A 139,131-nucleotide genomic window follows, 5' to 3' on the forward strand; every position below is an offset into this window, starting at 1 on the left:
AATGTTACAACCTGCCCCATATGCGGGGTTAGTGGTAACACTCATCCAAACGGCTGTTTTTAATTAGATTAATTCAATAAATGTATCTGAATGTGTATGATAGAATAGGATCTGACTATTTATGATACATAAGTCATGAACTAACAACAGACGTGTGTCGAAAATTGACTTTATTTTCTATACGGAGAAATAACATGCGCCAAAGGAAGCAAAGAGTCTAACCAAGGTCAATCCTGCCAAGAAAAGCCCTCAAACCTGAAAACACATGAGGCAAAATGCAAAACATCACAAAAACTAACTAAACTAACACTAATACGCGCATATTTTTGTATTGCAACATCATTGTACAGTATGAGTGGCTTAGTTGTAACAGCGCGTTACAACTAACCCCGCTGGGTCACGTTTGTTATAAGATAAGCTAGCTCCTGCTATGAGTTGGCTACATGTTTCAAAACGGTGTTCATTTTTAGCCTACAAGACGGTTATTAAGATGATAGAAGATTGGAGTCAGTGAGCTGAACCCACAACTCAGTAATGGAAAGACAAGTACCACCTAGACATTTAAGTTGATGTCTTCAAAAGGCGTTTTGCTGCAGATCTACGTGGAAACACGTCCATACTGACTGAACATTTGTGGAATACCGTCTCATAGTAATGTGATTAACTGACCAATAGCATGCCTCGATCAACCCCCTGCAAATAGGGAAAAAGTCCGTGTTACATTTAACCCCGCGTTACTTTGTGCCCCGCGCTCCCCTATGACTGAATGGAACGTTGCGTTTTTAAGCGCCCGAACTGCTTATCACGTCCTGTGACAAAGTTTACACCAATCATCATCTTCTAATGTATCCTTATGTTGAGATGTCCATTCTCTTTGCCCTAGGCTATCATTTGTGCGTGAAGCATGTTTCAATTAAGACAGTACACAAGCTATTTTTATTGTTGTATTGAATGATTTCATGAATGAATTGTACGCACATAGGCTACAGGATTACGGCTTGCGGCGCCACTGACCAAGGCCACAGAGTAGCCTGTGAACCTCTGATTTTCAAAGGGGAATCACGGCCAACGCAACTCTTCTCTTCAATTTCCCTTCCAAATTACTTTTTATTGTCTGAAGACATCTATCGCAAGAATCTAACATTCTAAGCAACAGCAAAGCAAATGCAAGCTAACCAAAGTGCAGTAGGTTTCACCTCGTTTTCAGACACACGTTGCGGCAAAAAGACGTCTCATTGTTTTTTTTTTTTGTCGGGTCGGGTCAGGTTCGGGTAGTTAATCAGTGCATATTGAGGGTCGAGTGGGTGAAGATTGACTCTCCTGACGGGTCGGGTGGGTGCGGATGTTAAAAAACCTTAACCGGCGCAACACTACTGTTGAGCATATGCAGCGTTGAATGGATGAATAGCTTACATAAGGGTACCCCGCACGTTTCAAACCACACTCAAGCTTATGGTTATTGTCCCCACCACTATTAAAAACAAACTGACGCCCTTGCTTATACTTAAACTTTATTTCTTGGTCAGATTGTCATTATTCCTCTTTGTGCAAGGCGTTATGGATAAGGGACATTTTCCTGACAGAAAAGAAAGTGAATATAGGCTAGACACACATTTCGCCTGACAATAACACATTCTAACACTAGCCCACAATGCGACTGGTTCGCGCAACACCTTTGAATCAGATTGACGTGGGTGTGTTTCCCAAACAAACCACATTCATAAGCCGAGGCCTCGTTAGTCATCATTCATGTGATTGTTATGGAAACATTATGTGTGTTATGTCACGCCCTTTCTACCGGGGCAGTGACACGCCCCTGCTCGACACAAGGTCCGAAGTCTCATCGCTTCATTCGCACATGTGGTGTTGGGAGACAGACAGTTTCGTCCACAAAGAGGAGGAAGAAGGAAATTAATCCATCCCGTGAAATCAACGTGCCAGTTTTGTATTGCATGGACAAATTCAAACCCGTTGACCGTGGTTGATAGCACTTTGCAGATAGAACTTTGCGTATATTTATGAATAGAAAATATATTGATCATGGTTTTCCGTGAATTCATTTGTCAACCGCGATTGAGCAATAAATCTCCCAACTGGATTATGTTCCTTTCCTTTTAAGCAAATTGGATTTAAACGGATTTTTACGGAGATTTAAAATGTCATATTGCTCGGATGATCCTTGTAGCCATATGCCTGTTTCTCCGTCCTGGTAAGCATGACATTTTCTATTTAACTACTGCTTTAGCGATTATACACAAATCCGGCGAAACACGTAAGTAAAGCAGCGCCGCCATTACTGCGTTGCCTTGCTGCTAAGGAAGTAGCAAAATAATGTGTTGGTCCCGTAGGCGGCTGTAGCAGACGTTAGCTGTAGATGCGAAATCTTCTTCTTTTTCTTAATTTTTTATTTAGTACGTATGCTGTTCAGTGATGCCGGGAAAAGCGTGTTGTGTGGTCGGCTGTTTTAACAACAGTAGGAATAGACCTAGAATTAAACCGTTTGTGAAATTCACAAACCTTTGTTGCACATTGAGTGCCCATGTTTAACGTTACAGGCTTACAGATTAGGCTACACAGAGTTCCTTGTCGAGTGGAGGACCAAGATGTGCGTTAAAAGTGGATGAAATACATACGATTCATAAAATAATCCTGAATACCTGTAAGAACATGTATTTTACTGCTACAAGTGGTCGTGGCTAATAGTTATTTGCAACTTCTGAAGCTTGTGAACATATTAGCAACACAGCTACTAATGATAGCATTCGGTTTATTGTTGTCATTAATTAATACACGTCTTAATACATTATGTTGTCAATAAATTACCTTAATCAGTAAGTTTTGGCCACTGCCTGACATCATCTACCCAATGTTCCCTTTCACCTGACATTTTTTCATGAGCAGGATCTCCTATTTGATATTCTCTGACAGGATGCTTTCATTGAAAAGCCATTAGCAAGTGTCACACCGTCACACTCCGCAGGCACGCAGTAATGGCGGCAGGCAAGATGGCAGCGCCCATAAAGTTCGCGGCGGATTGGTGTATAGACCTCTCCAGAATAAGTCCCGCCTCCGTAACTTCCGTATCCATCCAACTTCCGGGCGTGGATTGTCTATGGGGAATAACATGGCGTTTCGAAATATCGTACCGGTAAAACATCTGTAGGTAGCGAAGTTGAAAAAGCCGGTGGGCAGATTGGCCTACACACTTCTGCCATATAGTTTCCACTGGATTTTTTGATTGTCGGTGCCGTTTAAGTAGTATACTATAGACTATACTACTCAAACGGCACCGAAAATAAAAAAAATCCAGTGGAAACTAGATGGCAGAAGTGCGATATTTTAAGGTCATGTGACATGGTGTCACGGTGGTAAGTCCCTCCCCGGCTGACAGAAGTCGGACAAAATTTCTAACCAGTAAGCATTGCGTCCATCCCAGTATGCACTGTGTTCAACCCAGCATGCATCACATCAAGTCAGATCTGCACAGATCTGCCTCAAGTCGAACAAGCCTATTGACCTCCAGGGGTGTAACTAGCAGTGAAATTAAACTTAAATTTGTGCATTAAACTCTTATCAAATCGTTTCAGAAGTGCAACACACTCATGTGAACATCACCATATTGAAGTCGACTGCACCCCAATCAGATGAAACCATGGTGAAGCTGGTGATTATTGCTGTGATCCTCCTCCTGACTGTGTCTGGGGTCTCTACTGGCTGTGGTAGAGCTGAGTACCTTGAGGGGGAGTGGTGCTGCCCCATGTGTGGCCCTGGTAAGGATACTGTGTCATACTACACAACATAAACATATGACATAACCCATGTTTTATATACGTATGTTATAATTGTTGATTTATTTATTAAAGGTTATTATGTTCGGAGACACTGCACAGATTTCACCAGCACAACATGCGTCCCATGTCTGTCATCGTCCTACACTGATGCACCCAATGGGCTTGAGTCGTGCAGATCCTGCACAGTTTGTGACTCCAGTAAGCAAACACATCAGCAGTTTTGTTCTGTTTTGCTTTAATGTTTTTTTGCACAAAACATGAACTTATGTTGAGTCTTTGAAGTTTGTCAGTTGGTGACATTACCACTGTTCCACCACGTACCTGTCATGCCACATCTGGGTGTTTGCATTGTTGGATACAATTTAAATAATTCTTTTATGACTGTATAATCAGTGTAATATGTTCTAATATAGCCTCAGGTCTAAGAGTAAAGAGGGCGTGCAGCTCCACCTCAGACACACTCTGTGAGCCTCTGGAAGGTCACTACTGCACTGACCCAATCAAAGATGGCTGCCGAAAAGCTGTGGAACACACAAAGTGCTCACCAGGACAGTACATCAAACAGCTAGGTTAGAAAATACATAGTAATTGTCATATTAGGTGTTGCCACCCACATCAGAAATTTGATGTCATAAACGTAAATTTCCGAATGTGCACCATCTTGGGAGTATTGAATTATTGCTGGTAGCTGTGCTCCATAGGGCAGCATTGTAAGATCATTTAAATAAACTTGCCCAACTATATTTGTTGGTTATACAAATGAATAGGCCTACAATAGACACACAGTTGCTGATTGTTTATGTTGCTTATGCTGCTTGTTGCTGTCTTCATTTGGTCGACAGTATGCTAAAGCTACATTATATCTCCATTTCTAGAAAAAAACTGCGATTTTGATGAAAACTAGCCACTGTTTAGATTGGGATTTCTCAGGAACAGAGGCGTGTAGAAATACACGGTTTGCACCCACCGAGAGCTTAAAGTCTCACCTTTTAATCGAGCTATTCTACGCGTTCATAGCTATAACACAGAATATGCTGTGGCTGTACAAAAATCATCAACAATGGTCTAGATTGATGGCACTCTAGGACAAAGCTCCTGAAAACAGCTTGGCATTCAATGAGTTAGACAAAGAACCAAAAAGAATGACATACAGAAAACCACTAAAATCTAACACACGTAAGAGGTTGGACATATGGGACGGTTGGTACGTGACGTTCCGATAGAAGTTATACTAAATAGGGTTTACATTATGTTCTCTTTTGCATACTTCCAACATGGCCGCCACCCACTTTATGACGTCAGGTGGCGACACCTAATAGTGATGGGATGACATTTTTGTTAATTGAATAGGGTAAAACACACACAGGCATACAGTGAAACACTGACATAGAAAGGCATATTTAAATATCAACCTTGATTTTGTTTCTGTCTTTTCATGCAGGCACATCATCTTCAGATACTGTGTGTGGTGACTGTGTAGGTGACTCATACTCAGATGGATCATTCACATCCTGCAGACCACACACACAGTGAGTTTATACACTGTACAGATTCAGATTAAACACTCAGCTGATGGTCATGTCAGTGTTGTAGTCAAGTCACTATGCCTCGAGTCCGAGTCCAGGTTCGAGTCCTCAGTGTTCAAGTCCGAGTCAAGTCCAAGTCGAGTCACTATTGATCCACGTCGAGTCCGAGTCGAGTCCCTATTGATCAAGTCGAGTCCAAGTCCAGCACTAAAGTAAGCATAGCCTACATGTCGTTCCATTTTTTTCCATTGCAGATGAAATCCTTAAAAGCAAAACGGACAATCTTCTGTCTCCAAGCAGGGGTGCCATCACTTGTGTGAAAGTAGTATTGCCAAATTTCTTGCCAAACCCAATGTGTTGTATTTATTATATCGGAGAGAATACCATACCATAGCTATACCATAGCCTATAGGCCTACTCATAATAAATGAGCAATCCACATCCCAATCACACAGGCCATTAAGTCACATTATGCTGTTACTGACTGCTGACAATTGTATAGGCAGTGTTGTAGAAGTTCATACTTCACAAGAGCTAGATGAACGTTGGAGTAGGCCTATTTTGTAAGAGGTAGTGTGGATCATAAAAGGGCATTTTTTAAATTCTGGGTGTTAAATAGCCTACACAATTTTAGCGCAGTTTGGGAGGGACAGAAACAGAGCAGGGCCCGTCTTGGTAGCTTCTTTCTGACTCCCGTGACGTGAACACTGGCTACCGGCAACTGCATAATTATGTTATCACTTCACTGACACTATGGAGACATATTTCACGTCAACAATAGAGATGAAAACTAACTTTAGGTTAACGAAGATGTAGATCATCTGCCTAATTAATTTATTTGTGCAACAGGCCACGTTCATTTCAGCGAGATGAGTGAAATAAATGTTTTTTTTTAAGCTGCCATCACCATACTATTTGCTACGATATTCACCTGTTAGAAATAGAACACGTTGCTTTTTTTCGTGCAGTGGATTAGGCTATCAAATCGCTCGTTTGAACAGTAACAGTAATCCAGTTCATTCGTGGTTTTAAATATAGTTGTTTCTGGCCTACCCACGAGAGGTTCAGTTTGTCAGTTTCACTTGCGCAGACACGTAGGCCTACATTGACACTACATGGATACTCTACTAGGCAATTTAATGTTATGCTTCTATATTTTATGACACCAAAATTAAGAAGTATGCTATATCTTGATCGGGAAAACGTTTAGTTTAATTTTCTTTCATCCGATAATAGCCTGCTGCAAATGGACAGACAGAAGCACGGCAGGGCACGCCTCGAATGAAAATGAATGAATGGAACCTCGCTTCTCGCGTCAGTCAGGGAAAACACTGTTCACCAAGTCACGATGATCAGCTATCCAGCAGCAGTGTGTGTTGTTTAGCCTAGGCTGAGTGTAATCTTACAGTAGGTAATGTTATGTCATGTATGAGAACTAATATTGCCTGGCAAGCCTACTACATTGAAATAGCGGCGGCCATATCTCCAGGCATTTTGGTGTTAAACTTCTTAACTCTCAAAAAACATTTCAAGTTTTTGCCTGAAATTGCACTGTGCCTATTTACAAGGGCATTGTTCCCACCTCTTCTGGGGCCTACTATCAAATGTTGGACCTCTATAGAAAGCTGAGAACCTGTAGTTTTCGTAGGAAACAGTCACAATAAATGTGTGATGTACTCACAAAGAGTTACAGAGGCTAGAATATAGTTTTTTCTTTCTGCCGGATTACAAGCATCTCTGAACTGACCACATTTCAGCCCTCTAGGTCTCTTGATATCCCTTAGAAACACAACTGAGCCCTAGCACCAGGTCTTGTGAAGTTGTGTGCAAAAGTAGATCAATATAGAATGAAAATATGAGTGCTTTAGACTATTATTTGCCAAGGTATGCCCATGCGTTTTGTAAAATGCCTATGGATACTCCCCATAGGACTTTTTGTTATCCAAAATGCATACTGACAATCAAATGCTTACTGCACATGAACCCCTTTGTGTAGAAGCATAATCCTGGTCTCAAATGAAAGGTAACACTTTGAGGTATTGTATTTGGATTATACTTCAGGGGTTCTGATATGGAATGACTACACTAAATATGGAATGATTACAAAAATGTCTCTTTTTTTGCATTTACTTTGTTGGTTCAATGAGTGTGTATAAGATAGACTATACATCTGTACAACTAATATTGGATAACACAACATGAAGATTCAATTTCTATGGATTTTTGTGAATATTTCAGTACCCAATATGTTGCATCTACTTATTGTGCTGCAGCTACACTGCAGCCAGAAGTCAGGGTAGCACCAAAAGCGGAAGGGGGGGAGGGGGGCATTTTGGATCAAATTTAATTGAGACATAATAAGATTAATCTGAGAATGTAAAGCACTATACAGATTGTACATGAAAAAAGTTGTCATTTTTGGATTCCCAAGAGTCAAAGCTTTGAAATGGTGTATAACATTACTATGCTACATAGCAATATGGTGCATACAATTGATTTAGAATGTTGGGGGGAGGTGGGGGAGGGGGGTAACCGTCCCGCCGGCGGGACACTGAAAGTTATTTAACGTTAGTTTGCTTTGCATGTGAACATGATGTGACTTGCGATGTAGCCTACGACACGAAGCAGTAGCCTAACATTCCCTTGAACTAAAACTAGTATTACGAATAATTTAGATATTAAAATCATATAGCAAATTAATAATAATGACATACTACAATTATAGCCTTATGATATATTACAAAAAAAAGTCGAGTCCTCGACGAGTCATCGCGAGTGCGAATGCACGAGTCCGAGTCCAAGTTCGAGTCATCAGTGCTCAAGTCCAAGTCAAGTCACGACTCTCTAAATTTAGGTAATGACTTCGACTCGAGTTTGAGTCTCGGACTCGAGTACTACAACACTGGGTCATGTATCTAAACTGTAATTATGTATGTGCCCTCTGTAGGTGTGAGTTGCTGGGACTTGATGTCCTAAGAAAAGGATCAACATCTTCTGACACTGAATGTGCTGAAAGAATAAACACTGTTGCCATTGTAGTCAGTCTAGTTGCTGTTATAGTCCTTATATGTGGGGTTCTGGTTCTGGTTGGCCTCTTAATATTACAATGGAAGAGGAGAAACCTAAACTAACAACCTCACCAGGTAAGAATGATCATTTGTTTTTATCATTAAGGCCTACTGTTATCATAGTTGCCATTTTCAAGAATACTGATAAAAACAATTGCTCAGATAATTTCTCTTTCTTAACATTTTTTATACACACACATAAATATATTTTCAGTCTATTTAATTATTCAAACATGTCTGCAAAATCAATAAATTCAAACAAAATTGGAGAAAGACCTTATTGATCAAAAGCCAGATCACATTGTAACAACAGAGGTAGTTATTTATTAAAGCTTATTTCCATTTCTACCTATATTTTGTATTGCTTGTCTCATAATCATGTTTATCACTGGGTGAAAGCTAAAGTGTGATGGCAGCAGTTACATGATCAGAATCAAATACCCATATTAATTAAATGATAGTGAGTAGCCTACTGTTTTGGAACTCAGTCTGACTGATAAGGATAAATAATACGCTGCAGGTAACAGGATCTCTGGCTTTTGATGAAAACAAGTTATTTTCCTACAAGAAAAGAGAGAATGTTATTATCAAGTTGCAATATGCAAACATCACTGTGAATTAAACCAGTTTCCCCTTAGCACTGAATTTACCCAGTTAGTTGACAATTGACAAAAAGGGGAATTGTGTTAGTTTAACATCTCATCTGAGGGATACCTATTGATTACTTACTATGCTACCTCACCTCCCCACTGCAGAGACCTTGTCAAGCCAGAGTGGACCTGCATACCATGAGAGAACACTATTTTGGTGGATATGGATATTATAGCTCTCAATAACTCAAGTCTTTTCAAACCACATTGTTTGCAAAACACCTGACCTACCTCATGAAGAAAGGACTGCTTCCTGATAAGAGGACCGCTGTGAACCTGCATATCTGATGGTGAACTGAGGCAACTGTCCTGGGCCCTGCATATCTGATGGTGAACTGAGGCAACTGCCCTGGGCCCTGCATATCTGATGGTGAACTGAGGCAACTGCCCTGGGCCCTGCATATCTGATGGTGAACTGAGGCAACTGCCCTGGGCCCTGCAGGAGGATGGAGGCCACAGCACAGACTGTGTGGGCGCAGAGTCCATGTGTCTGAGTTCTGCAAAGCCACACAGGGAACATGTATATTTAAGATGTTCACATGGGGCGTCATGTGAAACAAATCAGATGTTTTGGTGGGTGTTTTCTATAGGACTTTCTGTTCCAAGGAAAATGGGTTTGGAAGGAAACTGGACACTATAAGGATTGTCAAGATACATGTGAGAACTCTTGAACTCTTTAATTTGTTGCAGATGATCTTGACACACAAATGCTGAATGCTGGGTAATCTTGAGAATCCAGCACTAAGGGGTGTGGAATTCTCACACTCAGAAGACATTAATAATAAATGGTGGGCAAAGTGCAAAGTCTAAAGTCTACATAAGCTAATTTAATAATAAGACGGAATCTAATCGATAATTCAATACCACGAACAGGACGTTAATCACAACCAATGGCGGTCCAGCGCAATGCTCCCACTCACCACATGAGAGCTGCAGTTCATGCATGAGACCGTTTAATCATTACTGTAAGTGACTTTGTTCTTTGCCTGTCATTTCAGTTAGAGCCCTTGTTGTCTCTCATGCTGTCCCCATTGTCTTGTGGTGTCTGTGGAAGACATGCACAGTCTTTAATGATGAACATAGTGCTAGCCTGGGAATACCCATACGAACCTTTGGCAAATTTGGGATTTGCTCTGCAGGTCCGTCTGGCCAAGGGGCCATTGAAGCCCATTTCCAATGTCCCTAAAACACAGCATGCAAATACAGTCACTAATTCGGCATGGACGTGCATTTCTTTGGAATTGAAAAACAACTGCATTTTAAACCTTCGTTTACAAGATTGCTGCACTTCAGAAAACAATTTGGTAAGAGTTTAATGCACCAATTTCAGTTTAATTTCACTGCTAGTTACGCCCCTGCTGGAAGTCGTAAGTCAAGCTTTTCCAGACCCTCTCTCAAGAACAATTGAGAAGGCCAGCGTGCTAACCAGGCTACCATAGTGTCTCCTGAGGCTCTGATCTAATACAAGATTTGTAAAATTCATTCAGTTCTGCCATTAGTCATAGATCTGTAGATGCGTCCAGATAGATAGATACATACATACATACATACATACATTTGTATGTTATGTTATATATAGTTTTGAACTGAAAATACATTAATGTGGACGTAGACAGCTTTTCTTAACAGATAACAGATATAGTCACTCACTCCTAACAGTGTCACCCCCAGTGCCTAACCAGCAGTGTGCTATCCCTATTAGCTAAATAGAAGAGAGGATCTGAAGAATTCGCCTAAAGAAATTAGAAACAAAAGAAAAAGGCCACAAAGGCGATTGCACAAATGCTATGGCTGGTTAGGCTGTGGTACTAAAGCATTTATCAGCATGGATCATAAACAACAGTTGGAAAAGTACCCAAAACATAACCCTACTAAAAGTTACACAAGGTACCTTAATGTAGGACCACATCAGGTTCAAAGGAGGAAGAGGGATAAAACTGAAACACACTCCAAAACGTTGCACCTGTTCCTTGCATGTTCACTGTGGAGTGAAAGCACTACAGCACTTTCTTTGTTTTAAACATGTAACCAACACATTTGTTCCACTCACTGTGAGCTGTCCAAGTGACGTGTTTGATGTCAGAATAAAATAAGTTACATTATTTGTGTCCTTATTTAAAGCATTCTGAACTCTCACATGGCACTCCTGCAGTCCTGGCTGTCTGTTGCAGTCTGTTCTTGTGTTCTAGTTATTGGCTAGTCAAATCCAGACAGAACACTCAGCCATAGCCACAGAGAGAACACACACTCAGCCATAGCCACAAACAGAACACACACTCAATTTCAATTTCTTGTGCTTATAGAGCGCCAAAACATTACACATGTATCATGGCGCTTTACAGAATGTAGGCAATCAGAGACAAAGAAAAGAGGAAGAAAACAAAAGAAAGAAAGAAGGATCATGGGTAAGGAAGAAACCTCGAGCAGATCCACGACTCAAGGGCCTGACCCATCTGCCTAGGGTCAATACGGACAGTAAAGTCTGTATACATGACAAATGCATAAGATAGTCAGGTGTGGAGCTAGCCTGGCTAGCGCCACCACTTTCTCAATGAGACGTGGTCTGGGAACCAAACGTTAATTTTCTCGTATTTGAAAAAAATGCCCAGATCCGTTTATTGGGTGCCACGGATGTCTATCAAATGCGTCTGTGCATAGCTCATCATCGTCTTGCTTTCCCCCTTGTTCTGTGATTGGTCTGGAGACCATGGAGCATGGATTTGCTCCATGGTCTCCAGGCTGCCTTAGCAGCGTGAATCAAATCGCGCGCAAGGCAGCATGGGAACACCCAGGCTAGTGTGGAGCCATAGCCACAGACAGAACACACACTCAGCCATAGCCACAGACAGAACACACACTCAGCCATAGCCACAGACAGAACACTCAACCATAGCCACAGACAGAACACACACTCAGCCATAGCCACAGACAGAACACTCAGCCATAGCCACAGACAGAACACACACTCAGCCATAGCCACAGACAGAACACACACTCAGCCATAGCCACAGACAGAACACTCAGCCATAGCCACAGACAGAACACTCAGCCATCAGTGTTGGGCAAGTTACTTCAAAATCGTAATGTATGCATTACTTATTACTGTCATTTCAAAGTAATTTGTCACATTATAATATTACTGTCTCTGAATTGTAAGGCATTACACTACTATTGCATTACTTTTAAGTTACTTTCACCAAAATATCTAGAAATATGGATTTGTCATTCTAAATGCAGTTTATTACGCTCAATGCAGCTTGCTCTTCCAATGGAGGGAGATGTGGTATAGCATAATGACTGAGCTAGGCTTAAGGCAACAGTAGAATGCAAAAGGCGCAGTGCTCATAATGCAATACAAGGAACAATCATAGTCAGAATTTTGTTAAAAACCGACAAAAGGTCAAAGTCTGGTAAATTGTGATAGAAATACTGTAACTTTAAGGCCTAGGCCTACTCATTAAAATCAATAGAGAGCCTACTATATTGTAAATCAAAGCTTAAAGGAACCGTATGTAAGATTGTGGCCAAAACGGGTACTACAATCACTTTCAAATTACTGTAGAGCGGTGTATCCCCTTCCCCTCCCCTCTGACTGGCAGAGTTGGCAACCTGATGACGAAACACTACTGACTTTGTGATTAGTAGATAGGTGGAGGGTGGCGCATTAGGCCAAAACACAACATGACAACATCAACATCAGTTGAGGGCTGCAACTTCACTTTTTAAATGACAATATCCTGGCCAGACTACTGTTGTCAGTGATATAAGTATTTGAAATGAACATGATGTCTTAATGTCTAGTGACATATCAGGGCAATTTTATGATTAATTGAAATACATTTTTTAATTACGGTTCCTTTAATAAAGACATGTCAAGATGGTGCCCTGCTGGCCATTTCGGTGCCCTAAGTGAGTGGCTTTGAGTGAGTGACATTTAAATTATAACTCAAACACCTAAAGTAAAATAAAAGGCCTATTATTTACAGACCATTACTGTGTATTTTTAAACATTAATTTCTGAAGAAATGCTGTTTTACTTATAAATGGTGCACTGTCACTTTAAGAGCATTGATCTTTACGTTGTCATAATGCCCTTTTGCCAGCTCTTGTTTACAAGCCTTATTTGTTTGAGTTACATTGATAGCACAATATTAACAATAATATGCACAATGTTAAGTTGTTTTAAGCAACCTTCATTGCTTTGGAAATGGAAGTATGCAATGACATGTTGCTTCACATTTCGTTTTGCGAATACAAGTCAATTATGAGCCTGGTATCCACCTAGCTATCTGAATGGAAAGCGTTTCAGTCGACTCGGCATATCATGTGCTTCATGTAGCCTAAATGCTTGGAAAACGAATGATTGAAGACCCACCAATTCTAGTACTACGTGGTGATTGAGAGAACCCAAAAGGTATCAAACTTGCATGTAACATCGTGTTAGTGCATTTTGACATTGTAAACGTTATTGATGAAGAGTGAAACGCAGTTTGCAGTAAAGCTACTATTCATTGGTTACATTTGGGTGCCCCCTCTGTCCTTTGGTGCCCAACGCAAAGTGCGTGATGCGCGTGGTGGGAGCGGTGGCACTGCCAGGCTACACAATCTTTTTCTGCATTTCTATCCCTTTATTCTCTTCAATTCAAGTTCACAGCACAAAGCTGACATGCACAACAGCATAGTTTGTGTTTTATCAAGAATCAAAAAGATTAGCGTGGCACTACTTTAGATGTTTCATTAATGTACTTGTGCTATTTCGCGAGCTGAGAGATCTTTCGGTTTCGCACACAAAGTGCACTAACTATTATGTTCTTCATAGCCTTGTCTCTGACAAGCTGAAAATAATGAGCGTAGGCTTATGTCCATCCCGCAAATAGAGTCCGCCTGCGAGTCTGCTGCAGCCACAGTCATATTCAACCAGTATCAGGAGATAACGTTCTACTGTTTTGCACGTTTTTTTTCTCCTCTGTTGTTCTCGCGTGGTGTTTGCGAATATGTATCAAAACAAAACAAGCGCTTAATTTTGGGTTAAACTGCATTGTAATGCGCGTTACTGAAGTTTGTACCGAGTAAATATTACCCAATTTTTTTTTTGTAATGCCTTACATTACTGCGTTACCGCAAACAGCAATATATTACAGTAACGCCGTACGCGGTACGGATCCACTTGTACTTCACTTCTTTTTGTCGTGTCGCATAGATGTCGCGCTGCCTCCCCATAGTAGAGCGGCTACAAGGCCCATTTGGCAAGAATCGTGCAAATTATGATACAAGCATGAAACTTGGTAGGTATGTGCTTATGACCAATACAATCAAATCTACCTGATTGGCCACTTGAAATGGTGGCCATTTTCCAAGATGGCCGCCAAAAAAGACTCCAAAAATGGATTTATTGCATAGAATTGACCTAGCAAATTATGATACAAGCATGAAATTCGACATGTATGTGCTTAAGACCAATACAATCAAATCTACCTGATTGGCCACTTGAAATGGCGGCCATTTTCCAAGATGGCCGCCAAAAAAGACCCCAGAAATTGATTTATTGCATAGAATTGACCTAGCAAATTATGATACAAGCACGAAACTCAACATGTATGTGCTCAAGAGCAATACAATGAAATCTACCTAATTGGCCACTTGAAATGGTGGCCATTTTCCAAGATGGCCACCAAAAAAGACCCCAGAAATTGATTTATTGCACAGAATTGTCAAAGCAAATTATGATGGACGCATGAAATTTGGCATGGATTTGATCAAGACCAATACAATCAAATCCACTTGATTTGCTACTTGAAATGCTGGCCATTTTCCAAGATGGTGTCCAAAAAGACCCGAGAAATTTGCAAATTTCAAATGTGCAAATTGCAAATGTGGTGTAAATAATTGTTCACTCTCCTTAAATATGTTTCCATAGATGATGAAGTGATACAGATATTAAAAATGTTCCACAATGACAAATAAGCCACTTATGACACACAAATAGCATGGTGATAACATGCTAATAATGCCAGTTCTTAATGTCAATGGAGGGCGTTGCGTGATGCCACCCCCCCACCCCCCCAAACAAATAAAATGGTTATGACATGCTAATAATATAATGACACTAATATGCTAATAACGGCAATTCATGGTTTTCTCGATGTTGCTGTCGCCCAGATTGGTTCACTCCCGGCGAATTCACTTTGGTCGCTTTATTCGCCGACCCTCCATAGACAAATAATGACTTCCGTCTTTCCGGTCGCATAGGTCGCTTTTGGTTTTACATGCAAATAACAGCGGTAACAGTTATTAACGACAAATAAGCCCCTTATAACACACTGATAACATGGTGATAACATGCTAATATTGACAATTCTTGATGTCAATGGAGGGTGGTGCGTGATGCGATACCATTGTGGTAATAATATGCTAATAACGGTAATTTATGATTTTCTCGATATGGGCGTTTAAAAACACTAATAACGTGCTAATGGTACTAACGGTAATAATATGGTAATAATGTGCCGCTCACTATAATTTGTGCTCTCTGCGACTGTCCCCACAATTACCCCAGAGTTAGAGAACAAGGCGATCAGAGTGAATCAATCAGCAGTGGTCCAATGTCGCTGTAAGTGGCTAAAATTAATTCCGAATAACCTCAGTGGCTGGTTTAATTCAGATAGTTTTGGTCTAAATATTGTAAGGATATCGAGAGTGATATACAGTACATATACTCAAATGTAAAACGGCATATACAGTGTAATTTGTAGTAGGAGAGTAGGCTACAAAGTAGGGCAGTAAGAACAGACAGGAATATTATATATGAGGCATACTAGCCTATAAGTGTTCTGTGTAACCACTCTGAATGCCTGACTACAATCGCCAGGCCAGATATTGGGAATCCTGCTGAATGGGGTTGGATGAAAGGAGATGATACATGGCAGGTTTGTTAGACAACTTTGCCTCCAATTGCAGCCAGCTGTCAGGAACTCACTAAGTGTTCATGCAAAAAAGGTTGCACCCATAGATGCAAGTGCTTCCGTTTGGGGCTTTTGTGCACAGCACTATGTGGGTGCACATGTGAATAGTAGATGTAGAGCACTGTTACAGTGACTCAATTAATTCCAAAGGGTGAAATGTTGATGGTGTTTTCTTAAAAACACAATTGAAAAATTGCTCACATTTGCTGTGAAATGGACTGTTATTTTTCCATGCTGAGATACTTACTGCCATATTGTTCTTCTTGGCATCCGAGTTCTTTGCCTTGTTACAGTTACCAAAAAAAAAAAAACATGCTCTGTTATCGCCTGTTCTGGTTGTACAGTCGTATTTTAGATAGGCAAGTTGGTGCACGGCTCTGTCAGTCCTGATGCTGTTGCATACGCTCTCTTCTATTGTCCCTCAGTGAGATTTCTAAGATTAATTTAGCCCTTCCAGGGTTTGTAGTCTTTGTACATAGTTCATTTGTGAAACACTGAATCTCAGTTATGTGCCTTTTTGCTTGATTTTTGCTTGATTGAATTTCCAATGACTTCATCATATAAGGAAACAGAAATGTAGTGAATGTTAACATTGATTTGGGCCACATCTGCTAAATTAATTGCAATTAATGAAGTTCTAGTGTCTTATTTGGTGGCCATCTTTAAAAATGGCTGCCATATTACATTTTCAAGTTGCAAATGAGGTGGATTTGATTATATTGCTCTTTAGCACAAACACACAAAATTACATACTTGTATCATCATTTTCTTGCTCACTTCTGGGCTAAATTCAGTCTTTTGGCAGCCATATTGTAAAATGGCTTCCATTTCAAGTGGCGAGTCAGGTAGATTTGATTGTATTGTTTTTTTAGCACATTCATGCCAAAATTCATGCTTATATAATAACTTGCTTGATCAATTCTGTGCAACAAATCCATTTCTATGGTATTTTTTGGTGGCCATCTTGGAAAATGGCCGTCATTTAAACTGGAAAATAAGTTAGAATGTATTGTGTTGGTCTAAAGCATACCTGGCTAATTTCATGCTTGTATCATAATATCTTTGGTCAATTCTGAGCAATAAATCAATTTCTGGGGTCTTTTTTGGCGGCCATCTTGGAAAATGGCCGCCATTTCAAGTGGCCAATCAGGTAGATTTCATTGTATTGGTCTTGAGCACATACCTGCCGAATTCCACGCTTGTATCATAATTTGCACGATTTGTCCTGTAGCCGCTCTACTACCACGTTCAGTCGTGTGTGGGCGTTTTGTTTAAAATGTCAGTTACCAGCTCATACTCAGTTCGTTTTAACGTATCTTAAGTGTTTTTCCACAAATGGACCACAATTTTAGGCATGTACTTAACAGTATACAACACATTAATAGCCTAAACAAACTATGCAAGCCATTTCGAAATCTTGTTTTATTTAAACTACTCAATGCAATCTCAAATCCTCACCAGAAACACCAACAGTCAATATATTCATCCAAATCCTAGTTTCGTTTGTTTTATGGACTACTAGGTGGTCGTGGAAGAGATCGTTAAAACATTATTTGTCTAGTAAGCGGAACCAAAGTTTCACAGGCACCGTTGTGGTAGAACAAAGGACCTACAAACTCGTCCTTTCATTGGAGAGTCGCCTCGCGTTCAACGGATTCATTTGCATAAAGCTGGACATCGGCCAGCTTTTTTGTCGCGCTACATTATTTCAAATGCAGCGCTGCCTTCCCGGGATGCTTTGCGGGCGCGTTAAAGTCGCTTGACGTCACCCATAGGACTAGAGTGGAATGCGACACGACAAAAAGAAGTGAAGTACAAGTGGATCCGTACCGTAATGAAAGTGTTTTAGCGGACAGAAGTATTGTAGCGACCGGCTGTCAATCAGGGAGTGCCCGCGCTATGCATAACCCCGGGCACGCTCATGGTTGGCAGCCTGGCGAGAGGGGGGCGGGACCCCCGAGGAATATAGGCTACTGTTCGAGAAAGTTCTGCCTCCTTCGGTTCTGGGCCTGACACGGCCCGCTGTGTTATATGCTGCATTGTGTGCTTTGTGACAATAAACCAGTTCATGATAGTGAAACGCTACAGTATGTTGCAGTCTCCCAAATAAAAAGGCATGACTCAAAGAAACGTGTTTCATGATATACAGTAGCCTATATAAAAAAACAATTGGAAGTGGGAGCAAGCAGAGTAACTAGGCTAAATAAATAAATAAATGTTGAAATTAAGTGTTTGCAATTTATTCATAATCAAAAACATATACAGGTGGGTTAAATATATCTAGTGATACTAGAGTGATAAGAAGTCCTAGTGAATGCTTGATAAGTAGCCTATAATACAGTAAATAAACAAACAAATAAATAATTAGGCTAAGTGAAATTTTCAGCGCGTTCATAGTACCACCAAGAAATAAAAAATACTTTCACCCCTGCTCATTGTTCATTTAAGGGCCGCCGCTAGCTAGTGCAGAATGAATGGGAGTCTATGGGGCTAGACGGGTAAAATGTATCTTTATTATCGTCTTAAGCTTAGTTTTCTCTAGACTCAACCATAAATACATGCCTTTCAGTTGGAACAACCCAAAAAACTAGATAATTGCTTGAGATTTTGACGATTTATGGTGATTTTATTTTCGCTAGATCTTTGCCCAGATTGACGCTAATGCATTATAGAGGAGTGGATCACTGCGGCAAGATGGCGTCTCGATTGACGCATTCGTTCCAATGCACAGCAGTAGTCAAGGCGACATCTAGTGTATATATCTATGCCTAGCCGGGAGGCCAATGGCTAACAGGTGTGTAACGGGAAAATGTGGTGGTTGAGATTGGTGCAGGGGTTATGGGCTTGGGTTTTTTAAACCATAGGCTTCAGTGCACGAGGAGGCCTGGACGGGGACAAGACATGTTGCCCACAGCGGCTAAGTCGCGGACCGTGGAAACGGATCTTTGGAGGCCAGTTGGGAGTGTTGCTGCCTCGGCTCTACGAGCCACGAACGCTACGAAGCCTGGGATAAACCCCTTGTGATCATGGCTCTGAGAGATGATAGAGGGGTGAAATCGTTTACCCTTCGCCAAGTTAAGTAACCCTCCTGTACACCTCAGGGTTTCTCTGAACGTTGACCGTATTGCCTGACAAGACTTAAATGATTGAGTCATTCCTGTGGCGTCCATTGTCTTTGCTTCTCTTCCCCTCTCTCGTGGCAGCCCACTCGTGCCACACCCCTGGACTAAATTGGACTAAGCTGTTTAAATGTGTTGTTTGTTGCTTAAATACTGTCATAGGGACTTCCCTGCATGTTCCAACACCCTGACGAGTAACAGCTGATTAGTAGCCGTCTACTTGCAGTGCTTTTATTGGTTGCTGTGAATGAAGTTTGCCTTTCATACTGGTGTACTGTGGATACAAGTTTCGCTACCTTCAGTAGCCATTTAGTGGGGGTAGTGAGCTCTAGACTTGTGTGCTGCCAATCTTGGGACTGCTATGTGGACTAGTACATTTTTAGCCTAAAAAGAAATAAATATATTTTTATACTTATCTCTAGTCTCTGGCTTTATTGAAGGGTACAGCACGCTCCCCAGTGGCGGTTAGAAATAACGGGTGTGGCTCTAGCGCCCCCCCTACCTGTGACAAGCTCAACAAACCAACTCACTGAGAGAGATTAAACTGTCTCATTCCTTCCATCTACATGTACCTGCATGGAGTTCCCCATGAGCTGCCTGCATGGATTTTGTTGTTTTGCCCAGTTGGAGTTTTACTGCACTTTATGAGGGTCAAAGTGTTGCCAACCACTCAAAAGCAAAGCAAAGTGTTCCAACCAATCACCGATGAGATGCGCGTTCAGGAGAGTTTCAATTGCACGGGAGGGAGGGGGAGGGAGTAGCGAGCTAGCTCTCTGTTTTGTTTGAATATCTACAGAAGTGACATTACCCCGGCATCGCTGATACAACCTTTAACTACAGTATATTCTTCATTCTTCATCCTCCAGACATATCCACTGGTCAGGAGGCCCAAAAAGTTCTTTTGTTCCGTTGCTCCATAGAATTAACTGCCAAAACTTATTGTCAGTCATTTATTTGATTTGGTTCAGTATTCTGTTTTGTTCATGCTTATAGAACAGCAGTATGTTTGAATGAGGAAGAATGAAGAATACCCTGAAAGGTGCACCATGTTTAAAGTGCAGCATGGCCATGGCCAGGTGATGCTCTCGGCCTGTTTTACTTCCTCTGGCACTGATAATCCGCTGCATATACACAGCCCGGGGGGAGCCGGTGCTGAGTGTGAGTTGGGAGGAGATGTGTGGGCCTATCCTTACAGTTTGAGGTCGGTTGGTCAGGAAGTCCATAATCCATTGGCAGATACAGTAGATACAGGAGTCCTGAATTGGTGAGTTTGGTGACAAGTCTCCCCGGAATTATTGTATTGAATGCAGAACTAAAGTCTATAAAGAGCATCCTCACATAGCCTAATTACACTAAGTACATGGTTAGTGTGTTAGGTTTTTCTAAGTGTTGGGAGAGGAGGTGGCCTCATTTGACTACAGACCAAACAGGTCCACAGATGCTGAAGCAGCATATACTCTGGACACTGCTGCACCTCTCACCACAACATCTACGTTTGGATACCGTTCATCAACCACAGCTCTGTTTTCAACACCATAGTGCCACCCAGGATCATCATGAAGCTTTGGGATTTGAACATCCGCTCCTCCCTGTGCAGCTGGATCCTATAGACTTCCTGACTGGCAGACCACAGGAAGTATGAATGGGCAATAGATAAAAATACAGATATTGAAATGTTTTGGTAGACAGGGAAAACACATTAATCCAGACATGAATGATAAAACAGCATTGAAACCGTAAATAATATTTAATGTTTGTGTGCATTTACATTTCATTACACTAGAATAATTGAGCAAAATGATGTGATGCTGAGGGGCTGCCCTTTGGTTTCCCTTTTCCCGTTAGACCCAGCTCTTCAGAGAACAGCTCCTCTCATAACACTACTTACAACTAGTCTTGCTGATCCTAGCACTTACCACCTGACTAGAACTGACACTTTGTTTAAAAACAGCTCTCACTGATGCACTTATTCCTATTGTACTCTACCTTTTTTAAATTGTCCTGAATTGTTGAGAGAATTGCTTTAAAAAGCTTAATCTGTTTATCACGTTGTTAGTCGCTTTGGCTGAAAACGCGTCAGCCAAATGTAATGTAATGTAATGTAAATACGGGTAGTTCCTTTTAGTGGAGGGTAGATTGCCCTCCTCCCCACTACAAGTTCCTGTCCTGTTCACACTCACTAACAAAATCAATTTCATAAACTTACTTCCTGATTCCTCTCAGCAACGTGTCACATGTCATGTCATTCCTGTTCATCAGAAGTGGCCTATCACTGTCTGCATCTGATGAATGGACAAGGACATCCCGTCTTACCCTGAGGCCTGGCACATTTCATCACTCTGACACTGATATGTGTAACGTCTAGAATGTTCATGTGTCTATAGACCCTTTCAAGAGAATTCCATTATCAGCATCATAGTTGGCCCCACAAGGCTTCCGTGGTGTCAATGGTGTCAAAGTCTTGTGCATAATACTGTATTATGTGTTTCCTTGTTCTCCTGTAATAAAGCATTTTATAGCCACAATATAGGCAGTGTCAATCAATGACATAAAAAGGTTACTGCAATTTCTTTTTCTTTTTTACAATTGTTAGATGATTTATTGGTTGATAAACCTTTGACCTCAAGTGACTTTGAAACCAAAAGTACAGGCCTTTCCTGTAATACGTGATTTGTTCCATTTGTTTAGCATTCCATGGCTAAAGAACCCACTTTCACTTTTACTCACAGCAGTCTTGACAATCTGCCACTGATAATCAGGCCATTCAACCTTGACAACTTGCGGAAAACACTGTTCATGTATAGTGAACCCTTTCCAGAACTGATATTATATCACGTTTTTTTCAGCAGGGCGGTTAGTGCAAAACACACACTTCATCCAGAGCCGTATAGAGAGAGTTCAGCCAACTCTATCGGCTCTGACCACTCCAAGCACATTGAGAATGCATTTCTCTGTTCATCTTTATAGTTTTCTTTTTATGCACCCAACGTCTGTGTTTTATTTATGGAGTTGAGCGTACCTGCTTCTTCTAGTGTCATGATGGCACTTTTTCTTGTCTAAGTTGTTTTTCACCCACACTTCTGAGAATTACAGTTTTTGCCAATTGCTTACACACTAAAAACAAATGCTTAGACCAAAGCCTCAATACCTAAACTTCTTGTAGCATGAACACTGTGTAACCATAGCTTAAACACATTATCTGCTTTGCACATCACTTATTGTGAAACACTACACACAATTTCTTACATTTGACACTTTGTTCAAAAGTGAAATCTCCTGTTATCATTGTGAAAACACTTCTACTCAAAATGCAAGCACATTTGGTTATTAGTAAAACTCACACACATACCTGAACACTTACAGAGGAAACTGAACACAAATCAGTCTGAGGCTTAGCACCACAAATAGACTTCAGGTAAATTATTGTGTACCTGTTCAAGTGTGTACTTTTGCATTGAGTACCCGTGTACAGTTCTGTATTTGAGTACCTGTTCAAGTGTGAACTGTGTACTTTTGCATTGAGTACCCGTGTACAGTTCTGTATTTCAGTACCTGTTCAAGTGTGAACTGTGTACTTTTGCATTGAGTACCCGTGTACAGTTCTGTATTTGACCCTTTGCTCAAGATTTCTAAAACCTTTAGAATTATTTTCAGTGGGCCAATGAAAAGTATATGACCACCAACCTCATACCCGCATGCCTCTTTTGCAAGCGATGGAAGGGACATGCAGAGGCATTGAGCTGGGGTCAGTTCAAGGGTGCATATGGCACACAAGGTGTTATTTTCCCCGTTGCCCAGCCCAGGAGATCACCTGTGATGTTGACGAGGACTTGTGGCCAGATCTGAACAGAAGGCAGGATCCATAACCCCTTACCCCACCCCTGCCACACACACACACACACACACACACACACTATATATATATAGTGTATGTGTACATTTAGTGATTGTACACTACGCATGCACACACACACACACACACACACACACTCATGAACACACACAAACACACACATAAAGATACATGCACACACATAAATCAAGTGAGTGGATGTGTGTGTGCCCTCGGATGCATTGCAGTGCTTTTGGTGTTTGACTGGCTGCCACCAGACAGCAGGTACAGGAGGAGGGAGAGCAGTGTGGGCTGAAGCCCTCAGACTGCTGCTGCTATTTTGGTCTGAATGATTCACACCTGTGAATCAGCGCCATGTTTTTCCATCTCAACGTCATGTTTTCCACCTGCATACCAAAACAGCTCTTGCACAGTGTGTGTGTGTGTGTGTGTTGCCCGCCGTTAGGGGAGGTCAAAGGATATAGATGACACCCCCACCCTCACCTCCATAGAAAGGAACGTAAGATCTGAATAGATGGAGGCCAAAAGCTGTCTTGTTCTTCAGCCATGTTGGAGAATAAGGTTAAAAATTGTCTCCTTTTATGAAATATAATGACTTTATGGCTTCATAAACTTCATATGTATGTATCAGTAATACTTTACTCATAACAATTGAAATAATTGGATAAATACATTTTTATCAGTTTTAGTAAATGTAGTCACCGTCACCTAATGTTATTGCTTTTGGTCTGAACCTGCTTGTGCATCAGTGTGTGTGTGTGTGTGTGTGCAGGCTTGTCATTAGGGAAGGTCAAAGGGTACAGATGACCCCCCCCCCCTTCTATTAGAGTCACAGAAAGTAACTTAACATGTGAATACACCAATCCGCCGCGAACTTTATGGGCGCTGCCATCTTGCCTGCCGCCATTACTGCGTGCCTGCGGAGTGTGACGGTGTGACACTTGCTAATGGCTTTTCAATGAAAGCATCCTGTCAGAGAATATCAAATAGGAGATCCTGCTCATGAAAAAATGTCAGGTGAAAGGGAACATTGGGTAGATGATGTCAGGCAGTGGCCAAAACTTACCGATTAAGGTAATTTATTGACAACATAATGTATTAAGACGTGTATTAATTAATGACAACAATAAACCGAATGCTATCATTAGTAGCTGTGTTGCTAATTTGTTCACAAGCTTCAGAAGTTGCAAATAACTATTAGCCACGACCACTTGTAGCAGTAAAATACATGTTCTTACAGGTATTCAGGATTATTTTATTAATCGTATGTATTTCATCCACTTTTAACGCACATCTTGGTCCTCCACTCGACAAGGAACTCTGTGTAATCTGTAAGCCTGTAACATTAAACATGGGCACTCAATGTGCAACAAAGGTTTGTGAATTTCACAAACGGTTTAATTCTAGGTCTATTCCTACTGTTGTTAAAACAGCCGACCACACAACACGCTTTTCCCGGCATCACTGAACAGCATACGTACTAAATAAAAAATTAAGAAAAAGAAGAAGATTTCGCATCTACAGCTAACGTCTGCTACAGCCGCCTACGGGACCAACACATTATTTTGCTACTTCCTTAGCAGCAAGGCAACGCAGTAATGGCGGCGCTGCTTTACTTACGTGTTTCGCCGGATTTGTGTATAGACACTCTTGATCTTCTCTTGATGTCTCGGCTGCCAGCTCGGTTGATAGTAAGTATGCATTACAGTAATAACAAGGAAGGGCAGCACTGGTGTTGTAAATAACTCTTTCACCATTAGGTGGTGCTAATACACCACATCCATATGGACAGACAGATCAGCCAACTGTAGCCGCATTTTGTAATCTGTAGAAATGTCTTTTCCTCCCTGAAGGATCTCCTACATGTTGCTTTCTCAATACTTCACCAGGGTTAAGGTCATGTGACTTCTCTGGTCGATCCACTGTGTGTTTTTGTCCCTTTTTACTCACGATGAGTAACATCTGAATACTGAATACTTTGGATTACATCAGCACTGTCTTAAATTTTATTAGCTGTGAATGAAACAGACCCACAGCCAATGGCAATGTGTTCTTGCATTCTTGTTCTTGGCAGATTGAATCCAGACAGCAGACAACCCTGCAGTGTCATAATAAAACAACTGTGAGGAGGGCGTTTTTGTCAGCTTTTGGGATTGTTTGGGAGCGCTAGCTTGAAGTGCTTTTAAGAACAGTTTTTGCTGAAGGAATGCAGCAGTCAGTAAATATTTAGCAACTGTAAACTGTGAACTTCTCTGGAATGCAGGAAGTGACTCCTCTGTTGTGCCTTTTTGAGGAAGGAGTTGTGGAGTTGATGTCTCCCACTTCAGGCAAATAATATAGAAGTAACTCTTTGCTTCAGTGAGGTAAGATCCCTGAAAACTAAAGGTTTCCATGGACCACTAGATGGTGCAAAATACACACCACATCCAGAGCTGTAGATAGAGTTCAAACCAGCTGTACAGCTCTGGTCACGCCCCCACTCTCCTGCAGACAGGGCTCTGACCACACCCCCACTCTCCTGCAGACGGAGTGTGAAGCCAATGTCTGCTAAAAAGGGAATCTCACTGTTGATGATGAAACATGTCTGGACTGCTACACAAACACAGTGACATGACTTATGAATACACAGCACTTTATATTGCAATCAGGCAGTTCAGTGTTGATCATGGTGCCATGGGAAGCTGCATATCAAGTGAATCCTCACTATCAAGACAAAAGCTACAGTGAAAACAAAAGTGGAGCAGTTGACAACTGAGACTCTTTTCACAGCTTGAAATACAATCAGAGATGGGAGATGATCTCTTACATGTCTTGGCTTTTGCTATTTAAACTCTGGCTCACAAATCATCAGGCCCATGCTAGCTTGTCATCCTGGGGCCTATTTCCTGATCACGTTCACTCTTAGCGAGCTACGAAGACTCCAAAGGTAAACCTTACCAACGTTGTTTACCTTTATAGTCTTGGTTCCCGAACTGTCCCTTAAGAGTCTTCTTACAAAAAGCTCCTTACGTCCGACATACAAGGCACTGTCCACACTGAATGTACTGAATTGGTTGACATTGATTGCTCAGAAATCGATTTATGAAAGACGTGCGTTCTTTGCACAAAAAAACGTTACTCAAATATCGCCTCCAGTAGGCCTAACATTCATGCTTCATACTTGAACATGGATGAACTTATTAATAGCATACGATGATTAAAAGTAGAAATGAAATGATCTACCCTTAATTAACAAAGTTTTCGCAAGGTCTGTAGGGGGAAGCGATCCGGAATCTGTCGGCATGACCAGCTATAACCCCCTAACACCTTTACCTGTTACGCCATCCTTCATCACTCCATATCAAGAACTTATTTGAATAATAGTATTTTATTGTTTTTTTTTTTAAATCACAGCTGATTAACCAGCAGCTTCATTTAATTCAGTATTTTGTGCCATTGGTTAACATTAAACATAAAAGCAATCCACCATTAAACATTGAAGAAGATGATGGAGTGTGTGTAGGGGGGGGGGCAAGAAATAAGAGAATAAAGCTTTTACAGTTTTTCTCCTTTGCACAATTCTTCAATCAGCAATCAATCTTAAGAGATGCCATGTCTGTTCTGTGTTGCTATTTGCAAGTAGGCTATGGATCTAAGGCACTTTTAGAGAAATTATTGTATAGCCTATTTGGTGAAGAAAACAGTACAAACATTGTTAATTGTAGGTCTATGTTGATGAAAAATAGTTGTAGTTACAGTACTGTAAATTAAATTTGTCTTGTTACTGTAAGTCTTACATGTCAATGACAGTTAAATCTTGGGAAGAATGAATACAATTATTTTTCAGTTCATTTAGACTTTTCAGTTTTTTCTGATACCAGAAATGGAACAGACATAGCAAAAATGCTCATTTTGAGAACTATATTTTGCATTTTGTTGTCCAGTGTGAATGATTGATTGAAATCACACAGCGATTTAGATAGATAGATAGATAGATAGATAGATAGATAGATATACTTTATTGATCCCCAGGGGAAATTCAAGGTCTCAGTAGCATACAGACAACACACACACATTCACTACACTGAAAAAAGTGTTTCTGAGCATGTGTAGATATAACATAAATTAAATCTGTGAAATTAACAATACAAATCTCAGTTTGTATCTTTACATGAAAATTTATTGTTTGAAATGAATCTGCATTTGTTCAAATTACAATAAAATTGTGTGTTTTTTCATTTACATACATTATTAAGTTATCCCAGTCGATATTCTCAAGTACAAACACTCAACATACAAAAAGCTTGTTTAATTTACGCTGTTCCGTACTCCCGCCAACTGGCACGCATCGAGGCATAAAGCAGTCCTTAAAGGAACACGCCACCCAATGTCAGTAGTAATATATGTTCTTACCTTAACTTTCACGAGTTGAGTCATACCTCTCCCGTGTCCGTACGTGCACTCAAACGCTCTGGTGCGCGGCTGGACTGTGTTAGCATGTTGCTATGCTAGCGGGCTTTGACGGCAACTAAGCGTAGAAGTAATCAAAAACATCCACGTTTTACCGACTTAAATACAGTTGCACGAGTAGTTGATAGAAATGCTACGGCCACGCAACATGAAACGTGGCGATTTTCCAAGCGAATAAACCGGAGAACTACAATGTGTGGCGCAATAGCACTTGGGAGTACTTCGACCTAGCGTAGTAGTATTGTTAACACCTAATTGTAGATCCTATCCACCACAGAGTTTAGAATCCATGCTGGATCGACCCTCAGCCTCTTCCTCCCCTCTGAGCGAGAGAGAGGCACACACACTAGAGATGCGCTGATGGGCTATTATTTCAACCATAACTGCATAGCAAAACTTATCATCCATCAGCCATCCATCAACACCAAAGTTTTTTGACCAATCTTCGAAACGGCACCCGCCCACCATCCGCTGGTTGTTTTAATGTAGGCTATATGGGTGATGCAGCGCTGCTGACGTGAGGCTAGAAAGCCCTTGCCTGTTCTAGGAAGACTGATCCAATGCAGCAAATATATTAAAAGGCTAAAGTCGTACATTGGCTATGTTGTAGCCTATCCCCAGAATATCAGCAGCAAACTCAGTCTCTGTCTCGCAAAACAGTCTCCAAATAAAACGCACATCGGCCTGTTGCCTATACTGCCAGCTTGTGACAATATATCGTCCAAAATGCTTGATTGCATTGCATTCTCCACATTTTTAGCTACATTTTCATGTACCACATCAGCATTTTTGTTCAGTGAATCTTTTGTAAATTGCTTTGAAATGAATTGCGCTGTCTGTCTGAAAAAGACGCGCTCGTGCAGTCAAAATGAATGGGACTCTTCAGCAGGGGCGCCTGCAGGAATTAATGCTATGGTACGCACACCCATACCCCCCCCCCCGCAAAAAAAAATAATCACTCGTGAACAATATTTGTCCGTTTTAGGTCCGTGCATTGGTCAGCAAAAAAGTAGCCTACATAGCATAAAACATCCACATGCAATAATACAACGACAATGTCTACAATGACCTATTCATTTGGACAACTTGATAAAGTTACCTTTAGTTTTGTTCTAGCGTAACGTGACGTCTGGCTTTGTTGCAGTCTAACGTTCTGACAAGCACACCAATTGCCTACCTTGTTCTTGCCCATCTGGAATAACTCCTAGCTTTGCTGCCTCCATCCTTTCTGTTTTCGTTGTTTAAACTTTTGTATTGAGTATTGAGTTAGTGAATTAGCTCAACATTGTGTGCTGATAACCATATGTAGATAGCCGAGTAAAAGAAAACAGCAAGTAGCCTATTGCGTGTCTGCGTGCGTATTCTCTCTCCTGCTCAAACAAAATGCGTGCACGTTAATTTTGATAACGTGTTCACTAACTTTACGTAATAGAAAATGGTAAATAGCCTAATGGCATGCAGCTAAAGGGATACTGTGCATAGTTGGGAAGGTATGGTAGGCCAATTTGGTGTGAGCACACACACACACAAGGGAAATTTTCTGTTGTTGAGTAGCTTGATGGTACGCACAGTGCGTACGGACGTACACCTGCAGGCGCGCCTGGTCTTCAGAACAGGCTTTCAGTCACCCTGACATAACAGTGTGTAAAGTAGCCTATAATGTGAATGACTTGTTATTTTATCAAGGATTTCTTTCTTTTTGCAAAAAATAAAGTACAATAGGCATTAATTAGTAGGCCAGGAGCATGTTGAAATTATGTGGCAAATTGCGTTTTTTATTACAATGATAAAATTGTAAAAGGACGTGACCGAAGCTGAGGCAAGCCAGGCAATAGGCCTATAGGCCCGACGGTAATTGTAAAGCAATTTACAAAAGATTCACCGAACAAAAATGCTGATGTGGTACATGAAAATGTAGCTAAAAATGTGGAGAATGCAATGCAATCAAGCATTTTGGACGATATATTTTCACAAGCTGGCAGAAAAGGCAACAGGCCGATGTGCGTTTTATTTGGAGACTGTTTTGCGAGACAGAGACTGAGTTTGCTGCTGATATATGGGGATAGGCTACAACATAGCCAATGTACGACTTTAGCCTTTTAATATATTTGCTGCATTGGATCAGTCTTCCTAGAACAGGCAAGGGCTTTCTAGCCTCACGTCAGCAGCGCTGCATCACCCATATAGCCTACATTAAAACAACCAGTGGATGGTGGGCGGGTGCCGTTTCGAAAATTGGTCAAAAAACGTTGGTGTTGATGGATGGCTGATGGATGATAAGTTTTGCTATGCAAAGTTATGGTTGAAATAATAGCCCATCAGCGCATCTCTAGTGTGTGTGCCTCTCTCTCGCTCAGAGGGGAGGGAGAGGCTGAGGGTCGATCCAGCATGGATTCTAAACTCTATGGTGGATAGGATCTACAATTAGGTGTTAACAATACTACTACGCTAGGTCTGAAGTACTCCCAAGTGCTATTGCGCCACACATTGTAGTTCTCCGGTTTATTCGCTTGGAAAATCGCCACGTTTCATGTTGCGTGGCCGTAGCATTTCTATCAACTACTCGTGCAACTGTATTTAAGTCGGTAAAACGTGGATGTTTTTGATTACTTCTACGCTTAGTTGCCGTCAAAGCCCGCTAGCATAGCAACATGCTAACACAGTCCAGCCGCGCACCAGAGCGTTTGAGTGCACGTACGGACACGGGAGAGGTATGACTCAACTCGTGAAAGTTAAGGTAAGAACATATATTACTACTGACATTGGGTGGCGTGTTCCTTTAACCATGGGACAGAACCCCAAATGACAATGATTGGTAGAAAGACTCCAGACTAATTAGTATGCGAAAAGTCGCAATGTGATTCGTTCAGCAGACAACTGTGTCTGGTGCGTATTTCCGTTCCCTCATCGCGGCAGATTTAAAAATGGCGGACATAACAAACGTAGCAGTGGGCTTTTGTTTCGCGACCATCAATGTTTTCGTAAGTAGTACTTAAAAAAAAAACATTGTTCATTTTGATCCCGAGTCGTTACTTATGCACGTTACTATGCCAAGAAAGCGATACCAGTGAAGTAATTGAAGGGAGGGTTGTGATTTTACACAGACCTACATGGAGAGCTAACAAGCTAGCCAATGCTACATTTATGTTTACAAACAAAGCAGCTCTAAATTGACTATGGGATACCATTATGATAAGCTAATTTTAGTAGCAGGAGACAATGTGGTGTGATTACAATCGTTGCACAAATTGTAAACTGATTGCCACCTCGTTCACTGTTAGCCCACCTTGTCTGCATAATTGTTGTTTTCAGCTGTTAAGGTGCTTGTTTTGAACTTATCAATAATGCACTGGACCCCAATAAAATATATGATTCACAAGGCAGTGCACTTATAACTGAATAAAGGAGAATAATTACACGTAGTAATTGTTTTTGGTGCGTCCTTTTCATCTCTTTCAGATAAGGTGGCATCCTGTGGAGGACCTAACTTGACTTGAACTGGACATTCATTGTTTCGTGATTTAAGAGGCACAGCCAGCCGGTATGTAAATTACACATTCGCTAGCATGTTCAGAAAAACTGAAAGCCGGAAAAAATACTGTCATCTCCCTTTGTGTAAGCTTACATTTAGAGGTAGAACGTATCACAAACAAATATGCTTATGAATTGATTCTAACTGAGCTTTTATTATATTAAGATTGTTTTTTCCTTTTTAAAGCTGGTCCGATGTGTTGGACTTCTACACTCCTTTCTACCCCCACCCTCTCGCACTAGACCCATGTCTTTGGTTTGGCAATTCCTTCAGTCGTCCTAGGTAAGTACATCTTGCACTGTTTTTGTACTACCTCACATTTTTCACATTGGCTGCTGTTATGACCTAGGGGTAAGGCCACAACCAAAGAGGGAGTCGAGAGGTTGGATCTTCAACTAAAGTATGGATTTATTAACCAAACTAACCAAATAACAAACAAACAAACAAACAGTGTGAGGTGTGTCCAAGTCAGTCATCAGTAATGCATGGATGTTGTGTGTTTGTAATGTGTCTGAGTGCAGTGTTGCATGTCCAAAACCCAAAGTATGAATGGAGGAAGCAGCCCTTTTAGCTGGAGACCTGCTCTCAGGTGCAGCTCATTAGCCCGTTAGATCTTGAGGCACGTCACAGCTTCACAGTATATTTCAGTAGCAGTGGCAGCAAAAACGGTCCTATCCAGTTAGTAGTGTACCCATCCACTGTCCGGTGACACCCAAATAAATTATAACGCCAGACTATCGATGTAAATGTCTGTGTTGATAGTTTTATTTCTAACATTATTCTATCCTTTTATTTCAATGATCGCATTACATTTTGAGGGACTAGTTTCTTCGGAATTTTACTTGCTCCGGTTAGTAGTACTGCGCCGAAAAGTAAACAGAAAAGCGCACTCCAATCGACTCCAATCGGGACACCTAGTAGTAGCCTAGGTAATATCAATCCGCCGTTACTTATATGCCTACTACGGGGGTGGGCAAACTTTTTGGCTCAAAGGCCACATTGGGATTTTGCAAATTGGCCGGCAAATATTAATTGCTAATTAAATACTGCTAAATTGATGCTGTTTAACAAATGTATAAATTGTGCACTGTCGCTTTGACAACAATTCATGTTTAGTTCTCAATTACTGTATCTTCTGCCAGCTCCGCTCCACTATGGCTACTGCTGTAGCTATGGCTGTGCCCTCTCACAGTTTATAAATGGTCGGTAGTGGGAGCTACTATTGCCTTCATATGATTTCAGTTTAAAAGTTTCTTATAAGAAGGAGATATCAATTATCAACAATGACAAGCCAGCTGGAACCTGCCGCTCTCTTTCCCTCTCATGAGCGCTCGGACGCGTTCCCAATTAAATGGAGTAGCATAACGTTCAAGTTAGATCAGCTGCAAAGGAGATGGGCCTATCATCTCTATGTTACATGATGTTTTGACATTGACATTGTAAACGTTCTCTAAGAAGAGTGAGAGCAGTTTGCAGTAAAGCTAACCAACATCGTCTATCACAGGAAAAAAAATAGTAAGCAGCCTGATAACCAAATTAAATGCTTGGCGGGCCGGATCCAGCCAGCGGGCCGCAGTTTGCCCACCCCTGGCCTACTACCAACTTCAGGGAACAAGTATAACTATTGCAATGCAATGCAAGGGTAGTTTTATTTTTAACACTATTCTATAGGCCTGCACGATTCATGGAAAAATATGAATCACAATGTTTTAGCTTAGAATCACAATTCTCTGCCACGATTTTTTTTTTTCATGAAGTCTAATGTTTATTGCACACATAAACCATGACAAAACAAAACAAATTAGCAAATGCAGTGCAAACTGCAATACCAAACATAGATTTTTTGGCACCTATAGCACATTGCGCCTCTAAACATAGAGAGGCTTCAATGAATAAAGAAAATACTGACCATTTAAGTACAATAGGCTACCAAAAATAGTACATACAGTGCCCTCCAGAATTAGTATTCACTAACTGTAACTAATTACTGAAATTTGAATTGTAATGTGTTACCTTACTTCTGTTACCTTCGTTACTGTAGTGCGTAACTTTAACTCGTTACCCCAACACTGCTAGGCTACCTGCGTTTTCATCAACATCAATTTTGTTTATTTCCTGTCGCACTAGTTGGACGACGCTGCAGCCCCGAAGGCTTCCCAAACTAGGCCACTGTGCTCGCTCCACCAGTGAAACATGTGACTAAAAGGCGCTTTGTCATTGGCTAAGGGTGAATCCCTGACCTTTGTGAGAACTTAAAAGGGAGAGAGAGCATTACAGCATTTGGGAGCGCTTTAAAACTCACAGAAGAAAGTAACAGCGTTTGTGATGCAGTCGGCTCGTAAAATGAAATGAGAATCGAAGTCATTTAAAAATTAAATTGCGCACGGGTGAATCGAGATCGCGATTTTATAACGATTTATCGTGCAGGCCCCTGCGAACTCTGCAACTGGAAGGACTGGATGAAACGTGTTTAAAACGTGTTTTGTAAATACCCCTCTGAAATTGAAAACATAGCTGGTGTTGTTGGTAGTGTTGTTGTTGTTCTTGTGAGTGTTGAGAATTAGGACAGATACACGTTGTTGTTGTCGCTGTTGTGAGTTGTTGTTGTTGTTGTTGTTGTTGTTGCGAGTGTTGCTGTTGCTGTTGTGAGTGTTGCTGTTGCTGTTGTGAGTGTTGCTGTTGTTGTTGTGAGTGGTGTTGTTGGTGTTGTGAGTGTTCAGAATTGGGGCAGATGCACATTGCACTTTGTGAGTGTTGTTGTTGTGAGTGTTGTTGGTGGTGTTGTGAGTGTTGTTAGTGTTGTGAGTGCTGTTGAGTGTTGTTATTGTTGTGAATGTTGTTGTTGTTGTGAGTGTTGTTGTTGTGGTTGTTGGTGTTGTTGTGAGTGTTGTTGTGAGTGGTGTGGTTGTGAGTGTTGTTTTTGTTGTTGTTGTGAGTTGTTGTTGTGAGTTGTTGTTGTTGTGAGTGGTGTGAGTGTTGTGAATGTTGTTGTTGTTGTGAGTGTTGTTGTTGTGAGTGTTGTTGTTGTGAGTGTTGTTGTTGTGAGTGTTGTTGGTGTTGTGAGTGTTGTTGGTGTTGTGAGTGTTGTTGTTGTTGTGAGTGTTGTTGTTGTTGTGAGTGTTGTTGGTGTTGTGAGTGTTGTTGGTCTGAGTGTTGTTGTTGTGAGTGTTGTTGTTGTGAGTGTTGTTGTTGTGAGTGTTGTTGTGAGTGGTTGTGTTGTTGTTGTGAGTGGTGTGGATGTGAGTGTTGTTGTGAGTGGTTGTGTTGTTGTTGTGAGTGGTGTGGATGTGAGTGTTGTTGTTGTGAGTGTTGTTGTTTTGGCAGTTATTTTGAATTTAGGACAGGGTCTGTGCCATCCTAAGTTAGAATTCCTAAGTAAGGAAATTCTTGAGTTAGGATGGTTCTATAATGGGCAAATTCCTATAGGATTGTTTTCCTATATGCAGTGAGGGAACATGTTTCTGTAATGCCTGAGATAGGATTTCAGAGTTAGGAAGTAATGAGGCCCCAGGGCCAAATGGTCCGCCAACTGCTACCTGTTTGTTCTCTTCTCTTCTCATTCTCTCTCTCTCTCTCTCTCTCTCTCTCTCTCTCTCTCTCTCTCTCTCTCTCTGTGCTTGTGACAGGTACCTGGTCTTGGACAGGTGTTTGTTAGCATAAGTAGTGCATAGATAGCAATTGATGTAAATGTTGATACGCAAATAGATACACTTTCTTTTTCCCGGCCTTTTTCCCATAGATAATTCTATAGCCTAAGTTTATCTACACAGTGAATATGTCTGCGCCAGTGTGGCTGATCACCTCCTGTACAGCTTATAAATTTTGGCCTCCACCACCACTTAAACTATATATTTTCTTAAAGCCTGTAGATGTCAATTAATATGAATTAAGACATCTCCAACCTTGGGTCTATGTCTAGTGTATATAGACCCATATTGATGAACCAACATACATTCAGGCCTACACAGCTAATTTAAGCACTTAACCCAAACCATTAACATGAATTAAGACTTATTCCACCCTCCTCAAATACTTTAGTGCACTATTTTCAAGACATAGGCCTGTGTTGTATAGGTGAACTTTAGTCATCTGTATGTTTGAACATGTCAAAAGAAACACTGAGATTGTAGTTACTTTCTTGGTACTCAAAACATTTAAAATGTTCTTTCTGATTCTGATTTCCAGGCAGTTGTGTTGGTAGGCGGAAGGTGGGACATGTCCCAATTCATGTTGAATAATATCTAGAGAGTAAAGGCTATTATAAAATATATAGTTTATATTGCTTAAATGTATCAAAGATTTAGTAGTCAGTTCCATGTACCGAGAACCTCCAGTTAAAAATTGGCTGACTAAACAAGTTTATGGTAACTATAGGTGTGGCAAGTGTGCACACTGCTCAAATGCTTTGGACACCAAAACATTCACCCACCCTTACTCCGGTAAAAAGTATGGTATTAAACAATTCATCAATTGTCTCTCTACACATGTAGTGTAGAGAGACAAGTTAAAGTGCCCTTGTGGCTTGATGTATATAGGCCAAACAAAAAAGAAATCTGAAACTAAGAATTGCTGAACACAAAGCTTCCATCAGAAATAATAACATGGAGTATGCCATTGCTAGACATTACAAGGACAAAAACCATGGTTCAGCCACTACACTGAGATTCATTGGTATTGAAAGGGTATAACCTCAACTAAGAGGGGGTGATTTGGTAAAACAATTGCTAAAAAGGGAGGCCTATTGGATTCAGAAACTGAATACAGTTGAACCGTATGGACTTGAAAGACAAAATTTGAGTGTGGTTTTGCAGGCTTGCAATTTTGATAAAGTATATGATGACATTTTAGGGATTTTGTCTATGCTGGACTATGTACAAATTATGTTAATGTTTAAAAATGAACTAATTGAGGTTGTTTATAAACACATGAACTAATTCTTACAAATGTTGTTTATGAATTTTACAGAAATTGTAGAGAAATGTACTAAAACAAGAAAAGATTGACATGTTATTAGCACCCAAAAAGGTCATGTGACATTGTACCTTATTTATTCACCTGTGGGATTGGGGGGAAGGTGCAGAGCGAACCTGATGAAGCGCTTGGCGAAACGCATTGTTCGCTCCAAATAAAAAAACATTAATAGTGATCAGTGTGCAGTGATTTTGATTTTTCATTTTTTGGATTATACTTACCTGCTTCACCTGCACCTGTATAACTAAAGGCTTGTGCACAGGGACACCTATGGACTTGGACTATATATGTTGCATGTTAGGAGATTGTAGTGTCTCTTGGTATCGATATTCAAATGTTTTATATCTTTCTAATTTCCAGGTTGTCAACTGTTGTCAGGCTCATCACCAAAAGCAGAAAGACACAGTGAGACCAGACATGCCAGGAAGGAGCCAAGTACAGCCCAGGAAGGAGCCAAGCACAGCCCAGGGATTTTTCTGCAGCTGTTCCTGCCAGTTATAGATGGACTGCTCCTGAGAATAGATGGGTGTCTACATCGTTTTGCTTACAACATTTTGTCTCCTATACGCATGATGTTTGTCAAGCACTGCCCATTGACTGGTCAGGGGTCTTCTGTATCGTGACCACTGGTCAAAGGCACCACATGGCTGTCTCAGAGTCCTCTACATCATTCCAGTGGCGGGACTTTTTCTGGATGCCCCCCCCAGACTGGACTACTGCAAGAGCATTCTCTATGGTCTTAAAAAGTGCTATGAAAATATTATTATTGGGGGCCTAGCAGCGAAGCTGCGAAGGCACCCATTGTTTTAGTAGTTTTTCCTATTATTATTATTGGGGGCCTAGCAGCGAAGCTGCGAAGGCACCCATTGTTTTAGTAGTTTTTCCTATTATTGGGGGCCTAGCAGCGAAGCTGCGAAGGCACCCATTGTTTTAGTAGTTTTTCCTATTATTATTATTATTGGGGGCCAAGCAGCGAAGCTGCGAAGGCACCCATTGAGTTACTAGCTTTTCCTATTATACTTCTGCCATTGGAGTCTATGGCAGCCCATAGAACGCCTGGCTAAAAAGTGCAGATTTTTTGGCAGAAAGTTTCGGGACACTCCACTGACCACTCACGCTCATTTACGGATCTCTAAACCCAGCCGTCTAGCGCCACCAACGGGTCAAAATTTGGCCGAAAATAGAACCGCTGGGTCTAAAGTTATGAAATTCGGCGCACTGATTCAGAACCATCCCATGATCACTCTCACCAATTTACAGAACTCTATGGCCAACACTCTAGCGCCACCAATGGGTCGAACCTGGATTGCATTCACGCATGTGACCATTGAACGGTGGGTCCGATTTTCACAAATCAGGCACTGCTGTAATCCCTGGACCGACCTGAATTCAATGACTCCTATTACGTCACTTTCCGCCATATTGGACCTCCGCCATATTGGATTTAGTCCAAACTCTACGAAAAGTTTCAGCGGTTACAAATTTCTTCTGATTTTCACGAAACTTGATAGAGATGATCTTCTGCCCGAGCCGCACAAACGATACTAGTCAGATTTTTCAATTTCATTTTTATTTGCCCATGACAGCCAATCAAATATGGTGACGAAGCCGCCAAACAGGAAGTGGACAAACATCTAGGTGACGCTTTGAGTTAACATAACAAAACTCGATACCATTAGTCAGGACACTGTCCCAATCACTCACACCAATTTTCATGCATATACATTGAACACACTAGCGCCACCACCAGTTTAATGCTGGACATGCGTTCATGCGCGTGATCCTTGACTCTTTTGTCTGATTTTCAAAATTGAGGTAACGTCTGAATCCTTGGACCATCCCGAGTTCATCGACCCCTATCCCGTCACTTTCCGCCATATTGGACCTCCGCCATATTGCATTTGGTCCAAACACTACGAAAAGTTTCAGCGGTTACAAATTTCATCCGATTTTCACAGAACTTGGCGGAGATGATTTTCAGACCGAGCCTCAAAAACGATACTTGTCAGATTTTTTAATTTCAAGTTTATTTGCCCGTGACAGCCAATCACACATGGCGACGATGCCGCCTAACAGGAAGTGGGCTAACATCTCGGCTATGCTTTAATGTATGAAGTCCAAACTTGGTATAAGGACCTGTTACCTGATTATGATGACGCACTAGGAAATTGGAATAATTTGGCCTCTATAGGGGGCGCTGCAATAGAGGAAGTGAGCTCCTATCTTAGCAACGCTTTGATGTCTGAAGTCCAAACTTGGTACAGGGACTTGGTACCTCATTGTGAGGACACAGTAGGAAATTGGCATCATTTGGCCTCTACAGGGGGCGCTGTAATACAAGAAGTGGGCTCATATCTCAGCAACGCTTCGTTGTATGAAGTCCAAACTTGATACATGGACATATTAGCTGATTGTGAGGACATGCAAGGAAAGTGGTCTCATTTGACCTCTAGGGGTGCTGTAATAAAGAAAGTGAGATCACATCTCAGCAACACTTTGGTGTATGAAGTCCAAACTTGGTAGAGGGACATGGTAGCTTATTGTGAGAACGCACAAGGACATTGGTGTAATTTGGCCTCTAGGGGCGCTGTAACAAAGTAAATGAGCTTATTTCTTAGTCATTCTTTATCCAATTGCAATCAAACTTGCTGTGAGTGCTTGCTCATGGCATGGCAATGCCATTCCTGCTATAGCGCACTGCTTGGCCCCCGCATTGCTGCTTGCAGCTATATTTGGGGGCCTAGCAGCGAAGCTGCGAAGGCACCCATTGTTTTAGTAGTTTTTCCTATTATTATTATTATTATTATTACACTTCTGCCATTGGAGTCTATGGCAGCCCATAGAACGCCTGGCTAAAAAGTTCAGATTTTTTCGTCGAAAGTTTCGGGACACTCCACTGACCACTCACACTCATTTACGGACCTCTAAACCCAGCCGTCTAGCGCCACCAACAGGTCAAAGTTTGGCTGAAAGTTGAAAAGCTGGGTTGAAAGGTATTTGCAAGTCATTATTATTATGAAATTTAGCGCCCTGATTCAGGACCGTCCCATGATCACTCTCACGAATTTACAAAGCTCTATGCCGAACACTCTAGCGCCACCAATAGGTCGAATCTGGACTCACATTTACGCATGTAACAATTGAACGGTGTGTTCGATTTTCACAAATTAAGCACCGTTGGAATCCCTGGACTGACTTGAGTTGATTGACCCCTATTACGTCACTTTTGGCCATACTGGACCTCCGCCATATTGGATTTAGTCCAAACTCTACGAAAAGTTTCAGCGGTTACAAATTTCCTCAGATTTTCACGAAACTTGTTGGAGATGATCTTCTGCCCGAGCCGCACAAACGATACTGGTCAGATTTTTCAATTTCATTTTTGTTTGCCCGTGACAGCCAATCAAATATGGTGACGAGGACGCCAAACAGGAAGTGGACAAACATCTAGGTGATGCTTTGAGTTAACATAACAAAACTCGAGACCATTAGTCGGGACACTGTCCCAATCACTCACACCAATTTTCATGCATATACATTGAACACAGTAGCGCCACCACCAGTTTAGTGCTGCACATGCGTTCATGCGCGTGATCCTTGACTCTTTTGTCTGATTTTCACAATTGAGGTAGCATCTGAATCCTTGGACCATCCCGAGTTCATCGACTCCTATCCCATCACTTTCCGCCATATTGGACCTCCGCCATATTGGAATTGGTCTAAACTCTACGAAAAGTTTCAGCGGTCCCAGATTTCATTTGATTTTCACAGAACTTGGCAGAGATGATCTTCAGACCGAGCCGCACAAACGATACTTGTCAGATTTTTTTATTTCATTTTTGTTTGCCCGTGACAGACAATCAAATATGGCGATGAAGCCACCAAACAGGAAGTGGGCTAACATCTCGGCTATGCTTTAATGTATGAAGTCCAAACTTGGTACAGGGACTTTGTATCTGATTGTGAGGACACGGTAAGAAATTGGCATCATTTGGCCTCTATAGGGGGCGCTGTAATACAGGAAGTGAGCTTGTATCTCAGCAACGCTTTGGTGTACAAAGTCCAAACTTAGTATAAGGACCTGTTACCTGATTATGATGATGCACTAGGAAATTGGAATCATTTGGCCTCCATAGGGGGCGCTGTAATACAGGAAGTGAGCTCGTATCTCAGCAACACTTTGGTGTATGAAGTCCAAACTTGGTACAGGGACATATTAGCTGATTGTGAGGACATGAAGGAAAGTGTTCTCATTTGGCCTCTAGGGGTGCTGTAATAATGAAAGTGAGCTCACATCTCAGCAACACTTTGGTGTATGAAGTCCAAACTTGGTAGAGGGACATGGTAGCTGATTGTGAGACCGCACAAAGACATTGGTGTAATTTGGCCTCTTGCTGTAAGTGCTTGCTGATGCCGTGGCAACGCCATTTCTGCTATAGCGCTCTGCTAGGCCCCCGCATTGCTGCTTGCAGCTATATTTGGGGGCCAAGCAGCGAAGCTGCGAAGGCACCCATTGAGTTACTAGCTTTTCCTATTATACTTCTGCCATTGGAGTCTATGGCAGCCCATAGAACGCCTGGCTAAAAAGTGCAGATTTTTTGGCAGAAAGTTTCGGGACACTCCACTGACCACTCACGCTCATTTACGGATCTCTAAACCCAGCCGTCTAGCGCCACCAACGGGTCAAAATTTGGCCGAAAATAGAACCGCTGGGTCTAAAGTTATGAAATTCGGCGCACTGATTCAGAACCATCCCATGATCACTCTCACCAATTTACAGAACTCTATGGCCAACACTCTAGCGCCACCAATGGGTCGAACCTGGATTGCATTCACGCATGTGACCATTGAACGGTGGGTCCGATTTTCACAAATCAGGCACTGCTGTAATCACTGGACCGACCTGAATTCAATGACTCCTATTACGTCACTTTCCGCCATATTGGACCTCCGCCATATTGGATTTAGTCCAAACTCTACGAAAAGTTTCAGCGGTTACAAATTTCTTCTGATTTTCACGAAACTTGATAGAGATGATCTTCTGCCCGAGCCGCACAAACGATACTAGTCAGATTTTTCAATTTCATTTTTATTTGCCCATGACAGCCAATCAAATATGGTGACGAAGCCGCCAAACAGGAAGTGGACAAACATCTAGGTGACGCTTTGAGTTAACATAACAAAACTCGATACCATTAGTCAGGACACTGTCCCAATCACTCACACCAATTTTCATGCATATACATTGAACACACTAGCGCCACCACCAGTTTAATGCTGGACATGCGTTCATGCGCGTGATCCTTGACTCTTTTGTCTGATTTTCAAAATTGAGGTAACGTCTGAATCCTTGGACCATCCCGAGTTCATCGACCCCTATCCCGTCACTTTCCGCCATATTGGACCTCCGCCATATTGCATTTGGTCCAAACACTACGAAAAGTTTCAGCGGTTACAAATTTCATCCGATTTTCACAGAACTTGGCGGAGATGATTTTCAGACCGAGCCTCAAAAACGATACTTGTCAGATTTTTTAATTTCAAGTTTATTTGCCCGTGACAGCCAATCACACATGGCGACGATGCCGCCTAACAGGAAGTGGGCTAACATCTCGGCTATGCTTTAATGTATGAAGTCCAAACTTGGTATAAGGACCTGTTACCTGATTATGATGACGCACTAGGAAATTGGAATAATTTGGCCTCTATAGGGGGCGCTGCAATAGAGGAAGTGAGCTCCTATCTTAGCAACGCTTTGATGTATGAAGTCCAAACTTGGTACAGGGACTTGGTACCTCATTGTGAGGACACAGTAGGAAATTGGCATCATTTGGCCTCTACAGGGGGCGCTGTAATACAAGAAGTGGGCTCATATCTCAGCAACGCTTCGTTGTATGAAGTCCAAACTTGATACATGGACATATTAGCTGATTGTGAGGACATGCAAGGAAAGTGGTCTCATTTGACCTCTAGGGGTGCTGTAATAAAGAAAGTGAGATCACATCTCAGCAACACTTTGGTGTATGAAGTCCAAACTTGGTAGAGGGACATGGTAGCTTATTGTGAGAACGCACAAGGACATTGGTGTAATTTGGCCTCTAGGGGCGCTGTAACAAAGTAAATGAGCTTATTTCTTAGTCATTCTTTATCCAATTGCAATCAAACTTGCTGTGAGTGCTTGCTCATGGCATGGCAATGCCATTCCTGCTATAGCGCACTGCTTGGCCCCCGCATTGCTGCTTGCAGCTATATTTGGGGGCCTAGCAGCGAAGCTGCGAAGGCACCCATTGTTTTAGTAGTTTTTCCTATTATTGGGGGCCTAGCAGCGAAGCTGCGAAGGCACCCATTGAGTTAGTAGTTTTTCCTATTATTATTATTATTATTATTACACTTCTGCCATTGGAGTCTATGGCAGCCCATAGAACGCCTGGCTAAAAAGTTCAGATTTTTTGCCAGAAAGTTTCGGGACACTCCACTGACCACTAACGCTAATTTACAGATCTCTAAACCCAGCCATCTAGCGCCACCAACAGGTCAAAGTTTGGCCGAAAGTTGAAAAGCTGGGTTGAAAGGTATTCACAAGTCATTATTATTATGAAATTTAGCACCCTGATTCAGGACCGTCCCATGATCACTCTCACCAATTTACAGAACTCTATGCCGAACACTCTAGCGCCACCAATAGGTCGAATCTGGACTCACATTTACGCATGTAACAATTGAACGGTGTGTTCGATTTTCACAAATTAAGCACCGTTGGAATCCCTGGACTGACTTGAGTTGATTGACCCCTATTACGTCACTTTCGGCCATACTGGACCTCCGCCATATTGGATTTAGTCCAAACTCTACGAAAAGTTTCAGCGGTTACAAATTTCCTCCGATTTTCACGAAACTTGTTAGAGATGATCTTCTGCCCGGGCCGCACAAACGATACTTGTCAGATTTTTCAATTTCATTTTTATTTGCCCGTGACAGCCAATCAAATATTGTGACGAAGCCGCCAAACAGGAAGTGGACAAACATCTAGGTGACGCTTTGAGTTTATATAACTAAACTCGAGACCATTAGTCAGGACACTGTCCCAATCACTCACACCAATTTTCGTGCATATACATTGAACACACTAGCGCCACCACCAGTTCAATGCTGGACATGCGTTCATGCGCGTGATCCTTGACTCTTTTGTCTGATATTCACAATTGAGGTAGTGTCTGAATCCTTGGACCATACAGAGTTCATCGACCCCTAACCTATCACTTTCCGCCATATTGGACCTCGCCATATTGGATTTAGTCCAAACTCTACGAAAAGTTTCAGCGGTTACAAATTTCATCCGATTTTCACAGAACTTGTCGGAGATGATCTTCAGACCGAGCCGCACAAACGATACTTGTCAGATTTTTTAATTTCATTTTTGTTTGCCCGTGACAGCCAATCAAATATGGCGATGAAGCCACCAAACAGAAAGTGGGCTAACATCTCGGCTATGCTTTAATGTATGAAGTCCAAACTTGGTACAGGGACTTGGTATCTGATAGTGAGGACGCACTAGGAAATTGGCATCATGTGCCCTCTATAGGGGGCGCTGTAATACAGGAAGTGAGCTTGTATCTCAGCAACGCTTTGGTGTACAAAGTCCAAACTTGGTATAAGGACCTGTTACCTGATTATGATGACACACTAGGAAATTGGCATCATTTGGCCTCTATAGGGGGCGCTGTAATACAGGAAATGAGCTCGTATCTCAGCAACACTTCGGTGTATGAAGTCCAAATTTGTTACATGGACATATTAGCTGATTGTGAGGACATGAAGGAAAGTGGTCTTATTTGGCCTCTAGGGGGGCTGTAATAAAGAAAGTGAGCTCATATCTCAGCAACACTTTGGTGTATGAAGTCCAAACTTGGTAGAGGGACATGGTAGCTGATTGTGAGAACGCACAAAGACGTTGGTGTAATTTGTCCTATTGCTGCTGAGTGCTAGCTCTGCGCTCTGCTCTATAGCGCTCTGCTAGGCCCCCGCATTGCTGCTTGCAGCTATATTTATTATTGGGGGCCAAGCAGCGAAGCTGCGAAGGCACCCATTGAGTTACTAGCTTTTCCTATTATACTTCTGCCATTGGAGTCTATGGCAGCCCATAGAACGCCTGGCTAAAAAGTGCAGATTTTTTGGCAGAAAGTTTCGGGACACTCCACTGACCACTCACGCTCATTTACGGATCTCTAAACCCAGCCGTCTAGCGCCACCAACGGGTCAAAATTTGGCCGAAAATAGAACCGCTGGGTCTAAAGTTATGAAATTCGGCGCACTGATTCAGAACCATCCCATGATCACTCTCACCAATTTACAGAACTCTATGGCCAACACTCTAGCGCCACCAATGGGTCGAACCTGGATTGCATTCACGCATGTGACCATTGAACGGTGGGTCCGATTTTCACAAATCAGGCACTGCTGTAATCCCTGGACCGACCTGAATTCAATGACTCCTATTACGTCACTTTCCGCCATATTGGACCTCCGCCATATTGGATTTAGTCCAAACTCTACGAAAAGTTTCAGCGGTTACAAATTTCTTCTGATTTTCACGAAACTTGATAGAGATGATCTTCTGCCCGAGCCGCACAAACGATACTAGTCAGATTTTTCAATTTCATTTTTATTTGCCCATGACAGCCAATCAAATATGGTGACGAAGCCGCCAAACAGGAAGTGGACAAACATCTAGGTGACGCTTTGAGTTAACATAACAAAACTCGATACCATTAGTCAGGACACTGTCCCAATCACTCACACCAATTTTCATGCATATACATTGAACACACTAGCGCCACCACCAGTTTAATGCTGGACATGCGTTCATGCGCGTGATCCTTGACTCTTTTGTCTGATTTTCAAAATTGAGGTAACGTCTGAATCCTTGGACCATCCCGAGTTCATCGACCCCTATCCCGTCACTTTCCGCCATATTGGACCTCCGCCATATTGCATTTGGTCCAAACACTACGAAAAGTTTCAGCGGTTACAAATTTCATCCGATTTTCACAGAACTTGGCGGAGATGATTTTCAGACCGAGCCTCAAAAACGATACTTGTCAGATTTTTTAATTTCAAGTTTATTTGCCCGTGACAGCCAATCACACATGGCGACGATGCCGCCTAACAGGAAGTGGGCTAACATCTCGGCTATGCTTTAATGTATGAAGTCCAAACTTGGTATAAGGACCTGTTACCTGATTATGATGACGCACTAGGAAATTGGAATAATTTGGCCTCTATAGGGGGCGCTGCAATAGAGGAAGTGAGCTCCTATCTTAGCAACGCTTTGATGTCTGAAGTCCAAACTTGGTACAGGGACTTGGTACCTCATTGTGAGGACACAGTAGGAAATTGGCATCATTTGGCCTCTACAGGGGGCGCTGTAATACAAGAAGTGGGCTCATATCTCAGCAACGCTTCGTTGTATGAAGTCCAAACTTGATACATGGACATATTAGCTGATTGTGAGGACATGCAAGGAAAGTGGTCTCATTTGACCTCTAGGGGTGCTGTAATAAAGAAAGTGAGATCACATCTCAGCAACACTTTGGTGTATGAAGTCCAAACTTGGTAGAGGGACATGGTAGCTTATTGTGAGAACGCACAAGGACATTGGTGTAATTTGGCCTCTAGGGGCGCTGTAACAAAGTAAATGAGCTTATTTCTTAGTCATTCTTTATCCAATTGCAATCAAACTTGCTGTGAGTGCTTGCTCATGGCATGGCAATGCCATTCCTGCTATAGCGCACTGCTTGGCCCCCGCATTGCTGCTTGCAGCTATATTTGGGGGCCTAGCAGCGAAGCTGCGAAGGCACCCATTGTTTTAGTAGTTTTTCCTATTATTATTATTATTATTATTACACTTCTGCCATTGGAGTCTATGGCAGCCCATAGAACGCCTGGCTAAAAAGTTCAGATTTTTTCGTCGAAAGTTTCGGGACACTCCACTGACCACTCACACTCATTTACGGACCTCTAAACCCAGCCGTCTAGCGCCACCAACAGGTCAAAGTTTGGCTGAAAGTTGAAAAGCTGGGTTGAAAGGTATTTGCAAGTCATTATTATTATGAAATTTAGCGCCCTGATTCAGGACCGTCCCATGATCACTCTCACGAATTTACAAAGCTCTATGCCGAACACTCTAGCGCCACCAATAGGTCGAATCTGGACTCACATTTACGCATGTAACAATTGAACGGTGTGTTCGATTTTCACAAATTAAGCACCGTTGGAATCCCTGGACTGACTTGAGTTGATTGACCCCTATTACGTCACTTTTGGCCATACTGGACCTCCGCCATATTGGATTTAGTCCAAACTCTACGAAAAGTTTCAGCGGTTACAAATTTCCTCAGATTTTCACGAAACTTGTTGGAGATGATCTTCTGCCCGAGCCGCACAAACGATACTGGTCAGATTTTTCAATTTCATTTTTGTTTGCCCGTGACAGCCAATCAAATATGGTGACGAGGACGCCAAACAGGAAGTGGACAAACATCTAGGTGATGCTTTGAGTTAACATAACAAAACTCGAGACCATTAGTCGGGACACTGTCCCAATCACTCACACCAATTTTCATGCATATACATTGAACACAGTAGCGCCACCACCAGTTTAGTGCTGCACATGCGTTCATGCGCGTGATCCTTGACTCTTTTGTCTGATTTTCACAATTGAGGTAGCATCTGAATCCTTGGACCATCCCGAGTTCATCGACTCCTATCCCATCACTTTCCGCCATATTGGACCTCCGCCATATTGGAATTGGTCTAAACTCTACGAAAAGTTTCAGCGGTCCCAGATTTCATTTGATTTTCACAGAACTTGGCAGAGATGATCTTCAGACCGAGCCGCACAAACGATACTTGTCAGATTTTTTTATTTCATTTTTGTTTGCCCGTGACAGACAATCAAATATGGCGATGAAGCCACCAAACAGGAAGTGGGCTAACATCTCGGCTATGCTTTAATGTATGAAGTCCAAACTTGGTACAGGGACTTTGTATCTGATTGTGAGGACACGGTAAGAAATTGGCATCATTTGGCCTCTATAGGGGGCGCTGTAATACAGGAAGTGAGCTTGTATCTCAGCAACGCTTTGGTGTACAAAGTCCAAACTTAGTATAAGGACCTGTTACCTGATTATGATGATGCACTAGGAAATTGGAATCATTTGGCCTCCATAGGGGGCGCTGTAATACAGGAAGTGAGCTCGTATCTCAGCAACACTTTGGTGTATGAAGTCCAAACTTGGTACAGGGACATATTAGCTGATTGTGAGGACATGAAGGAAAGTGTTCTCATTTGGCCTCTAGGGGTGCTGTAATAATGAAAGTGAGCTCACATCTCAGCAACACTTTGGTGTATGAAGTCCAAACTTGGTAGAGGGACATGGTAGCTGATTGTGAGACCGCACAAAGACATTGGTGTAATTTGGCCTCTTGCTGTAAGTGCTTGCTGATGCCGTGGCAACGCCATTTCTGCTATAGCGCTCTGCTAGGCCCCCGCATTGCTGCTTGCAGCTATATTTATTATTACACTTCTGCCATTGGAGTCTATGGCAGCCCATAGAACGCCTGGCTAAAAAGTGCAGATTTTTTGGCAGAAAGTTTCGGGACACTCCACTGACCACTCACACTCATTTACGGACCTCTAAACCCAGCCGTCTAGCGCCACCAACAGGTCAAAGTTTGGCTGAAAGTTGAAAAGCTGGGTTGAAAGGTATTTGCAAGTCATTATTATTATGAAATTTAGCGCCCTGATTCAGGACCGTCCCATGATCACTCTCACGAATTTACAAAGCTCTATGCCGAACACTCTAGCGCCACCAATAGGTCGAATCTGGACTCACATTTACGCATGTAACAATTGAACGGTGTGTTCGATTTTCACAAATTAAGCACCGTTGGAATCCCTGGACTGACTTGAGTTGATTGACCCCTATTACATCACTTTTGGCCATACTGGACCTCCGCCATATTGGATTTAGTCCAAACTCTACGAAAAGTTTCAGCGGTTACAAATTTCCTCAGATTTTCACGAAACTTGTTGGAGATGATCTTCTGCCCGAGCCGCACAAACGATACTGGTCAGATTTTTCAATTTCATTTTTGTTTGCCCGTGACAGCCAATCAAATATGGTGACGAGGACGCCAAACAGGAAGTGGACAAACATCTAGGTGACGCTTTGAGATAACATAACAAAACTCAAGACCATTAGTCAGGACACTGTCCCAATCACTCACACCAAATTTCATGCATATACATTGAACACACTAGCGCCACCACCAGTTTAATGCTGCACATGCGTTTATGCGCGTGATCCTTGACTCTTTTGTCTGATTTTCACAATTGAGGTAGCGTCTGAATCCTTGGACCATCCCGAGTTCATCGACTCCTATCCCGTCACTTTCTGCCATATTGGACCATCGCCATATTGGAATTGGTCTAAACTCTACGAAAAGTTTCAGCGGTCACAAATTTCATTTGATTTTCACAGAACTTGGCAGAGATGAACTTCAGACCGAGCCGCACAAACGATACTTGTCAGATTTTTCAGATTCCACTTTATTGGCCTATAGCAGCCAATCAAATATGGCCATGAAGCCGCAAAACAGGAAGTGGGCTAACATCTCGGAGACGCTTTAATGTATGAAGTCCAAACTGGGTACAGGGACTTTGTATCTGATTGTGAGGACACAGCAGGAAATTGGCATCATTTGGCCTCTATAGGGGGTGCTGTAATACAGGAAGTGAGCTTGTATCTCAGCAACGCTTTGGTGTACAAACTCCAAACTTAGTATAAGGACCTGTTACCTGATTATGATGATGCACTAGGAAATTGGAATCATTTGGCCTCTACAGGGGGCGCTGTAATACAGGAAGTGAGCTCGTATCTCAGCAACACTTTGGTGTATGAAGTCCAAACTTGGTAGAGGGACATGGTAGCTGATTGTGAGACCGCACAAAGACATTGGTGTAATTTGGCCTCTTGCTGTAAGTGCTTGCTCATGCCGTGGCAACGCCATTTCTGCTATAGCGCTCTGCTAGGCCCCCGCATTGCTGCTTGCAGCTATATTTATTATTATTGGGGGCCAAGCAGCGAAGCTGCGAAGGCACCCATTGAGTTACTAGCTTTTCCTATTATACTTCTGCCATTGGAGTCTATGGCAGCCCATAGAACGCCTGGCTAAAAAGTGCTGAAATTTGGCAGAAAGTTTCGGGACACTCCACTGACCACTCACACTCATTTACGGATCTCTAAACCCAGCTGTCTAGCGCCACCAACAGGTCAAAATTTGGCCGAAAATAGAACCGCTGGGTCTAAAGTTATGAAATTCGGCGCACTGATTCAGAACCGTCCTATGATCACTCTCACCAATTTACAGAACTCTATGCCCAACACTCTAGCGCCACCAATGGGTCGAACCTGGATTGCATTCACGCATGTGACCATTGAACGGTGGGTCCGATTTTCACAAATCAGGCACTGCTGTAATCCCTGGACCGACTTGAATTCAATGACTCCTATTACGTCACTTTCCGCCATATTGGACCTCCGCCATATTGGATTTAGTCCAAACTCTACGAAAAGTTTCAGCGGTTACAAATTTCTTCTGATTTTCACGAAACTTGATAGAGATGATCTTCTGCCCGAGCCGCACAAACGATACTAGTCAGATTTTTCAATTTCATTTTTATTTGCCCATGACAGCCAATCAAATATGGTGACGAAGCCGCCAAACAGGAAGTGGACAAACATCTATGTGACGCTTTGAGTTAACATAACAAAACTCGATACCATTAGTCAGGACACTGTCCCAATCACTCACACCACTTTTCGTGCATATACATTGAACATACTAGCGCCACCACCAGTTCAATGCTGGACATGCGTTCATGCACGTGATCCTTGACTCTTTTGTCTGATTTTCACAATTGAGGTAGTGTCTGAATCCTTGGACCATACAGAGTTCATCAACCCCTAACCTATCACTTTCCGCCATATTGGACCTCCGCCATATTGGATTTAAACCAAACTCTACGAAAAGTTTCAGCGGTTACAAATTTCCTTCGATTTTCACGAAACTTGTTGGAGATGATCTTCTGCCCGAGCCGCACAAACGATACTGGTCAGATTTTTCAATTTCATTTTTGTTTGCCCGTGACAGCCAATCAAATATGGTGACGAGGACGCCAAACAGGAAGTGGACAAACATCTAGGTGACGCTTTGAGTTAACATAACAAAACTCGATACCATTAGTCAGGACACTGTCCCAATCACTCACACCAATTTTCATGCATATACATTGAACACACTAGCGCCACCACCAGTTTAATGCTGGACATGCGTTCATGCGCGTGATCCTTGACTCTTTTGTCTGATTTTCGCAATTGAGGTAGCTTCTGAATCCTTGGACCATCCCGAGTTCATCGACTCCTATCCCGTCACTTTCTGCCATATTGGACCTCCGCCATATTGGAATTGGTCTAAACTCTACGAAAAGTTTCAGCGGTCCCAAATTTCATTTGATTTTCACAGAACTCGGCAGAGATGATCTTCAGACCGAGCCGCACAAACGATACTTGCCAGATTTTTCAAATTCCACTTTATTGGCCCATGACAACAAATCAAATATGGCGATGAAGCCACCCAACAGGAAGTGGACAAACATCTAGGTGACATTTTGACTTAACATAACAAAACTCAATACTGTTAATCAGGACTCTATTCCAATTACTCACAACAATTTTTATGCATATACATTGGACATTCTAGCGCCACCACCACTTCAATTTTGGACATGCGTTAATGCGCATGATCCTTGACTGTTTTGTCTGAGTTTCACAATTGAGGTAGCAACTAAATCCTTATTGGACCATCTCGAGTTCATTGACCCCTATTGCGTCACTTTCTGCCATATTGGACCTCTGCCATATTGGATTTGGTCCAAACTCTACGAAAAGTTTCAGCGTTCGTAAATTTCATTCGATTTTCACGTTACTTGGCAAAGATTATCGTCAGACCAAGCTGCACAAACGATACTTGCCAGATTTTTCAATTTCAACTTTGTTTGCCTGTGACAGCCAATCAAATATGGCGATGAAGCCACCAAACAGGAAGTGGACAAACATCCAGGTGATGCTTTGAGTTAACATAACAAAACTATTATTTATTTATTTTTCTTTTTGGTTATTCTGTGCATTTTACCTGTTTATTGTCTGTATTCATACTTAATAAGCCTACTTAATTTATACTAAATATTTAATGCTAGACTCCCATCTGAAATAAAGATTTCATTGGTTGACTGACAAACATCCTCTCACCACACACTCACTCTACATTCAGTAAATACTACACATTCTTGTTCATTAATACTTTAATAAAACAATGTTTTGGCCTATGTAGCTTTTCTCAAATTTAATTAAAATGACCAATTAATGATGGCCTTACATTGTACGATTTTGGTCTGTTTTCACAGTCGGCGAATTTCCAAAGTCGGACAGAAATCATTGGAGTTGTACTGGAATTGTGGCGCGCTCGCTGTCAACTAGATCGTTTAGTGTAAGGTGCCAATATTAGCTGTTTTAAGTCAGTCGAATTCAGTGTTTTTCTAGTTTTGCTGTTACAACAATATCAAACATGTTTGATATTAGCGCAAGTATTTTTTGTCATGGCTTATGCAAATAGTGACATGAACAATATAAAAACCAATAGTGACCTCTCTCCAACACCAAACAGGAAGGGGCAAAGTAGGTGACAGCTGTAGCCTGTATGAATATTTGTTATTTTATGTCTTATACATTATTAGTCGGCTATTCCACATGACAGAACAACTCTATATCTGTTATAGTGTTAATTTTGTCACCTATTTTTAATTTAGTCTTAGTCTTGTGACGAAATGGCCTTTTTAGTCTTTGTCATATTTAGTCATCTAAACAGTTTTGCAACACTGTCTATGTGGTTCAGTGATTAGGCCTATTGTGTAGCCTAATAGCCTACTGTTGAAATAGGTCTAATGTTTTTTTTTTTAGCTAGATGGTCCGTGCGTTTCTTTTTTTATTGGTTAAGTGTTCCTTCTTCTGAAAAAGTTTGCGAAACCCAAGAATTAATGTTTTACTCTGCCACGCTAGATGGAGATATGTGCCCAAACTCAGCACATTCCTCTAACTCTCCATCTAAGCTTACTTGCAGGCGCGCAGGAACCTATTTTTGACCAGGGGTGCTGAATAACAAAAATAATGGATGTCCGACGATTCCCAACCTATCTCATATCTATAAGGCTCTGGCTGAAACCACGCTACGGTTCTTACAGTAACTGACTCACGTTCACGTTGATCTCTATAACTGTTAATTTTTAGTAGCCTATATTCAAACCTATCCATAACCCTTTTTTGCTATTTGACTCATCATTTCACATACAAAAATATAAATAATGTCAGACAGCGTATAAATAAAAATCTATCTCCTGCCAGCAGGGGGTGCTGAAGCACCCTCAGCACCCCTCTTCCCGCGCCCTTGCTTACTTGCTAGCAAACTTGGCATCATCAGTGTTACTAGTTAAATAGTTGACATTACTTGCTGAACATTTTCGTATAGACATTCTGGGGAATGTAAATTTGTATATGTATGAGGGAAGCTTCAGCTTCTGGGTATGTAGCATTGTGGCATAAAGCTTAGTTAGCTTGCTAACTCTGGCAGAAATCTCCAGTGTTCTTGTTCTATGTAGTTTCTGTTGCAGAGGGGTTGCAGCAACAGCAGCAACTAGCCTACAGGAAAGCTGCTGGCATGAACTCGTTGGGGATATTTTGAAAATGTAACAGCTAGATATTCTGTCTTCTCATTTTGTAGAAGAAAATGAAGAAAGGTTTTATCTTAGTTTTTATTTCATGCAAAACATTTTAGTATCGTCTTTTTTCGTCAACAATAATCCATCTTAAGATAGTCTTAGTGTTTCAGGACATTAGTGCAGTTTCGTCATCGTCTCATAGTCATGAAAAAAAAAGGTAGTTGACGAACATATTTCCTCTCATCTGACGAAATTAACACCAATCAGAAACAAAAATATTACTTTGATATGACTTCTCAAGCAACCAATGAACTGTGACAAGGTGATTTCATTTTGCTGCAGGAGTAATTAGGTGATGTCACGTGCTATAGCCTAATGGCCAATCTCGTTACAATCACGCTACACTTTAAATGCTTCCTGCACTTTCCTTGTGTATCTTGATCGGTTCCCTGCCTTTTGTCCTGGATCCTGTATCCATGTCTACCGTTGGCCATGGTAAGCAAAGTGTGTTTGTTACGTGGGCTTTGTGTGGGTTTTAATGACATCTAATACAGTAGCCCTATCATTTACAGCCTCACTGTCTTTTGGTTCTGCTTGCAAATCCACACGTGTTTCTTTCCACTGCCTCAGATAAGTAGTTAATTCTGTAAATTGTTCACGCTAAAGTTACTTCAACTAATCTGTCGTCTCCTCTTGAAGGCATTAGTTCTACCGTGCTACGAGTTGACCACACGAAGTAACCGATAGCTACACTGAACACCGTGGATTGCCTGGGTAAAGTTTTCCAGTATTTACCATCGAATTGAATGAGCTATGGGTAGACTATTAACATAATTGTTCTGTAGGACAATGCAAGCGACGAAGCAAGCAAGCAACCAACGAAACAACCAAGAAGCAACTAAGCATGAAGAGGACAAACAAAATCAGGTAAACTCTTGAAAGGGTATTCTAATTATGTATTAATTTCTAATTATTAATTACACAATAGCAAAACTACAACAAATTGTATGTTTATACACCAACATGGCCTACAATTACAGCAAATGCCACTATAACTAAAAATCAATCATTAGTAACCCAACAAATGTATCTTCAGTAATTCTGTTGGTCCTATATTTTTCCTTTTTCCTCAGAGTTCAGTTAAAGTTTGAAATTGAGAAGTTTGATTGTGCAATTGGTGATTGAATACCAGGTGTGAAGGTTAAGGTCTTTAGTGCTCCATGTGATGAGGGGTAGTCTGTGCATGTTGTCAGCAACGTGATCAATGCTGCATGTTTCTGGGGTGTCTTTTGTAATTGTGGATTTGTTGCAATTTAGATTATATTGACCTGAAAGGAAAGTTAAGAAAAGACTTAGATAATCACCTGCATGGGCATTTAGAGAGGCTTGTCTGGCTGCATTCACATATGCAACTTAGATACTCAACCAAGTACTTTTGTAAAGGAACAGTACCTTCTCATTAGTGTTTGGGGTGTTTTCTATTTGTTGTAGGGTTTTATCTGTGGCAGTTATAGGAGCTGGTGGTGAAGGAATGGAACTGAAATGGCCATTGTTGTATAATGGTTAATTAGAATGCCATTTTTGTCAGAACTTTGTCAAGAGCCAGTTAATTTGATATTTCCTAAATTAACAGCCAGTTTATGCAAAAAGATGAGAAGACGCAATAGAAATTATTTGCAATTTACAATGGAATTGGAAGTGTTTAGGGGAAATGGGAAGATGGGCAATAATAAAATCATACCAATTTTGGCATAATTGGGTTAATTTGAATATTTTTGTTCATAGATTTGAGTAAAATAGGCCAATCTACTCCACATTTGCCCCAGACATCACACACTACCTTCAACCACCACCTCGCTCATCCACTGTGTACAATCCAACACACTACAAAACCACATACACACATCGATTTAAAGAAGCTCTATGCAGGTCTGCATACATTGGCTGTGTAGGTTGGGAGCAAATGAAACCAATTTTTCAAGAGTGCTCTGTCTGTAAAGTAGCGTGGAAGTACTTGGTCCTTTTGTCTCTGCTGTCAGTGATTGGAGTCGTTATGTATGGATCCTTCTATTTGAGGTTTTATGTGCGAAATCTGGTATTCAATTGCACACTCAAACATTTCCAATGCAAACCTCAACTGAACACCACAACCATGACAAGTCATCACTGAATCCACTGAACAAGGACCATCAAAATCACCAGAACATCCACTCACCACCATTATAACCCAAGCAATTATTGGAGCAAATGTAAACTAACTTCAAACAATACACACTGTAGCTTCAACCACTACCTCACACATTCTCACTTTTGAGACAATCACAATCCATGAAGCACTAAGGCACATCATCCACATCACATTTACACAAAATGAGGAAGTAGTGGAAGAATTTTTTTTTTTTTAAATGCATTATTAAAGAAACACCAAAGTACTTTTCCTCTTTGGTCCCCCTACAGCTTGGAAATTGTCTATTACTGCTGCTGTCATAGTATTATTTGAACTACAGATCCAGTACCCAATGTGGCAAACTTGCATAATGTGTTTATAGCCAATAGAGGGCCGCAAAGCAACTGCAGAAGTGCCTTTCACCCTGTTACAAGTTCATGAACAACTAATGTTTTTGGAAAATTTATTTTAATGTACAAAATCTTTGTTGCTTTAAAAGTTTTAGTTTTCCTGCATAAATGTTGTTTTTGTTTTATAGCAATAATTTTTTTTTTTTATATCTTGATTTAATGTATATGGAATTCGTTGAATAAAGTCTTTAATTTGCCCTAATGTCTGCATATTTCCTTATAAAATAACCTAGTCACAAAATAGGATCTCTAAACAAATGTACATTGTTGTATTTATCAAAATGTGTTATAACTGCCATTTGGATATGGACTTCAATGCTTGGTGATACTTGCTCTTTACCTAATTATGCAATGTTGGGGTGGGGAGGACAAAGACAACTTTTTTTTAAATGTCTTCTGATACAAAATACACACTGAAATATAATGTTACATTACTTAATCTAATTAACCTGCTCTAAATAGTTGGATAGCATCAGCCCACTTACATTACTCAAAAAAATTAAGGGAACACTTAGTTTTCCACAATTATTAAAATGCATGTTTTGAAACCTTCCACCCTTTTCTCCATTCTCAATGTCTTGACAGTTCTTGCAAAATACGACACTTGCCTCAAGTTTTACTTGTGCTCAGAACCAAACAGTAGTGTCAGAGTACTGATCTACAATCTGTACCAACATTTATTTGAGTAAGAGCATTCTGAGCATGTTCATTTAATTCTGATAGTTATTGGAATTGTACCACAATTATAAGCAAATATTCAAGGTTTAAACATTGAAGTGATGAGTGGAGTGGACTATGCTATCCTAGCAATCCCTAGCAAATAACTACCAATACACCTGAGCAGAACAGTGGCACACAGCAAAACATATTACCACCCCCCCCCCCATCTCAAGACATAATCTGACAAACATACATGAGAACATTGATTTCATTGTATTTTAATCCTGCAATCATGTGTGAAAGACAACACAACAGTAACAGATGGCTTTCTATTTAACCATGAAGCTGAATCCATATATGCAATATTGTTATTTTGGCACTGTTTTGGACAACATAACCAAACATGCCCTTACACTGACGAAAAAAGCATTTGGCATGCCAAGGCCAATACATGAAGTTTTTGTAGTACAATGACTAGGTACAGTACATTAAGTAGCCTACTACACTGTAACAAACTCCAACAGAAGGCAAGTGTCCTTCACATGCCTTTTCAGCACATTCAGTGTTTTGTCTGATTCTGGCCATTTTAATACAGTCCTGTGTGGATGGCCAGCATTGGCCAATGGGTCTCAGCAGGTTCCAAAGATAGTATATGTCCATGAGCCTCAATCAGCTCTGTGATGGATACACTTCATTCAAGCTGTGTGGTTGATGGAGGCCCATGTGGCTGAACTGGCTCCCTGTGTTGTGTGATTTGTTTGAGGTCCATAAGCTTCAATAGATCACCTGGCAAGTACCAGAACCTCAGTTAGACAAGCCTAAATGATATATCCAATATTAAGTGCAGCACTCAGTGTACCAGACACATGGCCAACATGGCTGCATGTGAGTGCACACTAGACCTCTGACACCTTCAAGCAACATGTTTTTGACAGACACAACATATCTGTAGTGTAACATATTTCAAGACTAAATGTATATTCAGAAAACAATGACCATGTAGCTCAAGGAGAAGAAAACACAACATTTACCTATTGCCATAAGTCAAGCCAAATCAATTTTATTTATATAGCATATTTCATACACAGAGGTCATTCAATGTGCTTTACATAAAAAAAAGCAAACAGTAATAACAAATAAAAGCATAGAAGGGCAACAGTCAAAGAATAGTTTAAAATTAAAGATCATAATAAAAAACAAAACATAAAATACACAAGATAAAATCTACAAATAAAGAATAATTAAAAAAACAACATAAAAAAAACAAAAGTAGTAATAAAAGTAATAAAAGACAAGGTAAAATAATTTAAGGCAAATTGAGAATTTGTAACTCAGTGCATTTAGCATAAAGCATCTGAACAGTTTGGTCTTAAGTCAAGATTTCAAATGGGCTACAGTTGAGGCCTTTTTAATGTCATCTGAAAGTTGGTTTCAGAGCTAAACCTCATAGCAGCTAAAAGCTGTTACACCATGTTTAGTTCTAACAGCAGGTTTTACCAACAGGTCCCTCACTTGGGACCTGATAGGACAAGAAGGTGTGTACTGCTGCAGCATGTCTGATAGGTATTTAGATCCTGCTCCAGTTACTCATTTATAAACAAGCAGTAGTGCTTTAAAGTCAACTTTTAAAATGTTTTAAGATAAAAAAAAATGTCTTCATTAGTGGTATATAGCAATTTACATCCTCCATAAACACTGTGAAATGCACCTTTAGAAACAAAGAAAAGAACAAACTCACAGACTGTGACAAGTTCTCAAGACCATTTCTGACAATGAAATATCTAGCAACTGTAGTTTTTGTAATTCAGATGGGTCTTGGAAGTTTGGGCAACAGTTGAAGATACATGAGCCAGACTGCAACTGGTACTAGTCCGTAAGCAGGCTGCGTAAACAGATTAAGATGGGTTCATGCATTAACATCCTTTAGCAATCATATGACATGGACATGAATAACATTAAATTAGTAGACTTTTTGGTAACTTACATAACCTGATTATATTTCACAAGAGCATTTATGACAGTTCTGCAAGCTGAATTTATTGTATTGCAGATGACTCTTGGAAGTTGGGGCCACAGGTGAAGGTAAATAAGCACTGCTGAAAAAACCTAGATGCATGTCAATAGGCACTCTGACTGGTAGAGCTACATCAGAAGCATATTTACAACAATGTTTGGAAAATCTCATGTTAAGAAATGTGCATGGATAAAATTGAAACTGTATGGTCTTTCTTTTTAAAAACAAATAAGCATATACTCACATAAGCTCATTAGGACTACTTCTCAAGAGTGAGAAATATGCCAGCTTTAGTTTAAGTACATTAAGAAGTCTTGGACAGTCAGACAACAAATGAAGACATGTGAACTTGAGTAACCTACAACCATGGAAATGCCAGATGATCATCAACAGAGTCTATGATTTGTAGGCCTACCTGTCCGTAAGCAGGCAGCATAGACAGAACAAAGCTTGTTCATACATTAACAGAACTGGAATTTACAGTATATGACATCCATATTAATAACATGTAATTGGTAGCCTTTGTGGTAACTTACGTAATCTGATTATATTTTAGGAGAGCATTTCTGTCAGTCAGACCTCTGAAGGTTCAAATGACACAGTGACTGATACCGGTTCCTAAGCAGCCTACGTAAACAGAAGAAAACATGTTCATTCATTTAACACTGTTTAGTCATTCACAGCATATTATGCCATTCAAATGACTGACATGTAATCAATAGCCTTTGTGGTTACTTACATAATCCAATAAGATCTCACAGGATTGTTTATGACAAACAAGCACCACTTATGGAGAAGATGAATGAGTCTTAACAGGCTCTTTGATAGATACAGGTTTCTGAGTAGCCTGCATTGGCCAACAAAAACATTTACATTCATTAACACTGTATAGAAATAGACATCCTCCCAAATATAAATGCATAACATTGAGACTAAAAGAAAAACGAAGATCATGGATGTTCACAACATCTCAGAAAAGTTCACAACAGCAATTCTTACTATACATTTATAAACAGTTGCACCAAAGGTGAAAATAGATGAGCTTGAGAAGGCCTCAATGATGAAAAAGGTAAATGAACATCAACAGTCTTTGGTACAGGCATTCGTCCCTTGGCAGGCTGTGTAGGTAAAATAAATTGTGACCATACATTAACAATGCAATCTATATGCAATTCATATAAATACTATTTAATCCACACCCTTTCTGGATGTTCATATAATCTGATCTCACAAGAATGCTTCTGACAGTCAGACTTCTTACATGTATAGTGTTAATAGTTTACAGGGGTCTTGCATGGTTGAACCATATGTGGAAATGGATAATGTTAAATAACCACCACTGGTGAAAAAGGTGAATAAGTGTCAGGCTCTGGTCAAAAACAGGCTGCAGAAGCACAACAAATATCATACCGTCATAGCACATCATATTTAATATGCAAAGGAGGAAAACAAGATACTCACATATTGGTTCTGTTTTTCATGACAAAAGATGCAATAACTGCAATGCAAAGTCCATTCAACATTTATGTCCAAGTCTCAAAAGACCAATTCTGACAATCAAATGTCTAGCAACTGTAGTTTTTGTAATTCAGATGGGTCTTGGAAGTTTGGGCCACAGGTGAAAATATATAAGCCAGACTACAACTGGTACTAGTCTGTAAGCAGGCTGCGTAAACAGATTACGGTGAGTTAATGCATTAACATCCTTTGGCAATCATATGACATGCACATGAATAACATTAAATTAGTAGACTTTCTGGTAACTTACATAACCTGATTATATTTCACAAGAGCATTTATAATAGTTCTGCAAGCTGTATTTTTTGTATTGCAGATGAGTCTTGGAAGTTAGGGTCATAGGTGAAGGTAGATAAGCTTGACCAAGCAATGCTGAAAAACGTAGATGCATGTCAATAGGCTGGTAGAGCTACATCAGAGGCATATTTAGAACAATGTTTGGAAAATCTTATAAGAAGTGTGCATGAATAAAATTGAAACTGTACAGTCTTCCTTTTTAAAAACAAATAAGCATACTCACATAAGCTCATTAGGAGTATTTCTCAAAGTAAGAGATATGCCAGCTTTAGTTTATGTACATTAAAGGGTCTTGGACAGTCAGACAACAACTGGAGACAGCTGAACTTGAGCAACCTACAATCATGGAAATGCCAGATGATCATCAACAGAGTCTATGACTTGTAGGCCTACCTGTCCGTAAGCAAGCAGCATAGACAGAACAAAGCTTGTTCATACATTAACAGAATTGGCAATTTACAGTATATGACATCCATATGAATAACATGTAATTGGTAGCCTTTGTGATAACTTACATAATCTGATTATATTTTTAGGAGAGCATTTCTGTCAGTCAGTCAGACCTCTGAAGGTTCAAATGACACTGTGACTGATACCGGTTCCTAAGCAGCCTACGTAAACAGAAGAAAGCATGTTCATTCATTTAACAGTTTAGTCATTCACAGCATATTATGCCATTCAAATCACTGACATGTTGTCAATAGCCTTTGTGGTTACTTACATAATCCAACAAGATCTCACAGGATTGTTTATGACAGTCAAGCACCACTTATGAAGAAGCTGAATGAGACTTTCTGACAGTTACAAGTTCCTGTGTAGCCTGCAACAGCCAACAAAAACATTTACATTCATTAACACTGTATAAAAATGGACATCTTCCTAAATATAAATGCATAACATTAAGACTATAGCACATCATATTTAATCATAAGATTATAACATCATAACATTAAGAATATAGCACATCATATTTAATATGCAAAGGAGGAAAACAAGAGATACTCACATATTGGTTCTGTTTTCCATGACAAAAGATGCAATAACTGCAATGTCCATGACTTTCAAGCTATATGTTCTTTGGGTTCAGAAGCTAATAGACACATTCAACATTTCTGTCCGAGTCTTCAACAGCCTTTTGTCACAGTTACTCTGCATGGTCATCCTTTTGTGCCACTTAATTTTACTTGTAAACAAATACATGTCATATACCAGCAAGTATATCCCAATACAAACAAAAAAAATAGTTACAAAAGTAACTGTATAACTGTACTTGCCAAACAAAACTGTGCTAAACAAACTGTTATGCTAGCCATCCCATCCCCTGCAAGAAGCCGTCCAATGTAAAACTCTCTCCTTGCCACCACCCAACCACCCAAACCCCAGTTAGCAGACGGAATAAAAAAAACTCATAACAATTTACAACATACTCTAACACCTTGCCATCTTGAATATCTTGCAAAAACAAAGATTACAGTAGTGAGATAAGGATTGCTTCATGAAAACTGTAGTATGTCTGCACAACTTCAACAACAATATCTGCTACATCTTTACAATACACATGATCTATTAATGTACCTCTTTCAGTTGTAGCAGCTTGCACCTGTTGAGTATATCCATGCTGTTCCAATAACTTGACAATCGTAGATGATCTGAAAATATCTTCGTTGAAGTCTCCCATGATCAGTTTCCTCCCAGCATGTTTCTCAAGTTCAAGGATAACCTGTAACAACTGAAGTCGAAACATGTCTATGTTATAAGAACTTGGCCTGTACAAAACAACAGCAGTCAAGTTTACATGTGCCATATGGAAATACAGACATTCCAAATTGCATGTCCCTGGAATAATCACCTGCACGTCAATGTGGTCAGAATAATACAAACCAACTCCACCTCTTTGTTGTTGTTTTAATGCTGCAAAAACTGGCTCAGAATCATTGTAACAATTTCCTCTTGGATTGTGGTTGAAGATATATCCTGGAAGTTGTTGTTCATCTTCAGTGCCTACATTAAGCCATGTCTCTGTCAAGCAAATACAGTCAGCTTTCATGAAGATCTTGTGAGATTGCATGTCCTGGAAGTGAGCATTCAAACTCTGCACATTGTGAAGTATAACAGTACAGCCAGGGTTAATGTCAGATGAAACAGACGTTCCAAAGTTGAACTTTGACAAGCTTTTAATGGCCAAGTCTACTTTTTCATCACAAAATATGGCTGTGTCTTTGAAATCCTCAATCATCAGTCCATCGAGAGTTCTCACACGGCTCAATGCAACATATGCTTGCCCTGCAGCAAAGATCTTTTTCAGTGATACAACAGCTCTGTTAACAGAAAGTCCTTGACACTTATGTATAGTCATAGCCCAAGCCAGAGAGATTGGAAGTTGCCTTCGTATTCCGCCAGCATTTGTGACTTGATCTTCTTGTACCTCCACTACCGTTGAGCGTTCAGAAACCCTTCTTGCTTTTGATCTCTGAATCTTTCCCACATTAGGATCTTCAAACTCAACATGGATAGCAGCAGGAATGTCATCCTCATCTTGACCTTTCACAATTTCCACAACTATACCACAGGCACCATTGACAAGACCATCAGACACGTCTATATTCTTCTTCAGCATCACCCTTGCTCCAACACCCAACGACACAGATTTTGGCAAGCAAGAATTGAAAACCTTTGTGTGGAAACCGACTTTCCGTTCCATTCTTCCAGTTTTGGGATTCCGTACAAAGTCTTGAGCATGTATGCATATTGCTTCTGGGCAAACTTCTTGTAATCTGATGACATTGTATTTATCAACCTCTGCATTTGTAGCATACATGTGAATATCTGTAGATTCTTCACCAGTTTCACGCTGCCTCAGCACAAAGACATCATGAGCACTGAGAGGTTCATTCTTTTGACGAACTCTGAGGCGATTCAGCATCCCTGCAAATTCAGCATTTTCCTGCCTCACAACTTTGGTCAGCTCAGCAACTTCAAAATTGTTATCCCACAAATTGGCGCCTTTGTTATTAGCAAAAAGAGGTGTGCCTTTCACAGGTTTAAGCTGAAAAAAGTCACCCACACAGATCACGGAAACATTTCCAAACAAGGAATAATCTCCAGTCTGCTTGATTTGACGTAGTCTGCCATGAATGTATGCAAAAAGACGGTTGTCAACCATAGACACTTCATCAATGATCAGAATCTGCAAGTTGCACATCTTTGTCCTTAAAGTATTCACCTTCTCATCGCCAAGAGGTTGATACGGCAATTTAACATTTGCACCAATCGAGAAAGTATGGTGAATAGTTGCAGCACCAATATTATATGCAGCCACACCAGTGGATGCAGTAAGGACCACAGTGAGATCCTCAGGATTTTCAGCAATCTGTGATAGCAATCGAGTAGATTCGTAATGGATTGCTTTGATTAGATGGCTTTTGCCTGTTCCTGCTCCACCAGTGATGAATAATCGCAATGGTTCAGGATTCTGTCTGAAGAGTTTCTGCAGACACCACTGACGAACAGCATAAAATATGGCAGACTGCTCTTCATTCAATGATCGTAATAAATCCAGTGCATCTTGTCTGGGCATTGTCACATGATTGGTTTCCAAAGTGCATGTTGTGTGTGGATTTGCCATGAGGTCAGGAATAAATTTACCAACATCATCATCATCATCTTCATCATCTACAACTTTATCTTTTAGATCCAAACACTTGAGACGCTCCCTCTCTGTTTCAGGACATATCTGAGCCCAAGCATCTTCTAAATCAATGTCACCATCCAGTAACTGTTTAGCTCTGTCAATCTCATCACTTTCTTTTTCAAACAAAGCTTTGTTGTAGTCCACAATCAACTGAACTCTTTGGATATCACTGCCACACTTTACTGCACCACTCTTGAAAAACTGCTCGTATGTTTCAAATTGTGGAGGTTTGAGGTGAAAGTCTTCATAATAAGGCAAAAACAGCTGCAGTAAAGAGTGGAAGTACTTTTCAGAGTTTCTTGTAGGTGAAAACCTGGGATAACTCACAACAGCAGGTTGTGTTCTTGTCCTTTTTCTGACAAAGCCACAGTTGTTGTTAAGTTGTATTATGTCCTGTGAATCTTTTTCTGATGAAATCTGTGACTTGTAAACCACTCTGTATTCAGAGCAAAAACTGGCAAGGCATAAGTCCTCAAATTCTGAAGATCGAGGTCTGTTCTTGTATCGTTCTACCACATTGGTCATCCAAATGCTGCGTTCATCATCAGACTGCTGCAGCTGAGCTTTAGCTTTGAGCACATGCAAAGGGAAACTCATCCTAACAGGGCTCTCACCAACAGGAATGAACTGCACATCACGAGAGCATTCCTTCAAGTGCATACGGGTCAAACGATAAACAGCCTCTTGAGCTGAAACTTCCCTGTTGTGCAGGTACACAGTGCCAAGTTGCTTAAATGCCGCTTTTGCATTGAGATTGCCATTCATTGCCTCATTTTGTGCATGCTGTAATAGCAAACCCATTTCTTGCTCTGCTTTCGTGATGTACGACAGTATATAAACAACAACAGAAAAGGCGTCTGTGACATACTGAATATCCATGTTGCCTTGCCAGGCACGCAGTAACTCTTTGTTATACTGGTTCACCCAAATGTCAGATGGATTTCGCTTAAGGACAATACTTTTCTTTTTGGAAGACTTGTTGTATGCTCTTTCAAACAGGCCTTGATCCATCTCAAGAGATTCAAAAAATGCATCAGTTGTTTCAAAATTCATGTCAGGTGTCATCAATGCAGATTTCACTTTCTTTATGATTCCACTGGCACTCATATTCTCATCATTTCCATTTAAGTCCTCAGAGTTTCCACCTTTTGTGATAAAAGTACGGCTTGATGGTGGTCTTGGGAAATTGAATCTACACACAGTGTTTTTCTTACGGCAAGTCTTTGAGTGTCTTGTGCTGTGCCTTTGTACACTGTTCACAACTTCATAAAGCTCTGTATCAGTCTCTGGTGGAATTTCACAAGTGATGTATCGGTCTATGAAATTTGCCACTTCATCATCATGCTCTCTATCAATCCTTGGAGCATTTTCCACCCAAAAAAGACAGTGGACATGAGGAGAACCACGCTGTTGGAATTCAACACGGTAAAAGTAGTCCTTTATTTTCCCTATGGGTTCAGCTGGCGACAGTATTACATCACGAAGAAAACAATGCCATCGATGGTCAAACATTCTCGCCACTGTGACAGGATTTCGGCTTATGAGGCCACATTTCTCAGACCAGTCAAGATCCTCCACAAGTGTTTTTTTTCCTTCCAACCTTAGAACAGAGCTCAACATTTCAGGCCATCGCAGATCAGCGCTACTCATACTCAGGAAATATGTAGGAATTGATAGTTGACGAATCATACTGAACAAATCTTTCTGTACCGACATCCAGTACGGTGGTGTTCCACGAATACCTCGTAAGAACTTGTATCCTTCATCATTGCGTAATATTTTACTTAATGAATCAGAGTTGAGCAACATGTCTGGTGTTGCTTCTTTCAGAGAAGGGTGACCACCACCTTTGCGTAATGCCACTGATACACTAGATATGACTTGCTGCACCTCTGATATGTATTGTGCATAAAAAATGTAATCTGTGTTACGTCCAAAACGTCCATCTGCATTGAGAAGGCGTGTGTTCAAGTATCGTGACAGAGTTATTTTTGATTCCCTTTCATCATGGAAAGTAGGTCCACCTGATGGAAACAGAACAGGGAAACATTTGGCTTCATTGGTTTTATCAGACAGCAATCTAACTGGACTATTGCCTTCACCTGGTGCCACACTCAGTATATCCTGAAAATTTTGATCAATGATCTCTGAACCTAGATCAACAGGTTGCAATGATGTATCTGACAAGAGTCCACTCTGGTCTTTAATATAGGTCAAATCCTCCTCTACTTTCTCCTCAAGGGCATTTTCTTCATCACTGTTATGAGGTTGCTGTTGGATGTTCTCATCTGCCTCACACTGATCAGTTCCATTCAGAGTGTTTACCCATTCATCATTCCAAGTCACATCACCATACCACTTATTGTTTCTCATCAAATACCTCAACGCATTCCTCACACGGTCTGTATGGACATACATATACTCATAATGACCTTTGTATGTCAACTTGCGTTTTAGTTTCACTCTTATCATCTTATCATCACATTCATTCCTTGGAAGGATATTTGTCACATACGTGTTATCAATAGGAACAGAGACGCATGGACCATGACAAGCTCTCTGGCGGCCTCGAGGCAAACACAATAGCTTCATAAAAGGAATATGACGTGCAATGAGATGTTGTTCCAAAGAGTTCAAACATTTCAGTTCACCTGGAACTTCATCCAAATGCATGTTGTTGGTAACACTTTCCTCAGGCAATTTTCCTCCAAGAATTTTCCGGTGACATGTGTGGCAAATCCATAATTTGCTTAATGGACTATCAGACAAATGGCATCCCTGCTCACATTCCACATCACAGATATGTAAATATTGCAATGTAATGCATCTATTAGCCAGTGCATCAACCTCTGCTCCTTTACGTTCATAGCATTGCCTTTTACATTCAACCACTTGCTTCCTGAAGAGTAAGCGATGACAAACAGAGCATACATACTCAGGACCACAGCTTACTTCCTTACGGAAATGATCAATGGCAAAGTTAATCTCTTTCTGTTTATTGTTCCATGTGGCATATCTGTCACGGCTACGTTTTATTTTATTTGCACAGACACTTTTGTTATTTCTGTATTTGCTTTTGTTGTTCTGATTCATTTTGTACCGAAAGATTGTGTTTCTCTTGTATTTCATATGACTGTATCGACGAACAAGAGTCTGGAAGTTCTTATTTGCCTTGTATTTGGTTTTGGAATAATTGCGCACAAGAGTTTGAAACCTGCTGTTTGTCTTATACTTGGCTTTGTAATTGTCAATTTTCTGTTTTCTGTAATTACTGTCACTGTGGTAGCGCTGTCTCTCTTTTTTAGCTTTCACACTTTTAGATTCAGTTTTTGACTCTCTTTTCCGTAATGACCTGGAGTTGTCATCAGTGTTCGTAGGCTGGCATGTTCCTGCACAAACACTTCCTGCATTTCTATGTTGAACACATGTTACAACTTCATAGTGGATTCCAGTGTGATTCAGATAAATACAATTATCGATCCATGACTGTGGGTCTACAGTAGGTCTGTGCATATTCCATGTCCCATCATTAAAAGTAATGATGGCTGTTTTCAATAAATCAGCAGCAGCAAAAATGTCAATTTCTTTAGGCCAAGAACCACAGTAGTACACTCTTGATTGAGTCACATAGTCCTGTACAGATACATATTCATCCCGCAAATATGTTTCAAATTTCACACTATTCTTCTGGAGGTGTTGCACAATAGCCCGTCTAATTTTCAAATGCTTCTCCTGATTCTGACATATGCTCCAAGCAAGACTACGATAAAAACAATTTCCATCTGGCTTTATACTTTTTATCTTACAAGGACACCCCATGTCATTAACATTGTTTGTTGCAATCAGACCTTTGTCAAGATTTTCATTTGTAAGTTGTAAAAGTTTGCAAAGAACCTCCTGATCCTGATAAGTAAGAGCTTTAAAGGCCTGTTGGGTAACTTTTACATCACTGATAATGACGTCATCTGTTGCCACTATATCACACTGTGATTTAGAAAATTGTGGTGTAACATCACTGGTCACTTTTTTCAAAATGTCACATTGTTTCTTTACCTTCACAATTTCCAATTCCTCTTTCAACTTTCTTTTGCATTGTGACTTCAAGTTATCAGTCTTCATTTGCTGGCATGTTCCTGCACAAAGATTTCCTGCATTTTTATGTTTGACACATGTTACAACTTCATAGTGGTTTCCAGTATGATTCAGATAAATACAATTTTCAATGTCTGACTGTGTGCATCCAGTAGGTCTGTGCAAATTCCATCTCCCATCATTCAAAGTAATGATTCCTATTTGCAACAAATCAGCAGCAGCAAAAATGTCAATCTCTTTTATCCATGAACCACTATAGTACACTCTCGAGTTGGTCACATAGTCCTGTACAGATGCATATTCGTCCCTTAAATATGTTTCAAATTTGACATCGTTCTTCTGGAGGTGTTGCACAACAGCCCGTCGAATTTTCAAATGTTTCTCCTGATTGTGGCATATGTTCCATGCAAGACTACGATAAAAACAGTTTCCATCTGGCTTTATACTTCTTATCTTACAAGGACACCCCATATCATCAACATTGGCTGTTGCTTTTAGACTTTCGACATTTTCATTTGGTAGTCCTAATTTTGTGCACAAAGTATCCTGGTCCTGATGACTTAAAGGTTTAAAGGCCTGGTTTGGAACTGTTGCATGACTTATAATGACATCATCTGTTTCAATCATATCACACTGAGATTTAAAGGACTGTTGGGAAGTTTCTGTATCAACAATGATTTCCTGACATGATATTTGCTCTCGTTTTATCTTAATTTTTGAGAATTCTATCATTGTAGGATTAGTGTCCCTCACTTGTTTACCCACATTTCTGTTTAGCTTAATCTGAGTGTATTCCATATCGTTGCAAGAATTGCCTGCAAACATCACAGACTTATTTCCCTCACAAACTGACTGTTGGTCATAAAGTTTATCCTTACCTTTCACCACATTGCTATACAGTGGACAGCTGTTCGCAGAGTCTGTTGCACTCACCATGCAGCTCTCAACAGCTTCGTTTATTTGTGATGGAAGTGCAGGGTCCAAATTGGTCATCAGTACTTTCACTCCCGTCACTTCAAATCGCACTGTGTTGGTGCCAAAGGAGCCTGCAAACTCATAAACAAAACTGAACAGGGACTGCACTGAACTAAAGTACAAAACACAGCTTGCCTTCTGACCTTGCTGGTTAACCCTTCTGCTTGCATGAGAATCAACAAAGGCAAACCTTGTTTCTTCATTTACTATAGCACATGTATTAGCACAAATGGTTAGCAAACAAGCATCATTACCAAAGAGTGCTCTTTGCATTGCTACATCATAAGGCATGGCAACATCTCGTAAATCATGGTCATAATCATCAATATGAATAAAACCAGTATAAGATTCACCAAAACTTATTGCAAAAACACAACTCCATAATCTTTGATATCTAGGCAATTCGGACACAGCAATATAACCCCTTCCTGGCAAATGATCTCTTATTCTACCTTCAGCTTTCATTGAGCTGTAAAGAGCAGTTCCTTTAATCAAAACATCATCCAGATCTTGGGTTCCCCAGGCCCACACATTCTTAATCTTGGATTTTAAAACTGCAGTGAAACTGATGGCACCACACTGCTTGTTACGTACATTTCCAAACCTTGAATGACCTTGATGAAAAGACCCCATCAGTACAGATATGTCTGGAAATTCATCAGATTTTGTTAAAGAGGAAGAAACAGTAACAGTTTGTTCTTTTACACAGGTTGAATCACCTACAGAAACGCCTACCGCCATGTCTGTTGACACATCTGGACACACATCTGGAGACACATCTGGAGACACATCTGGATCTGGAGACACATCTGTAGACAAATCTGGAGACACATTTTTCAGCAAGTTTGGTACAGTATGTATTGCTGGACTTTGCTTGACAAAGTTTGACAGATTTTGACAGGTTTTGACAGGTTTTGACAAGTTTGGACAAGTTTTGACGGGTTTTGACAGGTTTTGATGGGTTTTGACAGGTTTTGACAGGTTTTGACAGACACTGTCGGACATTGGTTGGGCTTTTTTATAACGAGGACGCCCAACCTCATTTGGTTGGGCTTTTTTTTGATGAGGACGCCCAACCTCATTTGAAGAACCCAGGTTAACCTCCACCAAAGAACTATTGGTAGGAGATGGTATCTGCAACACAAAATGCAACAGTCAAGCTTTATGTAACATTTCTGCTCATTAAACACCTACTAAACACACTGATATACTTTTTTTGTACAACAAGCAGCTACCCACATTTTTTCTCCATTCACAAACTCTGAGATTGTTAAGAGTCTTTCTGCATATAGACATTTAAACAAACAGAAAATTACATCAAACTAAAGAGACAATTAAAACAACTAATACATTAGATGAATATAAGAAAAGGTCTGACACGTTCACCAAAGGCTTAGAAGCAGACCATCTTCAAGTACATTAGGAACACCCAACCTCATCGGAGGACCCAGGGTTAGCTTTTTTCTTCTTGACTGCAAAAATCTTCTGAGCCGCCAAGGACCGTTTCCGCTTTTGTGGCATCTGCAATTTACAGTATAGAGTGCATGCATTAAATTTTCAAACAAAAATGTCTTTGAAATATACAAATATAAAATGTTATTCATTAAAACCTAAATTCACTCAACTTTCTATAATAGCTTCCTAAATATTTATACAAACAATATTAATAGGCCTATATGCACTACAGTAAAAATCAATACAGATCTCACTACAGGCCAAGATAATTGACTAGTTGCACACAAGGCTCTCAGTGAACTTGTTTGTTTCCTGTAGAGCCAGATGTGTTTTTAGTAGTCAATTTAATAACAGATAGAAGGGAAAGTGTCAAAGACCCTTTTTTGTCCAAAATACAATAATAGTCTCCCACCACATCTTTAATCAAAGAAATTAATTAATAACATTTGCTCACCTTTTCCACCAAATCAGGATCTAAAATAAAAACAATATTATTGAAACAGATTTTAAATGCATTTCAATACTGCTATGACAAAACCTAATTAACATGATGTTAGTCCATTATCTGCTTTTTTAGTATGGAGTAGCACAATGACATTTTGACCACATCTCTCACTTCCTACCATTTTACCCATGCAGAGATGTAAAAATCTAAAATAAATTCAATTTATAAATATGCACAAATACACTATTCTTTCACACAAACTCACGTCACAGACATACATCACCGCATTTGGAGGTGCAAACAATCAGATTTTTGGTTATTTAACCATTAGTTAACTTCAAAACAGGCATTTTACTTTAGATAGACAATAGCAATACATCATAATACTAATTAACACCAAAAAATCTAGACTAGAGTAACTCAACATTTAACACCTCCGATATGTTTAGATATGTTTGTCCTAAAGACATCAAATAGCCCATTATCATTACCAAATTGATAGCCAATGAGCCAGAAGTGAACATGCATATATGGCTATAAGAACTGTGCCTTCATTTTACAACTAAACATGAGAAAATACTTTTATAACCCTTAAGCCAGCTCCTTATTATGTGATCTCAATGGCAATGCAGCGTTTGTTTACCTCCAACAGCATGGCATACCTGGTTATCTCCCAAAAACGCCCACAAATAACCGTATGTTTTGTGTGAAAGTGTTAATCTAATTTCTTTAAATGAGAAAATGGCTATTATCTTATTAAGCAAATCACAATATGCTGCCATCACGCTACTTGAATACTAAGATAACTTTACAAAGCAGATAATGTTCAAAGCTCATTGACAAGGTGCATATAAAGACCTACTTTATCCACTTGAGATTTACCACTGTAATACTTGCACTTCTGAATGAAAAGTAAATTGACATGATGGTTTTCAAAAGGCAGGAATAAGTCCTTCTAATCAACTTCACACATCCATTAGCTCATTAAGAGTACAACAATTACTTCAAGAATATTGATAATGCAATACAAGTTGTAGGTTATCTTGTTAAATCTATCTACTATCTTTAATCTATCTATTATCTTGTTAGCAAACCACAGTAGTAAGTAAATAAGAAACTACAAACGTTCTCCCAGAACACTTATCAAAATGGCAGGAAATGGCTTAGATAACAAAGCAGAACAAATCTATCAACCCTAAACCAATACATTTAAAATGCAACTTTGCACTATTTCTTTACAAATTTAAATCTACACCCTGAAGTATGCCATTTACCTCTGCAGTAGGAGAGCACAAACAAAGCATTGACCATACTTTATAAATTTCACCTTCAGCAGTCAATTAGTGCAATCAGCATTTAAAGTCACAGTACACAGTTTTGACCCTCACACATAACACCCAAAACCAGCAAACAGGAAATGAACTCTTATTAGAGTATGAGCCCACTTAAACTATAGGCCTGCTTACACCAAAGGATTTTGGGGAACAATTTAAAAGACAGTATTCTTTTGAGTGAAAGCCTCATTATACTATGAGCCTCCTTACCCTAGGCTATAGGACTCAAAGTCTGAGAATAATTGACATATTCATACTGAAATCTTGGGAAGCTTACTTGAGTCACTGCACGCTCAGATATTTTTTTCAGTCCTATAGTGTAAGGTAGCAGTTGTAGGTAACATTTTCAGTTAACTGTTAAGACACAAATAGGTGAACTAGGCAGCATGCTTCTCTGTGTTGGTCATGAATGACTTTGTGTTGCATGGTCTCTTATATGTAAACAAAGAGGACAGTAGTGAGTCACCAACATGGGTTTCATAAACTACTTTGCCTTTTTGTAACTGTAGACTTTCACTTACAGATATGATCATTAAATAACATAGTTCATAATTACAATTACAATTCTTATATCAGATGGAATTTAACTTCCTGTTTGTTAGCTTTGCATGTTTTTAGTGAAGAATCAACTGAAAATGTAAATCAACTAAAAATGTATTGACAATTTATTCTTGACAGACACTGTCATCAATGAATAATAAGCAACAAAACTCCAGAAGTACAATCCTACAACTTAGGGATAATTTTTCACAAACCTAACCTTAAAAGAAAAATAAGATTCTTGTAAACAATGTCCATTTTATTTCTCTGATTTCATGCTCTAATCATATGAAATATAGCCTAGGCCAATTGCACAAATATTTCCATTACACTCTGATACATTTGGTTACATCCAATTATAAGAAGCCTTTTGTTCACTTCAAAGCTGCTGTTTTTCTTATGTCATACATTCTGAAAAAAAATAATTGATGACAAAAGCAAATAAACTATGGTAAATAGGGTACTGTCCCATTTAACCTTGTGAATTTCTGATCATTATACCAGAAAAACCTTAATATGTACTTAGGGACCCTCCATCAAGCACATTTACAAATTATTTCTGATGGTTTATTCTATCAAAAGCTTTACATCTATCAAAAACCAGAATACAAGAATGCAATTCAGTCTCATATAAATTGCAACAACAAAAAACAAAAAGATAAAAATGCACCATTAAATGTAAGATAAAATAAAAAAAAGCAATCTACAACAAATAACATCAAACAATCTATGTGAATGACTTATCAACTTTAAAAGATATTAAGACCTATGTTTGTACTTGTATACTAAAAAGGAAATAATAACACAAAATAATTTACATGTAAGTTTAACTGAAAAGACTCCCTGGACCATGTATCTTCCATTCACTAAATAATACACTGTAGAAACAAATATGGCAAAACACCTGACTATACCTATGTAACCAGCTGGATGAAAGGACAAACACTATGAAATGTTTATTCACCCTTCAGTTCATCCTTTGACCATTTTGGTTAATCAGACTTATCTGTTGTTTATATGTTTTGATGATTAACCACTCCTTTGTCTTAATTTCTATTGTTATTATTATGTTTCATCTGATGTTTGATGTTCTTGATCTTTATACATCTTGTTTCTAAATTAATGTTGCATCAGAAAGAGAAATAAATAAAATAAAATCCATTAAAATTACATAAAAAACCTACATGTTCCCTGTTTTTATTCCATCCTTCCACTCCATATCATTAACACAACTGCAACATACTAAGGTTCTTCTGGTAGGCTATGGTAGGCTAATACCAGTCACCTATAGGCTACCAAGCCTACTCGTTTGTGTCTGGATGTGTCTGCTTGTAGTCAGTTAGAAATATATCACATCAAATTTAATGAAAGTAATGCCTTTGAAAACATGATATGTCTGACAAACAAAAGACTTTTTAAATGGCATGTCTATTTTGTGTCGGCAAAGTTCTTGCACAGCTGCTTAATCTCATTGTCAGTCGACCATCGCGCACCGCTCGTGCATGCATTGTGAATGCAGGTGCACAACAGTATATAGGCTACCACAAAAATGCTACCAGAACAACAAAACCCATCAGCTTCACATAATGACAATATTTGTTTTAGGCTATATTTTTTGGATGAATGTTCCTGGGAGATCCTTAGTTGCGCGTGAAGTAGAAGCGCGGAAGTTCGGAAAGACCTTCTACCGCCAGTGCTACAGCTGGACTACAGTTGTCAAGTTCTGAAAGCACAAACGTAGGTCGTACTAAAATTGCCCTTGCCTTGAATGATAATGTAAGGAAAATAAAACTACATTTCAATTAAATAACCAAGACTAGGTCCGTGTGATTTTTTTTCTCAGGAGATGTATTGAGCATTTTACTTCAGACACCGGATTATCAGCAAACTGCCATGGGAACTGCTACACTCACAGAAAAAGCTGGCTACCAGAGCTGGATGTAACTGTAATCAAATTACATTTCTTAGTAACAAGTAGTGTAAAGCGTTACTGTTCTAAGTTCGGCAATCACACTACAGTTACTAACAGTGTATGACCAAAGGTTACTTTATTCTTCTATTTCAGAGCGTCTATAGGAATCTTCCACCTCAAGCCCTAGCTGAAGAGGCATGTTGTGGTGGTGTGATTTGCCGTCTTAAGCAGGGTGCATGGAATCAGGCCGCCTCCTACATCACTGCCTCTGAGACGCTCTTCTTGGCTTAGATAATATTTATTTGCTTTCCAATTTTGTCGTACAATCAGGCCATTTATAAAAGCTAAAAATAAAATGCTAGAAATGTACCTGTTTTAAAAAATCTGCCATTCAAAATGTCGTGGTACCGAATGCATTATTTTTTAAGTCAAGACATAACAAGAACATTCCCAAAAAATAACACCCATTGGATTATTTGTTAGCTTAATAGCCTACTAAGCAGGGGAGCAGGCAGGGCTGGACTGGGACCAAAAAATGGCCCGGGCATTTTTGGCCATGGCGGCCCACCATGATTATTTATATGATATGCTGAGGCACACGACATACCAGAGGATATATGCGCACATTTATCATCCATTTCGGGAAAGTTTCACTAATATTACATGATAATAATAACTGTAAGCTATAACACCTGCAAACTATAACTTTATGGCAAGCTAAAATAACACTGTAAGTTGGACACGGAGTCTACTCATAGCATTATTTGAAAACAAAGGCTATTAAAACACACCCACACACCCACTGGTGACCACCTCCAAACCAGCAAGGACGAGGTTGTGCACAAAACTCTATAGGCTACTATTATTATGCATGTTTTAAGTCTGACTGAATAAAATGAGTCTTGTAATTATTTCGTATATTGAGCATTTACACACTTTTAGCCTACAATCTCCCCATGAATGCTGTATCATTCTAGTGTCTTTCTGAGTGCGTGCGTGTAGCCTAGGCCTACTGTACGTGTGTGTACATGCCTGTATGCGCACAGAAATGTAATAGGTTTGCTGGTTTACTGCGTCAAGATTAACAACAATTTCGACCAATCATGACTGACTTCAGATCTTAAAAAGTTGAGTGCGTTCTGAGGCCGACCACTCGTTGATTTGTTGTGGATAACTTATTTATTTTTTCTCCTCTCCGCGACAATCGAATAGCGCAATGTAAAATGCAGATGGCTTCTTTGCTACTGATGCATGTTGCAGAGAAACGCTCAAATGCATGTCAATCAAATGCGGAGGAGCAGGTGGACACCCACCCAGGCCTCCACACACACACACACACACACACAAAAGCCCTCCCTCCATGAAACGTCCCTCTTCATTCTGCTAACATTTACAGTAGCTATTCTGACCTCTTCCTCAATTTGTCCCTACTGGGTAACGTCTCCTCCTCCGTAACGTCTCTGTCCACCTGAGTTGCACTAGCCCAGATTATGCTATCAAATGTTTCATACAACGTAATTAATTAATTAATGGTTTACTGATAAAGCATCTCACTTTTCTTGACCTTTTTCACAACACATGGCACATTGTATGGGTCACTTCTTATATCATAACAAGGTAATGCAAAGTATAATCAAATAATGATTAATAAACAGTAATGTAAATGCTAAATGCCCTACATGTTGATACTACAACAATGTTAAGTATGGCTCAACCTTGCAGTTTTGCACATTGGTCAATCATGTACGCTCCATTTTTTTGGCAAAAAAAAAACTCCCGAAAGTGCCATCTAATGGTTTATTTTTCGAAGAAAATTCACGGGGAGAGCCCCCTCCACATAACAAAACCCAATGTAACCCCTGCTTATACCATCTATAATCATCAGTTAAATAGGTCATTCATTATAGGCCTACTTTCCCCCTGTTTCTGCCGTACTTGTATAGGCTATAAGTAGCCTAAAAAACAAACACTAGGCCTACGCTATAACTACATCCAACACCACAACTCCCTACAGTTTAAAACATTCACCATTCAATCACGTTACGTCTGTTAAAATAATCACACAATGCCATGTCTTAAATGGTCCGTTTATTTATCTTTAAACATCCATTACATAACATGTTATTATCACGTCGTTAGATGTTTGTCCTACCAGTGTCCATTGTCTCGTCTTCAGTTTATTTCTAAAGGAGTGAATGGCGCAGTTTGACTGTTTAAAAACACGCTATGACTTCCTGAGTCAACCGGAAGTCCAACGCGTTGTAATTAAAATGTAATTAAGTATGGTTATGCTGCTATGTACTATTTGGCCATGCCAAACTTCTGCAATTGAGTTTAAATCTATTTATTTATTTTCTAGTCCACTTGAATATGTATTTTGCGCTGTTTCTATCGTATTTATATTTTTGCCAGTAAACACCCCTGTGGGAATATATTATATTAGTTTAGTCCAATTTGAAGGGTACGTTCAGGCCTTAAAAGTCGTTGATTCAGTCTATCTTTCTAGACAGTTGATGGTGCATAGATGTAGTCTAAGTCTTGTATAGACCTAGTCATGACTAGTCCATATGATCAACTGTAATTATTATGTTATAAAATTAACCTTTTTCACAATCAAGCCACTTTGCTTTATTTATTTAAAATATTTTTTTTATTAAAGTAAACTTTTTAATAGTTTTTTTTATTTCAAATTTAATTATGTTTCCCCATTGGGCTTTAATTGGAAAAATAAATGCCTATCATTCCCCCTTTTCTAAATTCCATCCACCTCACAACACCTCAACCACTTAACCATCTGTATTTGTACTTTTGTAATGCTGGGGTCCCTTCTGAATTAAAGATTTCATTCATTAACTGACAGACATCCTCTCACCACACACTTTCTCTACATTAACTAAATTAATAGTCTTTCTGCCAATGCAGATATGTTCTAAACCTTATTTTGATTTTGCAAGCATAAAACAAAACTCTACAGTTCTGTTCTAATATAGATTTATTTTTAAAATCACACAACAGTTTTTGATTTTCTAAAACATGAAATAATTAAAATGGTCTTAATTCAACCTACTTCAACTAGATTTTGACCTATCAAAAAATATGGGGAAAATGTTACTTCCTAACTTGACTCAAGTATTTATTTTGCAAATGCCAAATTACTTTAAATTGATAAAATTATTTTAACATTGTATTGTATAATATGAAATGATGAGTTCATTAAACCTGTTTTTCATTAAGAAGTCATTGCTTAGATGTCTTAATAGTAGGTGATCAACAACCTTTTAATAATGTCAATTTAATTATTTTATTCAGTGCAAATCAAATACTTTAACTAGTAAATAATCCATCAAAGATCTTTTTTAATAAATAATGAACAAAAACATAAAAACATTGTTTAACAAAGAGAAATGCACATTCTTGTTCATCAATACTTTGAATGTAATATATACTTTAAAAGTGTTTTGGCCTGTGTAGCCTTTCTCACATTTAACTTTAATTACAATTACCAATTTACCAAACAATCTAGTCACATGTAGTCACCTGAAAAACCTAAGCAATCATGTCAGCTGACTCCAAAAAACTATTTAAACAGCTGTAAAGACTCCTGCAACAAACAACCAAAGCAACTAAAATCAAAAGAAAGCAAACAGAAGAGAAGAAAAGAGAAGAAAAGAAAAGATAAGATGAAAAGAACAAAAAATCAACAAGGTAAACTCTTGAAGAAATATATAAACATAATTGTTTATATTGCTTTGTCATCAATACACAGTTCTTTCACAAACATATTTGTAGGCATTTAAGGGTGTTATTTTCTCATGTTTAGTTGTAAAATGAAGGCACAGTTTTTATAGTCATATGTGTGTTCACTTCTGGCTCATTGACTATCAATTTGGTAACGTTAACAGGCTATTTGACATCTTTAGAAAACTAAACATATCAGAGATGTAAAATGCTGAGTTACTCCAGTCCAGTAACTCCAGTTTTTTACCCTAATCACTCTTATGATGTATTGCTATTGTCTATCCAAAGTAAAATGCCTGTTTTGAAGTTAACCAATGGTTAAATAACCAAAAATCAGATTGTTTGCACCTCTAAATGGACGCTGACATACATTTGTGATGCAAGTTCATGTGAAAGAATAGCATACATAAAACTACAACCCATTTTATGTTAACACACATGAAGACAACCTACAATTATGGCTAATGTCACTAGAACTATCATGATCACCAACCAGTAACCCACCAAATTTATCTTCACTAATTCTGTTGGTCCTATGTGTTCTTTTTCCTCAGAATCAATGCCACCAAACACCAAACACACCAAAATGGAGGTAGAGGGTTTCATTCACAACACATCACCGATCACAGACAGCAGAGACAAACGCACCAAATACTTTCACTCCACATTACAAACAGAGCACTCCGTTGAAAAACTGGTTTCATTTGCTCCCAACCTACACAGCCAATTTGCACATTTTCAACAAGAAAAGTAAGTCATATATGTCTATCTATATTAGCCTATTTAATACAATTATAACTATTAACAACAGTATTCAGAGTACCTTAATAGCAAATGGATATGATAATTGTATTCTTGCCCAGCCTCCCATGTTCCCTAAACAGTTCCAACTCATTGTAAATTGCAAATAATTTATATTTGGTATTCAATACAGTGTTTCCCAAAGAACTGAATTCCATTTGTTGTGGTTGGTTTGCAGAATTAACTTGAATACAACTGTTTTTAACAAATTAGCACAACATGGTTATGATGCTAAACAGATTTAAGCACAATTTATTACAACCTGGAAAATCATTGTGTGGTGGTCAATGTTGATATTGTGGTGGGCCACCACAAATAAGTCCAAACACTGCAATAACTCCTTGATATCTGTCTTTGTACTTACTACACTTGAAAGACTGCCCAAAATATTTCTTAATGTTTTTTCCACAGGCTGGCTGTTAGGTTGGGAAACATCAAACTATCCGCTTCTTGGCAATACCCCGGCAAAAACGACATTCTCATCAACAATTCCACAACAATAATGACAATTTCAGTTCCATTCCTTCACCAAACACCACCACCAACAACAACTGCCACAGACAAAACCCTGCAAGAAATAGAGGACACCCCAACCATCAATGAGAAAGTAAGATATATTTAACAAATACACAATGCTAGTGACATAGCCTAATCCTTGTTTGTATTATGGTAATGAGAGACTGTGATTTTAAAGCATTAAAAACCAAATGTGTATATAACCAGCAATACCAACTAGACATCCAAATTGTGATATAAAACCTATATTTGCAAACTGATTAAATATGAACTAAACAGTATCAAACCAAAATGACATTTTTTGTGTCCTGTCACTGTAATATAGCACAGCAAACTAAATTGTATGAATACATTACCTTTTGTTATACTATAGAATGTTAACATTAATTTTCACATTCAAAATACCAAACGATTGAAGAGAACATTCTGTTTCCAAATTGAACCTGAAATTCATTTATCCTTTCCCTAATATTTTGAAAATTATTTAGACTAGTGCACTGCCTGTTCAAACATGCTATTCCTGTAGCCCAATTACATGCCTGCAGATAGGCCTGCTTTGAAAATAGAATAGGGGAAAACATAATTCCAGATAAGCATTCAATAATGAGTAAGCCTACAGATAATATAATAAATGTGAAATGAGCAGAATTTAAGCATGGCTACATGTGTGTCTTGGCATATTGTTGCAAAATTTGCAACATTCACTTTATTGTTGAGATCAGACATGTTAAGTTTTTACCCATGTAAACTACACTGATCCAGTTTTGCCAAAGCCCTGCTTCTATCCTCACTGGTAGCTTACAGTACAGTGGTGTGTGGGAGAGGGAGTGGCTTGCGGCAAAAGCCAATGTGATTCTCTTACCAATATATTTAACAATATATTTTGCATTTCTTATTCAAACAACATCAAATTTGGCAGTGCACTTACTCATGCCCATAGCAAGACACCTGCCAAGTTTAAAATCAGTCTGACAGTCAGCAAGATATGCGTGCCACAGACAGACACACAGACACTTCTTGCTTTATACATAGATATTACAAATTCTATACAATGTGATTTATGCTTGAATAACATGCTTGCATAGTATAATCTCCATATATCTAATTGTCTTTTCTTAACCTTCCTTACAGGTCAACATAACAATAGAAATTATTTCAGTCATTCACAAAGACACCATCACAAAAGACACCCCACAAACACGCACCATTTATCACGTCGCTGACAAAACACACACACTACCCCTCATCACATGGAACACTAACAACCTTCACGTTCACACCTGGTACACAATCACCAACTGCAACACAAAATTTTATCATCACAAATTACAACTACACACCACAACCACAACAAAAATCACAGAATGCACAGACCAAGGACCCTCCAAACCACCACAACACTTACTCACCACCACCACAACACAACCAATAATTGGGGCAAATGTGGATCTACTCCACATTTGCCCCAGACATCACACACTACCATCAACCACCACCTCACTCATTCACTGTACACAATGTAACACACACTACAAAACAACATACACACAACATCAATTCATTACAACCATCACAACACAACACGAACAAAACACACTCACACACACTATCCCTCACAACATATTAACACAAGCACTGCACATTATGCCACAAACCCCCACAGACCTCATATCACGTATTCTCAGTTTTGACACAATCACAATACACGAAGCACTAGGGCACATCACGAAAATCACATTCACAAACAATGAGCAAGGAGTCGAGGAGGTATTCGCAAGCACCAGCATTGGTTAGTTTTTTATGTTAATGTTTTTTTTGTTTCTTTATTTCAATTCATTTTCTTTTACAATAAAATCTTTAATTTGACTTAATGTCTGAATATTTCTTTCACAAATAACATCTAAGCTTACTGTATAGCCTACTGTTGTATAGCAAAAAATGTGTTACAGTCTCTTGATTGCTTTGATGCAGCAGTTAACTCCAACTCCATATTTTCAAAATACTTAACACACAGGTCAAAACAGTGCACTCATGGTCAAAATGACACATTTTACCTGCAAAAGACTACTAACAAAAACATATTTTGCCAACAAACAACACAACTTATAGTCAAATCACTGTTTAATTTCAATAAATTACACACTGCCAACAAAATGCAACAGACCGTTCTCCAAATAAAGAGTTTCAGCCTTCATTTTTGCTGTCTGTGCCATTTCTTCTCATTTTTCTGGTACCAGAAAAACTATGGAAAAACTAAATGTATTGAATAAAAGATGTAACTAACATTGATATGTAGGACCTACAGTAAGCACCTGCACAAGACACATTTCATACACTGAACTACAACTTTTCATTTCTCATTGAAATAGACTTACAGTAGCCTAAAAACCTAACTTGTCAAATAGGCAATACAGTGCCTTATTACTTGTAAATAGCAACACAGAACAGACACAGTTTGTGTTATGAACAATAAATCATGGCTCATTGAAAAATTGTGCAAAGGAAATTCACACTGACATTATAAGTTTGAAAGCAATATCTATTAGCTGTGAATAAATGTGTTCAATTTGTTACACAGTTAATTCAACAGAGTTTGGAGTCTTTGTATGATTAAGTGCATTACATGTTTTGAAAAAGAATGTGAAATATAAGTTAAACCAATGAAAATGTTTAAATCATTTACAAAAGATAACTTCTATATGCTAAGAACATGAAGCTAAAGATCAAATGGATCACAGTTTCAGTAACTGCACCAAAGCAATCAAGAGAAACTGTAGGCCTAAACTGTTCTCTTCATATTTGGGCCAGAACTCTGGAGCACTAAATATGACTGTTTTCACAACGCTACGATGGTTTCGTGAAACAGTCCGCGAATCCTCACGTTCAAAGGACTTTACAACGCTAGACTATGCTTTCGGGAAACAGGGTGCTGTAGTGTAACATAGCAATTGTAGATAACATTTTCAGTTGACTTGGCAGAATTAACGTTAGCTATATTCCCCCTCTGCTGTAGAAATGACATTATGCTATTTCAAACCGTGGGAAAACGTCACGATAAAGCATATGGATTTGTTTACAAGCTAGCAAAATGGTTAGCGTAAGTTCAGGAGAACAATGTAAATGTTACAAATTAAGAAACATGATTTAAAACGAGTTTCTTGTTCTCACTTCTCTTACCAGGACGATAGTCCCAAAGTTGCAAAGGCTTTCCGCCTGAAGACACTACTTGGTGGTCTTGTGTTTGTTGGTCTTGAATAACAAAGTAAAAAAAAAGAAATCTACAACACCAATCAATCTATGACTATCACTTATCAACTTTGAAAGATATTGACACCTATGCTTGCTACTTGTAAGCTACTAAAAAGGAAATAGTAAGCTAACACAAAATAATGTAATAATAAGTTTTAAAAGATTTCCTAGACCACATCTGAATATGGTGAATCTGCCCAGGTAAAACTGAAGGATACTTCGAAGTAGCCTAACACCTAACCACACCTACACCAGCTGAGAGGACAGAACCTATAAAATGTTTGTTCATCCACCAGTTCATCCTTTGCGCTCGATGGAAACACTCCAGTGCATCTTCAAATGAATGTAAGTGGTCTATTCTTTATTTTATTTTTTTGATTGTTATGCTTTTAAAGGCAGCTTTGCAGACATGTGCATCGCTAACCTGATGCCGCCATAAGTGTATTAGCCATGTGAGAAAATTGTTTGTTTGCTTAACTATTTTACCTCTATTAACCATTTACGCCTCCCCCACTGTTTACATGTGGTAAATGGAAATCACCATAACCACTTGGTGAGTTGCACAGTTTTGAAAACAAACGTTAACAGTTGATTTAAGGACATATTTGTGCCCATAGCCAGCCACTCTGAAACAGTCCAACTCTAGTTAATCCAAAACAAACCAGAAAATGGACTCAAAGGGCTAAATACCGGAATTATCCTTTAACAGTTTTCTGTAATACGCATTGCGTTAGCAAACTAGGTGGTTGGTGCTTCGAATTTCTCCAGATAGCGTGACTGCGATGCTGGTAAGGGGACAGTACCAGGCCTAGCTATGTAGCAGACGGTTGACCAACGCATTTTAATGCAAATTCGCTGGAATTACACTTTAAGGCCTGTTTAGTTATGGACTAAATTCACATCATTTCACCATTTTTGTTAATCAGACTTATTTGTTATTTAGATGTTCTGATTAACCATTCCAGCAAACAAGTGAGCAAAGCAAGCAAAGAGCAAACAAGCAACAAGGTAAACTTGAAGAAATGTATTCTAACTATTTATTAATGTCTAATTGTTATTACAACACATTTTATGCACATGAACACCATTTACAATTACAGCAAATTTCACTATAACTACATACAACCATTAGTAACCCAAAAATTAAGTAGTCCTATGTTTTCTTTTCCGTCAGAATTGATGGCAAAGCACAGAAAGCACACAACTCCAAGCAAGCAACCAACCAACAAACTCTTGAAGAAATGTGTGTTTTAATAACTGATATTGCTTTATCAGTACACAGCAGCAACTATATATAAAACTACAACACATGTTATGTTGATACACATGAACACAACCTACAATTATGGCAAATATCACTACAACTGTAATGATCAATCATTAGTAACCCAACAAACGCATCTTCACTAATTGTGTTGGTCCTATGTTTTCTTTTCCCTCAGAATTCATGGCAAACCACACAACTTCAAGCAACAAAGCAACCAAGCAATGAAGCAAGCCAGCAACAAAGCATGAAAAGAGCAAGCAACCAACAAGGTACACTCTTGAAGAAATTTGTATTTTAATTACTGATATTGCTTTGTTATCAGTACACAACAGCAAATATATAAAACTACAACAAATGTTTTATTGATACACATAAACACAACCTACAATTACGGCAAATACCACTGCAACTGTAATGATCAATCATTAGGAACTCAACAAATCTAACATTAATTCTGTTGGTCACATGTTTTCTCTTTCCTCAGAATTCATTTAAAAAGTTCCTCCACACCTTCCTTGTTGCATGTAAATGTAATGTGGATGTGCCTTAGTGCTTCATGGATTGTGATTGTGTCAAAAGTGATTGTGTGATTAAGTCAGTGGCACTTTGTAATATGTCTACATGCAGTATTTGTGATAATAGCATAGACCTTCTAATGAGACTCAGCACTCAAAATCCTCCAGACTACTTAAAGGACATTGAAATAGGTTGTGACCAATAGTATGCATAAGTCTACTTTGTTCATATGTTGTGTGATTATGGTATGATGGTGTGTAGGCTGTTTTGTAGCAAATGTTTCATTGTGCACAGTGGATAAGTCAGATGTGACTTGAGTGATGTGCCCTAGTGCTTCATGGATTATGATGGTTAAGTCAGTGGGGTTTTGTGGTACAATGTGCAGTGTTTGTGCCAACAGGTTATGAGGGATGGAGTGTGTGAGTATGCTTTGTTCGTGTGCTTTGGTTGTGTTGTGTTGTGATGGTTGTATTAAAGAAGCCCTATGCAACAATTTTAGCAAAAATGACCAATTATGCAAGTTGAGAATCATTCCAATAGTTTTAAAACACTTTCTGGGTCATTTGGTGGGTGCCTCATCTCCCCCTATTGCTTTTCTGCAGAAAAAACAAATATGCAACTTTCTGAATCCAGTCCAGGTAAATCCAGGGCTGACTCAGCGAAAGTATCCAATCACACCTCATGTAGTCAGATTGTAGTTTCTAAGACTGCAAAACAGATGCTGACTGTAAGTAGCCTGCCCTTGGGTGAACTTCATCTTTGTAATGTGGTGTCTTGGTCTCTTAAACAATGTGTTTGCTTGACCATTTTATTGCAAGCCCTGTATGTGTTTAGCTTGGTTTCTTGGTGGCTAGCTCGCTAGCTAGTAGGGATTTAGCATAGCAGTCACTTGCTACCAAAGCTGCAGGGGAGATGTGTCATGAAAAATACAAGCCCAAATCCAACAAAAACCCAGAAACAGCGATGGAATAACCAGACCTGCATAGGGCTTCTTTAAATTTGTTGTGTGTATGTGGTTTTGTAGTGTGTTGCATTGTGTACAGTGGATGAGTGAGGTGGTGGTTGAAAGTAGTGTGTGATGTCTGGGGCCATAATTGTTTGGGTTGTGACTTGCTCAATATATTCAGTGATTGTCATGGCTATGGAGTTCAGTTGAGGTTTGGAGTTCAAACGTTTCATACGTGTATAATTACTGATTGAATACCAGCTTTTGCCTTTTGTCAATGGAGAAACTCACAACTTCAAATAGAAGTGTGTATGTGTATATATCTATATATCTATATATCTATATATCTATATATATATATATATATATATATATATATATATATATATATATATATATATATATATATCTATCACAAGTCCAATCACCAACAGCAGAGACAAAAAAACCAAATACTTCCACTCCACTTTACAGACAAAGCACTCTGTTAAAATTGGTTTCATTTGCTCCCAACCTACACAGCCAGAAAAGTTCTATATACTTTAATCTCTTGGCCTATTTTTCACAAATATATCTATGAACAAGAACATTCACATTAACCTAATTATGCCAAAAATGGGTATAATCATTTTATTCTTGACCATGTTCCCTAAACACTTCCAATTCCATTGTAAATTGCAAATAATTTCTATTTTGTCTTCATTTTTTCCCATAGACTGGCTGTTAGGTTAAGAAATATCAAATTAACTGCCTGTTGGCAAAATCCTGGCAAAAATGACATTCTAATTAACCATCACACAGCAATGGCCATTTCAGTTCCATTCCTTCACCACCACCTCCAACAACTGCCATGAATGAAACCCTACAACAAATAGAAAACACCCCAAACACTAATGAGAAGGTACTGTTCCTTTACAAAACTACTTGATTGAGTTTCTAAGTTGCGTATGCACATGCAGCCAAACAAGCCTCTCAAAATGCCCATGCAGGTGATTTCATCTAATTGTCTTTTCTTAACCTTCCTTCCAGGTCAACATGACAATAGAAATAATTGCATAAATCCACCATCACAAAAGACACCCCACAAACTCACACCATTTGTCACTGACAAAACATGCACAGACTACCCCTCATCACATGGAGCACTAAAGACCTTAACCTTCACACTTAGTATTCAATCAACCAACTTTTCAACTTCAAACCTTAATGCATTATTAAAGCAGCACCAAAGCATTTTTCCTCTTCAGTCCCCCTACAGGTTAAAGGCAGAATTGTCCATTACTGCAGTCATACACCATCCATCACCCAATGTGGCTAACTTGCATAGTGCTTTTATAGCCAATAGAGCCACAAAGCAAATGCAGAACTGCCTTTCGCCCTGTTATGAGTTGGTGACCAATTAACCTTGGGTGTTGCTTTAAAAGAAAAGTTTTAGTTTTCCTGCATGAATGTTTTTGAAATGTATTGTATTTGTAATGTATACAGAGTTTTGTTTGAATAAAGTCATTAATTTGCCCTACTGTCTGCATATTTTTTTCAAAAATAACTTATTCACAAAACAGGATCTCTACAGATCTACATGGTTGTATTCAGCAAAAATATGAACTGGTCTCTTCATATATTTGGACTTGAAAACTTATGTCAATGCTTGGTGATGCATGTTCCTTACACAATGTTGGGAAGTATTCAATACAGAATACACACTAAAATGTAACATGTTACATTACTCAATCCAATTAACCTACTCTAAATACTTCGATAGCATTGGCACAACTACATTTTTAAGAACTGAATTAGTCCAGCCAGCAACAACACACAAATCAACTTCAAAGAATAAACATTAGTTTATTCTAACATCCAAACTTGGTATAGGGACTTGTTAACTGATTGTAAGGACACAAGGGATCTCTAGGGATACTGTAATATAGAAAGTGAGCACATATCTCAGTAACACTTTGATGCATGAAATCCAAACATTGATACAGGGACATATTGGCTGATTGTGAGGACACTGTAGGGAATTGGCATCATTTAGCCTCTATAGTGTATGCTGTAATACAGGAAGTGTGCTCATATCTCCGCAACTCTTCAATGTATAAAGTCCAAACTTGGTACAGGGACATATTAGCTGATTGTGAGGACGTGAAGGAAAGTGTTCTCATTTGGCCTCTAGGGGTGCTGTAATAATGAGAGCTCACATCTCAGCAACACTTTGCTGTATGAAGTCCAAACTTGGTAGAGGGACATGGTAGCTGATTGTGAGAACACACAAAGACGTTGGTGTAATTTGTCCTCTTGCTGCTGAGTGCTTGCTCTGCACTCTGCTCTATAGCGCTCTGCTAGGCCCCCGCATTGCTGCTTGCAGCTATATTTGGGGGCCAAGCAGCGAAGCTGCGAAGGCACCCATTGAGTTACTAGCTTTTCCTATTATACTTCTGCCATTGGAATCTATGGCAGCCCATAGAACGCCTGGCTAAAAAGTGCTGAAATTTGGCAGAAAGTTTCGGGACACTCCACTGACCACTCACACTCATTTACGGATCTCTAAACCCAGCCGTCTAGCGCCACCAACAGGTCAAAATTTAGCCGAAAATTGAACCGCTGGGTCTAAAGTTATGAAATTTGGTACACTGATTCAGCATTGTCCCATGATCACTCTCACCAATTTACAGAACTCTATGCCCAACACTCTAGCGCCACCAATGGGTCGAACCTGGATTGCATTCACGCATGTGACAATTGAACGGTGCGTCCGATTTTCACATATCAGGCACCGTTGGAATCCCTGGACCGACCTAAGTTCAATGACCCCTATTACGTCACTTTCTGCCATATTGGACCTCCGCCATATTGGATTTAGTCCAAACTCTACGAAAAGTTTCAGCGGTCAGAAATTCCATCCGATTTTCACGAAACTTGGCGGAGATGATCTTCTGCCCGAGCCGCACAAAAGATACTAGTCAGATTTTTCAATTTCATTTTTGTTTGCCCGTGACAGCTAATCAAATATGGCGATGAAGCCGCCAAACAGGAAGTGGACTAACATCTCCGTGGTTCTTTGAGTTAACATAACAAAACTCGATACCATTAGTCAGGACACTGTCCCAATCACTCACAGCAATTTTTATGCATATACATTGAACACTCTAGCGCCACCACCAGTTCAATGCTGGACATGCGTTCATGCGCGTGATCCTTGACTCTTTTGTCTGATTTTTACAATAGAGGTAGCGTCTGAATCCTTGGACCATCCCGAGTTCATCGACTCCTATCCAGTCACTTTCCGCCATATTGGACCTCCGCCATATTGGATTTAGTCCAAACTCTACGAAAAATTTCAGCGGTTACAAATTTCATCTGATTTTCACGGAACTTGGCGGAGATGATCTTCTGCCCGAGCCGCACAAAAGATACTTGCCAGATTTTTCAATTTCAATTTTGTTTGCCCGTGACAGCCAATCAAATACGGTGACGAAGCCGCCAAACAGGAAGTGGGCTAACATCTCGGCTATGCTTTAATGTATGAAGTCCAAACTTGGTATGGGGACTTGCTATCTGATTGTGAGGACACACTACGAAATTGGTATCATGTGGCCTCTATAGGGGGCGCTGTAATACAGGAAGTGAGCTTGTATCTCAGCAACGCTTCGGTGTAAAAAGTCCAAACTTGGTATAAGGACCTGTTACCTGATTATGATGACGCACTAGGAAATTGGAATAATTTGGCCTCTATAGGGGGCGCTGCAATACAGGAAGTGAGCTCCTATCTTAGCAACGCTTTGATGTATGAAGTCCAAACTTGGTACAGGGACTTGGTACCTCATTGTGAGGACACAGTAGGAAATTGGCATCATTTGGCCTCTATAGGGGGCGCTATAATACAAGAAGTGGGCTCATATCTCAGCAACGCTTCGTTGTATGAAGTCCAAACTTGATACATGGACATATTAGCTGATTGTGAGGACATGCAAGGAAAGTGGTCTCATTTGACCTCTAGGGGTGCTGTAATAAAGAAAGTGAGCTCACATCTCAGCAACACTTTGGTGTATGAAGTCCAAACTTGGTAGAGGGACATGGTAGCTGATTGTGAGAACGCACAAGGACATTGGTGAAATTTGGCCTCTAGGGGCGCTGTAACAAAGTAAATGAGCTTATTTCTCAGCCATTCTTTATCCAATTGCAATCAATTGCTGTGAGTGCTTGCTCATAGCATGACAATGCCATTCCTGCTATTGCGCACTGCTTGGCCCCCGCATTGCTGCTTGCAGCTATATTTATTATTATTATTACACTTCTGCCATTGGAGTCTATGGCAGCCCATAGAACGCCTGGCTAAAAAGTTCAGATTTTTCCGTCGAAAGTTTCGGGACACTCCACTGACCACTCACACTTATTTACGGACCTCTAAACCCAGCCGTCTAGCGCCACCAACAGGTCAAAGTTTGGCCGAAAGTTGAAAAGCTGGGTTGAAAGGTATTTGCAAGTCATTATTATTATGAAATTTAGCGCCCTGATTCAGGAATGTCCCATGATCACTCTCACCAATTTACAGAACTCTATGCCGAACACTCTAGCGCCACCAATGGGTCGAATCTGGACTCACATTCACGCATGTAACAATTGAACGGTGTGTTCGATTTTCACAAATCAAGCACCGTTGGAATCCCTGGACTGACTTGAGTTGAATGACCCCTACTACGTCACTTTCCGCCATACTGGACCTCCGCCATATTGGATTTAGTCCAAACTCTACGAAAATGTTCAGCGTTTATACATTTCTTCCGATTTTCATGACACTTGGCTGAGATGATCATCAGACCGAGCCGCACAAAAGATACTTGGCAGATTTGTCAATTTCAAGTTTGTTTTCCCGTGACAGCCAATCAAATATGGTGACGAAGCCGCCAAACAGGAAGTGGACAAACATCTAGGTGACGCTTTGAGTTAACATAACAAAACTCGAGACCATTAGTCAGGACACTGTCCCAATCACTCACACCAATTTTCATGCATATACATTGGACACACTAGCGCCACCACCAGTTTAATGCTGGACATGCGTTCATGCGCGTGATCCTTGACTCTTTTGTCTGACTTTCACAATTGAGGTAGCGTCTGAATCCTTGGACCATCCCGAGTTCATCGACTCCTATCCCATCACTTTCCGCCATATTGGACCTCCGCCATATTGGAATTGGTCTAAACTCTACGAAAAGTTTCAGCGGTCCCAAATTTCATTTGATTTTCACAGAACTTGGCAGAGATGATCTTCAGACCGAGCCGCACAAACGATACTTGTCAGATTTTTTAATTTCATTTTTGTTTGCCCGTGACAGACAATCAAATATGGCGATGAAGCCACCAAACAGGAAGTGGGCTAACATCTCGGCTATGCTTTAATGTATGAAGTCCAAACTTGGTACAGGGACTTTGTATCTGATTGTGAGGACACGGTAAGAAATTCACATCATTTGGCCTCTATAGGGGGCGCTGTAATACAGGAAGTGTATCTCAGCAACAGTTCGGTGTATGAAGTCCAAACTTGGTACAGGGACTTCGTATCTGATCGTGAGGACACAGCAAGAAAATTGGCATCATTTGGCCTCTATAGGGGGCGCTGTATTACAGGAAGTGAGCTCGTATCTCAGCAACACTTCGGTGTATGAAGTCCAAACTTGGTATAGGGACATATTAGCTGATTGTGAGGACATGAAGGAAAGTTGTCTCATTTGGCCTCTAGGGGTGCTGTAATAAAGAAAGTGAGCTCACATCTCAGCAACACTTTGGTGTATGAAGTCCAAACTTGGTAGAGGGACATGGTAGCTGATTGTGAGAACGCACAGACATTGGTGTAATTTGGCCTCTTGCTGTAAGTGCTTGCTCATGCCATGGCAACGCCATTCCTGCTATAGCGCTCTGCTAGGCCCCCGCATTGCTGCTTGCAGCTATATTTATTATTGGGGGCCTAGCAGCGAAGCTGCGAAGGCACCCATTGTTTTAGTAGTTTTTCCTATTATTATTGGGGGCCAAGCAGCGAAGCTGCGAAGGCACCCATTGAGTTACTAGCTTTTCCTATTATTACACTTCTGCCATTGGAGTCTATGGCAGCCCATAGAACGCCTGGCTAAAAAGTGCAGATTTTTTGGCAGAAAGTTTCGGGACACTCCACTGACCATTCACACTCATTTACGGACCTCTAAACCCAGCCATCTAGCGCCACCAACAGGTCAAAATCTGGCCGAAAATTGAACCGCTGGGTCTAAAGTTATGAAATTTGGCACACTGATTCAGCACTGTCCCATGATCACTCTCAACAATTTCCAGAACTCTATGCCCAACACTCTAGCGCCACCAATGGGTCGAACCTGGATTGCATTCACGCATGTGACCATTGAATGGTGCGTCCGATTTTCACATATCAGGCACCGTTGGAATCCCTGGACCGACCTAAGTTCAATGACCCCTATTACGTCACTTTCTGCCATATTGGACCTCCGCCATATTGGATTTAGTCCAAACTCTACGAAAAGTTTCAGCGGTCAGAAATTTCATCCGATTTTCATGGAACTTGGCGGAGATGATCTTCTCCCCGAGCCGCACAAACGATACTTGTCAGATTTTTCTATTTCATTTTTGTTTGCCCGTGACAGCCAATCAAATATGGTGATGAAGCCGCCAAACAGGAAGTGGACAAACATCTAGGTGACACTTTGAGTTAACACAGCAAAACTCGATAACATTAGTCAGGACACTTTCTCAATCACTCACAGCAATTTTTATGTATATACATTGAACGCTCTAGCGCCACCACCAGTTCAATGTTGGACATGCAATCATGCGTGTGATCCTTGACTCTTTTGTCTGATTTTCACAATTGAGGTAGCATCTGAATCCTTGGACCATCCCGAGTTCATCGACCCCTATCCCATCACTTTCCGCCATATTGGTCCTCCGCCATATTGGATTTAATACAAACTCTATGAAAATATTCAGCGGTTACAAATTTCATCCGATTTTCAAGGAACTTGGCGGAGATGATTTTCTGACCGAGCCACACAAACGATACTTGCCAGATTTTTCAATTTCAAGTTTGTTTGCCCGTGACAGCCAATCAAATATGGTGACGAAGCCGCCAAACAGGAAGTGGACTAACATATCGAAGACGCTTTGAGTTAACACAGCAAAACTCGATAACATTAGTCAGGACACTTTCTCAATCACTCACAGCAATTTTTATGTATATACATTGAACGCTCTAGCGCCACCACCAGTTCAATGTTGGACTTGCGTTCATGCGCGTGATTCTTGACTCTTTTGTCTGATTTTCACAATTGAGGTAGCGTCTGATATGATCACTTTCCATCATATTGGACCTCCGCCATATTGGATTTAGTCCAAACTCTACGAAAAGTTTCAGCGGTTACAAATTTCATCTGATTTTCACGGAACTTGGCGGAGATGATCTTCAGACCGAGCCGCACAAACCATACTTGTCAGATTTTTCAAATTCCACTTTATTGGCCCATGACAGCCAATCAAATATGGCGATAAAGCCACAAAACAGGAAGTGGGCTAACATCTCGGAGACGCTTTCATGTATGAAGTCCAAACTTGGTACAGGGACTTTGTATCTGATTGTGAGGACACGGGAAGAAATTGGCATCATTTGGCCTCCATAGGGGGCGCTGTAATACAGGAAGTGAGCTTGTATCTCAGCAACACTTCGGTGTATGAAGTCCAAACTTGGTACAGGGACATATTAGCTGATTGTGAGGACATGAAGGAAAGTGGTCTCATTTGGCCTCTAGGGGTGCTGTAATAAAGAAAGTGAGCTCACATCTCAGCAACACTTTGGTGTATGAAGTCCAAACTTGGTAGAGGGACATGGTAGCTGATTGTGAAGACATGCAAGGAAAGTGGTTTCATTTGGCCTCTAGGGGTGCTGTAATAAAGAAAGTGAGCTCACATCTCAGCAACACTTTGGTGTATGAAGTCCAAACTTGGTACAGGGACATATTAGCTGATTATGAAGACATGGAAGGAAAGTGGTTTCATTTGGCCTCTAGGGGTGCTGTAATAAAGAAAGTGAGCTCACATCTCAGCAACACTTTGGTGTATGAAGTCCAAACTTGGTAGAGGGACATGGTAGCTGATTGTGAGAATGCACAAGGACATTGGTGTAATTTGGCTTCTTGCTGTGAGTGCTTGCTCATGCCATGGCAACGCCATTCCTGCTATAGCGCACTGCTTGGCCCCCACATTGCTGCTTGCAGCTATATTTATTATTATTATTACACTTCTGCCATTGGAGTCTATGGCAGCCCATAGAACGCCTGGCTAAAAAGTTCAGATTTTTTCGTCGAAAGTTTCGGGACACTCCACTGACCACTCACACTCATTTACGGACCTCTAAACCCAGCCGTCTAGCGCCACCAACAGGTCAAAGTTTGGCTGAAAGTTGAAAAGCTGGGTTGAAAGGTATTTGCAAGTCATTATTATTATGAAATTTAGCGCCCTGATTCAGGACCGTCCCATGATCACTCTCACGAATTTACAAAGCTCTATGCCGAACACTCTAGCGCCACCAATAGGTCGAATCTGGACTCACATTTACGCATGTAACAATTGAACGGTGTGTTCGATTTTCACAAATTAAGCACCGTTGGAATCCCTGGACTGACTTGAGTTGATTGACCCCTATTACGTCACTTTTGGCCATACTGGACCTCCGCCATATTGGATTTAGTCCAAACTCTACGAAAAGTTTCAGCGGTTACAAATTTCCTCAGATTTTCACGAAACTTGTTGGAGATGATCTTCTGCCCGAGCCGCACAAACGATACTGGTCAGATTTTTCAATTTCATTTTTGTTTGCCCGTGACAGCCAATCAAATATGGTGACGAGGACGCCAAACAGGAAGTGGACAAACATCTAGGTGATGCTTTGAGTTAACATAACAAAACTCGAGACCATTAGTCGGGACACTGTCCCAATCACTCACACCAATTTTCATGCATATACATTGAACACAGTAGCGCCACCACCAGTTTAATGCTGCACATGCGTTCATGCACGTGATCGATCCTTGACTCTTTTGTCTGATTTTCACAATTGAGGTAGCATCTGAATCCTTGGACCATCCCGAGTTCATCGACTCCTATCCCATCACTTTCCGCCATATTGGACCTCCGCCATATTGGAATTGGTCTAAACTCTACGAAAAGTTTCAGCGGTCACAAATTTCATTTGATTTTCACAGAACTTGGCAGAGATGAACTTCAGACCGAGCCGCACAAACGATACTTGTCAGATTTTTCAGATTCCACTTTATTGGCCTATGGCAGCCAATCAAATATGGCCATGAAGCCGCAAAACAGGAAGTGGGCCAACATCTCGGAGACGCTTTAATGTATGAAGTCCAAACTGGGTACAGGAACTTTGTATCTGATTGTGAGGACACAGCAGGAAATTGGCATCATTTGGCCTCTATAGGGGGTGCTGTAATACAGGAAGTGAGCTTGTATCTCAGCAACGCTTTGGTGTACAAACTCCAAACTTAGTATAAGGACCTGTTACCTGATTATGATGATGCACTAGGAAATTGGAATCATTTGGCCTCTACAGGGGGCGCTGTAATACAGGAAGTGAGCTCGTATCTCAGCAACACTTTGGTGTATGAAGTCCAAACTTGGTAGAGGGACATGGTAGCTGATTGTGAGACCGCACAAAGACATTGGTGTAATTTGGCCTCTTGCTGTAAGTGCTTGCTCATGCCGTGGCAACGCCATTTCTGCTATAGCGCTCTGCTAGGCCCCCGCATTGCTGCTTGCAGCTATATTTGGGGGCCTAGCAGCGAAGCTGCGAAGGCACCCATTGTTTTAGTAGTTTTTCCTATTATTATTATTATTATTATTATTACACTTCTGCCATTGGAGTCTATGGCAGCCCATAGAACGCCTGGCTAAAAAGTTCAGATTTTTTCGTCGAAAGTTTCGGGACACTCCACTGACCACTCACACTCATTTACGGACCTCTAAACCCAGCCGTCTAGCGCCACCAACAGGTCAAAGTTTGGCTGAAAGTTGAAAAGCTGGGTTGAAAGGTATTTGCAAGTCATTATTATTATGAAATTTAGCGCCCTGATTCAGGACCGTCCCATGATCACTCTCACGAATTTACAAAGCTCTATGCCGAACACTCTAGCGCCACCAATAGGTCGAATCTGGACTCACATTTACGCATTTAACAATTGAACGGTGTGTTCGATTTTCACAAATTAAGCACCGTTGGAATCCCTGGACTGACTTGAGTTGATTGACCCCTATTACGTCACTTTCGGCCATACTGGACCTCCGCCATATTGGATTTAGTCCAAACTCTACGAAAAGTTTCAGCGGTTACGAATTTCCTCCGATTTTCACGAAACTTGTTAGAGATGATCTTCTGTCCGGGCCGAACAAACGATACTGGTCAGATTTTTCAATTTCATTTTTATTTGCCCGTGACAGCCAATCAAATATTGTGACGAAGCCGCCAAACAGGGAGTGGACAAACATCTAGGTGACGCTTTGAGTTAACATAACAAGACTTGATACCATTAGTCAGGACACTGTCCCAATCCCTCACAGCAATTTTCATGCATATACATTGAACACTCTAGCGCCACCACCAGTTCAAAGCTGGACATGCGTTCATGTGCGTGATCCTTGACTCTTTTGTCTGATTTTCACAATTGAGGTAGCGTCTGAATCCTTGAACAATCTCGAGTTCATCGACCCCTATCCCGTCACTTTCCGCCATATTGGACCTCCGCCATATTGGATTTAGTCCAAACTCTACGAAAAGTTTCAGCGGTTACAAATTTCATCCGATTTTCACAGAACTTGGCGGGGATGATCTTCAGACCGAGCCGCACAAACGATACTTGTCAGATTTTTTATTTTCAAGTTTGTTTGCCTGTGACAGCCAATTACACATGGCGACGATGCCGCCTAACAGGAAATGGGCTAACATCTCGGCTACTCTTTAATGTATGAAGTCCAAACGTGGTACAGGGACTTGGTATCTGATTGTGAGGACGCCCTAGGAAATTGGCGTCATTTGGCCTCTATAGGGGGCGCTGCAATACAGGAAGTGAGCTTGTATCTCAGCAACGCTTTGATGTACGAAGTCCAAATTTGGTATAGAGACTTGGTATCTGATTGTGAGGACACAGTAGGAAATTGACATCATTTGGCCTCTATAGGGGGCGCTGCAATACAGGAAGTGAGCTTGTATCTCAGCAACGCTTTGATGTACGAAGTCCAAATTTGGTATAGAGACTTGGTATCTGATTGTGAGGACACAGTAGGAAATTGGCATCATTTGGCCTCTATAGGGGGCGCTGTAATACATGAAGTGGGCTCAAATCTCAGCAACGCTTCGTTGTATGAAGTCCAAACGTGATACATGGGCATATTATCTGATTGTGAGGACATGCAAGGAAAGTGGTCTCATTTGGCCTCTAGGGGTGTTGCAATAAAGAAAATGAGCTCACATCTCAGCAACACTTTGGTGTATGAAGTCCAAACTTGGTAGACGGACATGGGAGCTGATTGTAAGAACGCACAAGGACATTGGTGTAATTTGGCCTCTAGGGGCGCTGTAACAAAGTAAATGAGCTTATTTCTCAGCCGTTCTTTATCCAATTGCCATCAAACTTGCTGTGAGTGGTTGCTCATGCCATGGCAACGCCATTCCTGCTATAGCGCACTGCTTGGCCCCCGCATTGCTGCTTGCAGCTATATTTGGGGGCCTAGCAGCGAAGCTGCGAAGGCACCCATTGTTTTAGTAGTTTTTCCTATTATTATTGGGGGCCTAGCAGCGAAGCTGCGAAGGCACCCATTGTTTTAGTAGTTTTTCCTATTATTATTATTATTATTATTACACTTCTGCCATTGGAGTCTATGGCAGCCCATAGAACGCCTGGCTAAAAAGTTCAGATTTTTTCGTCGAAAGTTTCGGGACACTCCACTGACCACTCACACTCATTTACGGACCTCTAAACCCAGCCGTCTAGCGCCACCAACAGGTCAAAGTTTGGCTGAAAGTTGAAAAGCTGGGTTGAAAGGTATTTGCAAGTCATTATTATTATGAAATTTAGCGCCCTGATTCAGGACCGTCCCATGATCACTCTCACGAATTTACAAAGCTCTATGCCGAACACTCTAGCGCCACCAATAGGTCGAATCTGGACTCACATTTACGCATGTAACAATTGAACGGTGTGTTCGATTTTCACAAATTAAGCACCGTTGGAATCCCTGGACTGACTTGAGTTGATTGACCCCTATTACGTCACTTTTGGCCATACTGGACCTCCGCCATATTGGATTTAGTCCAAACTCTACGAAAAGTTTCAGCGGTTACAAATTTCCTCAGATTTTCACGAAACTTGTTGGAGATGATCTTCTGCCCGAGCCGCACAAACGATACTGGTCAGATTTTTCAATTTCATTTTTGTTTGCCCGTGACAGCCAATCAAATATGGTGACGAGGACGCCAAACAGGAAGTGGACAAACATCTAGGTGATGCTTTGAGTTAACATAACAAAACTCGAGACCATTAGTCGGGACACTGTCCCAATCACTCACACCAATTTTCATGCATATACATTGAACACAGTAGCGCCACCACCAGTTTAGTGCTGCACATGCGTTCATGCGCGTGATCCTTGACTCTTTTGTCTGATTTTCACAATTGAGGTAGCATCTGAATCCTTGGACCATCCCGAGTTCATCGACTCCTATCCCATCACTTTCCGCCATATTGGACCTCCGCCATATTGGAATTGGTCTAAACTCTACGAAAAGTTTCAGCGGTCCCAGATTTCATTTGATTTTCACAGAACTTGGCAGAGATGATCTTCAGACCGAGCCGCACAAACGATACTTGTCAGATTTTTTTATTTCATTTTTGTTTGCCCGTGACAGACAATCAAATATGGCGATGAAGCCACCAAACAGGAAGTGGGCTAACATCTCGGCTATGCTTTAATGTATGAAGTCCAAACTTGGTACAGGGACTTTGTATCTGATTGTGAGGACACGGTAAGAAATTGGCATCATTTGGCCTCTATAGGGGGCGCTGTAATACAGGAAGTGAGCTTGTATCTCAGCAACGCTTTGGTGTACAAAGTCCAAACTTAGTATAAGGACCTGTTACCTGATTATGATGATGCACTAGGAAATTGGAATCATTTGGCCTCCATAGGGGGCGCTGTAATACAGGAAGTGAGCTCGTATCTCAGCAACACTTTGGTGTATGAAGTCCAAACTTGGTACAGGGACATATTAGCTGATTGTGAGGACATGAAGGAAAGTGTTCTCATTTGGCCTCTAGGGGTGCTGTAATAATGAAAGTGAGCTCACATCTCAGCAACACTTTGGTGTATGAAGTCCAAACTTGGTAGAGGGACATGGTAGCTGATTGTGAGACCGCACAAAGACATTGGTGTAATTTGGCCTCTTGCTGTAAGTGCTTGCTGATGCCGTGGCAACGCCATTTCTGCTATAGCGCTCTGCTAGGCCCCCGCATTGCTGCTTGCAGCTATATTTGGGGGCCTAGCAGCGAAGCTGCGAAGGCACCCATTGAGTTACTAGCTTTTCCTATTATACTTCTGCCATTGGAGTCTATGGCAGCCCATAGAACGCATGGCTAAAAAGTGCTGAAATTTGGCAGAAAGTTTCTGGACACTCCACTGACCACTCACGCTCATTTACGGATCTCTAAACCCAGCCGTCTAGCGCCACCAACGGGTCAAAATTTGGCCGAAAATAGAATCGCTGGGTCTAAAGTTATGAAATTCGGCACACTGATTCAGAACCGTCCCATGATCACTCTCACCAATTTCCAGCACTCTATGCCCAACACTCTAGCGCCACCAATGGGTCGAACCTGGATTGCATTCACACATGTGACCATTGAACGGTGCGTCCGATTTTGACATATCAGGCACCGTTGGAATCCCTGGACCGACCCGAGTTGAATGACTCCTATTACGTCACTTTCCGCCATATTGGACCTCCGCCATATTGGATTTAGTCCAAACTCTACGAAAAGTTTCAGCAGTCACAAATTTAATCCGATTTTCACGGAACTTGGCGGAGATGATCTTCTGCCCGAGCCGCACAAACGATACTTGTCAGATTTTTCAATTTCATTTTTGTTTGGCCGTGACAGCCAATCAAATATGGTAATGAAGCCGCCAAACAGGAAGTGGACTAACATCTCTGTGATGCTTTGAGTTAACATAACAAAACTCGATACCATTAGTCAGGACACTGTCCCAATCACTCACAGCAATTTTTATGAATATACATTGAACACTCTAGCGCCACCACCAGTTCAATGCTGGACATGCGTTCATGCACGTGATCCTTGACTCTTTTGTCTGATTTTCACAATTGAGGTAGCGTCTTAATCCTTGGAACATCCCGAGTTCATCGACCCCTATCCCATCACTTTCCTCCATATTGGACCTCCGCCATATTGGACTTAGTCCAAACTCTACGAAAAGTTTCAGCGGTTACAAATTTCATCCGATTTTCACAGAACTTGGCGGAGATGATCTTCAGACCGAGCCGCACAAACGATACTTGTCAGATTTTTTAATTTCAAGTTTATTTGCCCGTGACCGCAAATCACACATGGCGACGATGCCGCCTAACAGGAAGTGGGCTAACATCTCCGCTACGCTTTAATGTATGAAGTCCAAACTTGGTACAGGGACTTGGTATCTGATTGTGAGGACGCACTAGGAAATTGGCATCATTTGGACTCTATAGGGGGCGCTGCAATACAGAAAGTGAGCTTGTCTCTCAGCAACGCTTTGATGTACAAAGTCCAAACTTGGTATAAGGACATGTTACCTGATTATGATGACGCCCTAGGAAATTGGCATCATTTGGCCTCTATAGGGGGCACTGCAATACAGGAAGTGAACTCGTATCTCAGCAACGCTTTGATGTATGAAGTCCAAACTTGGTACAGGGACTTGGTATCTGATTGTGAGGACACAGTAGGAAATTGGCATCATTTGGCCTCTATAGAGGGCGCTGTAATACAGGAAGTGAGCTCGTATCTCAGCAACACTTCGGTGTATGAAGTCCAAACTTGGTACAGGGACTTATTAGCTGATTGTGAAGACATGAAGGAAAGTGGTCTCATTTGGCCTCTAGGGGTGCTGTAATAAAGAATGTGAGCTCACATCTCAGCAACACTTTGGTGTATGAAGTCCAAACTTGGTAGAGGGACATAGTAGCTGATTGTGAGAACGCACAAGGACATTGGTGTAATTTGGCCTCTTGCTGTGAGTGCTTGCTCATGCCATGGCAACGCCATTCCTGCTATAGCGAGGGCTAGGCCCCCGCATTGCTGCTTGCAGCTATATTTATTATTATTATTACACTTCTGCCATTGGAGTCTATGGCAGCCCATAGAACGCCTGGCTAAAAAGTTCAGATTTTTCCGTCGAAAGTTTCGGGACACTCCACTGACCACTCACACTTATTTACGGACCTCTAAACCCAGCCGTCTAGCGCCACCAACAGGTCAAAGTTTGGCCGAAAGTTGAAAAGCTGGGTTGAAAGGTATTTGCAAGTCATTATTATTATGAAATTTAGCGCCCTGATTCAGGAATGTCCCATGATCACTCTCACCAATTTACAGAACTCTATGCCGAACACCCTAGCGCCACCAATAGGTCGAATCTGGACTCACATTTACGCATGTAACAATTGAACGGTGTGTTCGATTTTCACAAATTAAGCACCGTTGGAATCCCTGGACTGACTTGAGTTGATTGACCCCTATTACGTCACTTTCGGCCATACTGGACCTCCGCCATATTGGATTTAGTCCAAACTCTACGAAAAGTTTCAGCGGTTACAAATTTCCTCCGATTTTCACGAAACTTGTTAGAGATGATCTTCTGTCCGGGCCGAACAAACGATACTGGTCAGATTTTTCAATTTCATTTTTATTTGCCCGTGACAGCCAATCAAATATTGTGACGAAGCCGCCAAACAGGGAGTGGACAAACATCTAGGTGACGCTTTGAGTTAATATAACAAAACTCGAGACCATTAGTCAGGACACTGTCCCAATCACTCACACCAATTTTCGTGCATATACATTGAACACACTAGCGCCACCACCAGTTCAATGCTGGACATGCGTTCATGCGCGTGATCCTTGACTCTTTTGTCTGATTTTCACAATTGAGGTAGTGTCTGAATCCTTGGACCATACAGAGTTCATCGACCCCTAACCTATCACTTTCCGCCATATTGGACCTCCGCCATATTGGATTTAGTCCAAACTCTACGAAAAGTTTCAGCGGTTACAAATTTCATCCGATTTTCACAGAACTTGTCGGAGATGATCTTCAGACCGAGCCGCACAAACGATACTTGTCAGATTTTTTAATTTCATTTTTGTTTGCCCGTGACAGCCAATCAAATATGGCGATGAAGACACCAAACAGGAAGTGGGCTAACATCTCGGCTATGCTTTAATGTATGAAGTCCAAACTTAGTACAGGGACTTGGTATCTGATTGTGAGGACGCACTAGGAAATTGGCATCATGTGGCCTCTATAGGGGGCGCTGTAATACAGGAAATGAGCTTGTATCTCAGCAACGCTTTGGTGTACAAACTCCAAACTTGGTATAAGGACCTGTTACCTGATTATGATGACACACTAGGAAATTGGAATCATTTGGTCTCTATAGGGGGCGCAGCAATACAGGAAGTGAGCTCCTATCTTAGCAGCACTTTGATGTATGAAGTCCTAATTTGGTACAGGGACTTGGTACCTGATTGTGAGGACACAGTAGGAAATTGGCATCATTTGGCCTCTATAGGGGGCACTGTAATACAGGAAGTGAGCTCGTATCTCAGCAACACTTCGGTGTATGAAGTCCAAACTTGGTACAGGGACATATTAGCTGATTGTGAGGACATGAAGGAAAGTGGTCTCATTTGGCCTCTAGGGGTGCTGTAATAATGAAAGTGAGCTCACATCTCAGCAACACTTTGCTGTATGAAGTCCAAACTTGGTAGAGGGACATGGTAGCTGATTGTGAGAACACACAAAGACATTGGTGTAATTTGTCATCTTGCTGCTGAGTGCTTGCTCTGCGCTCTGCTCTATAGCGCTCTGCTAGGCCCCCGCATTGCTGCTTGCAGCTATATTTAGGGGTCCGAGCAGCGTAGCTGCAGGAACCCTATTGTTTCTGTACCGTTCATTTTTTGGCCAAAATTCTGTAAAAGTCATACTGCAGCCTAAACCGTAACTCCAAAACTCTTGAAATTTTCAGGTATGGTTACCAGTACCCCCCTCTACCCATAAACCTAAATTTGGGGTACTGCACCCAAAGGTGGCGCTATTGAAAAAAAAAGTTAATTATGCTTATTTCTCCTTACCAGATTCACCTAGACTCAAAATTCTTTCAGAATATTAATCTCTAAACTCAGATGCATCTTTTTGGCCCTGGTCTTATGGTCTACAAATGTTTACTTTTTCCACAATTTCATGGAAAAGCCAAACATTATAAAAAGTTTCACACTCTTCAAAAATAATCGAATCTTCACCAAAATTCTCACAGACAATGTTTAGACCAAGCCTCACAAAAGTTATTGCTCAGAATTTTGATATTTTGTTCCATTTCAGAGATATAGGCCAATAAAGTTAGACCACTTAGGCCTTTTTTCCTAGATCACCTATATTCCTATAAACCGTAAGTCCTAGAAACTTGACATTTTCAAGTATTGTTACCAGTACCCCCCACTACCCATAACCCAAATTTGGGGTACTGCACCCAAAGGTGGCGCTCTTGTCAAAAACGCTTATTTCTCCTTACCAGATTCACCTAGACTCAAAATTCTTTCATCATATTAATCTCTACATTCAGATGCATCTTTTTCACCCTGGTCTTATGCTCTAAAAATGTTTACTTTTGCCACAATTTCAGAGAAAAGCCAAACATCATAAAAAGTTTCACAGGCTTCAAAAATTATCAAATCTTCACCAAAATTCTCACAGACAATGTTTAGACAAAGCCTCACAAAAGTTATCAAAAGAATTTGGATACGTTGTTCCATTTCAGAGATATAGGCCAATAAAGTTCGACCACTCAGCCCATTTCTCCTATATCACCTATATTCCTATATGAGTAATTTTTTTTTCTTGGATAACAACCATACAACCATCATTAGGTGGATACCATTAACAGTGCACATTTTCAGATATGTACTCTTTTTTATAAAGCCCTTAATTCTATTGTCAAATGTATGCTAGGAATTTTCTTGATGTTGTGTGTTTGCCAACACACATTTTCACCATTTGAATGTGACTGCTCAATGAGTATGATTGTCAGTGGCTGAGTGGGATAATGCCTAGTGCTGGTGTTTGTTAGGTTGAGAGTTCAAATCCTGCTAGAGCTTTAGGCTCAAGATGCACATGCTATTGGTTATTGAAGATTCACACTATTGAACAGCACCTGAATGACATCAGACAATTAACATTCACACTCATTAGTTGCCAAGAATCAGAATGCCGACACACTCTATGACATATAGGGGAACTTCTTTGTTTACTATTTTTCCTTCATCATTAAGTCTATCATATTTATATTTCATCCATTACTGTTCTTCTCTATAAATGTCTAATTGCCCCAGAATATCCAAAAGTTTTCAGGTGTACTCTTTCAGGAAAGCCCTTCATTTTATTGTCAAATGTATACTTGGAGTTTTTCTTGTGTGTTTACCAACACACATTTTCACCATGTGAATGTGACTACCCAATATGTAGGATTGTCAGTGGCTCAGTGGGATAATGCCTAGTGCTGGTGTTTGTTAGGTTGAGGGTTCGAATCCCCGGTAGTGCTTTAAGCTCTAGCTCGAATACTATTGGTTATTGAAGATTCACACCATTGAACAGCACCTGAATGACATCAGGCAATCAACATTCACACTCATTAGTTGCCAAGAATCAGAATGCCGACACACTCTATGACATATAGGGGAACTTCTTTGTTTACTATTTTTCCTTCATCATTAAGTCTATCATATTTATATTTCATCCATTACTGTTCTTCTCTATAAATGTATAATTGCCCCAGAATATCCAAAAGTTTTCAGGTGTACTCTTTCAGGAAAGCCCTTCATTTTATTGTCAAATGTATACTTGGAGTTTTTCTTGTGTGTTTACCAACACACATTTTCACCATTTGAATGTGACTGCTGAATGTGTATGATTGTCAGTGGCAGAGTGGGATAATGCCTAGTGCCGGAGTTTGTTAGGTTGAGAGTTCGAATCCTGCTAGAGCTTTAGGCTCAAGATGCACATGCTATTGGTTATTGAAGATTCACACTATTGAACAGCACCTGAATGACATCAGACAATTAACATTCACACTCATTAGTTGCCAAGAATCAGAATGCCGACATACTCTATGACATATAGGGGAACTTCTTTGTTTACTATTTTTCCTTCATCATTAAGTCTATCATATTTATATTTCATCCATTACTGTTCTTCTCTATAAATGTCTAATTGCCCCAGAATATCCAAAAGTTTTCAGGTGTATTTTTTCAGGAAAGCCCTTCATTTTATTGTCAAATATATACTTGGAGTTTTTCTTGTATGTTTACCAACACACATTTTCACCATGTGAATGTGACTACCCAATATGTAGGATTGTCAGTGGCTCAGTGGGATAATGCCTAGTGCTGGTGTTTGTTAGGTTGAGGGTTCGAATCCCCGGTAGTGCTTTAGGCTCTAGCTCGAATACTATTGGTTATTGAAGATTCACACCATTGAACAGCACCTGAATGACATCAGGCAATCAACATTCACACTCATCAGTTGCCAAGAATCAGAATGCCGAGACACTCTATGACATTCAGGGGAACTTCTTTGTTTACTATTTTTCCTTCATCATTAAGTCTATCATATTTATATTTAATCTATTAGTGTTCATCTCTACAAATGTCTAATCGCCCCTCCATGCTTGGAGTTTTTCTTGTGTGTTTACCAATACACATTTTCACCATGTGAATGTGACTGGCCAACATGTAGGATTGACAGTGGCTCAGTGGGATAATGCCTTGTACTGGTGATCCTTAGGTTGAGAGTTCAAATCCCACTTGAAGCATTAGTGGGTTGTGGATGTTAGCATACTACAATAGAATGCTGTTGGGTTGTGGAGAATAACACACTATAACATTACAGCTACTTGTCAATATGGACTTGTAGTGCAAGGCAAGTATTACTGTATAATTATAAGCTGTAGCCTATAATTATTTGTTATTCTTATAATATTTGTCATTTCTTATACATATTTAGTCGGCTCTTCCACTTGACAGAACAACTCTATATCGGTTAAGGATGTCACGCATGAAACAATGCTGCAGAAACATGAAAATACGACTTTGAGTTTAGTAGGCTATAATTTTCAGTTCCTGTTTATCTATTGCACAATGGGTAATAATTTGAAGGAATCATGTTGCAGTCTTGTAAATAGTGACCCTGCAAGATCCCTAGTCATTGCAAAATCATAGTCTGTGACTTAAAACTCTACTACTTGTCTTTAGATGTGAGAGGGTCTGAGACTGTAGTCTTTCAAAAATCTTTTCCAAATCTTTGCAAATCTTTCCAAAGTTTACCCGCTGGGAAACCCTGTAGCTCCGGAGCAGGGGCTCAGACCAGGATAAATTGTTTGCTCGCCCTCAGTTCACTCTTTTGTTCATCTCAACCCAGCACTCCAGTGTGTCCTGCTCTGTGTGCGTCTTTGAGTTAACGTAAGTCATCACTTTAATCACCCTCACTATGACTTTTGTGATGTTTATCAGTTTGTAGAGTAGCTCTGCCATCATGTGTAAAGTTAAGGTCTTTGTTTGTTGGTTTGGTGTGTTGGAGTCCCATGTGAGATGATTAGGTGATGTTGGTTGACTTGGGATGTCAAGTATTGTTTAGTTGTACCTTATATAGCCATATGATTTCAGTTTATTGTTCAAATGTCAATTGGTTTGTTTGTGAGTTGGGATCTGTACTGATTTACCCCATTTCACTGATTACTCCATTTTCTGTTTGTTTCCTCTTTGATGCAGCACACATACAAGTAAAGAACAAAAGAACAGATGAATTGAAACTCAAATAAAGTTAACTTGTGCTGCACCGAAACCTGCCATCTCCATGTCATCACTCCATACCATTGAGCCTTCTGAGTCACACCATTGAACAGCACCTGAATGACATCAGGCAATTAACATTCACTCATTACACACTGCTGGTGTTTGTTAGGTTGAGAGTTCGAATCCTGCTAGAGCTTGAAGCTCAAGATGCACATGCTATTGGTTATTGAAGATTGACACCATTGAACAGCACCTGAATGACATCAGGCAATTAACATTCACACTCATTAGTTGCCAAGAATCAGAATGCCGACACACTCTATGACATATAGGGGAACTTCTTTGTTTACTATTTTTCCTTCATCATTAAGTCTATCATATTTATATTTCATCCATTACTGTTCTTCTCTATAAATGTCTAATTGCCCCAGAATATCCAAAAGTTTTCAGGTGTACTCTTTCAGGAAAGCCCTTCATTTTATTGTCAAATGTATACTTGGAGTTTTTCTTGTGTGTTTACCAACACACATTTTCACCATGTGAATGTGACTGCCTAATATGTTGGATTGTTAGTGGCTCAGAGGGATAATGCCTAGTGCTGGTGTTTGTTAGGTTGAGAGTTCGAATCCTGCTAGAGCTTTAGGCTCAAGATGCACATGCTATTGGTTATTGAAGAGTCACACCATTGAACAGCACCTGAATGACATCAGGCAATCAACATTCACACTCATTAGTTGCCAAGAATCAGAATGCCGACACACTCTGACATATAGGGGAACTTCTTTGTTTACTATTTTTCCTTCATCATTAAGTCTATCATATTTATATTTCATCCATTACTGTTCTTCTCTACAAATGTCTAATTGTCCCAGAATTTCCAAACGTTTTCAGGTGTTCTCTTTCAGGAAAGCCCTTCATTTTATTGTCAAATGTATACTTGGAGTTTTTCTTGTGTGTTTACCAATACACATTTTCACCATGTGAATGTGACTGGCAAAGATGTAGGATTGACAGTGGCTTAGTGGGATAATGCCTTGTACTGGTCATCCTTATGTTGAGTGTTCAAATCCCACCTGAATCATTAGTGTTAAAATACTGTTGGGTTGTGGAGGTTAGCATACTAGAATAGAATGCTGTTGGGTTGTGGAGGTTAGCACACTATAACATTACAGCATTACAGCTACTTGTCAATATGGACTTGTAGTGCAAGGCAAGTATAACTGTATAATTATACGCTGTTTATCTTATTGACTCCGACACAGAACCCACCACCACAAATACAATTCAATTCTGTGGGAAACACTGCCTTCCATTATCAAACCCTTCATCTTATCCACAACAAATAAATAGTCCTGTAGAATCAAGTATTGTTAGAATACTGTTGGGTTGTGGAGGTTAGCACACTATAATGTTACAGCACAGGGTAATCCTAATTTTATTCATCAAATTTATTCCAATCCAACTCAAAAGTTTTAAACGACACAAAGTGAAGGTTTTATCCAGATCAAAACCAAGAATAGATTATGTGATCTAATCCAATTTCAGGATCCTTGTTTCCCTTTGAACAACCCATTTTCAAGATTTGATCCAATCCGATAGCTGAAATCCGGTAACTGAAATCCGATAACCGAAATCCGATCACGTTTCTTTTGAACAATTGTGCCCAAACAATCAAAGCATATGTAAAACTAAAAAGCTATGCCATCATGTTCGTTTTGCTCGGACCCCGTAAATCACCGCTTGCGGTTATATTTATTATTGGGGGCCAAGCAGCGAAGCTGCGAAGGCACCCATTGAGTTACTAGCTTTTCCTATTATTACACTTCTGCCATTGGAGTCTATGGCAGCCCATAGAACGCCTGGCTAAAAAGTTCAGATTTTTTGGCAGAAAGTTTCGGGACACTCCACTGACCACTCACACTCATTTACGGACCTCTAAACCCAGCCATCTAGCGCCACCAACAGGTCAAAATCTGGCCGAAAATTGAACCGCTGGGTCTAAAGTTATGACATTTGGCACACTGATTCAGCACTGTCCCATGATGACTCTCACCAATTTACAGAACTCTATGCCCAACACTCTAGCGCCACCAATGGGTCGAACCTGGATTGCATTCACGCATGTGACCATTGAACGGTGCGTCCGATTTTCACATATCAGGCACCGTTGGAATCCCTGGACCGACCTAATTTCAATGAACCCTATTACGTCACTTTCCGCCATATTGGACCTCCGTCATATTGGATTTAGTCCAAACTCTACAAAAAGTTTCAGCGGTCAGAAATTTCATCCGATTTTCATGGAACTTGGCGGAGATGATCTTCTTCCCGAGCCGCACAAAAGATACTTGTCAGATTTTTCAATTTCATTTTTGTTTGCCCGTGACAGCCAATCAAATATGGCGATGAAGCTGCCAAACAGGAAGTGGACTAACATCTCTGTGGCATTTTGAGCTAACATAACAAAACTCGGTACCATTAGTCAGGACACTGTCCCAATCTCTCACAGCAATTTTTATGCATATACATTGAATACTCTAGCGCCACCACCAGTTTAATGCTGGACATGCGTTCATGCGCGTATTCCTTGACTTTTGTCTGATTTTCACAATTGAGGTAGCGTCTGAATCCCTGGACCATCCCGAGTTCATCGACTCCTATCCCGTCACTTTCTGCAATATTGGACCTCCGACATATTGGATTTAGTCCAAACTCTACGAAAAGTTTCAGCGGTTACAAATTTCATCCGATTTTCACAGAACTTGGCGGAGATGATCTTCTGCCCGAGCCGCAAAAACGATACTTGTCAGATTTTTCAATTTCATTTTTGTTTGCCTGTAACAGCCAATCAAATATGGTGATGAAGCCGCCAAACAGGAAGTGGACTAACATCTCCGTGACGCTTTGAGTTAACATAACAAAACTCGATACCATTAGTCAGGACACTGTCCCAATCACTCACAGCAATTTTTATGCATATACATTGAACACTCTAGCGCCACCACCAGTTCAATGCTGGACATGCGTTCATGCGCGTGATCCTTGACTCTTTTGTCTGATTTTCACAATTGAGGTAGCGTCTTAATCCTTGGAACATCCCAAGTTCATCGACCCCTATCCCGTCACTTTCCGCCATATTGGACCTCCGCCATGTTGGATTTAGTCCAAACTCTACGAAAAGTTTCAGCGGTTACAAATTTCATCCGATTTTCTCAGAACTTGGCGGAGATGATCTTCAGACCGAGCCGCACAAACGATACTTGTCAGATTTTTTAATTTCAAGTTTATTTGCCCGTGACAGCAAATCACACATGGCGACGATGCCGCCTAACAGGAAGTGGGCTAACATCTCGGCTACGCTTTAATGTATGAAGTCCAAACTTGGTACAGGGACTTGGTATCTGATTGTGAGGACGCACTAGGAAATTGGCATCATTTGGCCTCTATAGGGGGCGCTGCAATACAGGAAGTGAGCTTGTATCTCAGCAACGCTTTGATGTACGAAGTCCAAACTTGGTATAGAGACTTGGTACCTGATTGTGGGGATGCACTAGGAAACTGGCGTCATTTGGCCTCTACAGGGGGCGCTGCAATACAGGATGTGAGCTTGTATCTCAGCAATTCTTTGATGTATGAAGTCCAAACTTGGTACAGGGACTTGGTATCTGATTGTGAGGACACAGTAGGAAATTGGCATCATTTGGCCTCTATAGGGGGCGCTGTAATACAGGAAGTGGGCTCAAATCTCAGCAACGCTTCGTTGTATGAAGTCCAAACTTGATACATGGACATATTAGCTGATTGTGAGGACATGTAAGGAAAGTGGTCTCATTTGACCTCTAGGGGTGCTGTAATAAAGAATGTGAGCTCACATCTCAGCAACACTTTGGTGTATGAAGTCCAAACTTGGTAGAGGGACATGGTAGCTGATTGTGAGAACACACAAGGACATTGGTGTAATTTGGCATCTAGGGGCGCTCTAACAAAGTAAATGAGCTTATTTCTCAGCCGTTCTTTATCCAATTGCAATCAAACTTGCTGTGAGTGCTTGCTCCTGCCATGGCAACACCATTCCTGCTATAGCGCACTGCTTGGCCCCCGCATTGCTGCTTGCAGCTATATTTATTTAACATCTTTCCTCCGCCATTGGAGTCTATGGCAGCCCATAGAACCGTCTGGTGAAAAGTTGTGAAATTTGGCACACTGATTAAGGACAGTCTCATGAATAATTTCACCAAGTTTCATACCGGCACCTTGAGCGCTCTAGCGCCACCAACAGGCCAAAGTTGGACATGCGTTCACGCACGTAACTTTTGACCCGTATGGCCGATTGTCAAAAATGAGATATCTTTGGAATCCTTGGACCAAGCCGAGTTCAACGCACCCTATGACATCAATTTCCGCCATGATGGATTTTCCGCCATTTTGGATTTAATCAAAAACACTAAAAAGTTTTCACAGGTCACAAATTTTGTCCGATCGTCACCAAACTTGACACACATGATCTTCAGCCCAAGCCTCACAAAAGATACTCCTTTTCGTCTTCGGAACTCAAACCGTTCGCCCGTAACAGCCAATCGAAATATGCGGCGAAGCCGCCAAACAGGAAGTGAGCTCATATCTCAGCAACCCTTGCATGTATCACAGCCAAACTTGGTGCAGGGACTCAAGACCCAATCGGGGGGACGCTCAAGAAATCTGGTGACCTTTGACCTCTAGGGGGCGCTGTAATTAAGAAACATGTCTTTTGGCCTGTAGCTGCAGTTGTGCTTAGAATTAAAATGCACTAGTGGTGTCTGGTAATACTGTTGGAGGTCCTTAGGCCGACCCAAGCCAACTTGTGATGTCATCATAATTGCTTCGGCCGCCATATTGGATTTAATCAAAAACACGTACAAATTTTCGCAGGTCACAAATTTCAACGGATCCTCACCAAAATTGGCAGAGACCATCTTCAGACCATGCCTTATCAGTGCCACGCATTTCGGAAAGATTGACAGTAGCATTCGGCTTTAACAGCCAATCGAAACTTGCGGCGAAGCCGCCAAACAGGAAGTGAGCTCATATCTCAGCAACCCTACCATGTATCATAACCAAACTTACTACATATGTTCAGGACCCCATTAGAAGGACGCTCAAAAAATTTGTTGACCTTTGACCTGTAGGGGGTGCTGCAATTAGCAATATTGCATTTTGATCTGTAGTTGCGATGTATTTTATCGATCTTTTATTTTTGGATGTGAAACTGATGACAACATGTTCCATCCAGTTCATTCTAATGTGTGCGTGGTAGGGCGGGACGGGGTGGGACGGGCAGGGGTGATTAGGTGGGGGGGCTGGCTCGCGGAGGCGATGGCAATACTCAGCCCTGTTTCAGCCCTACAAAATCAGTTATGTTTGATGTGACACTTGTTGAAAGTGTTGATCACGATGTCTGCTGAGTTCTATCTTGTCGCCGTGGCTACTCCGGCCTATTCTGCTTGGCCCCCTCATTGCTGCTTGCAGCTATATTTATTATTACACTTCTGCCATTGGAGTCTATGGCAGCCCATAGAACGCCTGGCTAAAAAGTTCAGATTTTTTCGTCGAAAGTTTCGGGACACTCCACTGACCACTCACACTCATTTACGGACCTCTAAACCCAGCCGTCTAGCGCCACCAACAGGTCAAAGTTTGGCTGAAAGTTGAAAAGCTGGGTTGAAAGGTATTTGCAAGTCATTATTATTATGAAATTTAGCGCCCTGATTCAGGACCGTCCCATGATCACTCTCACGAATTTACAAAGCTCTATGCCGAACACTCTAGCGCCACCAATAGGTCGAATCTGGACTCACATTTACGCATGTAACAATTGAACGGTGTGTTCGATTTTCACAAATTAAGCACCATTGGAATCCCTGGACTGACTTGAGTTGATTGACCCCTATTACGTCACTTTTGGCCATACTGGACCTCCGCCATATTGGATTTAGTCCAAACTCTACGAAAAGTTTCAGCGGTTACAAATTTCCTCAGATTTTCACGAAACTTGTTGGAGATGATCTTCTGCCCGAGCCGCACAAACGATACTGGTCAGATTTTTCAATTTCATTTTTGTTTGCCCGTGACAGCCAATCAAATATGGTGACGAGGACGCCAAACAGGAAGTGGACAAACATCTAGGTGACGCTTTGAGATAACATAACAAAACTCAAGACCATTAGTCAGGACACTGTCCCAATCACTCACACCAAATTTCATGCATATACATTGAACACACTAGCGCCACCACCAGTTTAATGCTGCACATGCGTTTATGCGCGTGATCCTTGACTCTTTTGTCTGATTTTCACAATTGAGGTAGCGTCTGAATCCTTGGACCATCCCGAGTTCATCGACTCCTATCCCGTCACTTTCTGCCATATTGAACCATCGCCATATTGGAATTGGTCTAAACTCTACGAAAAGTTTCAGCGGTCACAAATTTCATTTGATTTTCACAGAACTTGGCAGAGATGAACTTCAGACCGAGCCGCACAAACGATACTTGTCAGATTTTTCAGATTCCACTTTATTGGCCTATGGCAGCCAATCAAATATGGCCATGAAGCCGCAAAACAGGAAGTGGGCTAACATCTCGGAGACGCTTTAATGTATGAAGTCCAAACTGGGTACAGGGACTTTGTATCTGATTGTGAGGACACAGCAGGAAATTGGCATCATTTGGCCTCTATAGGGGGTGCTGTAATACAGGAAGTGAGCTTGTATCTCAGCAACGCTTTGGTGTACAAACTCCAAACTTAGTATAAGGACCTGTTACCTGATTATGATGATGCACTAGGAAATTGGAATCATTTGGCCTCTACAGGGGGCGCTGTAATACAGGAAGTGAGCTCGTATCTCAGCAACACTTTGGTGTATGAAGTCCAAACTTGGTAGAGGGACATGGTAGCTGATTGTGAGACCGCACAAAGACATTGGTGTAATTTGGCCTCTTGCTGTAAGTGCTTGCTCATGCCGTGGCAACGCCATTTCTGCTATAGCGCTCTGCTAGGCCCCCGCATTGCTGCTTGCAGCTATATTTATTATTATTATTACACTTCTGCCATTGGAGTCTATGGCAGCCCATAGAACGCCTGGCTAAAAAGTGCAGATTATTTGGCAGAAAGTTTCGGGACACTCCACTGACCACTCACACTCATTTACGGACCTCTAAACCCAGCCGTCTAGCGCCACCAACAGGTCAAAGTTTGGCTGAAAGTTGAAAAGCTGGGTTGAAAGGTATTTGCAAGTCATTATTATTATGAAATTTAGCGCCCTGATTCAGGACCGTCCCATGATCACTCTCACGAATTTACAAAGCTCTATGCCGAACACTCTAGCGCCACCAATAGGTCGAATCTGGACTCACATTTACGCATGTAACAATTGAACGGTGTGTTCGATTTTCACAAATTAAGCACCGTTGGAATCCCTGGACTGACTTGAGTTGATTGACCCCTATTACATCACTTTTGGCCATACTGGACCTCCGCCATATTGGATTTAGTCCAAACTCTACGAAAAGTTTCAGCGGTTACAAATTTCCTCAGATTTTCACGAAACTTGTTGGAGATGATCTTCTGCCCGAGCCGCACAAACGATACTGGTCAGATTTTTCAATTTCATTTTTGTTTGCCCGTGACAGCCAATCAAATATGGTGACGAGGACGCCAAACAGGAAGTGGACAAACATCTCGGTGACGCTTTGAGATAACATAACAAAACTCAAGACCATTAGTCAGGACACTGTCCCAATCACTCACACCAAATTTCATGCATATACATTGAACACACTAGCGCCACCACCAGTTTAATGCTGCACATGCGTTTATGCGCGTGATCCTTGACTCTTTTGTCTGATTTTCACAATTGAGGTAGCCTCTGAATCCTTGGACCATCCCGAGTTCATCGACTCCTATCCCGTCACTTTCTGCCATATTGGACCATCGCCATATTGGAATTGGTCTAAACTCTACGAAAAGTTTCAGCGGTCACAAATTTCATTTGATTTTCACAGAACTTGGCAGAGATGATCTTCAGACCGAGCCGCACAAACGATACTTGTCAGATTTTTCAGATTCCACTTTATTGGCCTATGGCAGCCAATCAAATATGGCCATGAAGCCGCAAAACAGGAAGTGGGCTAACATCTCGGAGACGCTTTAATGTATGAAGTCCAAACTGGGTACAGGGACTTTGTATCTGATTGTGAGGACACAGCAGGAAATTGGCATCATTTGGCCTCTATAGGGGGTGCTGTAATACAGGAAGTGAGCTTGTATCTCAGCAACGCTTTGGTGTACAAACTCCAAACTTAGTATAAGGACCTGTTACCTGATTATGATGATGCACTAGGAAATTGGAATCATTTGGCCTCTACAGGGGGCGCTGTAATACAGGAAGTGAGCTCGTATCTCAGCAACACTTTGGTGTATGAAGTCCAAACTTGGTAGAGGGACATGGTAGCTGATTGTGAGACCGCACAAAGACATTGGTGTAATTTGGCCTCTTGCTGTAAGTGCTTGCTCATGCCGTGGCAACGCCATTTCTGCTATAGCGCTCTGCTAGGCCCCCGCATTGCTGCTTGCAGCTATATTTGGGGGCCAAGCAGCGAAGCTGCGAAGGCACCCATTGAGTTACTAGCTTTTCCTATTATACTTCTGCCATTGGAATCTATGGCAGCCCATAGAACGCCTGGCTAAAAAGTGCTGAAATTTGGCAGAAAGTTTCGGGACACTCCACTGACCACTCACACTCATTTACGGATCTCTAAACCCAGCCGTCTAGCGCCACCAACAGGTCAAAATTTGGCCGAAAATTGAACCGCTGGGTCTAAAGTTATGAAATTTGGTACACTGATTCAGCATTGTCCCATGATCACTCTCACCAATTTACAGAACTCTATGCCCAACACTCTAGCGCCACCAATGGGTCGAACCTGGATTGCATTCACGCATGTGACAATTGAACGGTGCGTCCGATTTTCACATATCAGGCACCGTTGGAATCCCTGGACCGACCTAAGTTCAATGACCCCTATTACGTCACTTTCTGCCATATTGGACCTCCGCCATATTGGATTTAGTCCAAACTCTACGAAAAGTTTCAGCGGTCAGAAATTCCATCCGATTTTCACGAAACTTGGCGGAGATGATCTTCTGCCCGAGCCGCACAAAAGATACTAGTCAGATTTTTCAATTTCATTTTTGTTTGCCCGTGACAGCTAATCAAATATGGCGATGAAGCCGCCAAACAGGAAGTGGACTAACATCTCCGTGGTTCTTTGAGTTAACATAACAAAACTCGATACCATTAGTCAGGACACTGTCCCAATCACTCACAGCAATTTTTATGCATATACATTGAACACTCTAGCGCCACCACCAGTTCAATGCTGGACATGCGTTCATGCGCGTGATCCTTGACTCTTTTGTCTGATTTTTACAATAGAGGTAGCGTCTGAATCCTTGGACCATCCCGAGTTCATCGACTCCTATCCAGTCACTTTCCGCCATATTGGACCTCCGCCATATTGGATTTAGTCCAAACTCTACGAAAAATTTCAGCGGTTACAAATTTCATCTGATTTTCACGGAACTTGGCGGAGATGATCTTCTGCCCGAGCCGCACAAAAGATACTTGCCAGATTTTTCAATTTCAATTTTGTTTGCCCGTGACAGCCAATCAAATACGGTGACGAAGCCGCCAAACAGGAAGTGGGCTAACATCTCGGCTATGCTTTAATGTATGAAGTCCAAACTTGGTATGGGGACTTGCTATCTGATTGTGAGGACACACTACGAAATTGGTATCATGTGGCCTCTATAGGGGGCGCTGTAATACAGGAAGTGAGCTTGTATCTCAGCAACGCTTCGGTGTAAAAAGTCCAAACTTGGTATAAGGACCTGTTACCTGATTATGATGACGCACTAGGAAATTGGAATAATTTGGCCTCTATAGGGGGCGCTGCAATACAGGAAGTGAGCTCCTATCTTAGCAACGCTTTGATGTATGAAGTCCAAACTTGGTACAGGGACTTGGTACCTCATTGTGAGGACACAGTAGGAAATTGGCATCATTTGGCCTCTATAGGGGGCGCTATAATACAAGAAGTGGGCTCATATCTCAGCAACGCTTCGTTGTATGAAGTCCAAACTTGATACATGGACATATTAGCTGATTGTGAGGACATGCAAGGAAAGTGGTCTCATTTGACCTCTAGGGGTGCTGTAATAAAGAAAGTGAGCTCACATCTCAGCAACACTTTGGTGTATGAAGTCCAAACTTGGTAGAGGGACATGGTAGCTGATTGTGAGAACGCACAAGGACATTGGTGAAATTTGGCCTCTAGGGGCGCTGTAACAAAGTAAATGAGCTTATTTCTCAGCCATTCTTTATCCAATTGCAATCAATTGCTGTGAGTGCTTGCTCATAGCATGACAATGCCATTCCTGCTATTGCGCACTGCTTGGCCCCCGCATTGCTGCTTGCAGCTATATTTGGGGGCCTAGCAGCGAAGCTGCGAAGGCACCCATTGAGTTACTAGCTTTTCCTATTATACTTCTGCCATTGGAGTCTATGGCAGCCCATAGAACGCATGGCTAAAAAGTGCTGAAATTTGGCAGAAAGTTTCTGGACACTCCACTGACCACTCACGCTCATTTACGGATCTCTAAACCCAGCCGTCTAGCGCCACCAACGGGTCAAAATTTGGCCGAAAATAGAATCGCTGGGTCTAAAGTTATGAAATTCGGCACACTGATTCAGAACCGTCCCATGATCACTCTCACCAATTTCCAGCACTCTATGCCCAACACTCTAGCGCCACCAATGGGTCGAACCTGGATTGCATTCACACATGTGACCATTGAACGGTGCGTCCGATTTTGACATATCAGGCACCGTTGGAATCCCTGGACCGACCCGAGTTGAATGACTCCTATTACGTCACTTTCCGCCATATTGGACCTCCGCCATATTGGATTTAGTCCAAACTCTACGAAAAGTTTCAGCAGTCACAAATTTAATCCGATTTTCACGGAACTTGGCGGAGATGATCTTCTGCCCGAGCCGCACAAACGATACTTGTCAGATTTTTCAATTTCATTTTTGTTTGGCCGTGACAGCCAATCAAATATGGTAATGAAGCCGCCAAACAGGAAGTGGACTAACATCTCTGTGATGCTTTGAGTTAACATAACAAAACTCGATACCATTAGTCAGGACACTGTCCCAATCACTCACAGCAATTTTTATGAATATACATTGAACACTCTAGCGCCACCACCAGTTCAATGCTGGACATGCGTTCATGCACGTGATCCTTGACTCTTTTGTCTGATTTTCACAATTGAGGTAGCGTCTTAATCCTTGGAACATCCCGAGTTCATCGACCCCTATCCCATCACTTTCCTCCATATTGGACCTCCGCCATATTGGACTTAGTCCAAACTCTACGAAAAGTTTCAGCGGTTACAAATTTCATCCGATTTTCACAGAACTTGGCGGAGATGATCTTCAGACCGAGCCGCACAAACGATACTTGTCAGATTTTTTAATTTCAAGTTTATTTGCCCGTGACCGCAAATCACACATGGCGACGATGCCGCCTAACAGGAAGTGGGCTAACATCTCCGCTACGCTTTAATGTATGAAGTCCAAACTTGGTACAGGGACTTGGTATCTGATTGTGAGGACGCACTAGGAAATTGGCATCATTTGGACTCTATAGGGGGCGCTGCAATACAGAAAGTGAGCTTGTCTCTCAGCAACGCTTTGATGTACAAAGTCCAAACTTGGTATAAGGACATGTTACCTGATTATGATGACGCCCTAGGAAATTGGCATCATTTGGCCTCTATAGGGGGCACTGCAATACAGGAAGTGAACTCGTATCTCAGCAACGCTTTGATGTATGAAGTCCAAACTTGGTACAGGGACTTGGTATCTGATTGTGAGGACACAGTAGGAAATTGGCATCATTTGGCCTCTATAGAGGGCGCTGTAATACAGGAAGTGAGCTCGTATCTCAGCAACACTTCGGTGTATGAAGTCCAAACTTGGTACAGGGACTTATTAGCTGATTGTGAAGACATGAAGGAAAGTGGTCTCATTTGGCCTCTAGGGGTGCTGTAATAAAGAATGTGAGCTCACATCTCAGCAACACTTTGGTGTATGAAGTCCAAACTTGGTAGAGGGACATAGTAGCTGATTGTGAGAACGCACAAGGACATTGGTGTAATTTGGCCTCTTGCTGTGAGTGCTTGCTCATGCCATGGCAACGCCATTCCTGCTATAGCGAGGGCTAGGCCCCCGCATTGCTGCTTGCAGCTATATTTATTATTATTATTACACTTCTGCCATTGGAGTCTATGGCAGCCCATAGAACGCCTGGCTAAAAAGTTCAGATTTTTCCGTCGAAAGTTTCGGGACACTCCACTGACCACTCACACTTATTTACGGACCTCTAAACCCAGCCGTCTAGCGCCACCAACAGGTCAAAGTTTGGCCGAAAGTTGAAAAGCTGGGTTGAAAGGTATTTGCAAGTCATTATTATTATGAAATTTAGCGCCCTGATTCAGGAATGTCCCATGATCACTCTCACCAATTTACAGAACTCTATGCCGAACACCCTAGCGCCACCAATAGGTCGAATCTGGACTCACATTTACGCATGTAACAATTGAACGGTGTGTTCGATTTTCACAAATTAAGCACCGTTGGAATCCCTGGACTGACTTGAGTTGATTGACCCCTATTACGTCACTTTCGGCCATACTGGACCTCCGCCATATTGGATTTAGTCCAAACTCTACGAAAAGTTTCAGCGGTTACAAATTTCCTCCGATTTTCACGAAACTTGTTAGAGATGATCTTCTGTCCGGGCCGAACAAACGATACTGGTCAGATTTTTCAATTTCATTTTTATTTGCCCGTGACAGCCAATCAAATATTGTGACGAAGCCGCCAAACAGGGAGTGGACAAACATCTAGGTGACGCTTTGAGTTAATATAACAAAACTCGAGACCATTAGTCAGGACACTGTCCCAATCACTCACACCAATTTTCGTGCATATACATTGAACACACTAGCGCCACCACCAGTTCAATGCTGGACATGCGTTCATGCGCGTGATCCTTGACTCTTTTGTCTGATTTTCACAATTGAGGTAGTGTCTGAATCCTTGGACCATACAGAGTTCATCGACCCCTAACCTATCACTTTCCGCCATATTGGACCTCCGCCATATTGGATTTAGTCCAAACTCTACGAAAAGTTTCAGCGGTTACAAATTTCATCCGATTTTCACAGAACTTGTCGGAGATGATCTTCAGACCGAGCCGCACAAACGATACTTGTCAGATTTTTTAATTTCATTTTTGTTTGCCCGTGACAGCCAATCAAATATGGCGATGAAGACACCAAACAGGAAGTGGGCTAACATCTCGGCTATGCTTTAATGTATGAAGTCCAAACTTAGTACAGGGACTTGGTATCTGATTGTGAGGACGCACTAGGAAATTGGCATCATGTGGCCTCTATAGGGGGCGCTGTAATACAGGAAATGAGCTTGTATCTCAGCAACGCTTTGGTGTACAAACTCCAAACTTGGTATAAGGACCTGTTACCTGATTATGATGACACACTAGGAAATTGGAATCATTTGGTCTCTATAGGGGGCGCAGCAATACAGGAAGTGAGCTCCTATCTTAGCAGCACTTTGATGTATGAAGTCCTAATTTGGTACAGGGACTTGGTACCTGATTGTGAGGACACAGTAGGAAATTGGCATCATTTGGCCTCTATAGGGGGCACTGTAATACAGGAAGTGAGCTCGTATCTCAGCAACACTTCGGTGTATGAAGTCCAAACTTGGTACAGGGACATATTAGCTGATTGTGAGGACATGAAGGAAAGTGGTCTCATTTGGCCTCTAGGGGTGCTGTAATAATGAAAGTGAGCTCACATCTCAGCAACACTTTGCTGTATGAAGTCCAAACTTGGTAGAGGGACATGGTAGCTGATTGTGAGAACACACAAAGACATTGGTGTAATTTGTCATCTTGCTGCTGAGTGCTTGCTCTGCGCTCTGCTCTATAGCGCTCTGCTAGGCCCCCGCATTGCTGCTTGCAGCTATATTTAGGGGTCCGAGCAGCGTAGCTGCAGGAACCCTATTGTTTCTGTACCGTTCATTTTTTGGCCAAAATTCTGTAAAAGTCATACTGCAGCCTAAACCGTAACTCCAAAACTCTTGAAATTTTCAGGTATGGTTACCAGTACCCCCCTCTACCCATAAACCTAAATTTGGGGTACTGCACCCAAAGGTGGCGCTATTGAAAAAAAAAGTTAATTATGCTTATTTCTCCTTACCAGATTCACCTAGACTCAAAATTCTTTCAGAATATTAATCTCTAAACTCAGATGCATCTTTTTGGCCCTGGTCTTATGGTCTACAAATGTTTACTTTTTCCACAATTTCATGGAAAAGCCAAACATTATAAAAAGTTTCACACTCTTCAAAAATAATCGAATCTTCACCAAAATTCTCACAGACAATGTTTAGACCAAGCCTCACAAAAGTTATTGCTCAGAATTTTGATATTTTGTTCCATTTCAGAGATATAGGCCAATAAAGTTAGACCACTTAGGCCTTTTTTCCTAGATCACCTATATTCCTATAAACCGTAAGTCCTAGAAACTTGACATTTTCAAGTATTGTTACCAGTACCCCCCACTACCCATAACCCAAATTTGGGGTACTGCACCCAAAGGTGGCGCTCTTGTCAAAAACGCTTATTTCTCCTTACCAGATTCACCTAGACTCAAAATTCTTTCATCATATTAATCTCTACATTCAGATGCATCTTTTTCACCCTGGTCTTATGCTCTAAAAATGTTTACTTTTGCCACAATTTCAGAGAAAAGCCAAACATCATAAAAAGTTTCACAGGCTTCAAAAATTATCAAATCTTCACCAAAATTCTCACAGACAATGTTTAGACAAAGCCTCACAAAAGTTATCAAAAGAATTTGGATACGTTGTTCCATTTCAGAGATATAGGCCAATAAAGTTCGACCACTCAGCCCATTTCTCCTATATCACCTATATTCCTATATGAGTAATTTTTTTTTCTTGGATAACAACCATACAACCATCATTAGGTGGATACCATTAACAGTGCACATTTTCAGATATGTACTCTTTTTTATAAAGCCCTTAATTCTATTGTCAAATGTATGCTAGGAATTTTCTTGATGTTGTGTGTTTGCCAACACACATTTTCACCATTTGAATGTGACTGCTCAATGAGTATGATTGTCAGTGGCTGAGTGGGATAATGCCTAGTGCTGGTGTTTGTTAGGTTGAGAGTTCAAATCCTGCTAGAGCTTTAGGCTCAAGATGCACATGCTATTGGTTATTGAAGATTCACACTATTGAACAGCACCTGAATGACATCAGACAATTAACATTCACACTCATTAGTTGCCAAGAATCAGAATGCCGACACACTCTATGACATATAGGGGAACTTCTTTGTTTACTATTTTTCCTTCATCATTAAGTCTATCATATTTATATTTCATCCATTACTGTTCTTCTCTATAAATGTCTAATTGCCCCAGAATATCCAAAAGTTTTCAGGTGTACTCTTTCAGGAAAGCCCTTCATTTTATTGTCAAATGTATACTTGGAGTTTTTCTTGTGTGTTTACCAACACACATTTTCACCATGTGAATGTGACTACCCAATATGTAGGATTGTCAGTGGCTCAGTGGGATAATGCCTAGTGCTGGTGTTTGTTAGGTTGAGGGTTCGAATCCCCGGTAGTGCTTTAAGCTCTAGCTCGAATACTATTGGTTATTGAAGATTCACACCATTGAACAGCACCTGAATGACATCAGGCAATCAACATTCACACTCATTAGTTGCCAAGAATCAGAATGCCGACACACTCTATGACATATAGGGGAACTTCTTTGTTTACTATTTTTCCTTCATCATTAAGTCTATCATATTTATATTTCATCCATTACTGTTCTTCTCTATAAATGTATAATTGCCCCAGAATATCCAAAAGTTTTCAGGTGTACTCTTTCAGGAAAGCCCTTCATTTTATTGTCAAATGTATACTTGGAGTTTTTCTTGTGTGTTTACCAACACACATTTTCACCATTTGAATGTGACTGCTGAATGTGTATGATTGTCAGTGGCAGAGTGGGATAATGCCTAGTGCCGGAGTTTGTTAGGTTGAGAGTTCGAATCCTGCTAGAGCTTTAGGCTCAAGATGCACATGCTATTGGTTATTGAAGATTCACACTATTGAACAGCACCTGAATGACATCAGACAATTAACATTCACACTCATTAGTTGCCAAGAATCAGAATGCCGACATACTCTATGACATATAGGGGAACTTCTTTGTTTACTATTTTTCCTTCATCATTAAGTCTATCATATTTATATTTCATCCATTACTGTTCTTCTCTATAAATGTCTAATTGCCCCAGAATATCCAAAAGTTTTCAGGTGTATTTTTTCAGGAAAGCCCTTCATTTTATTGTCAAATATATACTTGGAGTTTTTCTTGTATGTTTACCAACACACATTTTCACCATGTGAATGTGACTACCCAATATGTAGGATTGTCAGTGGCTCAGTGGGATAATGCCTAGTGCTGGTGTTTGTTAGGTTGAGGGTTCGAATCCCCGGTAGTGCTTTAGGCTCTAGCTCGAATACTATTGGTTATTGAAGATTCACACCATTGAACAGCACCTGAATGACATCAGGCAATCAACATTCACACTCATCAGTTGCCAAGAATCAGAATGCCGAGACACTCTATGACATTCAGGGGAACTTCTTTGTTTACTATTTTTCCTTCATCATTAAGTCTATCATATTTATATTTAATCTATTAGTGTTCATCTCTACAAATGTCTAATCGCCCCTCCATGCTTGGAGTTTTTCTTGTGTGTTTACCAATACACATTTTCACCATGTGAATGTGACTGGCCAACATGTAGGATTGACAGTGGCTCAGTGGGATAATGCCTTGTACTGGTGATCCTTAGGTTGAGAGTTCAAATCCCACTTGAAGCATTAGTGGGTTGTGGATGTTAGCATACTACAATAGAATGCTGTTGGGTTGTGGAGAATAACACACTATAACATTACAGCTACTTGTCAATATGGACTTGTAGTGCAAGGCAAGTATTACTGTATAATTATAAGCTGTAGCCTATAATTATTTGTTATTCTTATAATATTTGTCATTTCTTATACATATTTAGTCGGCTCTTCCACTTGACAGAACAACTCTATATCGGTTAAGGATGTCACGCATGAAACAATGCTGCAGAAACATGAAAATACGACTTTGAGTTTAGTAGGCTATAATTTTCAGTTCCTGTTTATCTATTGCACAATGGGTAATAATTTGAAGGAATCATGTTGCAGTCTTGTAAATAGTGACCCTGCAAGATCCCTAGTCATTGCAAAATCATAGTCTGTGACTTAAAACTCTACTACTTGTCTTTAGATGTGAGAGGGTCTGAGACTGTAGTCTTTCAAAAATCTTTTCCAAATCTTTGCAAATCTTTCCAAAGTTTACCCGCTGGGAAACCCTGTAGCTCCGGAGCAGGGGCTCAGACCAGGATAAATTGTTTGCTCGCCCTCAGTTCACTCTTTTGTTCATCTCAACCCAGCACTCCAGTGTGTCCTGCTCTGTGTGCGTCTTTGAGTTAACGTAAGTCATCACTTTAATCACCCTCACTATGACTTTTGTGATGTTTATCAGTTTGTAGAGTAGCTCTGCCATCATGTGTAAAGTTAAGGTCTTTGTTTGTTGGTTTGGTGTGTTGGAGTCCCATGTGAGATGATTAGGTGATGTTGGTTGACTTGGGATGTCAAGTATTGTTTAGTTGTACCTTATATAGCCATATGATTTCAGTTTATTGTTCAAATGTCAATTGGTTTGTTTGTGAGTTGGGATCTGTACTGATTTACCCCATTTCACTGATTACTCCATTTTCTGTTTGTTTCCTCTTTGATGCAGCACACATACAAGTAAAGAACAAAAGAACAGATGAATTGAAACTCAAATAAAGTTAACTTGTGCTGCACCGAAACCTGCCATCTCCATGTCATCACTCCATACCATTGAGCCTTCTGAGTCACACCATTGAACAGCACCTGAATGACATCAGGCAATTAACATTCACTCATTACACACTGCTGGTGTTTGTTAGGTTGAGAGTTCGAATCCTGCTAGAGCTTGAAGCTCAAGATGCACATGCTATTGGTTATTGAAGATTGACACCATTGAACAGCACCTGAATGACATCAGGCAATTAACATTCACACTCATTAGTTGCCAAGAATCAGAATGCCGACACACTCTATGACATATAGGGGAACTTCTTTGTTTACTATTTTTCCTTCATCATTAAGTCTATCATATTTATATTTCATCCATTACTGTTCTTCTCTATAAATGTCTAATTGCCCCAGAATATCCAAAAGTTTTCAGGTGTACTCTTTCAGGAAAGCCCTTCATTTTATTGTCAAATGTATACTTGGAGTTTTTCTTGTGTGTTTACCAACACACATTTTCACCATGTGAATGTGACTGCCTAATATGTTGGATTGTTAGTGGCTCAGAGGGATAATGCCTAGTGCTGGTGTTTGTTAGGTTGAGAGTTCGAATCCTGCTAGAGCTTTAGGCTCAAGATGCACATGCTATTGGTTATTGAAGAGTCACACCATTGAACAGCACCTGAATGACATCAGGCAATCAACATTCACACTCATTAGTTGCCAAGAATCAGAATGCCGACACACTCTGACATATAGGGGAACTTCTTTGTTTACTATTTTTCCTTCATCATTAAGTCTATCATATTTATATTTCATCCATTACTGTTCTTCTCTACAAATGTCTAATTGTCCCAGAATTTCCAAACGTTTTCAGGTGTTCTCTTTCAGGAAAGCCCTTCATTTTATTGTCAAATGTATACTTGGAGTTTTTCTTGTGTGTTTACCAATACACATTTTCACCATGTGAATGTGACTGGCAAAGATGTAGGATTGACAGTGGCTTAGTGGGATAATGCCTTGTACTGGTCATCCTTATGTTGAGTGTTCAAATCCCACCTGAATCATTAGTGTTAAAATACTGTTGGGTTGTGGAGGTTAGCATACTAGAATAGAATGCTGTTGGGTTGTGGAGGTTAGCACACTATAACATTACAGCATTACAGCTACTTGTCAATATGGACTTGTAGTGCAAGGCAAGTATAACTGTATAATTATACGCTGTTTATCTTATTGACTCCGACACAGAACCCACCACCACAAATACAATTCAATTCTGTGGGAAACACTGCCTTCCATTATCAAACCCTTCATCTTATCCACAACAAATAAATAGTCCTGTAGAATCAAGTATTGTTAGAATACTGTTGGGTTGTGGAGGTTAGCACACTATAATGTTACAGCACAGGGTAATCCTAATTTTATTCATCAAATTTATTCCAATCCAACTCAAAAGTTTTAAACGACACAAAGTGAAGGTTTTATCCAGATCAAAACCAAGAATAGATTATGTGATCTAATCCAATTTCAGGATCCTTGTTTCCCTTTGAACAACCCATTTTCAAGATTTGATCCAATCCGATAGCTGAAATCCGGTAACTGAAATCCGATAACCGAAATCCGATCACGTTTCTTTTGAACAATTGTGCCCAAACAATCAAAGCATATGTAAAACTAAAAAGCTATGCCATCATGTTCGTTTTGCTCGGACCCCGTAAATCACCGCTTGCGGTTATATTTATTATTGGGGGCCAAGCAGCGAAGCTGCGAAGGCACCCATTGAGTTACTAGCTTTTCCTATTATTACACTTCTGCCATTGGAGTCTATGGCAGCCCATAGAACGCCTGGCTAAAAAGTTCAGATTTTTTGGCAGAAAGTTTCGGGACACTCCACTGACCACTCACACTCATTTACGGACCTCTAAACCCAGCCATCTAGCGCCACCAACAGGTCAAAATCTGGCCGAAAATTGAACCGCTGGGTCTAAAGTTATGACATTTGGCACACTGATTCAGCACTGTCCCATGATGACTCTCACCAATTTACAGAACTCTATGCCCAACACTCTAGCGCCACCAATGGGTCGAACCTGGATTGCATTCACGCATGTGACCATTGAACGGTGCGTCCGATTTTCACATATCAGGCACCGTTGGAATCCCTGGACCGACCTAATTTCAATGAACCCTATTACGTCACTTTCCGCCATATTGGACCTCCGTCATATTGGATTTAGTCCAAACTCTACAAAAAGTTTCAGCGGTCAGAAATTTCATCCGATTTTCATGGAACTTGGCGGAGATGATCTTCTTCCCGAGCCGCACAAAAGATACTTGTCAGATTTTTCAATTTCATTTTTGTTTGCCCGTGACAGCCAATCAAATATGGCGATGAAGCTGCCAAACAGGAAGTGGACTAACATCTCTGTGGCATTTTGAGCTAACATAACAAAACTCGGTACCATTAGTCAGGACACTGTCCCAATCTCTCACAGCAATTTTTATGCATATACATTGAATACTCTAGCGCCACCACCAGTTTAATGCTGGACATGCGTTCATGCGCGTATTCCTTGACTTTTGTCTGATTTTCACAATTGAGGTAGCGTCTGAATCCCTGGACCATCCCGAGTTCATCGACTCCTATCCCGTCACTTTCTGCAATATTGGACCTCCGACATATTGGATTTAGTCCAAACTCTACGAAAAGTTTCAGCGGTTACAAATTTCATCCGATTTTCACAGAACTTGGCGGAGATGATCTTCTGCCCGAGCCGCAAAAACGATACTTGTCAGATTTTTCAATTTCATTTTTGTTTGCCTGTAACAGCCAATCAAATATGGTGATGAAGCCGCCAAACAGGAAGTGGACTAACATCTCCGTGACGCTTTGAGTTAACATAACAAAACTCGATACCATTAGTCAGGACACTGTCCCAATCACTCACAGCAATTTTTATGCATATACATTGAACACTCTAGCGCCACCACCAGTTCAATGCTGGACATGCGTTCATGCGCGTGATCCTTGACTCTTTTGTCTGATTTTCACAATTGAGGTAGCGTCTTAATCCTTGGAACATCCCAAGTTCATCGACCCCTATCCCGTCACTTTCCGCCATATTGGACCTCCGCCATGTTGGATTTAGTCCAAACTCTACGAAAAGTTTCAGCGGTTACAAATTTCATCCGATTTTCTCAGAACTTGGCGGAGATGATCTTCAGACCGAGCCGCACAAACGATACTTGTCAGATTTTTTAATTTCAAGTTTATTTGCCCGTGACAGCAAATCACACATGGCGACGATGCCGCCTAACAGGAAGTGGGCTAACATCTCGGCTACGCTTTAATGTATGAAGTCCAAACTTGGTACAGGGACTTGGTATCTGATTGTGAGGACGCACTAGGAAATTGGCATCATTTGGCCTCTATAGGGGGCGCTGCAATACAGGAAGTGAGCTTGTATCTCAGCAACGCTTTGATGTACGAAGTCCAAACTTGGTATAGAGACTTGGTACCTGATTGTGGGGATGCACTAGGAAACTGGCGTCATTTGGCCTCTACAGGGGGCGCTGCAATACAGGATGTGAGCTTGTATCTCAGCAATTCTTTGATGTATGAAGTCCAAACTTGGTACAGGGACTTGGTATCTGATTGTGAGGACACAGTAGGAAATTGGCATCATTTGGCCTCTATAGGGGGCGCTGTAATACAGGAAGTGGGCTCAAATCTCAGCAACGCTTCGTTGTATGAAGTCCAAACTTGATACATGGACATATTAGCTGATTGTGAGGACATGTAAGGAAAGTGGTCTCATTTGACCTCTAGGGGTGCTGTAATAAAGAATGTGAGCTCACATCTCAGCAACACTTTGGTGTATGAAGTCCAAACTTGGTAGAGGGACATGGTAGCTGATTGTGAGAACACACAAGGACATTGGTGTAATTTGGCATCTAGGGGCGCTCTAACAAAGTAAATGAGCTTATTTCTCAGCCGTTCTTTATCCAATTGCAATCAAACTTGCTGTGAGTGCTTGCTCCTGCCATGGCAACACCATTCCTGCTATAGCGCACTGCTTGGCCCCCGCATTGCTGCTTGCAGCTATATTTATTTAACATCTTTCCTCCGCCATTGGAGTCTATGGCAGCCCATAGAACCGTCTGGTGAAAAGTTGTGAAATTTGGCACACTGATTAAGGACAGTCTCATGAATAATTTCACCAAGTTTCATACCGGCACCTTGAGCGCTCTAGCGCCACCAACAGGCCAAAGTTGGACATGCGTTCACGCACGTAACTTTTGACCCGTATGGCCGATTGTCAAAAATGAGATATCTTTGGAATCCTTGGACCAAGCCGAGTTCAACGCACCCTATGACATCAATTTCCGCCATGATGGATTTTCCGCCATTTTGGATTTAATCAAAAACACTAAAAAGTTTTCACAGGTCACAAATTTTGTCCGATCGTCACCAAACTTGACACACATGATCTTCAGCCCAAGCCTCACAAAAGATACTCCTTTTCGTCTTCGGAACTCAAACCGTTCGCCCGTAACAGCCAATCGAAATATGCGGCGAAGCCGCCAAACAGGAAGTGAGCTCATATCTCAGCAACCCTTGCATGTATCACAGCCAAACTTGGTGCAGGGACTCAAGACCCAATCGGGGGGACGCTCAAGAAATCTGGTGACCTTTGACCTCTAGGGGGCGCTGTAATTAAGAAACATGTCTTTTGGCCTGTAGCTGCAGTTGTGCTTAGAATTAAAATGCACTAGTGGTGTCTGGTAATACTGTTGGAGGTCCTTAGGCCGACCCAAGCCAACTTGTGATGTCATCATAATTGCTTCGGCCGCCATATTGGATTTAATCAAAAACACGTACAAATTTTCGCAGGTCACAAATTTCAACGGATCCTCACCAAAATTGGCAGAGACCATCTTCAGACCATGCCTTATCAGTGCCACGCATTTCGGAAAGATTGACAGTAGCATTCGGCTTTAACAGCCAATCGAAACTTGCGGCGAAGCCGCCAAACAGGAAGTGAGCTCATATCTCAGCAACCCTACCATGTATCATAACCAAACTTACTACATATGTTCAGGACCCCATTAGAAGGACGCTCAAAAAATTTGTTGACCTTTGACCTGTAGGGGGTGCTGCAATTAGCAATATTGCATTTTGATCTGTAGTTGCGATGTATTTTATCGATCTTTTATTTTTGGATGTGAAACTGATGACAACATGTTCCATCCAGTTCATTCTAATGTGTGCGTGGTAGGGCGGGACGGGGTGGGACGGGCAGGGGTGATTAGGTGGGGGGGCTGGCTCGCGGAGGCGATGGCAATACTCAGCCCTGTTTCAGCCCTACAAAATCAGTTATGTTTGATGTGACACTTGTTGAAAGTGTTGATCACGATGTCTGCTGAGTTCTATCTTGTCGCCGTGGCTACTCCGGCCTATTCTGCTTGGCCCCCTCATTGCTGCTTGCAGCTATATTTATTATTACACTTCTGCCATTGGAGTCTATGGCAGCCCATAGAACGCCTGGCTAAAAAGTTCAGATTTTTTCGTCGAAAGTTTCGGGACACTCCACTGACCACTCACACTCATTTACGGACCTCTAAACCCAGCCGTCTAGCGCCACCAACAGGTCAAAGTTTGGCTGAAAGTTGAAAAGCTGGGTTGAAAGGTATTTGCAAGTCATTATTATTATGAAATTTAGCGCCCTGATTCAGGACCGTCCCATGATCACTCTCACGAATTTACAAAGCTCTATGCCGAACACTCTAGCGCCACCAATAGGTCGAATCTGGACTCACATTTACGCATGTAACAATTGAACGGTGTGTTCGATTTTCACAAATTAAGCACCATTGGAATCCCTGGACTGACTTGAGTTGATTGACCCCTATTACGTCACTTTTGGCCATACTGGACCTCCGCCATATTGGATTTAGTCCAAACTCTACGAAAAGTTTCAGCGGTTACAAATTTCCTCAGATTTTCACGAAACTTGTTGGAGATGATCTTCTGCCCGAGCCGCACAAACGATACTGGTCAGATTTTTCAATTTCATTTTTGTTTGCCCGTGACAGCCAATCAAATATGGTGACGAGGACGCCAAACAGGAAGTGGACAAACATCTAGGTGACGCTTTGAGATAACATAACAAAACTCAAGACCATTAGTCAGGACACTGTCCCAATCACTCACACCAAATTTCATGCATATACATTGAACACACTAGCGCCACCACCAGTTTAATGCTGCACATGCGTTTATGCGCGTGATCCTTGACTCTTTTGTCTGATTTTCACAATTGAGGTAGCGTCTGAATCCTTGGACCATCCCGAGTTCATCGACTCCTATCCCGTCACTTTCTGCCATATTGGACCATCGCCATATTGGAATTGGTCTAAACTCTACGAAAAGTTTCAGCGGTCACAAATTTCATTTGATTTTCACAGAACTTGGCAGAGATGAACTTCAGACCGAGCCGCACAAACGATACTTGTCAGATTTTTCAGATTCCACTTTATTGGCCTATGGCAGCCAATCAAATATGGCCATGAAGCCGCAAAACAGGAAGTGGGCTAACATCTCGGAGACGCTTTAATGTATGAAGTCCAAACTGGGTACAGGGACTTTGTATCTGATTGTGAGGACACAGCAGGAAATTGGCATCATTTGGCCTCTATAGGGGGTGCTGTAATACAGGAAGTGAGCTTGTATCTCAGCAACGCTTTGGTGTACAAACTCCAAACTTAGTATAAGGACCTGTTACCTGATTATGATGATGCACTAGGAAATTGGAATCATTTGGCCTCTACAGGGGGCGCTGTAATACAGGAAGTGAGCTCGTATCTCAGCAACACTTTGGTGTATGAAGTCCAAACTTGGTAGAGGGACATGGTAGCTGATTGTGAGACCGCACAAAGACATTGGTGTAATTTGGCCTCTTGCTGTAAGTGCTTGCTCATGCCGTGGCAACGCCATTTCTGCTATAGCGCTCTGCTAGGCCCCCGCATTGCTGCTTGCAGCTATATTTATTATTCCTCTGCCATTGAAGTCAATGGCAGCCCATAGAACCGTCTGGTGAAAAGTTGTGAAATTTGGCACACCGATTTGGGACAGTCCCATGATTCATTTCACCAAGTTTCATGTTGGCACATCAAGCGCTCTAGCGCCACCAACAGGCCAAAGTTGGACTTGCGTTCACACACGTAACTTCTGACCAGTTGACCCAATTTTCAAAAATTAGGTATCGTTGGATTCCTTGGACCAAGCCGAGTTCAACGCACCCTATGACGTCATTTTCCGCCATGATGGATTTTCCGCCATATTGGATTTTAGTGAAAGTGAAACTAAAACTTCACAGGTCACAAATTTTGTCCGATCGTCACCAAACTTGATACACATGATCTTCAGACCAAGTCTCACAAAAGTTGTGGTGTTTTGTCTTCGGAACTATAACCGTTCATCCGAAATATCCAATCGGAATTTGCGGCGAAGCCGCCAAACAGGAAGTGAGCTCATATCTCAGCAACCCATTCATTTATCATAACCAAACTTAGGACATGGACTCAATCAGGGGGACGCTCAAGAAATCTGGTGACCTTTGACCTCTAGGGGGCGCTGTAATTAAGAAACATGCCTTCTGGCCTGTTGCTGCAGTTGTGCTTAAAATTAAAACGCACTATTGGTGTCTGGTAATACTGTTGGAGGTCCTTAAGGTGACCCAAGCCAACTTGTGATGTCATCGTAATTGATTCGGCCGCCATATTGGATTTAATCAAAAACACGTACAAGTTTTCGCAGGTCACAAATTTCAGCGGATCCTCACCAAAATTGGCAGAGACCATCTTCAGACCATGCCTTATCAGTGCCTTGCTTTCTGGAACAATTGAAAGAAGCATTGGCCTGTACCAGCCAATCGAAATTTGTGGCGAAGCCGCCAAACAGGAAGTGATTTCATATCTCAGCAACGCTTTCATGTATCAAAACCAAACTTAGTACATGTACCTCCGACCCCATCGGAAGGACGCTCAAGAAATTTGGTGACATTTGACCTCTAGGGGGCTCCGTAATTGACAAAAATGCATTTTGGCCAGTAGTTGCTGATGCGCATTATTTTGCAATGGAAGTCAATGGCAGCCCATAGAACTGTCTGGTAAAAAGTTATACAATTTTGCACACTAATTGGGGACAGTCCAATAATTCATTTCACCAAGTTTCATGCCGGCACCTCAAGCGCTCTAGCGCCACCAACAGGCCAAAGTTGGATTTGTGTTCACGGACGTAACTTTTGACCTGTTGACCCGAATGGCAAAATGAGGTATCATTGGAATCCTTGGGCCAAGCCGAGTTCAACACACCCTATGACGTCAATTTTTGACCTCTCTGTTTAAATCACAGCAAGTGTGATCATATCTCAGTCAATCTTTTATTTTTGATGTGAAACTGATGACAGCAAGTTCCATCCAGTTCATTCTAAAGCGTGCGTGCAAGGGCGGGGTGGGATGGGCAGGGGCGGTTGCGGCGGTGGGCTGGCTGGGGGAGGGGGCGGCGACACTCAGCCCTGGTTCAGCTCCACAAAATCAGTTATGTTTTGATGTGAAACTTGACCTTGTAACTCAGCCAATCTTGGGTTGTATGGCATGGAACTTGCTGTGACTGCTTAAGGCTATATGTCTGATGCAACGGCATTGACTTACATGGCAAATCTGGCCTGCTGAACTGCCTGCTTGGCCCCCACATTGCTGCTTGCAGCTATATTTAGGGGTCCGAGCAGCGTAGCTGCAGGAACCCTATTGTTTCTGTACCGTTCATTTTTTGGCCAAAATTCTGTAAAAATCATACTGCAGCCTAAACCGTAACTCCAAAACTCTTGAAATTTTCAGGTATGGTTACCAGTACCCCCCTCTACCCATAACCCAAAATTTGGGGTACTGCACCCAAAGGTGGCGCTATTGAAAAAAAAAGTTAATTATGCTTATTTCTCCTTACCAGATTCACCTAGACTCAAAATTCTTTCAGAATATTAATCTCTAAACTCAGATGCATCTTTTTGGCCCTGGTCTTATGGTCTACAAATGTTTACTTTTTCCACAATTTCATGGAAAAGCCAAACATTATAAAAAGTTTCACACTCTTCAAAAATAATCGAATCTTCACCAAAATTCTCACAGACAATGTTTAGACCAAGCCTCACAAAAGTTATCGCTCAGAATTTTGATATTTTGTTCCATTTCAGAGATATAGGCCAATAAAGTTAGACCACTTAGGCCTTTTTTCCTAGATCACCTATATTCCTATAAACCGTAAGTCCTAGAAACTAGACATTTTCAAGTATTGTTACCAGTACCCCCCACTACCCATAACCCAAATTTGGGGTACTGCACCCAAAGGTGGCGCTCTTGTCAAAAACGCTTATTTCTCCTTACCAGATTCACCTAGACTCAAAATTCTTTCATCATATTAATCTCTACATTCAGATGCATCTTTTTCACCCTGGTCTTATGCTCTAAAAATGTTTACTTTTGCCACAATTTCAGAGAAAAGCCAAACATCATAAAAAGTTTCACAGGCTTCAAAAATTATCAAATCTTCACCAAAATTCTCACAGACAATGTTTAGACAAAGCCTCACAAAAGTTATCAAAAGAATTTGGATACGTTGTTCCATTTCAGAGATATAGGCCAATAAAGTTCGACCACTCAGCCCATTTCTCCTATATCACCTATATTCCTATATGAGTAATTTTTTTTTCTTGGATAACAACCATACAACCATCATCAGGTGGATACCATTAACAGTGCACATTTTCAGATATGTACTCTTTTTTATAAAGCCCTTAATTCTATTGTCAAATGTATGCTAGGAATTTTCTTGATGTTGTGTGTTTGCCAACACACATTTTCACCATTTGACTTCTCAATGTGTATGATTGTCAGTGGCTGAGTGGGATAATGCCTAGTGCTGGTGTTTGTTAGGTTGAGAGTTCGAATCCTGCTAGAGCTTTAGGCTCAAGATGCACATGCTATTGGTTATTGAAGATTCACACTATTGAACAGCACCTGAATGACATCAGACAATTAACATTCACACTCATTAGTTGCCAAGAATCAGAATGCCGACACACTCTATGACATATAGGGGAACTTCTTTGTTTACTATTTTTCCTTCATCATTAAGTCTATCATATTTATATTTCATCCATTACTGTTCTTCTCTATAAATGTCTAATTGCCCCAGAATATCCAAAAGTTTTCAGGTGTACTCTTTCAGGAAAGCCCTTCATTTTATTGTCAAATGTGTACTTGGAGTTTTTCTTGTGTGTTTACCAACACACATTTTCACCATTTGAATGTGACTGCTGAATGTGTATGATTGTCAGTGGCAGAGTGGGATAATGCCTAGTGCTGGTGTTTGTTAGGTTGAGAGTTCGAATCCTGCTAGAGCTTTAGGCTCAAGATGCACATGCTATTGGTTATTGAAGATTCACACTATTGAACAGCACCTGAATGACATCAGACAATTAACATTCACACTCATTAGTTGCCAAGAATCAGAATGCCGACACACTCTATGACATATAGGGGAACTTCTTTGTTTACTATTTTTCCTTCATCATTAAGTCTATCATATTTATATTTCATCCATTACTGTTCTTCTCTATAAATGTCTATTTGCCCCAGAATATCCAAAAGTTTTCAGGTGTACTCTTTCAGGAAAGCCCTTCATTTTATTGTCAAATGTGTACTTGGAGTTTTTCTTGTGTGTTTACCAACACACATTTTCACCATTTGAATGTGACTGCTGAATGTGTATGATTGTCAGTGGCAGAGTGGGATAATGCCTAGTGCTGGTGTTTGTTAGGTTGAGAGTTCGAATCCTGCTAGAGCTTTAGGCTCAAGATGCACATGCTATTGGTTATTGAAGATTCACACTATTGAACAGCACCTGAATGACATCAGACAATTAACATTCACACTCATTAGTTGCCAAGAATCAGAATGCCGACACACTCTATGACATATAGGGGAACTTCTTTGTTTACTATTTTTCCTTCATCATTAAGTCTATCATATTTATATTTCATCCATTACTGTTCTTCTCTATAAATGTCTATTTGCCCCAGAATATCCAAAAGTTTTCAGGTGTACTCTTTCAGGAAAGCCCTTCATTTTATTGTCAAATGTGTACTTGGAGTTTTTCTTGTGTGTTTACCAACACACATTTTCACCATTTGAATGTGACTGCTGAATGTGTATGATTGTCAGTGGCAGAGTGGGATAATGCCTAGTGCTGGTGTTTGTTAGGTTGAGAGTTCGAATCCTGCTAGAGCTTTAGGCTCAAGATGCACATGCTATTGGTTATTGAAGATTCACACTATTGAACAGCACCTGAATGACATCAGACAATTAACATTCACACTCATTAGTTGCCAAGAATCAGAATGCCGACACACTCTATGACATATAGGGGAACTTCTTTGTTTACTATTTTTCCTTCATCATTAAGTCTATCATATTTATATTTCATCCATTACTGTTCTTCTCTATAAATGTCTAATTGCCCCAGAATATCCAAAAGTTTTCAGGTGTATTTTTTCAGGAAAGCCCTTCATTTTATTGTCAAATATATACTTGGAGTTTTTCTTGTGTGTTTACCAACACATATTTTCACCATTTGAATGTGACTGCTGAATGTGTATGATTGTCAGTGGCAGAGTGGGATAATGCCTAGTGCTGGTGTTTGTTAGGTTGAGAGTTCGAATCCTGCTAGAGCTTTAGGCTCAAGATGCACATGCTATTGGTTATTGAAGATTCACACTATTGAACAGCACCTGAATGACATCAGACAATTAACATTCACACTCATTAGTTGCCAAGAATCAGAATGCCGACACACTCTATGACATATAGGGGAACTTCTTTGTTTACTATTTTTCCTTCATCATTAAGTCTATCATATTTATATTTCATCCATTACTGTTCTTCTCTATAAATGTCTAATTGCCCCAGAATATCCAAAAGTTTTCAGGTGTATTTTTTCAGGAAAGCCCTTCATTTTATTGTCAAATATATACTTGGAGTTTTTCTTGTGTGTTTACCAACACACATTTTCACCATGTGAATGTGACTACCCAATATGTAGGATTGTCAGTGGCTCAGTGGGATAATGCCTAGTGCTGGTGTTTGTTAGGTTGAGGGTTCGAATCCCCGGTAGTGCTTTAGGCTCTAGCTCGAATACTATTGGTTATTGAAGATTCACACCATTGAACAGCACCTGAATGACATCAGGCAATCAACATTCACACTCATCAGTTGCCAAGAATCAGAATGCCGAGACACTCTATGACATTCAGGGGAACTTCTTTGTTTACTATTTTTCCTTCATCATTAAGTCTATCATATTTATATTTAATCTATTAGTGTTCATCTCTACAAATGTCTAATCGCCCCTCCATGCTTGGAGTTTTTCTTGTGTGTTTACCAATACACATTTTCACCATGTGAATGTGACTGGCCAACATATAGGATTGACAGTGGCTCAGTGGGATAATGCCTTGTACTGGTGATCCTTAGGTTGAGAGTTCAAATCCCACTTGAAGCATTAGTGGGTTGTGGATGTTAGCATACTACAATAGAATGCTGTTGGGTTGTGGAGGATAACACACTATAACATTACAGCTACTTGTCAATATGGACTTGTAGTGCAAGGCAAGTATTACTGTATAATTATAAGCTGTAGCCTATAATTATTTGTTATTCTTATAATATTTGTCATTTCTTATACATATTTAGTCGGCTCTTCCACTTGACAGAACAACTCTATATCGGTTAAGGATGTCACGCATGAAACAATGCTGCAGAAACATGAAAATACGACTTTGAGTTTAGTAGGCTATAATTTTCAGTTCCTGTTTATCTATTGCACAATGGGTAATAATTTAAAGGAATCATGTTGCAGTCTTGTAAATAGTGACCCTGCAAGATCCCTAGTCATTGCAAAATCATAGTCTGTGACTTAAAACTCTACTACTTGTCTTTAGATGTGAGAGGGTCTGAGACTGTAGTCTTTCAAAAATCTTTTCCAAATCTTTGCAAATCTTTCCAAAGTTTACCCGCTGGGAAACCCTGTAGCTCCGGAGCAGGGGCTCAGACCAGGATAAATTGTTTGCTCGCCCTCAGTTCGCTCTTTTGTTCATCTCAACCCAGCACTCCAGTGTGTCCTGCTCTGTGTGCGTCTTTGAGTTAACGTAAGTCATCACTTTAATCACCCTCACTATGACTTTTGTGATGTTTATCAGTTTGTAGAGTAGCTCTGCAATCATGTGTAAAGTTAAGGTCTTTGTTTGTTGGTTTGGTGTGTTGGAGTCCCATGTGAGAGATGATTAGGTGATGTTGGTTGACTTGGGATGTCGAGTATTGTTTAGTTGTACCTTATATAGCCTTATGATTTCAGTTTATTGTTCAAATGTCAATTGGTTTGTTTGTGAGTTGGGATCTGTACTGATTTACCCCATTTCACTGATTACTCCATTTTCTGTTTGTTTCCTCTTTGATGCAGCACACATACAAGTAAAGAACAAAAGAACAGATGAATTGAAGCTCAAATAAAGTTAACTTGTGTTGCACCGAAACCTGCCATCTTCGTGTCATCACTCCATACCATTGAGCCTTCTGAGTCACACCATTGAACAGCACCTGAATGACATCAGGCAATTAACATTCACACTCATTACACACTGCTGGTGTTTGTTAGGTTGAGAGTTCAAATCCTGCTAGAGCTTGAAGCTCAAGATGCACATGCTATTGGTTATTGAAGATTCACACCATTGAACAGCACCTGAATGACATCAGGCAATTAACATTCACACTCATTAGTTGCCAAGAATCAGAATGCTGACACTCTATGGCATATAGGGGAACTTCTTCGTTTACTATTTTTCCTTCATCATTAAGTCTATCGTATTTATATTTCATCCATTACTGTTCTTCTCTACAAATGTCTAATTGCCCCAGAATATCCAAAATTTTTCAGGTGTACTCTTTCAGGAAAGCCCTTCATTTTATTGTCAAATGTATACTTGGAGTTTTTCTTGTGTGTTTACCAACACACATTTTCACCATTTGAATGTGACTGCTGAATGTGTATGATTGTCAGTGGCTCAGTGGGATAATGCCTTGTGCTGGTGTTTTTTAGGTTGAGAGTTCGAATCCTGCTAGAGCTTTGGGCTCAAGATGCACATGCTATTGGTTATTGAAGATTGACACCATTGAACAGCACCTGAATGACATCAGGCAATTAACATTCACACTCATTAGTTGCCAAGAATCAGAATGCCGACACACTCTAAGACATATAGGGGAACTTCTTTGTTTACTATTTTTCCTTCATCATTAAGTCTATCGTATTTATATTTCATCCATTACTGTTCTTCTCTATAAATGTCTAATTGCCCCAAAATGTCCAAAAGTTTTCAGGTGTACTCTTTCAGGAAAGCCCTTCATTTTATTGTCAAATGTA

The 139,131-nt window shown here is 40.7% G+C and overlaps 3 protein-coding genes and 1 long non-coding RNA gene across 11 annotated transcripts; 2 read left to right on the forward strand and 2 right to left on the reverse strand.

Annotated features, from left to right (window-relative positions):
- Nucleotides 1-1,880: 1,880 nt before the first annotated feature.
- LOC143101396 (tumor necrosis factor receptor superfamily member 14-like) lies at nt 1,881-11,137 on the forward strand. Of its 2 annotated transcripts, none has more exons than XM_076264719.1 (7): nt 1,881-2,209; nt 3,588-3,770; nt 3,864-3,989; nt 4,205-4,360; nt 5,233-5,320; nt 8,265-8,460; nt 9,141-11,137. In XM_076264719.1, exons 1-6 carry the CDS (start codon nt 2,173-2,175, stop codon nt 8,446-8,448), a joined length of 774 nt encoding a protein of 257 aa, XP_076120834.1. In that variant the 5' UTR covers nt 1,881-2,172; the 3' UTR covers nt 8,449-8,460; nt 9,141-11,137. The 2 variants fall into 2 exon arrangements, with proteins under 2 accessions (XP_076120834.1, XP_076120835.1); XM_076264720.1 differs by having other exon boundaries at nt 3,591-3,770.
- Nucleotides 11,138-30,215: 19,078 nt separating this feature from the next.
- Nucleotides 30,216-36,665, forward strand: LOC143101374 (uncharacterized). Its single transcript, XR_012982291.1, has 4 exons — nt 30,216-30,399; nt 30,878-30,959; nt 31,137-31,232; nt 36,282-36,665. It is a non-coding gene; the product is annotated as an uncharacterized LOC143101374 (long non-coding RNA).
- A 20,643-nt stretch (nt 36,666-57,308) lies between these two features.
- Nucleotides 57,309-70,573, reverse strand: LOC143101375 (uncharacterized). Of its 7 annotated transcripts, none has more exons than XM_076264669.1 (16): nt 70,489-70,573; nt 70,014-70,100; nt 68,538-69,713; nt 61,397-61,550; nt 60,828-60,911; nt 60,543-60,641; nt 60,337-60,432; nt 60,045-60,157; nt 59,775-59,896; nt 59,468-59,672; nt 59,011-59,124; nt 58,746-58,853; nt 58,543-58,633; nt 58,251-58,364; nt 57,977-58,085; nt 57,309-57,874 (listed from the first exon to the last, which is right to left on the reverse strand). In XM_076264669.1, exons 2-5 carry the CDS (start codon nt 70,098-70,100, stop codon nt 60,883-60,885), a joined length of 1,446 nt encoding a protein of 481 aa, XP_076120784.1. In that variant the 5' UTR covers nt 70,489-70,573; the 3' UTR covers nt 57,309-57,874; nt 57,977-58,085; nt 58,251-58,364; nt 58,543-58,633; nt 58,746-58,853; nt 59,011-59,124; nt 59,468-59,672; nt 59,775-59,896; nt 60,045-60,157; nt 60,337-60,432; nt 60,543-60,641; nt 60,828-60,882. The 7 variants fall into 7 exon arrangements, with proteins under 7 accessions (XP_076120784.1, XP_076120783.1, XP_076120785.1 ...); XM_076264668.1 differs by having other exon boundaries at nt 57,977-58,088; XM_076264670.1 differs by having other exon boundaries at nt 57,977-58,098.
- On the reverse strand, nt 61,573-66,605 carry LOC143101377 (uncharacterized). The gene is made up of 2 exons (XM_076264674.1): nt 61,671-66,605; nt 61,573-61,587 (listed from the first exon to the last, which is right to left on the reverse strand). Exons 1-2 carry the CDS (start codon nt 66,603-66,605, stop codon nt 61,573-61,575), a joined length of 4,950 nt encoding a protein of 1,649 aa, XP_076120789.1.
- Nucleotides 70,574-139,131: the final 68,558 nt, after the last annotated feature.

This window comes from Alosa pseudoharengus, unplaced genomic scaffold (genome assembly GCF_046254945.1).
Source record: "Alosa pseudoharengus isolate Yale_2024_CS ecotype anadromous, Long Island Sound unplaced genomic scaffold, YU_APseudo_1.1 YU_APseudo_1.1_scf_34, whole genome shotgun sequence".
NCBI lineage: Eukaryota > Metazoa > Chordata > Actinopteri > Clupeiformes > Clupeidae > Alosa > Alosa pseudoharengus.

Excerpts from the sequence above, each read along its gene's own strand:
- LOC143101377 (XM_076264674.1), bottom strand. The coding sequence starts at position 66,605 with ATGAATCAGAACAACAAAAGCAAATACAGAAATAACAAAAGTGTCTGT.
- LOC143101396 (XM_076264719.1), top strand. The coding sequence starts at position 2,173 with ATGATCCTTGTAGCCATATGCCTGTTTCTCCGTCCTG. Across the intron at positions 3,771-3,863 it reads CTGCCCCATGTGTGGCCCTG|GTTATTATGTTCGGAGACAC; the intron begins GTAAGGATACTG and ends TATTTATTAAAG. Across the intron at positions 3,990-4,204 it reads CTGCACAGTTTGTGACTCCA|CCTCAGGTCTAAGAGTAAAG; the intron begins GTAAGCAAACAC and ends GTTCTAATATAG.
- LOC143101375 (XM_076264666.1), bottom strand. The coding sequence starts at position 70,100 with ATGCCACAAAAGCGGAAACGGTCCTTGGCGGCTCAGAAGATTTTTGCA. Across the intron at positions 69,714-70,013 it reads ACCCTGGGTCCTCCGATGAG|ATACCATCTCCTACCAATAG; the intron begins GTTGGGTGTTCC and ends TTTGTGTTGCAG. Across the intron at positions 61,551-68,537 it reads AAGCTGTTGAGAGCTGCATG|TTGTTACAGGTTATCCTTGA; the intron begins GTGAGTGCAACA and ends TTTCGACTTCAG.